At 48.5% G+C, this 139,677-nt stretch overlaps 7 protein-coding genes and 1 long non-coding RNA gene across 22 annotated transcripts; 5 read left to right on the top strand and 3 right to left on the bottom strand.

Moving 5' to 3' along the window:
- Positions 1-3,139: 3,139 nt before the first annotated feature.
- CLPS (colipase) lies at positions 3,140-4,138 on the bottom strand (the record flags this gene model as incomplete). Its single annotated transcript, XM_080358321.1, has 3 exons — positions 3,140-3,268; positions 3,348-3,470; positions 4,043-4,138. The coding sequence occupies 3 exons, from the start codon at positions 4,136-4,138 to the stop codon at positions 3,140-3,142; spliced, it is 348 nt and encodes a 115-aa protein (XP_080214447.1).
- Positions 4,139-5,987: 1,849 nt separating this feature from the next.
- Positions 5,988-9,255, top strand: LHFPL5 (LHFPL tetraspan subfamily member 5; the record flags this gene model as incomplete). The annotated part of the gene is made up of 3 exons (XM_080358297.1): positions 5,988-6,399; positions 8,711-8,947; positions 9,232-9,255. 3 exons carry the CDS (start codon positions 5,988-5,990, stop codon positions 9,246-9,248), a joined length of 666 nt encoding a protein of 221 aa, XP_080214423.1. The 3' UTR covers positions 9,249-9,255.
- Positions 9,256-10,551: 1,296 nt separating this feature from the next.
- On the bottom strand, positions 10,552-29,836 carry SRPK1 (SRSF protein kinase 1). Of its 6 annotated transcripts, none has more exons than XR_013923243.1 (17): positions 29,547-29,567; positions 24,832-24,980; positions 22,305-22,438; positions 21,609-21,717; positions 21,098-21,185; positions 20,803-20,890; positions 20,503-20,609; positions 19,662-19,827; positions 18,615-18,640; positions 17,908-18,121; positions 17,214-17,639; positions 16,961-17,061; positions 15,499-15,606; positions 14,240-14,309; positions 13,700-13,792; positions 11,222-12,779; positions 10,552-10,964 (listed from the first exon to the last, which is right to left on the bottom strand). XR_013923243.1 is itself a non-coding variant. In XM_080358555.1 (16 exons), exons 1-16 carry the CDS (start codon positions 29,715-29,717, stop codon positions 12,595-12,597), a joined length of 1,974 nt encoding a protein of 657 aa, XP_080214681.1. In that variant the 5' UTR covers positions 29,718-29,836; the 3' UTR covers positions 10,552-12,594. The 6 variants fall into 6 exon arrangements, 3 of the variants coding, with proteins under 3 accessions (XP_080214681.1, XP_080214680.1, XP_080214682.1); XR_013923244.1 differs by having other exon boundaries at positions 11,248-12,779; XR_013923245.1 differs by having other exon boundaries at positions 10,552-11,425; positions 12,281-12,779.
- Positions 29,837-31,602: 1,766 nt separating this feature from the next.
- Positions 31,603-49,620, bottom strand: SLC26A8 (solute carrier family 26 member 8; the record flags this gene model as incomplete). Its single annotated transcript, XM_080358187.1, is given in 22 exon segments — positions 31,603-33,726; positions 33,825-34,003; positions 34,133-34,187; positions 34,572-34,931; positions 36,081-36,215; positions 36,298-36,390; positions 37,201-37,270; positions 38,586-38,692; positions 39,241-39,336; positions 39,498-39,575; positions 40,775-40,888; positions 41,780-41,927; positions 42,290-42,372; positions 43,701-43,850; positions 44,533-44,697; positions 45,200-45,375; positions 46,280-46,396; positions 46,977-47,116; positions 49,045-49,171; positions 49,174-49,213; positions 49,216-49,272; positions 49,603-49,620. Coding segments are annotated over 22 exon segments (2,718 nt in total). The 3' UTR covers positions 31,603-33,516.
- A 2,231-nt stretch (positions 49,621-51,851) lies between these two features.
- Positions 51,852-71,517, top strand: MAPK14 (mitogen-activated protein kinase 14). 2 transcript variants are annotated; one of them, XM_080358391.1, is made up of 12 exons: positions 51,852-52,232; positions 55,106-55,235; positions 56,015-56,073; positions 56,437-56,548; positions 57,090-57,119; positions 57,554-57,601; positions 59,753-59,867; positions 60,902-60,973; positions 67,655-67,734; positions 68,193-68,271; positions 68,571-68,744; positions 69,208-71,517. In XM_080358391.1, the coding sequence occupies exons 1-12, from the start codon at positions 52,117-52,119 to the stop codon at positions 69,273-69,275; spliced, it is 1,083 nt and encodes a 360-aa protein (XP_080214517.1). In that variant the 5' UTR covers positions 51,852-52,116; the 3' UTR covers positions 69,276-71,517. The 2 variants fall into 2 exon arrangements, with proteins under 2 accessions (XP_080214517.1, XP_080214516.1); XM_080358390.1 differs by lacking the exon at positions 67,655-67,734 and adding an exon at positions 65,149-65,228 and having other exon boundaries at positions 51,853-52,232.
- MAPK13 (mitogen-activated protein kinase 13) lies at positions 70,078-85,657 on the top strand (the record flags this gene model as incomplete). 9 transcript variants are annotated; one of them, XM_080358387.1, is made up of 14 exons in its annotated part: positions 70,078-70,100; positions 70,371-70,460; positions 73,905-74,112; positions 77,693-77,822; positions 78,198-78,256; positions 79,338-79,446; positions 80,482-80,511; positions 80,935-80,982; positions 81,892-82,006; positions 82,351-82,422; positions 82,935-83,014; positions 83,453-83,531; positions 84,848-85,024; positions 85,377-85,657. In XM_080358387.1, the coding sequence occupies 12 exons, from the start codon at positions 73,994-73,996 to the stop codon at positions 85,454-85,456; spliced, it is 1,098 nt and encodes a 365-aa protein (XP_080214513.1). In that variant the 3' UTR covers positions 85,457-85,657. The 9 variants fall into 9 exon arrangements, with proteins under 9 accessions (XP_080214513.1, XP_080214512.1, XP_080214507.1 ...); XM_080358386.1 differs by lacking the exon at positions 70,078-70,100 and adding an exon at positions 73,326-73,531 and having other exon boundaries at positions 70,369-70,460; XM_080358384.1 differs by lacking the exons at positions 70,078-70,100; positions 70,371-70,460 and adding exons at positions 70,750-70,885; positions 73,326-73,531.
- Positions 85,658-90,034: 4,377 nt separating this feature from the next.
- BRPF3 (bromodomain and PHD finger containing 3) lies at positions 90,035-111,935 on the top strand. The gene is made up of 13 exons (XM_080358505.1): positions 90,035-90,946; positions 93,067-94,469; positions 95,501-95,657; positions 97,109-97,240; positions 98,916-99,044; positions 99,385-99,697; positions 101,179-101,445; positions 101,612-102,115; positions 103,232-103,325; positions 104,836-104,933; positions 106,750-106,847; positions 109,701-109,855; positions 110,293-111,935. Exons 2-13 carry the CDS (start codon positions 93,085-93,087, stop codon positions 110,474-110,476), a joined length of 3,516 nt encoding a protein of 1,171 aa, XP_080214631.1. The 5' UTR covers positions 90,035-90,946; positions 93,067-93,084; the 3' UTR covers positions 110,477-111,935.
- A 9,938-nt stretch (positions 111,936-121,873) lies between these two features.
- LOC308048808 lies at positions 121,874-122,356 on the top strand. Its single transcript, XR_013923180.1, has 4 exons — positions 121,874-121,924; positions 122,023-122,077; positions 122,153-122,191; positions 122,276-122,356. It is a non-coding gene; the product is annotated as an uncharacterized lncRNA (long non-coding RNA).
- Positions 122,357-139,677: the final 17,321 nt, after the last annotated feature.

Raw genomic sequence — 139,677 nt, 5'->3', positions numbered from 1 at the left:
GTGCTTTCCTGGCTGCTCTGGGCTGGGGAAGCATCCTCAAGGGACCCCACCCCAGCCATGCTGCCAGCGCCAAGACCAGCCCTGAGGATGCAGGGGGAACAGGGACCCCATATCGTGTTTTGGGGCCTCCAGGGCTGTGGTTTGCTGGGAGCTGGTCCCTGCCCTCCTGCTGGGTCCTTCCCACTTCCAACCCTTGGAAAAATGTGAGAGTGGAAAAACAGGAGAGCATCTGACATTGTTCCTTCTGTCACATGTAAAGGCAAAGCCAGAGAGGCCGGGAAAAATCTTCAACAATTGGTTTGGCAAGAGGCAAACGAGAGCTTTTCATGAATTGTTTTGTTGTTGTTGCTAGAAAGGTTCCTCTTCCTCCAGCGCGAGCTTGAAGGACAGCTGCCCGCCCCCCCATCCCTGAACTGCCTCCCCAGCACCGCGCAGTCAGCCCAGACTTAGGAAAATCCATCGGGGCGCCTCAGATCAGGCCTCCACATCCCCGGGGGCTGCGTTGGGTGCAGAGCGGGGAGTCTGCACTTCATTGTGCCCCCTGCCTTGGAGCTGCCATGGGGATTTCGCTGCTACGGGGGCAGGTTGAGGTGCCCCCACATCAGCATGGGTGGTGGGGACAGACTGGGGCACCTCCCCAGGGATCTGGGGTTCTGTGAGCCCACAGTGCTGGCTGGGGCGTCCCGCACCCTGCAGGGACGGCTCCGTCCCCACTGCTCCTGCCTCGCACACACAGAGGCCGCCTCCGGCCAAAAGCCGCCCTGGCCCAGGGACACCCCAAGGGGCCACTGCTTGGCCACGCCCTGGTCGAAACCCGGGGTGAAAGAGTAATCCCCAAGAGGGAGGAAAATGAAATCCATCTCCAAAAGCAGGCAGGCAGCCCCAGATGCCTCTGGGCACCCCTAAACACCTCTGGGGCACCCCCAAACCGCCCCGTACATTCCCAGCCGCCTCTGGGCAGCCCCTTGGGCATGTTCACACAGCACAAGCCTCCCACAAAACACATACACCCCCGCACCCTCCAGCCCCATGAGACCCCCGGACCCTGCACGACGCCAGCCTGCGGCAAACGGGGGAGGGAGATCAGGCGGTGCCTGTGGTCAAACCAGGAGGTTCATCCGCATCTTTCTATCAAGAAAAAAGACCTTAACAATAAGCAGAGGAAAGGGCAATGTTTTGAGAAAAAAAAAGGGTTAAAGCAGCGCAGAGGAGAAGAGGTGAAGGCCGAGAGCTGGCGGAAAGGGGGGGGAAGAGAGAGGGAGGAGGGAGGTTGGAGAGAGGGAGGGAGGCTGTGCGAGAACATCCTGTACCCTCCTGGTAAAAACAGCCCGGGCGGGGGGGGCGGGGGGGGTGTAGGGATGGGGGGAGGGAAAACTTTCCAGGGCACCCCCCACGATGTAAGGGGGAGGGGGGGAGGACACCGGAGGTAGGGACGGGGGTGTAAAGTGGGGTGCAGCTCCGGTGACGGGGTGAGACTGGGGGGCTGCCCCCCCACGATGCCCCTTCAGCCTGGTACTGCTCCTTGTTGCTTTTTAGCCAGGGGGGGATCCCTGTGCAAAGCCGGGTGGGACAAAGGGGCACCCCAATGTTTTCACCCTTCCATCTACCAGGGTGAAGGAAGATCCCCGGCTGGGGGTGCATCCCTCCAAAGAGCTGGGGGGACACGGGGAGATGCACCCCCACCAGGGATCTTACTGCAGTAAAATCTGCCTGCACAAGGATGACCAGTTCACTACCCGCCCCCCAACTCGGGGTGCCCCCACCCGGGTGTGGAGCCCCCATCCCCGGGGCTGGCAGCACCCCACACACACTGGGGCCCCTTCCTGTGTTTGTTAAGACGCCGTGAGTCAGGCGTCTGGTTTTCGGTTTAAGCCAATATTTACCAGCTGAGAGCTGCCAAAATAAAGCCACCACTTCACCAGTAAATATAGGGATAAAATGGGGGACCCCTGTTCATGTGTGTCCCCCACCTGACCAGCACGGCCACCCCCTTCCTATGTCTCTGGTGTCCCCATCCTCCTCTTGCCAACACAGGGACACCCCAAAAATGGGGACATGACAAAATCCCCATCATATACACCAGGAGTTGCCCCCCCGAACCACCCTTACAAGGAGGGCGTGACCCCCAGAGCGGGGCTCAAGGGGCGTCAGGGCTGTGGGGCTGGGTGCCTTTCAGGCCTGTCCCCCCGTGGCTGAGCTGTCCCTGGGCTGGGGGTCCCCAGCTGTGGGCTCGTTGTGACTGCCCTCTGCTGGCCCCAGAGCCCAGGCACTGGCCACATCCTGCTCCTGCCAAGGATGCAAAGCCCAAGGCAAGGCTGGCCCTGGGCAGCCAGGGCTCCCAGTATCCCCAGTTTGTGTCCTCGGTGGTGCCGGCCTCTCTGGGGTGCTCCTCGCTGGCGTGGAACAGCGCGTGGGGCTGAGGACCCCGTGCGGACGGTGCGGCCAGGTCTCCTCCTCACGTTTCCTGCCCCACGCCCCCTCGCTCTGCCTGCAGCAGGAGGGGCTGCCGTCCCCGGTCCCATCCCACACCCAGGAAGACATTGACCTGGTGGCCTCCTGCCATGACTACCACGACAAGACCAAGACCCTCAAGGATTTTTCCACCTACCACAAGTTTTAAACAAAAATCCAGGTCAGCACTTTCGCCTTTGGCAGCTCCGCCGGGCCCGGGGCGCAGGAGCCAGCAGGGCCCCGGAGCGGCCCCAGCCCTGTCCCCACACTGCCTCTGTGTCCTTACCCACGGCGGAGCCCCCTCTGGCTGTGCCACCCTCCCAGCCACGTCCCCAGTGTTGATGCAGAACCTCAAGCTGCTTGTCACCCTTGTCCTGAAAAGAAAGTTTCCTGCAGGACGTCCTCATCTGCCCACTGTGGCCCCCCAACTGCTGGCTTGGCCCAGGTTATCATACAATTGGTATGCACACACATGTAGGTAAGGCCATCATGTCTCTGCAGCTTTTGCTGGGATCTTCTGGCCCTGCTCCTCCCGTCCCAGGCCAGAGGGGATATATGGAGTGAAGACACCACTTCGCAGCTCGGCAGATGCTCTTTACTCAACGCGCCTGCAGCCAGGGCGGCACGGGCAGACCTGGGCGTCCCTGAGGAGGGGGAAAGGCAGGACAGCACCAGGGCGTCTCCTCCTTCACCGTGACTCATTGGGATCCGTGCAGATGCCAAAGTCACTGTTGGTGACAGAGCCTACGATGGTCCTATCAACATCACAGGTCAAGCCTCTCTCGCAAGGACACCGGTAGTAGACCCCATAGATGCTCTGCAGGGAACCAAGGCACAGCGCAGTGCAGGGGACATGCCCCTGTCCCGAGCCACCCCGGGAGCAGGGGAGAACGTACCTTTGGGGAGCAGTCCTGGGACTCTGCTGCCTTCGGTGCACAACGGGCCAGGCTCAGGCCATCCTGCCGGTGGCAGCAGCCGCTCTTGCACTGGGCGCTCTGCAGGCACAGCTCCCCGGTGCTCTGCACCGCGAAGCGAGGCGTGAGCACCAGGTCCCTCTCTGTCCGCCCCTTAATCCTCCCAGCCACAGGCCTGGTGGGTTTGGGTGGGTGCCGGACGCTGTCTCTGTCTTTCAGGTGGGGCTCAGAAACACCGCCAGCATGCCCGAGCCTCCCACCCTGCGGGATTCCCTCAGTTCGGCCCAAAATACCACCTGCTGAAGTGCTGCTTTCTGCTTGGCTCACAGGAGCAGGGCTGAGGCACCGCAGGGAAGGTGTCCCCCCGTTCCCCACAAGCTCACCAAGGAGGGGTCCTGGCTGGCACAGGCAGCTGTGAGCTTCAGTCACATCCACTTTCAGGCTTCCCTGTTCCTGTATACAGCTGCTTTCCCAGGCTCCGAGATCCCTCACAACCCTAGAAAACCCAGCATACCATCCCCACCTGCCTCAGCTTCCCCAGCTGCAGTAAGTTTTGTTCTCAGTGGCTGCACCAAAGCAGCATGGGCCTCTTCAATGCCTCAGTGTGCCATGTGCTCCATGGTAGTGCTTGGGGCACCCCCCAGCTGTGGCGAGGATGGGGCGAGTGTCGCTCTTACCAAGTTGAAGATGAGCCCTCGCTGGTGTGGCGCCGGCAGCGCCGGAGCCAGGAGCAGCAGGACCAGGAGCAGGCAGAGGGCTGTCGCCTTGGCCATGGTGGGCTTGATCTTGTCTCTGCCGCAGGGCCGGCAGGTGCTTTATAGCAGGCGACTCTGTCAGCTGATGTGGCTGCTCCTATCACACCCCAACTCGTGGCATTGGGGCAGCGCCACAACACCCTGCCCAGGGCAGGAGAACAGCGATGCCCACATGGCCATATGGTGCCACAATGGGCACGTCTTGCCCTGCCCCAGGTGGCCGTCCTGCAACAGAGATGCCAGCCTGCCCGTTGGCAGCTCCTTTGAAGTGAACACCAAGGAACGGCTCTGCTGTGCTTCCCCCAGGGGGCACTTCCAGCCCTCTCTCCTCTCCCTCACCCAGGCTGCCGGGAGCCACGGAGCTGAGGTTCTCTGAGACGCCCGCCCTGCTGGGCGCTGCTGGTGGGCTCACGGGCAAAGCAAGATCCGGTGCCGTGGCAGGAACTGCTTTGCGGGAAAGCGCTCACCCCTGGATCTTCCATCACTTGAGCATTACGACCCCAATAAACCCACTCCAGAAAGTCCGAAGTGTGGGAGGAGCAAACCCATTCCCCCTGCCAGTGTCCTGCTGGCCTTGCTCAGTGCTCCAAAGCCCACCGAGGTGCCCAGCCCATGGACCATCACCGCACCCTACCCTGCCAGGTATTTGCTCTGAATGTTTCAGTGCTTGGGGGATGCAGTCGACGAAAGGAAAACAGCCCTGGGAACAGCACGGCTTTTCGCACCTGCATTGGCCCCGCTGCTCTTGGCAACAGTTAACACGCGGGCAGCCCTGACCTTTGGTGGCTGCAGGGGTGGCGCTGAGGCTGGCACTGGCTGTGGGGTGGCTGTCACACTGGGACACGGCACCTGGACCCCAGAGCAGGAGATGAGCCTCTGCGGTCCCTCAGGACGCAGGGCAGATGTGGCTCCTGGAGAAGGGTCCCAAGTGCCCACGGCCTGTCAGGGCAGGCCCTGGGCTGACCACACTCCTCTGGCAGCGGGACACGGGGGCCAGAAGAGACTCAGCTCTGCCCCAGGCTGACACGCCGGGGTGTCCTGGTAGCAGGATGAGCCATTTCCCTTTCTGCAGTGGTGCTGTGGGGACAGTCCTCTCCCTGCCCTGGGTGCAGCCCCAGCCAGCCCTTGAGCTGACAGGGGGGTCCAAGGTCCCACAGCCCCCCACTACAATAATGCAGCACCCCGTGCACCCCCCTCCAGTGGGGAAGACCCTGGTGACACCAGCAGGGAGGGCAGAGGGGAGCAGCTGAGAGTTGCAGCATTTGGGACACATCCTGGAGCACACAGCACAGGCCAGGTGGATCCTGGGAATCATGGCACAGCCCCTGGCACATCCTGGGGGGCAAGACCCATCCTGGGGCACACACACGTCCTGACACACATCCTGAGGGTGCATGGCACATCCCAGAGCACACAGCGATGCACAAACTGCATCCCAGGGTGCACAGCAGGGCACAGGGTGCACCCCAGGGTGCACCCCAGGGTGGATCCGAGGGCACGTGGTGGAGGAACAGGGCGCATCCCGAGGGAGCGCCCCAGGGGCACGGGGCACTCCCTACGGGCACCTCCCGGGGTACGCGGCTCATCGCAGGCGCACAGCCCGGGGACACAGCGCTCACCCCGGGGCGCACCTCGGGGCGCACGCACGCCCTGGGCACGCACAGCTGAGCCTGAGGCCGCTCCCCGGGCCGCGCCGCGCAGCTCCTCCCGGGTCCTCCCCGGCTCGCGGCGGGGGGTGGGTCGCGCCGCCGCCCCCCGGGGCGGTGCAGCCGCAGCGCCCGCCGCCGCCGGAGCCTCGCGCCGCCGCTCCCGGGCGGGCGGGGCAGCGCCGGGGAGCGGAGCCGGAGCCGGAGCCGGAGCCCCGGCCATGCCCCAGCTGCTGCCGGCGCAGGAGGCGGCGCGGATCTACCACACCAACTACGTGAGGAACGCGCGGGCCATGGGGGTGCTCTGGGCCCTCTTCACTCTCTGCTTCTCCATCCTGATGGTGGTGACCTTCATCCAGCCATACTGGATCGGCGACAGCATCGACACACCTCAGGCTGGCTACTTCGGCCTTTTCTCCTACTGCATTGGAAACGCGCTCACCGGGGAGCTCATCTGCAAGGGCAGCCCCCTTGACTTTGGCACCATCCCCTCTAGTGCCTTCAAAACTGCCATGTTCTTCATAGGCATCTCCACCTTCCTCATCATCGGCTCCATCCTCTGCTTCAGCCTTTTCTTCTTCTGCAATGCAGCCACTGTCTATAAAGTCTGTGCCTGGATGCAGCTGGCAGCAGGTGAGCAAAGCTGGGGATGATGCACGGGGGGCTGGGGACTGCTGATGGCCCAGCCAGAGCTGCTTTTCCTTCTCTGTCCCCACCCGGACTCTGCCATGGTGGGGAGGCGGCCAGGAAAGGGACACCAGCATCATTTCCGTGCTCCATTTACTCCCCCTTACTGGTTACAAGTGGGGAATTTGCACAAGTAAAGCAGCTGAGACCCAGCAGACTCATTGCACGTAGGCGATGCTCCCGTCCATGTGCTGCTGCTCCTGCTGCAAAACCACGTGGCACCAACAGCCCAGCCATGCCCATCCCCGCTTTGCCCTGGCTGCCGCCCAGCGCCAGCGCTCCTGCTCAGCCCCACGGTGCGGCACGGTCGTGGCTTCAGAGCATCGCTGCCACAGCACCAAAGGCTGCAGGGCCAGGGCTCCCTGATGTGTTAGGGCTCCTGCAGGAATTAAGCAGGGAGACAGTGACAACGTTTGCTGGGTTATTTTGTACCTACAATACCCTCTGCAGCAACTGTTAAATCCCTGAGCTTGGGGGAAGATGAACCATGGGAGGGGGAGTGGGAGGAGGGGACCGACTGTCGAACTTCGTGCCATCACCAACGCTTCCCTACTGTCCTCACATCCCTCTGTTCACCCCTGTAGATCACCAGCCTTCCCCACCCCTCCTCCAACGCAGCCAGACACCCGAGACACCCGGTAACCCAGCTCCTGCCTTTGCAGCCCCAGCTGAAACCCAACCCGGCCCTCTGCTGCTCCTGAATCATTCATGCTGGACCCGCCGCAGCCCCTGCCAGCCCCAGGAGCCCCGTGGGGGGATGGCGCAGGGGCTGCACCAGCTCCCAGATAAAGCAGCGAGCTCAAGCAAAGATTTAGATAAGAGGCTTGTGGCAGCTCAGCCTCCCAGGGAGCCCGAGCAGCAAAAGGCTTTGCTGTTGTATTTGGAGCTTTTATGTACATTTTTGCACTGGATGGGGAGAGAAACACAGCGCAGGCAGCTCCAGCCAGGTGGACAAACCCAAATCGTCCTGGCAGCCCAGTTTCTTGGCATCACTCAGGCTCTTGGGAGCTTTCGAGCTGCCCCCGGGCAATGCAGGTACTGCTGCTTTCCTGGGAGTTATTTTAAAAAGGGGCAGGTGACGGGAGGATCCATTTTCTGGCCTTTGCTCTGTGCCAGGGTGCATTTTCACAGCCGAAGAGATTTATTACCAGCTTACCCCATTTTCCTGTGCTCTTCCTCTTTGTTAGCTATAGGGAAGAGTAATTAAATACAGGTGAAACCAGCTACTTCTTAATGGAGAGAGAGGCTCTCTGCAGCCCAGGAGGGCCTCAGACCCGAGCAAAACCACATGGAAGTGCAGTTACTTCCATGCTTTGCTCCAAGATGACAGTGGAGAACATGAAGAGCCTTCATTAATCGCATCCCAAAGCCTTAAAGATGAGCTTGGCTCTTTTCCAGCCTGTGCCTGGTCACTCCTCTTGTCCAGCAAATAGATCAATTTCTCTGCGTGGGGAAACAAAAGAAAAACAGTTCTGAGATTTTGGGCCATGCGCTGCTTGGCAGAAGACGACACTCCCGCAGCCTGCGCTGGGTTTGTTGCACAGGCCACGCGCCGAGGCCCTCGCGGCCGGGTGGCGCAGCCGCTGACGCCGCGTGCGCCGGGAACAGCCGCGGGAGGAGCTGGTGGCTCACGGCTGCGCTGGAACCAGCGCAGCTGAACAAGCAGAATCAATCTGCCTTGCAAAGCTGCTGCTGACAGCTCTACTTTCGCAAACCATAAGCCAAAACCCAGCTAAGCTCGGGGCACTATCAAGGTTCTCCACCTCACACACACTAAACCCATCCCAGTTTTGTTTGGAGAAAATATTTCTCCGGCATGGCATGGCCAGGGACGCGTGCGGAGGCAGAGGAGATGTTGCCTGGGCAACGCAGCGGTGGGAGCAGCGTGCGCGTCCTGCGCCTCCCCAGCTGCAGCAGCGTGAGCGAGCATTGCCCACGTGTGACAGGCAACTGCAGGGCATGGGGAGAGCTGAAGCCTAGTTAGCCAGTCTGTAGTATTTTATCTGTTTGTAACATTGTGGTTGTGGCCGGATGCAACTGTGCCATGCTCCTCTACCTCCAGTACCAGCTCAGCAGGCAGTTTGCAGCCACTGTACTCATAGAATCAAGAGACCCTCAAGAACACTGAGTGCAACCATTAACCCCCCCCCGGCACTAACCCGTGTCCCCGAGAACCTCATATCCCCGTCTGTTCAACCCCTCCAGGGATGGTGACTCCGCCACGGCCCCGGGCAGTAACACCTCCCTCTCTCCGCAGCTACCGGGCTGATGATCGGTTGCCTGATCTACCCCGACGGCTGGGACTCCAGCGAGGTGAAGCGCATGTGTGGGGACAAGACAGACAAATACACGCTGGGCGCCTGCACTGTGCGCTGGGCCTACATCCTCTGCATCATTGGCATCCTCGACGCCCTCATACTCTCCTTCCTGGCCTTTGTGTTGGGGAACCGGCAGGACAATCTCCTTCCGTCTGATTTTAAAGTGGAAAATAAAGGTAAAGGGAAGTACAGCTGAGCTCTGAGCCCCCATCCTCCTGCAGAGCATTTCCATCCCACAGCTGACTGCTGTTTGGGACGCAGAGGGAACCGGCAGGAGGCTGAAGCAGCACAAAGCAGGAGCCCAGACTGAGCCAGGCTGCATTTTGCACACCTGGGGCTTTTTCCCCATCCCATTTTAAAACGTTTTACCCCTTTTTGAAAACAAACCTGAAAAACAAAGCTGCCCCTTAAGTTTTGTACTGTACCCCATTAACACTCAAATTATCTTTTTGTGTTACAGAAGAGGGCACTGACTGACAGAGCAGATCACCACGTAAGTGACACCTACAGTGATTTTAAACATTTATCCCCAGCACGCAGAATGTTCCTGTTGTATTTTAATTACTAAAGGATTGACAACCATATCGATTTTGGTGCTATAGCCACATCGGTTTCAGGTGTGATTAAAGGGGAAACGGTCTTTTCCTTTGCCTCCTGAAACCAGGAAAACCTAAAAGTCCAAAGCTGAAGCCCCTGGCTTTGGCAGCAGCTGACCGATTCTCTCTCTTCCCAGGGACACCTGGAAGCTGCTTTTCCATCAGCCCTTTTCTTTAAACTGACTTTCCCAGGAAACGAAAACTTATAACTTCTGTGAGTTTTCTACGCCCGCTCTCTCCACCCAAGGGGCTGCTCCCAGCTCCCAGCTCGCGGCTCTCACGGCCTCGAGGCGAGAGGAAGAGCCCAAACTGGACACAAGTTTTGGGCTTCGAGTCCATCAGCAAACCTGGAGAACAGCAGAAGGATGACAACGTGTTTCTCCCTGGGGTTTGTGCACCTTCTTTCAAGGAAATTACTTCTGAATAAAAATACACATTTTGGATTTTGTGCTGGTCTCCTTGGGGCCACCCCAGGCTGTACGTGAAAAAATATAACCCAGCCCATTCCTCGTAAAGCCATGAAGCAGCTTCCCACTCCCGGCAATAACCAAATACCACCTTTTAAAAGGGCACTTTATTATTTTGCAGGGCTGCAATGGGCCTGTAACAGTACCTGCAAACCACAGCAGATGGTGCTGGCCAGCACCAGCTCCCTGCACCACCCGATAATCTGATTGAGCAGTCATTGCATCCAGCACTCACCTGCGTTTGGCACAGCCCATTTCTGCAGAAGACAAAGCAGCACATCACCCTGTCCAGCTCTTACCCGCTCAGAACCCCAAACTAGCCTGTATTATGGTTTTCATTTCCACTTGCTGCAGCAGCCAATTCATCTCTAACAAGCACCTTCTAAAAACGTGCCAGGGAAGGTTTTATTAAGGGTCTTTGCTGGGGAAGACACCACAGATACAACAGAGAAAAACACTTACTTTGGAATGGAAAATTCCAGCAGAGTTGCCCTGCTATTGACCACTTTTCTTCCCCTTTTAAAACAGCACAATACTAGCAACAAAATCTTCACCTCTCCCTGTGTCTCATTCTGGAAATAAAAACAAGTGCTCACTAGCCACTAGCTCTCAAAGAACAGACTTGGAGCAGGAGCATATGAGGAACAGGGCTTAGTTATTAGACAATCTGTTTATTGTATGGCTTTCAACAAAGGAAAAAAAGACAAAGCACCCAAGTAGAAAGAATAAAAATGTATTTTCCTTCAGGTTTTAGACTGACATAGCAAATACAAATTGTTCGGTGTGAGCACTTACGGCAATTTGGAAATTTAACAAACCCTAAGTGAATGAACAAACAGTACAAGACTGAATCCTGACAGCTGCTGCTTCTGCAGAGCTTGAGCTCCCAAGGCGGCTCCTGCCTCGGCTCTCACGGCAAACGCGTCCTCCCCCCGCTGGGGGCGGCCGAAGGAAGGGAAGGAGCTTTCCAGCATGCAGATCCCTTCTAAAGTCCCCAGAGTTCTTTGTCAGCCAGTCTCGGGTACACAGGACTGGAGCAGCTTTGAAGACAGACATTGTTTGCCCTGCCAGCGTATCTTCACAGTACACAGAGAGAAGGTATTCTGAACCTGGTCCTGTCTGCAGTCATTCTGTAACAGATATGGAAGCAACACACAACTGGAAAAACTCCAGATGAAAGGGGGGAAAAAGTCAAATCAGCAGTTTAAAACTCTTTTGCTATGTTACTTTCTTTTAATTTTAAATTATATGCATAGAGAACCTGATCTACCCCTAAAAGAACATGCAGCATGATTTGCATTAATAAGCCCAATCAGGCACTGGACTGGAAAAATTATTTTTCAAGTGGATTAAGTGACATCAAGGTTTATGAATGAACGAGCCTTACAAACCAGGACTCCCAAACACACATACAGAAGTGACACGTAACAGTGGTCTCAGCAGCTTTGCCAACAACAGTCCCGGGGAGCAGCTGCGCGGCCCCACACACCCCCGTGGCAGCTTCTCTCCTCTGAGCCACCGCGTATCCCAAGGTCTGTTTGGTCCAGGGTAAGGAGGTGCCTCCAGCGTCTCCACGCTGCCAAATCTTGCTCTAGAGTAGGATGCACTGAAAGCGTTAATACGATGGGCAAGTCTAGAAGAAGCCATCATAAGACTATAAAATGCTACAGCGATTTAAAGAAATCTTTACACTGGGCCTCTTCAAGTGTTGATTTCGAAAGTCACAAGCTATAGCGTGGTACAGATGTGGCCACCCTTTTCTCGGGAAAAAGTGAATGGTCAAAAATCAAGAGCCACAGTAGACTGCCAGTCGCTCACAGATACAGCAACTGCCTCAAGCAAGGCAGAAAAGTGCCAGTAGGGGATAAAAACACCAATTTGTGGCTCACTAAAATGTTAGAAGAGTTGCCTTCAACACGGTGACCTCTCTGCAGCCACAGAGCGCACCCATCTGTTTGCAGAAGTTTGTGTACTGAGTCAGTTCCAACTTTTGCTTATGTTGCTTGTCACCTTTTAGTCACAGGCACAGGCATTAAAGTAGAAAATGTCACCGATGTCAAAAACTATTCTGACTATCTGGGCACAGAAAAAGGAAAGGGACAGGGCATTTCAGAGGGAGAAGTTAAGGATACTAAAACCTAGGCTTAAATAGCTCTTTTCAAAAGATTTAAGCAGCTACAACTAAAGAAAAGTTATATGACTGGAAAGCAAAGAACACAGACACCTAGAAAAGGAGGATTTGGAGGTCTTTACACTACAAGGAAGTAACACCACCTTGTGCCATCTTTCACTTCTCACCCCATTGCTAGCTACTGGATCAACAACAGGAAACCGACTCCTGAGCCAGTGAGATAAGGAGGCATTTGGATCTTCATATTCCCCCCATGAAGAAAGGAAAGTTGAAAGTTAGATAAGGGAGCACACCTGAGCACAGGTGAGCTCACACCTGTGAAACACAGTGGTTAACAGCGAGGAGACTCAGAAAAAACAACCCTTCATATTCTAGTCAATTCGTCTTCGGGGAAGCCTAATCAAGGCAAAACACAGATGTTGCCCGCCAGCTGAGGAGAGTCCCCATTGAGTCACACAAGCAAACTCAGCAGAACAGGTCAGATTTATCTAAACTCTTGGAAGCCTTGAAGGAAGAACTTCACACTGGAAATCAACAAGAAAAACAAACAAACAAAGGATTTGGGAAGGGGCATCTGGGTGCATGTACGGTATGCTGTAAACCAGAGCGTAGTGCTGTTTTTGAAGCTTCTATGAGTTAAGCCAGGGGTGCCTGAGACACTCTGCTGCCGTAGCTCGTTTCTCTGGGACCAGCTCCAACATAGGTAATAAGAAGTCTGTGAATGCAGCTGCGTCCTCTGGGGACCACTCATATTTTTCCATCAAAACTTCAAAAAGGCCCCAGGGCTTCAGTTTGGTGATGTGCTTCAGATCACCTGAAAACCAAGACAGACAGGTTAAGTCAAGTCATAGGAGCAGAGAAGCTGAATAAAAAGGCTGAACAGCTAAACAAGACAGATTGAACTCAGAAACTGTTCTGAATAGTTTGGCACAGGGAATATGAAATGATACGGCATCCTGAAGGAAGAAAGTACACTAAACCCCCTTTCCTATCTGCTTTTGAAGACTGTTCTAGAAATGTCCTTCCTTGAAGGCTTCTTTTTCTTCACTCCTACTATTTTTGATCCAATATCAGCAAATATTGTTTAACTTCATTAAATCACTATTTATACCAGTTGACATGACAGATAAATGCTGTGCCATTGACTTTGGATACGTGCAATAGATGCAGCGCTGTTTGAGGAAGCAATACATTACTAACAAAAAAGGGTTTGTTTTATTTTAAAAAAAAAAAGTATTAAACTAGGTCAAAAACTTCTTGAGACTCAACGAATTTCTGAGGTAGGAAGGGTTTTACCATTAGCAACAGGGTAGGATGTATCCGGAGCAACGCGGCTCAGGATGCAAGGCACTATTTGGGCAACTGGCACACTAGAAACAGAACAAAGTTGTCTAGAGAAGACTTCAAAGGTGAGCCAACACCTCTACTTAGAGATCAGCTACTTAAAGTCAAATCAAGTCTTAAGAAATATCTACAGTACTGTTTTTCTACCTGGTGCATTTGATCTACACCGAGTTGTCACGTGCTAGGACGCAGAACACCTCTAGCAGTTAGACAAGAATGCCTTATATTTAGCTGCAGTTTTACTGAGAAAGCCTTTCGTAAGACAAAGGAAAGACTTGCAGAGGCATCTTTGCCAGCATCCCTTGTTAACTAGTACTTCCAACACAGCGCTCTTGTATATTTGGGGCAGGGGATAAGGGGATAAGTGACATTTGCTTTGCCTCCTTTTACCTTTTTTGGTGAAAAACTCCTTGGAATATTTTCCTGCCAAAATGAGCTTGCGAGGTATTTTCCCCAGAAGTTCTATGATCAATGCAATGTGATCTGCGTTTTTTTGAAAGAAAAGACAATGAGACACATCCACACGAGACATCTCTATGCCCCAGTTCCCTTCTCTGGGATAAAGAGACATTATCTCCCTTAAAAGTTGCTTTGAGATTCCCCTGGAATCAGATTACACTAAGCAAGGACAAAGTCAAGGGGGAAAAAAAGGTAAGGGCTATTTGGGGCATGAAGATTTTGAGATGCCAGATAGAGAATCCAGTGGTAAGAGGAATGGAAAACATCAGAATAAGAACATGGACTTGACTGCATGACTGTTTGCTGCAGTGGCTTGAGTACAGTTGTCCCCTAACACCACTGATTTGGGTAAGAAAAATGTATTTGCAAGGAGCCTTTGCATTGCTAACTAGTAAGAGAATGCTCATTCCGAGGAAGCATCCACTGTATTTCACATCACATTTTAAAAAGGAAAGACTTAGACAAACACACCTTCGTCCCGTGAGTAATCTTCCCCAGAATGAGGCTCGAACAGATAGTCTCCTGTTGCTAACTCAAAGGCCTAAACAAACAGAAACGGGCAAGTTAAATCACTCTGAACGCACTTCACACGCCGCTGGAGGCACTGCGGGTTGATTCTGCATAGCTGTGTTAGCCAGGAGCAAACAGGCTGGAGGAATAACCTGCAAAACTCTAGTGCACCACTACCATCGTACGATGTGCAATTACTTTGCAACATATTAATGACTGCGTTAAAAAACATCATGGGCATATCTATGATGAATTCTGGATCACAAGATAATGCAGTACACTTGCGTGAAATGTACAAAATTAAGGCATTTCACATGCTTTAGCCTCTCCTTCCACCTCAACACCATTTTGCAAAACATCATATGTAAACTCTAGATTTTTAACAAAGATTCTTCCATCTCTCAACTTCAGATATTAAAGACATTTTTCAAACAGTCTCTGAATATTTATCTGTAGAAACAAAGGCATGTTCTAAATGAGAAAATCTGCATTCATTTCAACCCACCACTCCTTAACTCCATGACACATTTGCCCTTTATTCACTTCTACTGAAAACAGTATCTCTGACATTCCATGTTCTTAGTTTTCTTTACACACTGCTGCAGTCTTTCCAAGAGAAAAAATGACTTCACTCGCTATTTCCTGAGCTTAAAAAATTAAACACAAGCTTTGATTTGTAGAAAACACCGAATGGAGACACCAAAGAGACACGCACAGTAACAGACTAGTTTGTCTGGCTTTTTAAATTGCCATATTCTACAATCGCCAGCTACTACAGGAGCAGCTTCAGCCTCATTTCAACGTTACTCAGATTATAAAATGATTCCAAACACAGAGGATGCAAACGATTAAAATGTGAATTTATACTGAAGACATCTGTGACACAATGCTGGATATAGCAGAAAGGGTTTTTTATATAAAAATATTTTGTCTTTAGAATTGCACAGTTGCCTAATTTTTCCACAAAGCATAATGACAAAGTACAATCACATTCCAAATCTGCCAGTGCCGTACAACAAAACTATCTTCCAGAAATAAAGCTGCATGTGGCAAGAAAACAGAACAGAAACAGCTTTGGTATGGAAGATGGTGTTCGGCAGTCTGGAAGCTGGCGGAACAGCTGTGAGGGGTTTCCGTCAGGCTTGGCAGTGACGCAGCCGCCCGGGTTTTCCAGAACGCTCCGCACAAACAGTTTAAAGCCCCCGAATGACCCCACTCACCATACACGCCGTGCTCCAGATGTCAGCAGGGGTGTTATACCCCGATCCGATCAACACCTCCAAGGACCGGTACTGCCGTGTCTGGATGTCTTCAGTGAAGTGCTTGTGCTAAACAAAAGGAACGTTTTACTGAACAGTTTAGAGATTCTTTTAAAAAGGAGAATCTGGAAGGCCAGAGCAGATCAAAGCTCATTCCCATTGCACCTGAATTTTGCATCCTCGTTAAATGTTTCCTTATATTCCTACAAGTGTTGTTTAAAAGCTCTACATGAAACACTCCTCAAGTAGAACAGGCCAGGAATTCAGAGGAAAGCAAGCCACAAAAACAGCGTAAGGAAAACTCCTCCAGAAGCTGCACCCTCTCCTGCCCCATCCTGACAGACGGGCGGCCCCGCAGCACACCGGCGGCACCGAGGGAAGAGGCTGCCCTGCCAGATGCTCAACTCTGAGTCTGAGACTCCCTCCGCACAACACCTCAAGTGTTTAGCCATTTAAAAAGCCAAGTAAAATAGACATTTCTTCTATTTCAAATGTCATTCTATTTAAAAGCAACACAGCATAATCATCAAAGAATAGAACTAATCAGAACGTCAGGAACTGGAAGGGACCTCAAAAGCTCATCCAGTCCAATCCACCTGGCGGAGCAGGAACACGTAACAGACACCAGGGAAGTTAAAATCCCCAGCACACGCAGGGCCTGTGGCTGCGAGGCTGCTCTCAGCTGTCTGCAGAGGCCTCCCCCTGATCTGGTGCCTGTGATAGACACCCACAATAGCATCACCCCTGCCAGCTGCCCCTTCACTGTCACCCATAGACTCAGCTCGCTCCTCATCCGCCCCTGGACAACACTCAACACGCTGTAGTTGCTCTCACGTAAAGAGCCGCTCCACCACCTCGCCTGGCCAGCCTGTCTTTCTTGACAAGGCCACCGCCATCCATGGCCACATTCCAGTCATGGTGCTGTCCCACCGTGTCTCCGTCATTGCCACCAGGTGATCATCTCCTGCCCTAACACAGGTTTCTAAACTATTTAACTATTTATGAGTCTCTTTGATGTGGTCTTGAATCCACTGAAATGGTTTGACAAGCTAATAAACTCCAGAACTTGCACATCAGAGCAATTGTTTGCAACCTTCTCTTTCTTCAGGGGAGCTACACACTCTGAGAAGTTTCACGTATGCAGATTTCTACACACTATGAGAGACACTGTTCACAGGCCTATTAAAAGTAATCTAATGACAAGGCAGGCACCTGGAACACAGACTGAAATCCCATGTTAAAGCATCATTTCTCTCCTTGTGTCCCTCCTCTATGCTCTTTCTCCCCAATGTACTTTCAAACTGTCACTACTTTCACAAGCAGGTCTAAGATAGAATCTGTTTCACAAATTCTTTCCCATCTTGGCACACAGTGAATGAATTAGCAGGTTTAAACAGTCAATGTGAAAAGTTTTTACACTTACCACCCAGCAAGCGTTTCCTAAGTCAGCTATCTTCACTTTGAGCTTATCTGCATTCTTGGGTTCAAGAGGATTAAGAAGGAAATTGCCAGCAGTTGCTTTTCCTAGAGACAACAAGTACAACAGCTGATTAAAGCTACGTGGACAGCGTCACCATCTGTCACCCAGATCCTACTGCCCTCTCCCAGTCCACGAAGGGTTTTGCTTAGGATCTGAACTTTTCCCACCCTGACCTTCCTCAGGATGCCTCTTATACCTTTGTTGTCTGATGGGCTATTATTCTCATTCTCGTCCTCTGAAGGTATCTCTGTCCGGATGCTTTCTTGCAAATGGTTAATCTCCTGCTCATTGAATGACTGCTCTTCATTGGACGTGGGTTGGCACACCATGGAATCTTCTGAAACTAAGGGCACGAAGGAGGCTGACACTGCTTCTTGAGGACTGTTCTCCGAGTCACCATTACGCTGACTGTAGTTACAACTGTGGAAGTTCTCCTTCTTCTGTGTGTGAAGGTTATCGCCACAGTTATTGGCATTATGAAGGTCATCCTCAAGTTGCAGAGACCCTTGACTGCAGGAGTTTGGGAAGCCTGTCATTTGTATCACTCCATTGCAATTTATCTCTGTTACACATTTCTCCACGCTGCCTTCCATTAGAACAGACTGCTCTTGTACGACTTCAGCTGGAAGAGCGGAAAAGGAGAAGATAGCACAGTATGCCTAAACAAAACAACAGCTGAAGTGTGTTCAGGGAGCCCTCAGAAATAAATAGTTTTCAAAATGTAACTGAACACAATAATTCATTAATTCCATTTGTAACCTCTTTAGATAGGTAGAAAGCAATGCAAACAGGTTAAATGACAACAGCCACCTCTAGTAAAGGTGCTCAATCATGCCATCACGAATGAAAAGACAACACTGTGCTACTTCAGCAATACCTTAGGTCCATACCTGTCTTTTTGCTGACATTTTCCTCTGTCGGACTAACTTTCATGAGCATTTCCAGAGGGCTCTGAGCTTCTTCCTCCTCTTCAGGCTGTGCCTGCCCAGGGCTGGCTTCCTTCTCCATTTCTTCTATCTCTTGCATTCGCTTCTCTAACAACTCGGCCTGCCGTTTCTGCTTCTTTTTCAACTTCTTTTTTTTGTTCTTTGACATTTTGTCAGCCTACACAGAAGCAAGCGGAGAAATTTGACTTGGCATTTCATATTTCAATAAAGCTAAAATGTGTCAAGTTTTAATTCATTTTAGAGCTGAGGAAGCAGTCTGTGATGTAAACTCCTTGAGACAGTTCTCCTAAATAAGAAGCAGATACTAAGGTTTCTGGAGCAGTTGTCCATGGCTCTGATCAGCGCACTTCTGTCCAGACCCAAGAAACCCACAGTATTCCCAAATGAGGGATCTCAGACTCACAGGCAACAATCACCTTCACAACAGACCCTGAGACCCCCAGAAGGACTACTCATTCTCTGATATATGAGCTACTGCTACTTCATCTCCAAGATAACATTGAGCTTGAAGCCTGTGTCTATGACAAACACAAATCAAGCTTTTCCTTCTGGTTTAACGTTGCTTTCCCTTAGCGCTGACTGCATTACGAAACAACGTAGTAGCTACTGGAAGCAGATGTACACTGACACACGAAAGCTGTTACACTTACTGGTTTTGGCTGCGGTGCAGTGCTCACTGAAAGAAAAATAAAAAAAATAATCAGTAAATTAATATGTTTATAGTCAAAACCAACAACTGTATTCTTATCTTAAGGTAAGCTTTTTCCTATGTGGTTTGGTAACAACATTTTAAAGATATCAGCAAACATTATTTCCAAGGCTTATTTCTCTACAAAAGTACAGCCAGAATTTAAAAGAAAAAAAAAAGAAAAACATTGAATGAGTAAACGCATAACTAAGTTCCAGATAGCAGATTTGCTTGACTGATATCAGACAAGCTTCCTGTCACGCAGAACCATTTACTGCATGCGTTGCGCACCTTACTGAAAAGAAAATGCAAACCGAAACATTAAAATACCGAAAATACCGAAAACACCGCAGGGAGCTTCCCTGAGCTATGACGGGCCCAGCGAAACGCTGGCGCTGTGAAGTTACGACTGCCAGAGCATTCCAGCACACACTGCAGCAGCTCCTGAAAACCACACGCTGGTACAGGTGGATATTCTGAGGAGGAACGTGAGGAAATAGGAACAAGAGAAAACGTCCCCTCAGATCTTTAGGACCGTAAGCACGTCAAGGAAGCTGGTTCTGTCACAAGTTTTTCTGACTTTTGCACACTGATAACAGGTAAATCATACTGAGACATTCATGAAACGCATTTCCACAATGACAAACTTTTGAAGAAAACACAAGTACCTCATCACACTTTCACTCCCGCGCTGTTGTGAGTGCATTAGCGTTTAATTTATGCAGGGTGCGCAATACAATACTGACTGCCCTACCGCTTTAGCAGTGCCAGATGAGTGTGTTAAAAGCAAGCGCCAGCATGCATGTATCCTCCCTCCACTTTTCCTATACGAACAGCTGCCTTCCTGATCATTTATAATTTGTTACTAACTTAATAATTTACGGTTGGCTTTTCAGAGGTTACGTGCATTATTGTTCCACTGTTCTCAATGAGGAAGCTTTCCCCAGTGAGATAAGTTAGGATTTGGGGATCTGGGGGGATATAGCACCGATTTTCAGGAATAAAGCACCTGCAGAGCCCGATGGGGGGGGAGCCCCAGATCTCTGCCACTCTGTTGCTTCTGCAGCCAGCCTGCGGATATACTGGTCATTAACGCACAGAAGAATGTTCTCAGGCTTAATATCTGTATGAATGATTCGACATTTTGTGTGCAAGTAATCCAGACCCTGAAGAACCTGGAGACAGAAGGAAATAAACCATTAGAAAAAGCAAAGAATGAGCAAACAGAGCAAAATGAAAATGCAAAATGGCCTAAGATGACCAACAAACCTGAAGGACTTCTGTGTTTGATAACAGTCCAGATCAGAGCTAATGTGATCAGCATGTGAGTAGTAATCACTACTCAGTTGCAGAAAATAGAGATTTGTATACATTTTAGCTATGAATTAGAAATAGTCTCTTCGCCCTCATAACTTATAGTTGAAAATCTAATCTTAATACCCTACAATAAACCCACGCTTTCCTCCTCCCCTCTGCTCACATGTAGAAAGATGGTTCTCCTTAGGCAACCATCCAGTAGGAAGAACAGGTTTCTCTTGCTCTTCCCATCATTAAGCACTGTATTTACTGTGACATAGCTTAAAAAAACCATACTTGCACTTACAAGGAATAACCAGGGCAAGAGAAGGTTAAAAGCAAAGCCATCCTCCTATTATGGTTTAAGTGTCATAAAATACAACATCTGTAGCAGAAGGCTTTTGCAGTAGAAAAAGGAAACACTATCCCAAGAATGATTCTGTGGCATGAGAGAGACACCACTGATTTTTAACTTTTGTTTTCCTGAATCTGAGAGACATCAGTGAAGGTTCTCACTGGGCTGAGGGAACAGTGCAGTCAGAACTGGAATCTACCTGTTTGATGATCTTTTTCACACAAGGAAGTGGAAGCCCCTGATAATTTGACTTGATGATCCACTTCAGGAGATGATGTCCCAGAACTTCAAACACCATACAGATATCTGGAAACCAGTCAAGGAAAAGGATGGACATCCTGACCGAAGCTCAGTCGGCAGTTTGGAGGGAGATGACTGCAGCAGGTTCCTCAGGCACGCACAGGGACGTGCAGGCATCGCTCACCAGCCCCAACTTGACAGCTGCCCAGCAAACTCCCCTCTTTATGTAATTCTTTGCCTTTATTCCACAAAAGGATACGAGAACCATTAACTCCTGAAATCTTGAAGTCATCTAATAACTGAACAACTCTCTCTTTACTTGGATCATTTGGATCACTGTTGCGGACCTGCAGAGAAAAAGAGGATTAATTTTGTGTTCCTAGAGGTAATTACCAGGCAAGAATATATTTTTAAGTCAGACCTATCGCACTGCTCTTAGGTTCCTATCCAAATTCTTTGCAGCTAGATGGCCCAGAAACATCAAGCATGTAACTAGCGTGAACTCAAAAATGAATTAAAAAAAAAAAAGCTGAACCCCACTCTCAGGTACTCACTGATTTCAGCAACTTGATCTCATCCAGTGCCGTTTCAGTGTAGTGCTCTGCACTCTTCACCACCTTCATTGCCACAAATCTCCTCCCTCTACAGACACAGTAAGTACATTGGAGACTTAACACTCACACAAAGAACTTATTCTCCAGGATTATCCTAATTCTTGTGTATAAGGCAGCTACTTATTTAAGGCATCAAGGAAAAATAAGGTTTAAGCACTCAAGAAGACTGTCTTTGGGTCTCTTTTTGTAAAACATCCATGTTAGTAAATTTCTCATAAAATGAAAGAACAGGTCAGAGACTGCTGAACACAAGGGCACACTTTCCACATGTGGTTTGCCCTGTTAATTCCCTCCCGCACACTTGCATGTACAATATCAAAAGAAACTTGTGTCAGGATGAGGACAGCTATGTTTTGTGTTTTAATTAAAAAATAACAAGATTCTGTCTGATCACTTTTGTGCAAAGCTGTACATTCCCACCAGAAACACCAGCTAGAACAGAAAGACTTACTGGGTATCCCAAGCTAGCCACACAGTGGAGAAGTGGCCCCATCCAAGCTTCCGAATCACATGGTACCGTCCATTAAAGAGATCGCCTATTTTCACAAGGTGATAACCACCTAAAAAAGCAGGCAAGAGGTTTATACAAGTCCCGAGGAGCAGGTATACGGAACAAGCATCACAACTCAAAGCAGACTCATTTGATGTGTTTTTGATTTTTAATCATATAAACAAATGCAAACGTTTCTCTAATTGGATCTTGCTAGAACAAATATGCAAAGAGCTGTGAACAGCACTCTAGTTGACTGAAAAGTTTTAATGTACTTGAACTAGAGTGACTGACTTTTCCTCCTTTTCAATGTAGGTCATCACTGCAGCATTTTGCCAGAATCTGGAATTACACCCTAGATTCCAGGCACTCACTTTTCAGTTGTGGTCAGCAAATACCGTCCCTGAAATGCACGCTTTGCCAGGAAGGTTCATCTCTCTCAATTGACTGGTTCACAAACAAGACACAGAATTGCTATTCATTACTTGATTAGCTCAAGCACCAGAAGTCCCTTCACTTGAGGATTCAGTTACAATGGGGATAACTGCACCGATTCAAGAAACTCCCTTGGTTTCCGATCTACTATAGAAAATGAAAAATCAAGGGGCCTTCCTGATTCCATTGAAAATACCACACTGTAAACGGGGAAGTCCTCACCTTTACAGTAATCATTTGGATCCTCTTGTTCATCGTCATCTGATCCCAGGATTTCTTCCTCTTGCTCTGGAAGATCATTCTCCGAATGAGCAGCAGGCCCCCGTTGCTGAGTGTCGGGTCTGAAAGAGAACACACTGCATGTCTCATGCATTTTACTCTTCAGATCAGGAGCTTTCCTTTCACATGAGGGGTTGCGGACAATGGAGGAGATGCAATATTCACCCTTCAGAAAAACTATTTTCACATTTAAATACTTTTATTCCTAAGCTAGTATAAAAGTAGATAAAACCAATTTTTCATATACTAGTGAGAAATACAGCTTAATACTCTAAATTCACTTTTAGAGTGGAAAAAAGAAACCACCAGACAAAATCAGTTAAAAGCTTGGTGATCCCGCCAACACATGAGTCTTTTTGAACTCCTACTCAGACTTCATTCAGTGAGGATTTCTCTAAAGCACATTTATATTTTAAGATGTTACCTCATATAAAAGCTGAAGATTTAAATGTCGCTGAATGTTATTTTAAAGACTAACATCAATTAATTCTTACAGCCACTAGTTATGCTGGTGGATATGCTAATGCATGTGGGCTTTCGCACGCAGTTTTCATAGCTTGTAACTGAGCTGGAGTCATGTGCATCACATCACAGTTATAATAACTGCTCTTAATTCACGGGACAAATTTAAGTAGTTATACAGTAGAACGATTCTTCAGCATTTACCTACTACACATGCACTTCGCTGACACTTCATACATCAAATACATTACTACACATTAAAACTACAGCCATCCTAAATATCTGTGGAGGATAAAAAGAAAGCAATCCCCCGTTCCAATCTGATCACGACCATGTGGTCACCTCCTGTGATTCTGTGAAACTTGTAGCCATTTACAATCTGGAATTCTAGTTCATTAAAGCAACAAAGCTACAAAGGTCATCTCAGGCACAATCAAACCACTACACATTTATTTCAGGCGGTTGCCAGAGCTAGTGAGTTCTGCTGATTTTGATTCAGGAACAGACAAGCAGCACATATTACTGCTCCTGAACCATAAAGCAAGACGGTCAGACAGTCCATTCCTTTGCTGTCAGGCTAATGAGACATTTATTAACAACCTCGTAGCTTGATCCAGCCCCAAGATATCTAGTATTGAGACATTTTTCCCCTCTGAGCCACAGAAGTACAAGTCGGGGGAGGAAGTCTTGGAGGTCAAAAAGCTACTTTAAAACTGCTGCATTCCTTTGAGGACAACTGAGCTCCAAACAGTCATAGCCCATCCCCGAACCCGAGCAGGCAGCAAAGGCAAGAAAGGGACATGGGCAGAACGGCTGAAGGGGAGACTGGATGTTCACGTACAACAAATCCTACAGACAGGGTAACGAGAACCAGAATGCAGATTCGGATAGAAAGGAGAATTTAAGCCCAGCAGCCACATCCATAGCATAAACAGTAAAGAGTAATTCTCCCCAATGCTGTTCCAAGATTTTCACTTTCGTAACTGTGCAAGATGTAGGGGATTAGAATGGATTCAAAAGCAAATTAAGATTAAGAACCACTGATGCAGACAGAAACATTATGCCATTCTGCAGTCCCAGTGCTTCTCAGTAACAGCAATTTAATGCATCAAAGAAGTTACTGGAAGTACTGAAGCCCATTCTCGGGGAAGCGTTCTGCCCCCTGCGAGGGGCTGACGCGTCGCGCTGCTGACACCCCCTGGCGCAGCGGAGCCCGTCCTGGGGATCGGCCGCGCTTCACTCTTGTGTTATAGTCTATTACAGCAACTAATGCGACACAGGGCTGTATTCAGGTCATACACATTGCTACAGTGCTATTTCCTTTATGAAATCGTGTCCAAAAGCCATCTCATTCCTCTGCCTTTCTGCCAAAATTCATTAGATGTTATTACATCCCACCACCTTCTTCACCCAAAGCGACCATGTCAACTGCAAACACAGACTGAGACTTAATCAGTGCAGATATGTATTAATACCACAGAAAACCTGATAAACAAAACTACAGCCCTGATCCATCTGCTTTGCTCATGCAGGCAGTGCTCTAAAAGGCACAAAAGGCTGCTAAAGACAGCAGAAAAATCCATACTAGGTATTAAAGGTGACAGCTGAAACAGCTGTCAGCAATATTGCAAAATGCAGCTAAAATATATGAACAGTCTAAAAAATGGTTAACAGTTTACACATTAAGAAATCAAGTGTTCTAGAGTACTTTCATAGCCACCTCTGTTATACTTAAGAACACCTCAGTCACCTTTTACTTTTGTTCTCTTAACGTGCTAATTAATCATCAGAATTAACTGGATTTGTAGGGTCTCTCTACAACTATACAGCAGTTTCCTACTTAAGGAAAACAACGTGGAACAGCAATGCTAAGGCAAAAGAGTACATCTTTTACAGAATGTGAATCCTTATCTAGAGACCCTCCATGAAGGTGTTAATCCCCCAGGAATGCATGAAGAACTGCATACTCATGAGCCAAAAATGGAAAAAACAAAAAAGGGTAACCTACCTGCATGAAGCACGGCCTCCCATTGATAAAGATATTCCCAAAGACAGCCCAATAGTTTTCGAAAGAGCCATTAAAAATCAGACGCCACAGCGTTCAGGAAGCCGGGGGGACATCGGTGGAGGGTCTGGTTCGTCTGGAGCGCAGCAAAGCTTTGTGCAAGAGTGAGGGAGAGGAGGGATTTGCCTTCACCACCCAGCTGCAGATTCACAGCTCTGCATTGCAGGTAAAGGGCCTTGCAGCAAGGCTGGGGGCTGCTCTCAGCTCATCTTCCTGCAAATTCAGTCATGTCAGGGGTTGAGCATAACTAGATTCGTCACCTTCTCTTGATGTTTACCTGTCTCAACCCTCCCCTCTAATGAAATTAGAAATTCAGTCAGATATTTTGTTTCATCTTCCTGAACAAGGCAGTTTTATTTGCCTATTCAATAGTCCGCTGGATTCAAAGCTCAGAGGAAGACAAGGATCGTGGTAATCGCTGACAGTCCGACCCTTTTGATACAGAAATGCCATCACAATCACACAGAAGAGAAAGGGCGTTCAAAGTAAAAATGAATTTTCTGAAGCAATTCCAAACCTCCCCATCCAGAATTACAAGAAAAACTTATCCTTTATGCTGAAAAGTAGCAGGAGTTAAACCTTCTTTAAAAAGGCGAACTGATTATTTTTCACAGCGGCAGGCACTAAACACCATCCTCCCACCACGTACAAGAATGACCAGCCACTTCCTGCGCCTGTTTATCCTGCAGGTTTATGGGAGTGAAGTGATAGAGGAAACAAGTCAGCAATAATGTGACAGAGCAAATAACAACTTAAGAGATTTTTCTGCACTACAGGGGACTGTTGATTAGTGCAAGACACTGAAGCTGGCTCTGCAGTTTTAAACCAAGAGGCTTAAAGAAGTGGATTAATATGATTGGATATCTAAAACATTTTCACCTTAAATCTCACTGAAGTCTGAACATCCTTTCAACAGTTTAGCATTACCAAACCTCTTCACATTAGGATAAGTACTAACAACATGCAAAATTTTCCGCCGTAGAGAAAATTCCGCTCCACATTCATTGAACGTACTGCCCGACAACCCCGCTCGCCTCCGCAGCGCGCGGCAGGGGCAGGACAGTTACCTGCAGGAACCAAGATTTCAGTCACTCACTTGTTCCCTACAAAAGGCATTGAAAGAATTTTGAAAAAACACTTTTCCATTCTCTTGCCAGCTCCCCACAGAATCACTTCTCTGCTGCACACACTAAAAATAAGGAAAAGAACAATTAAGCTGCCTCAGTCCCACAGCACATACTCTTACAGGTTTGCACTGGAGTAGGTCCAGCAGCATCAGAATGAGAAGATGGGAGACCACAGGCACACAGATTAGGACAATAAAGCACAATAAAAAAAGCCATGTTTTTGGTGCTATGGAGTGGCACCAGCACAGGCTCCTTCACTGCTCTCCATAAATTACTGTTCAAGCCATCACAAGCACCACGTCTCCACGTGCAACTTCATCATCAAAATTCAGAACTTTTCTCCACCCCGATAACGTACATAACAGAACACTTGAAGAGAGGCATCCGACTCTCCTGTTTAAGAGTGACTCCTCCAAAACTTTTTTTGTACAGGAAATCAGTATCTTTCCTGGTCCCCAAAACAGCAGAAACACTGTCCGTGCTATCTATCTACCTGCTTTGAACAGACAGAAAAGCAGACCCCTTCAACCCTCAAACAAGGAAGGCAGCACATCTCCAATCCAAATTGCTTTTCACACCTATCACCCTTACGTAGGAGCCAACAAAAAAGATGCTCTCCTTGCTCCTCCTCTTCACCTCGGTTTGCCATCCCGTGCTATTTGCAGAGATGACAGTGCTATTTGCAGAGATGACACCCGTCTGCAAGAATGTGGAAACAATTGCTTTCCTAAATGATTAAGCCACCTGCAGCACAATCTCTAGAAACACTATCATTCCTTATTTGTGAGCTCAAATTACACACATCCCCAAACAGAATTCAATTCACTGAAGACTAATGACAAATCCAGCTCATACTGCAGCAGATGCAGATAACAGTACCACAACACGCCCCAGGACTCTCAAAGGAAGCACTGCTTTCCCTTTAACCACCCAGTGCTTTCCAGGGCTGCACATCCACCGCAGCGACCCCTCACTTCAAGCGCTGTTACGGAATCCTTGCTTTCACTTGGAAAAAGAGGAAAAAAAACCTCCACGTGACATGGCGAAAAGTGAGGATTTGAAATCTCTCCTGTTTTCACATCCGTGCATCAAAACAATGTCTCTTGAAAGGAAGTACACATCTATCACTATTCCTCAGTGCATTTGTTATTCCAAGTTCATGTTGAGGCACATCTACTCAGAATGAGTGCTTCTGGTGCCAGCCTCCAACATGCTTCACGCAGGGCTGCTGGCAAACCCAGTGTCCTGTAAGTACAGTAACTGTTTAGACTCAAACTTTCAGTACAAATTCAGGTCTGAAATGATAAAACTACTTTCCTGCTTGTATGCACTTTACCTATCTGCTCAAGATTGAGGGGATTCAGGGCAATTATAAATCATACCTTGTAGGGGACTTAGGAATCTATTATCCACGTTACTTTGTAACTATACGCAGTTCTTTCACTCTCCCATCCCTATTTTTATTAATGTTTTGTGAAATAAAGGCGCTCAAGATGCACCAAGACATACCTTTGGTTTGGTAGATCAGTGGGTGTTCAGTGTGAAGTAACAATGAATTCACAGGAGAACAGTACTAATGTATTAATAAAAGTAACAGAGGCAGTCAAGTTTCTTGCTCTCCATATCCACTCCACCACACAACCGCTCCACAAGCTGCCAGTAGAACTGTCAGGCTGATAGGGACGCTTAAAGCAGGTGCAGTCCATTCTGAATCGCCTTAAAACCCCTCAGAACACTATTTGCATTTTTATACTTACCCATAAGAAGATAATTCCTAATACTTACCAACTTTAACCTTTTGCAATCAGTTGTTTAATACTTTTTACTGCCCTTTGTCTGCACAACGTGTGATATAGCCAACTACTACAGAACATTAGATGCTAAAAAGACATTCCATGTGGTTTCAAGTTCAGATTTTACAGAAGTCATCTTGCAACAACCCAGTTAACCTTATTCTAGAAGACTTAACTAGAGGAGCTTTGCATTTAAATAGTATAAATGTTATGGAACTGCACTTAGAGGCTGACAGTGGGTTCTTTTTGTTGTACTAAGTAAAGCATAAAGCACATGCAAGTTTCTTCAAATTTAGAGGTAGGATCTAATAAACCTATGGTACTAGAAAACAGTTAAATTGTGTAGTTTAAGGAGACAAGCACAGCATTTTACAATTAGTACAGTTCGCCACTCAAATCAGCAGCTACCCAGGCGTGCAGCTAACCTGCTCTGGCTACACCGTTAAAACTGCTAAAAAAACCGCAAAACACGCCAGCACCGAAAGGTGGTGTCCAGCAACCTCAGGATCTGCGCAGACCAGCCTTTCCAACTGCCACTGTGGGCTCTATTGGCAGAGTCAATATTGTTTGTCAGCAGCTAGACAAGGAAAAAAGAAAGTAGCAGGTATAGAACTGAACAATGGATTACTGTTCCAGAGATCAGCACAAAGATGATACCACAGAAAGAGGAAAACGTCCTAATGCTATATTCAAGAGGTACCAGGAAAATCTACAAACCAGCATGGAACGTAACACACATCTCCCAAAGAGTTTAGTTAATGCGCTTCACCCCTCAGAAATCCCACATCAAAACAAGTGAATCTTCACTAGAAGCGATAATTAACCAGGGGAAAAAAAAAAAGTAAAAACCTTGTGATTTTTGTGAGGAAGTGACTCAGAAAGCGCTACTCTAGGCCTAAAGAAAAACCCCTCCGACTCCCACTCCCAAAGCCTTACTCACTAAATACCTTTGGTTACCTGCACCAGCAAGTACAAAATCTCCTGAGGTACCAGAGATTCTACACAAATAAGCAGCATTTTACTGAGCACACAGAATCAGCCCTAGGATTTACATCACGTTTCACTAGAAAGGAATCCACGAGCAGCACTGACTGCAATCTGTTGGAAGCCATTGTTTAGTATTTACTCAAGATCTTTTCATTTTTGTATTTGCATCCCAAAGTTCACCGCATATAAAGGCTTGTGAAACTCCTGCGGTAGGAAAGAAACCACACAAGAGCATCAAAGTTCGGGAAAGAGGCAAACACCACATCGCAGGGCTCGTATGGGAGCTGGGCAGTCAAGAGCAGCCGGTTCCGAAGGCTCTGGAGGGGGCGGCAGCCGACTCCGGCACGGCCCGCGGCCGGGGAAGGGGCTGCAGGGGCGGAGCGCGGCTGCGGCCCCGGGCCGGGCAGCCGCGGGGAACCTCGCACGCACCGAGGCCGCTGCGCTCCCCGCCCACAGCCTGGCGGGTGACAACGAGGAGCCGGGAAGCCCCGCGGAAACCCGGCCTGGCGGAGCGCGGGGCTGCGCGGCACCACCAGCCGCCCCGGGCCCGCGGCCGCGGAACGCGCCTGCGATTCACCGCGCGCTAAAACCCGCCCGCCCGCGGGGCCCGCCCGCTTCCCCGCCCCGGCAGCACCCGGCGCCGGCCGGCGCTCCGCAGCCCCTTCCCGCGGGGAGGGCCCCCTGGAACAAAGAGGCGGCGGGAGGCAGCGCCGGGAGCTGCCGACTGAGGGGAGCCGGGGCCCGCACTTACTTCCTCTGGGCCTTGTCCTTCTTGGCCTTGGTCCGCTTCTTTCGGGCCTGCAGCGCCAGCACTTGGGGAGAGAAGGGGAGAGAGGCGTGAGGGCAGCGGGCCCGGCGGAGCGCGACCGGGGCGGAGCGCGACCGGGCCGGGCAGCCGCGCGCGCTCACCTTTCCGCTCCATGGCCGCCAGAGCCGGCAGCCCTCGGTGCCGCACGCGCCTGCGCGCTGCGCCCGCCCCCTGCGCCACGCCGGGCCGCGCCGGCAGGCGCGCGCACAGCTCCGGCCCCTTCCTGCGCCACCGCGCGGCGCCGGGCTCGCTCGCGGGGGGGCCGCTCGAGCTCGAGCTCTTGCTGAGGGGGAAAGCCACGCCCTCTCCGTCCCGGTGACGCCCCCGCCCGCGCTCCGCGGGGCGGAGCTCCGGGGGCGCCGGCGCCGCGGGCAGGCGCATGGCGGGCGGTGCGCATGCGCAGGGCGCTCCGGCCGGCTGGAGGCGGGCGCCGCGCGTGTGACGAGGGCTCCGCGGCTGTGACGTCATCGCCGCGCGTGACGGCGTTCGAAAAGCGACCGGGCAGTCCCTCGGCTGCGGTGACGTCACGGCGGGCGCGCGCTCCCGAGGGATCGCACGTCACGAGTCACGGGGCCCGAAGAGCTGCCGGTCGCCCCGCGGGGAGCGGGCGGAGCGGAGCCGCTCGGGGTCACCGCGGGTCCCTGCCCTGAGGAGACGTCAAACCCTCGGCCTTCGGCGAGGTGGAGTGCCCGCCACGCATTCTAAACTTATTTATTCAATAATGGCCATCAAAAAACGTAAACTTTTCAGCCGCTGGGCCATTCAGGCGTTTCGCTGTAGGCACTGAAGAAATACATCCGGCTTAAGGTAGTGAGATCCCTCATAACTCCGCAAGTCTAGTCCTGTCTGCGGTTTTGCTTATGCAGTCTTTCTCACAGAACGCGCTCGCAGCCCTGTGAGGAGCGCAGGAGATTCCTGTCAGGTTCCCGTCGGAGACTCGTGCCCGCGCTGCGCGGACGCGGCACAGGGCGGCGGCCGCTCCGCCGCGGGCTTCCGGGACACCTGTAGAGCGCGCCGGGCGCTTCGGCGTTGGGCTGTAAGTCAACTGCTGCGACCGCCGCTGCGTTCCGCCCGGCTGCTGCTGCTGTGTTCCGCCCCGCTGCTCTGCTGCTGCGTTCCGCCCGGCCGCTCTGCTGCTGCGTTCCGCCCGGCCGCTCTGCTGCTGCGTTCCGCCCCGCTGCTGCTGTTCCGCCCGGCCGCCGGGTGTCTTCACGTGGGGACATCTCAGCGCGTGGCTGGATTTGGAAGGCCACAGAGCAGCGCAAGTGTGCAGCCAGGTATCCATTCCCTCAAACAGCAGCTGCCACCACCGTCTGAATGAGGAGCCTCGTGCAAAAGTCTCCTACAGAAAGAAGATATTACTGAGCGTCTTTACTCCTGCCAAGTTTCTTCTATGACTTTTCTAATTTGGGATAGGAAAGCCCAGTGTGGGGCAGCACCCTCAACGGGTTTCTGAGCCAGGCCCAAGCCATGATACACTCATCTTTCCACAACCAGCCTGGCACTCATTTGTAAAGCAGAATAAATGCCCTCGAACTATGGCCCTACATAACTGGTTTAGCTGGTCCTTCCTCATGGCTTCCTGCGCAGTGTGACGCACCGCAGTGCGTTGCCCCAAGAACTGCATCTGCCACGTTCTGCCAGACTCCTGAGGTTCCTCCGCTGCTTTCTAACTTCTGCAGCCATTTATGCACCAGAGTAAGATGTTAATAAAACGACAACAGGATTGGGGGTGGTTATAGACACTTTGCACTGCCTGCAATGATAAATGTGCATGTTTGGGGATCTGTAGCCTCTGATTCAATGTGGCGTGTTTCTGCAGCATAACCTGCTACGAAAACGTCATGGCATCACACTGCCTGGGAAGGACATTGAAAAGGTGCTGTGTGCACAGAAAAACTGTAGCTGCAACTAGGTCAGGTAAGAACATCAAGCTGCCCATGAACACGTGATTACAGACAGGCCTTTGAACTCTCACTTCTGTGGATTTTTAGAGGTGTAGGTGGAGTCCTTGGCCATAAGGTTTGTGCTTTGTCACTTCACAGTGTGTGGCCAGGGATTTGTGCTTGGCTAAACACAGAAGCACTTACATGGGAGTGGAGTTATGGCACAGCACAGCTATAGGGGAAAAAGATCGTCTGGACTTCCCCTCAGCAAAATCTTTGTTTTGCAAGGTGAATATAACTTAATTTGAACACTAACATAGTGACGTCTGAGTTGGCCCCTGGTGCTCAACTCTGCAGAGTCATGGCGGGAGGAAGGAAAGAATCGGCACTTTGCAGAACAAGCAAAAAAAAAAGTCTCTTAAGTATGCAATGGAGGCTTTCCATCGTGCCAACAGCTAGGTGTGCCATTTCATCTTAAATCAACGCTGTGGTGGGAGAGCCAACAGAATCTGGAAATGAGGGCTATGCTTCTCCTGAGCTTTGTACCTCTCTGTTTTGAACGGAGCTGAGAGGGGCCTGGCATGAAGCCAGGATCCAAAACAATGCAGGGAAGCATATGTGGTTGGAGAATTACTCAACACCATTTGAGCTTTCAGTTCTTCCTGTCTTTCAGTCCGAAAGGTATGCGGGTTCCAGGGCTCAGTTTCCTCTACAGTAAGCAACTCTACACAGTAACGTTCACTAACTCCTTTACCACTGCAGTTTACACATGCAATGCTGCGGCTTCCCTCTAGAAACTGCTTGGAAGCAATAATAATTTAACTGAAAAAAATATTAGAAGAACACACTGGAATACATTACAGACAGTTTAATTTTAATATTCCTATTAGCTGTTGTATCATTGCTAAAATTTAGCAGCCAGGAGCAGCAGAATTCAGAGGAGGTGCCTTGCTGTTACGGCGCATCCAGATACCACACAATGCCCAGCAGCAAAAGTTAGAGCTGTTCATGTTAATGAATTAGCCCAGACCACAGGATCTATACACAAAAAATCCATCATTTCAATCCAAGTTTTGCCTTAAAATAGGGTCTGAATAGTGTATATACACAGTGCTGGCCACCCATCTAAAAGTAATTCACCTGCAGCTCTTCATTCTAGGCAATTTGTGCCATGGGGTAATCCTCCAGATGAGAGAACGGTGAAACCTTGTGATGCGTATTGTTGGAACTGTTAAATGCTGCTGCTTTCAGTGGAATCCACGCTCACGCCCCTGTGCTGGTGTTACTGCAGCTAACTCTGTGCCCGACCTACAGAAAATAGAGCTATGCTATTTTTTGGGTTTTGTTCTAACTGTATCTAAGTCTACAATTTTCCTGGCTCTTCAGAACAAAGTGAATACATCCCTCCATTCTTCACTATTTCAGTAAAGGACTACAAAGCCATAAAAAAAATACTATGGGATTTAGTTCTGGTGGATTAGAAAGGGCCTGAGGAAGAAATAAGGGACGGACACAACATTATTTTATTGCAGATAATATCAACTTCAGCTCGGTGTTGAAGAGTAATAACAAAATGTTTTCTTTGAAGTTGCACATCATTCTAAATACATTTGAAAATAAGGCATGTAATCTGTTGAAATATGGCAGATTAATTTTACTTACTAGCAAGCAATAAATATGTAAGTGCTAAGTTTGGACATTTAAACTTCTACAAAATTTCAGAAAACAAACATAAATAATTTCCTAGAATGAACTACAAAACTAGGAATGATCTTATACATTGAAACTTCTCTGCTTTCAGCATTTCTAGGCAGCATATCCACTTGAAAATGCTTGAAAGCAATAACAAAAATGTTGGTTTTTGTTTACAAGAGCAGAATTACTGGAGACATTAGTCAGGCTGTCTATTCTGAGAACTCTGGAATAGAAAAAAATAAGAGGATTGAAGGCTGATAAGCGCCAGAACTGTTGGTTAGATTGTACCTTTTTCCTCTCTACTGAATTCCCAGCTCCCCAACACCTGCAGCTCAGGGATTGCTGGTATACTTCCACCTCTGCCCCCAGCTTGTGTCCTGGAAATCCGATTGAAGGGGCCGAGTATCATACTGCCAGCGAGAGCTTGGTTCTGCACTATTCTGGGCTGAGCTTGAGGTATCTGATATTGACTCTTCATGCATAAGTTTGTTGTCAGAATTAGTTGCGAAAAAGCCTCTGTTCTTCAAAAACCAGGTTCTCTCCTGAAACGCACACAAGCACCGCTGTAAGCCGGGGTGCTGCTGGGTGGGCCCGTGGCACTGCGGGAGTTACTCAGAGGATAATTTAATAAACATTCTACCTTCTGCTGTTCAGCTAGTGGTTCTTCAGGAAGCTCTGTGGCAGGAGGTTCGAGCTCATCTGGCTTTTGGTGCCTGCCCAAAGCAGCCAGCACAGCATCATGAAGAGTTAGGAAAAACATTTCTTTGGTGACGCAGCTGTCAAAGAAATCACTCTTCTCAAAGTGTGTTATCACAGAGTCTGTCAGAGATGGAGGAGCAGAAATAAAGCAGCGAAATCACTTCAAGCAGTACGGCTAAAACATTCCACTCAAGTTTAAAACTTATCCCAGGAGATAAGTTGATACTAGTGAACAAATGCTATACTCACAGTGACAGCTAGCTATAAGGACTGTAATGCCGATATTGTGAAACATATAGATGATCTGTGGAAAGAAATCCATACAGGCATTAGAGCAATTCTACATTGTAAAAGTGTACTAGAAGGTAGAACAAACAGGGAAAGAAGAAAAAAATAAACAGCCAAAATGCAAAAAACAAAGTAGGCATTTTGATAAATGCAGTTTTAGTTTACGTGATTTCAGAACTGGTCGCAGTGGAGGACAGGTTTTTGCACGTCCTCTGGATGGATGGTGGGGCTTTTTTAATGGGAATTTGTTGAAATCTGAAGCGATAGCTAAATCTTGCACCTTTAAAGGTCAACTGGAAGATGCACAGATTGTTATGCTGCAAGATATTTTAGGCTAGCAAGAAACGTACGGCATTGGGTAAACTTCAGGTTTCACATTTGTATCAGTTGGGTTGTTTACCTGTCGCAGTGACTCTGAACCTGTCAAATCCACAAATTGCACCATGCTGAAGTCTAAAATAATGGTGTGAACCGAACATGGCAAATGCACTGGCTGTTCTTCTTGCTCTAGCTGCACCGAGGAGTTATCTATTGCAGAGCCTGGCGACAGGCAGGCTCCTCTCCCTTCATCCTTGGCCTTTTCAGTCCAAAATCCGGCGTTAGGGCCTGGGGATACACACTGCACATCGGCTGCTCCTGCCAACAGTGTCCTAGAGCTGAGATTGTCTCCATACTTTGACCAATGTACCAAATTAGCTGAAGATGATGCAGAATTGCTGTCTGTGTGATGTTGCTTCACCAGTTTCTCTGTAAATGGTGCCTAAGATGGAGAATGGAGAGTACACCAGTGGCTGGAAGAATTGGGACCATGAGCTAGTCCTATAAATCATATGACACTTCATGGTAAAAAACACACGTGAAATAACACTAAATACAGCAGTAAGCCACAGGAGTACGCAGAGTAGCAGGTGAACTTAGCAAGCCTCAGATGTGGTTAAGCAGAGTGCCTTTGGCCACCAAAGAAATAAATAAAAGGTACAGTGGTACCTCACTCTTCCACACCTTGAAACGGCCCGTGATGCTGGAATCTCACTTGTTACGTCGACCTTTCAGAAAAGAAAGGAACAGCAACAAAAGATTGCCCATGGCCATTGCCCGTCTGAGCAGCAGTAAGCTGGCCCTACATGAGCCGCTGAGTTCTGCACGCCTTGGTTTATCGGCTTTCTTGCATGGCAATTGTGTTTTAATTTTTACAATGCAAGAAAGGAAAAGTGAGTCTCTGCATTTTTGTACTTCAGAAGATTATGTTAAATTATCTATCACTTCCACTTCTTAAGCACTTTGGTGCTATGTTTTCCAAACCACTGTCTTTCAACCCATTTCTCTTACAATGGCTTTTACAAATCACAGGTAAAGGCTTGAAAAATATCTCTGAAGATAGTCCATTCCCCTTTCCTTTCATTGACTAAGACAATTCAGAAAATTCAGGGAAAGAGGGATATGAGTGACCCTAGAAGATGCTCAGCAGCCAATTATTGTAAACATGAGAAATCCTCTACTCATGATAATCGTAGCTGCCTTTGAGGTATTTTGTACTTGCACTTGGCAGTACTGGCAGTGGAACAAATTCCTCATGTGCAAGGGAATTCTCTCACTTCTGTGGGGAAAAAGAAGAAAATCCCTATTGAAGCACTGACAAAATTAATTCTTTCGGCCGAGGAGAGGATACGTTGAATACTTCAGCTGCTACTTAATTCACCCAGTATGCTGAGCTACAATTGCTCTATCACATAAAGTATGTGTAAAGAAATACAGTGGTAATGTCTGCTTATTTTCATACAGCAAATATATATATGCTTCAGATAAACATTTACAGCCTTTTTGGTACTGGCAAGTTAAGAACATTGTCCTCAGTAACATAAAACCAGACACCTCAAACAGACTAGATAAATACACTTTTAAAGCTGACCGTAGGTGGTTGTAGAGGTGGATCACAGACACAAATGAATTTCAGATCTTTTCTTTCCACTGCGGTGTCAGACACACCAGGTGAAATTAGAGCCCTCATTTCACTTTCATCTAGAGGCACTGCTTTCATGTCCATCTGAAAAAGAAAGGCAGTTCATTAGAGTTTTTATCTCCCCAATGCAGGGGAGAAACTTCCGCTGACAGAAGAAGTGGTTTACCTTGTGTAACAAATAGGTTTTGAAGTGATTCACGTTTGCGAAAGAGATGGAAGAACAGCACTGGAAGATCTTGATGCCTTCGATCTCCCTTGCCTGTAAAGCAGAAGTTGTACCTAGCAGGAGCTATTTTTCCCCTCCTGTCTGTGTTGTAGTTTAAAAGGTTCTACCCTAGGGACAGAGTTTGTCTGGTCACATCACCGATGACACTGCGTACTAGCAGTGGCATTGGCAACATGGACCTGATTACCATGAACTAATCTGCTTCTCTTGCAATTAAAAACACACCTCCAGCAGATCTATCATAGATGACGGTTGATTGACTATAAAATAAGTAAAATTATTTTTAATGCTCATTACAGAAAACATACACTATACCTTTGTCTTACTAACCTTGTCCTTATATGATTCCACCGTTTGCAAATGTTTCTTGGGAGTGTACCCATGTGGCAAAGGCCAAGCTCCCTACTACTGTGTTGCCCAGTTCAGTATGTTGCAAGTCTTGAAAATAACGTGTTAAAAAGGCCCTTGCCCTACCTATTATCCCATCACCAGGAGAACCTAACCTATGAGTCAGTCTAGTACATGCACAGCTGTTCCTGTGAAAACAGATGTAGAGTGGACAAAGCCAGACTGAGAAAACCAGGTCAGGAAGAAATGCCAAAGAGCTCCGGAGATGACAGCAGCGCAGCTTCCACCATGGAGGCAGCGCAGATAGACACAAAGAGCTCCAAAGGCCCAAGCAGGATGAGCTCGGTATCTGAATCACTTCACGCTACAGATACTTAAGCATTCTTCAGAGTTTTGAATCAAACAAGCCGAGTCTGAATGGTCACCCCCGGGCACTTAAGGGAAGGAGCTGGATTACAGAGAGAGATGGAACATTTGGCTTTTGTTTCCTCTTACAGTTCTGTAGGTGGATAAACTTCTATAAATATTCGTGTTTGGAATCTGTCCCAGCACCACCATCTTCATTCTGAAACAAGACGTTTATTAGGTTTTCAGAGAGAACAGAGAAAAACCATCTGTTCCCAGAAGCTTGATCTCCATTTCTCTTCACTGAATACGCCAGCTGTAACTTAGAGGGTATGAGTACAAAAAGTTATTAACTCATAATTATTGTTCTTTGAGGAGGGGAGCAGTACACAAACAGAGCCTTCAGGTAGACTGGTGCCCGCAGGAATGTATAATGTCCCATTTCTAGCTCTGGAACACTTGCATTATTGTTATTATGCTAGGGAGCATGTTCCCTCTCAGTCTCCCCACAGCCCTTCTCAAAGATACGTCTGCACAGACAGGTGGAGGCAGCTACAGCTTGGGCTAGAGCTGGCTACGGGGAGGCTGGGTCTGACCCGGAGGCTGTGGAGCAGTGTTAGTGCAGGGGTTTGCCTCTAAGGAGAATATCTTGGTTTGGGGACCATGCTTCACCAATGGTGCTGCATGGTTTTCAGGCAAGTTCTGGTCAGTTCAGGCCATGGGTGGAATAAACATGTGGCTAGCTGGCAGGCTGCTTGGTATAATGATAAGCAGTTATATACCCTGAAGTGGTATGAACAACAGGGACACTTAACTGAGCAGTGGCTGCAGAAATGCCCTTTCACAATGCTCAAGAAACCCCAAGGCAAAGCCAAGAGGATACCTCTGAGCAGAGGAAACGTGGTGGGTTTCAGACAGCAACTGAAGTTCGTCCCAGAGGTTCCTTCAGAGCCACTCTGGATCGGATCACAAGCAGCTCGGTGTTTGCAGCAACGGAGTTATTTCCTAGCTCTTTCCATGTAATTCTGGAGGCTTCAGTCTACTCAGACAAGCACCTCCCTACCGTGGTAAATCTCAGGAGGTGTGGCTTGGATTTATGAATAATTTTCCTTTTTGGATTAGCAGCTAATAACTGAGTAACGTGTGCCTGACATAAACTCCCTCCCTGATCCCCAACTGGGTTTACGGAGAAAATAAAGCAACTTGGTAAATGGCAGCAAAGACTGAGGAATGTATTTGAAAGAAAGGCATGACATCTCATTTTATCCCTGTAGAAGTATGTACACAGATAGTTTATCCCAACTGATGCCTACACCTCAATAAACAGCCTGCAGCAGCATGGTACAGCTGCAGAAGAGACCAATCCAGAGCCCATAAACTTGAAGGAATTACCCGTTTGGGATAGCGTGAGAGAGGCTCCAGGATGACCTGACTGAAGTGCTTACAAACATGAAACAGATTTTTCATTGTCACTCGTCTGACTAAAACATCAACTCTATGAAAAGCTAGTAATTTGTTTGAAAAGTTACAATTACCTGTGTGACCTAATGGCGATTATGAAGAATGCAAATCCCATGGCGATCGCTAAACCGACATCAAGACCAGCACAAAGCACTGCAGCAAAAGTTACAAGCCAGATAACCTTTGAACAAGAGAGAGAGAGAGAACACGCAGGGTGAAAAGATGCACAAAGACCTGCAGCTCCGCCCCAGCATTTGCAAACTGCAGACAAAAAAAAAAAGGCTAGAAATGGTAATACATGTCAAGGTTTTTGGCACATCTGTTCGAACCCAGTCCTGGAAGTCGTCCCAAACAAGGATCGTGAACAACAGTTCAAATCTCCAGACTTTTTAATAGCTTCAATTATTAGGAAAACCCGCATCATATCGGGGCTCTTTCTCTTCATGAGAAATCCTGCACAAGAGTTGTCAGGGGAATGTGGCCCCATGGGCAGCCAGACAATTTCCTTCTCAGGGGATATGGGAAGCAACAGCAATAACCAGTTCTCCCTGTATGGAATTAATTGGGAATTGTTTTGAAGATATTTCAATACGCTTCTTTTAGCGGATATTTCAAAGGATCCCTTTTCTGAGGAAATGACCGCTGCTTTGCCTTGCCCTCGCAAAGCATCCATTCTTCCTTTGAAGGCATGTTCTGAACTCTACGCGGCTATTTATTTTTGCCACTTACAAAATGGTACTTGTCCCGTCTCCACAGGATGGGGATGTCCAGAAACTTTTCAAGAAAAGGGAGCACGTTAAACACCACAATGGCAGCAAATATACCCTGTGCAAATCAGAAAAATAGTGTCTATTATTTTGTTATTTTGTATTTGCAAACACAAGCACGCTAAGGAAATTGAAAATTAAAGTCTTATGACTGAATTCATTTATTTTATGCTTAGGAAGTAAGTAGGCTGCTGCCATAGCTATTTCAGGTTCACTTACATTAGGCATCATCTGGAAAAAGTGTCCCAGCTTCAGCGCAGTCACCAGCATCACAGATGCTCCAATCGCTGCTGCTAACTGGGCAGAAATACTTCATTAGAGAGACCTGGCAGAACCATTTCCTTACTTGTCCTCTCTAAACAAGTAGGTATGGGCCATGTAGCACCACCAACTAAGGCCACAGGTATGCTGCAGCACATGGTGCAAATTCTAGAATACTCGAGCTGCAAGAGCTCTCTGTAGCTAAAAAGTTTTCCTGAATGGACTTTTCTTAGGCACAACAGAACAATGCAGGATTTTGGCTTGATAATTTCACCTGAGTAATAAGATACTTCTCTTGCAAGTCAGACTTTGGAATGAACTCTTTATGAAATAAAATTATTTCTGTGATGCAGTGAAGTGTTTACAGGCATTCAGTTAAAAGGTACAATAAAAACATTATTACATATTGTTATATATTACATCCTCTTTCCCCCCGTTAAAAAAAAATAAAAAATCATGAAGACAAGTACTCCAAAGTTAGGAAGAAATGGCAGAATTAAGGGGGTGTGAGTTATTTTTCATATGGAGACCTACGTGAAGGGAGTGGAGCATCTCCCGTGGGAGGAAAGGCTGAGGGAGCTGGGGCTCTGGAGCCGGAGAACAGGACACTGAGGGGGGACTCATTCATGTTCACAGGTATCTAAAGGGGCAGTGTCAGGAGGATGGAGCCAGGCTCTTCTGGTGACAACCAGTGACAGGATAGGGGGTAATGGGTGCAAACTGGAACACAAGAGGTTCCATTTAAATATGAGAAGAAACTTGTTCCTGGTGAGGGTGGCAGAGCCTGGCCCAGGCTGCCCAGGGGGTTGTGGAGTCTCCTTCTGTGCAGACATTCCAACTCGCCTGGACACCTTCCTGTGTAACCTCATCTGGGTGTTCCTGCTCCAAGGGGGATTGCACTGGATGAGCTTTCCAGGGCCCTTCAACCCTGACATTCTGGGATTCTGTGATTCTGTGGCTTTTTCCATATATTCACTGAAATACAGTTTTAAACTGCATGAACATATCATGTCTCCCCACATTATCCTGGCATCCGTCGTGGCACACTATGTGCTGTAAAGATCATGTAAGTATAGTACATAATATAGCACACACACAGAGGGTATCTGAATTCATGATGCATGGGTGCATAACTGTGTATCTCACAAATTGTTTAGATTAAATCTCAGCCTCTGCTCAGTATACAATGAGTTTAGATGAGAGTTTGGAACCTTAACAAATCCAGGCCAGCTCACCTGTGTTCTTCCACCTGTCTTCTCTTGAATGACAGTTCCAGAAATAGCAGAGCTGACAGCAAAGCTTTTGAAAAATGAGCTGCAAATATTGCATAGCCCCACAGCTATTAGCTCCTGTAAAACAGAAACAGAAGGATGCAGAGGAAACTCCAAATGAATTACTTGCCTTCATAGAAGTAGCTTATCAGGAAGTCCTTTCCTTTGCTCACACTTGCCGTTGCTCGTCTGTGTTGCTGAGCTCAGGAAACCTTCTGGGAAGCAACGTCTCCCATGATGAAATGAATTATCCTAAAAGCCATACAGTTTTCACAGGTGAGGATCTCATGGACCCAAAAATTCAGTTCCTTCTTTCAAAGAAATCCACTTAGAACCCCAAAGCTATGAAGCACTGACTTTCAAGCTAACATATGGCATATGTCAGCACGCAGCACCTGGACAAAAGCTGAGTGGAAGAGACATTCCCTTTATATTTATCTCCAGAGGCTTTGAGAAGTCAGGGCAGGTTCCTTGCTGGCTTAGTTTCATTCTAGTGAAGATTCGAAGTCATCATAACAAGCTAAACTGCAAAACACCTAATGCTTACTAGCACGCTGGAAACTAACACAGTTTCAGCCTAAACACCTCTCAGAGCAATCGCTCTGGGCAGAGAATACATACACGGGGGCAGCAGCCACACTGCAGCTTCTCTGGCCATTTACAGTTTCAGCTATTAATTTATCATGCTTTATAGTCTCTTGGATTCATGACCGCAATGGTTCTCAGGGGTCAGTTGCAGCACTCTGTGTGTGAGGTTCATCCCCATCACTGGGAAGTTACGAAGGCCTGTTGGTCAAAGGTGGACATGTTTTGGCCTTCACATTACTTGCTTATAAAATCCACTTTCTATGGGGAATGGTAACAAGCTGCTACAAAACCATTTTCTGGCATATTCACTCCATCCTTTCATTTCTAAGTCAAGTTCAACTTGCTTCTTGGCCTAGGAGGTATGCACAGTTTTGCTCTCACCTGATTGCTGGCAATATGGTAGTTGTGAAGCGAAGCATACCTGTCTCCAACAAAAACAAGAAGGAAATAGCTTACAATAGCAAGGGAGAAGGCATGCGGTATGATCTTGCTTGGCTTTGATAAGTCTGGCCACGTAGGAGGCAGAAACCTACAGAATCAGAGAACAGATAAGTTTAGACCTGTTCTGAGCTCTGTCCACATTTACTCCAAACCCAGGATCATTATCAGAGGCATCCAGCACCCCTAGGAGATGATCTCAATATGTAAGAATTCCACCTCACAAAAAATGCAAGTTCCTTCCTCTGTGTGTAAATGAAACCTGAATCTAACGAAGAAAACTGTAGTTGGAGTTCTGCATTTGCTCGTAAATGATTATGCAATTAAATCTCTTGAAGAGTTATTCCTTTTACTTCCCAGTAAAATCAGCCCACATCAGACTTCAAGAACAGGCTGAAACATCTCTTTTTGTATCTCCAAAATACAACCTCATTAACAGCATAAACAACTAACCTCTGAGGAATCATACTGAGCACAGCATTACTAGATTCAGCATGAAGATGAATGCGATTAGAAATAATGGTGACTGTGATAATCTGGGAAAGAAAACAAAAAGCAATACCAGAGATTATACAGCATTTGCTTTAAACTAGAGCTTTAAACTAGACTCAAAGAGGGATGGGGTGGTAGCTGGGCTTGCATCAGTGGGGCAGCACTCCAGAGCTGATGGAGGGTGGGAGGCCCCCACACCCCTGGGGGGAAATGGGGGTGCTCGGCTCGCTCTCTGAAATGCCTGCACACCAACGCGTGCAGCACGGGGAACAAGCAGGAGGAGGCAGAAACCTGTGTTAGGGCAGGAGATGATCACCTGGTGGCAATGACGGAGACATGGTGGGACAGCACCATGACTGGAATGTGGCCATGGATGGCGGTGGCCTTGTCAGGAAAGACAGGCCAGCCAGGCGAGGTGGTGGAGCGGCTCTTTACGTGAGAGCAACTACAGCGTGTTGAGTGTTGTCCAGGGGCGGATGAGGAGCGAGCTGAGTCTATGGGTGACAGTGAAGGGGCAGCTGGCAGGGGTGATGCTATTGTGGGTGTCTATCACAGGCACCAGATCGGGGGAGGCCTCTGCAGACAGCTGAGAGCAGCCTCGCAGCCACAGGCCCTGCGTGTGCTGGGGATTTTAACTTCCCTGATGTCTGTTGGAAGGACTCGGCCGCAGCCACAGTCCAGGAGGTTCCTCCAGAGCCTCAACGAGAACTTTCTGATGCAAAGGGTGGAGGAGCCGACTAGAAGAGGTGCCCGCTGGACCTCATCCTCACTGACAAGGAGGGGATGGTTGAAGCGGTAAAGGTTGAGGGCTGCCTTGGTTGCAGCGACCATGAGATGGTGGAGTTCAGGATCTCCTGTGGCAGGAGCAGGATAGCAAGCACAATTGCAACCCTGGACTTCAGCAGGACAAACTTTGACCTTTCCAGGCAATTGCTGGGGGAAATCCCATGGGCAAGGCGGCTTGAAGGCAAAGGGGCCCAAGAGAGTTGGTTGGTGTTCAGGGACTGTTTCTACCGGGCACAAGATCAGAGCATCCCGACACGCAGGAAGCCAAGGAAGGGAGCCAGGAGACCTGCGTGGTTAAACAGGAGCTGCTGGGTGTGCTCAGGTGGAAGAGGAGAGTGGACAAGAGGACACTGAGGGGGGACTCATTCATGTTTACTGATATATTCTGTGATTCTGTGCTCCTGCAACTGTGCAGAATACATCTAAAGACAGTTAATCTTGTAGGAGTATTTAAAGGATGTAAGCAAAGACTCAGTCTGTAAATGTAACAGCATCCTGAAGTAATATGTGAAATGTTTTTTGAAATACAGTATATTATACACTGTGTCAGTTCAATTATCACAGTGACATTTTGGAGATCACTTACCAAGAGAAGTTCCATGGGAAATGCAATAAGACTGTGTTTATAATTTATCATGATAGATGTACTGATTCGTAGTGCAGCCATGCTCGTTAAAAACAGCAGTATGCTGGTGGCATTAGCCTTTGGGAGAGCCAGGAAGAAATGAAAGAGGTTCTGAAAAACAATCATAATAGAGACGATCAGAGGCAGATACTACAACTATTTCTATATTCCAGGAGATTGACATAAGCTGCCCTGACACTTGAACTCATCCTTTCTGCTATGGTGGTATCTTCAGTTAGAAGAAAAGAGATGCTAAGAGAAAAACAGTATTTTAAAATCTATCTTGTCTATTGGTATCTGCCGAGAAAACACCGCCACAAAATAGCTCAGATCTAGTACGGTCATTCTTCTCTCTTCTACACTATCTTTCTCTCAAGTTGTCTGATTGACATTACTAAAGTAAATTAGGATGAATTAGCTTTAACTTGTTTTAGCTTGGACTCTCCTGAGTCTCTGTTAGATACAATAAAGATATTGTGAGCCCAATGGCTTGCCCGTGATCATCTATTGAGGGAAAAGGTAGCTTTTCTTCTAACTTGTGCGCTGCTACAATTATAGGCATACATAAGTAATTTAAAATATGCATACAGATTTTTCTTCTTGCACGTCACACAATAAGCTCCATACACTGTTCGAGACAACAGGAAGGCAACGTAAAGCACAGCTGAGGCTTGTACAAATAGCCCTTAGCAATGGACTTAGATGGCAATTGCCTTCCATTTCTGAAGTTGTTCTTTTTGCTCCCCACCTCCAAGAAGCAGGTGTTTCTTTGACTAACGATGAATTTACTCACATAGAAAATGCCAAGGGGGCCCTCGTGGAAATCAAGCACGATGTCAAAGATAAAGGCAAACTGTGATACAATTACGTGCAACGCTGCTGCAGTGAGGTAAGCATCAATGATAGTCTTCGGCACATAAGACGTTACAAACCCCAGGCAGAAGCAGCCTAGGAGCAACTGCATGGAACAAATGAGAAGCAAGATGTGATATAATGATCAATGTCTAAATCCACCCTTCTTCTTTTCATATTTGAAGGGCATGACTCTTCACTGCCATACATGATGGATAGTTATTTGAACATACTATTTTCATTATGCACATTTAAGCAATACACTGCCAAACCAGAAACAGGAGCACTTTGCATCAAGTGTGCGCAGTTATGCAGGTCTACCTAAGGGTTCAAGCATTGCAGAACTGGGTGACATAAAATATAATAATTTAGTTCACACATGAATATATTAATCATGGACACATGAATCTTAAGCTATCATATGTTTTTCAGACAGCACAAGAGGAAGAGACAGATCTTCATGGCCCATTTTGCACAACGTATGTATTCAAATGTGATGAACTTAGTATTTGTGGTAAGAATAAGCAAGCAGTACCAATTCTTACATTTGTACAAAGAATGCGCACAAGGATACATCATGAAGGAAATAAAACAGGTTCATCTTCTACCTGAATTATGCCAGTAAAAAATGTTATTGATGCTGTAAATGTTAAGGCCTCCATGTAATCTTTCATAAAAGTAGGGTCTGAGAAGTTGTCCAAGGAACCATTAGAGGACAATGTTTGGTTGAAGTTAAGCGTCTTCAGAATGTTTGTCACCACCACATTTAGGATGCTAAACGAGCCTGGAACCAACAAAACAGAGAACAGAAAATGGAACTCCATGAGATGTTGCAACAAAGACTTATCGTAAAACCACAAATCCATCTCTTCCCCCACCGTCAGTCTGTGCAGTGTGAGACAGTCTATTTTCATTCATATATACAATCCACATATATAACCCATTTTTACTGTTTCTGACTAAGTACCTAACATTTCCAAAGTCCTGTCTGAAAATTTCAGATTCCTGCCATTTTGTGAGTGAAGTCTTCAACTGGTCAAACGCACAACAACAAGATTTTAATGTAAAGCACAAAAAATGGATGCATTACAATGAGCCGCCAGAAAGACTGAGAAAACATAGAGAAAGAACTGCCAGGTTACCCAAGAGGCCAGAGTTCCACACATTCACTTATTATGATGGTGTGAAGGGCCTTGCCACATGTAAACGGCATTTTAATAATCTAGCTTCTGAACAAATTAAGAATGGAAACGCATCAACTGTTCAGTCATGGCAAGAAACTGCACAGAGAAGAGCAGAAGCCAAATCATGATTCACAGTAACATCCTGGGGGTAAATGGGAAGCAGCTTGCACTTGTCCTTGACTTCACAGAGGAGACGACCGTGTGGCGCTCCAGCCGCGTCCTTTGCGCTGGTGTCGGTAGCACCGGAGCCGTGCTGGCTCGTCTCCTCAGGGGTACAAAGGGCCTTGCAGCTGAAACTTGACCGACTTGGTGAAAATTCTCATTGCACAACAGCTGCAGAAGTTCAACAACAATGAACTGAGAAGCTGGGGGTCTGGATTGTCACCTAAATAACATCTGCCTGTCAGATGAAAGAGATAGGACATCTTGCCAGTTTTTTGAAGCAGCACCGAACATAATCTCTAAATCCTGCAGAAACATTTCACAGCACAAAATAAACCTCACCAATTGAGATATGAGGTGAAGTCCCAAATATAACATATGTCATCGAGCAGCAGAATGCAGAAAGGAAGCCATTCACATTTGGCAGAGGTAACCTGGTCAGCCAAACTCCTAAAAGCCCTGGAAAACAAAAGTATTTTTCTAAAATGAAGCAAATTGGGACGGCTCTCTATCTTTGGTTACTATTTCTAAGTAAAATTTTGCTGATTAAAACCTGACAACCTTTATGAAAATCCCGGTTCATGATCTGATAAAGCCAGGCCAGTTAGTGACAAAAGCCAACGCTGTTTTACAACATGGGCCCTCGCTAACTAGAAATTAGGCAGAGCACCAGAACAACTCTTAATTTAGGCCACCTATTAGTGGGGTGGCTACGTACGTGAATATCTAACAGACCTGATTTTGCAGGGTGGATTTTAAAGACCATGTTATTTTGTTTGCAATATAGGAAAATGCTGCTATAAGTTTATATCTTGACAAGTGTCCTGTCCTTGAAATTGGACCATGTAACATCTGATTATAGAAAAGAAGTTCTCCCGCAAATATGCAAACAAATAGGTTAATGATTTAAGGAACTTCCAACGTTAAAGTTCCCACATAACCTCATGATATTAGAAAGAACAGAAACACACACAGGAGATAGATTATGAAAAGCATGATATACCAATGGAAGTTGGAGTGTTTTTTTCTCTCTGCCTACCTTGAGGAACCTGAACCATCCCAACACTCAGGCCTGCATGTAGATCCCTCAAGATCCATTCTCTGAACCGATACGAAAACAGCCAGTTCAGGACAGGGAACATCTGGAGTGTGATCCTTCTGAACCTTCCCCAGGAGAAGCTGGAAAGAAGCAGATAAGTGAAGCTACATGCGATGCCTTTTAAACCTCCGTCTCTGCAGTGCATGCTCCACAGCAGGGAGGCCACGGTGAGCCCTCTGAGCCGCGCAGGGTCAGCCTTCCGCAGGCCCCCTGGCACCGGACACGAGCCCCACACGGGCACCCGCGCCTTCGCGTCCTTTCAGACGAACGGCAAATACTCCGTGCGAGGTTCATAAGACAGCCTGTCAGCACTGGAGCCCAGAGAGCTCAACGCATCTATTATTTGACCTTGTTAACACCACAGAAAAATAGGAGATGGTTTTTGATTCCTCCTAATCTAGAAAAAAAACATAAAAACACTACATCTGGGTGGGGAAGATAGGCAACTCTATCCCACCTTCCAAAACGCAGTCAAATGTTTCCCATATTACATTTTTTAATAAGGGGATGGAAGCAGGACTTTACCTACATGATTTATTTTGTGTATATGTTTTTGAATCAGAATTTCCAGTAGGGAAACTCTGACTAACCCCACAGTCTTGTGCTCCCTCTTTCCCTTTTTAATCCCCTCGCAATGTTGGTGACTTTCTACTTGCAAACGAAATACAAGTGATGTAGCATCTGCCCAAGGCTTCTGGCATCCTTGAACAGTGGCTGTGGGGACTGACCCCCAATTAACATTATAGACTTGAGTCTCTTTCCATCATTTTATTGTCCAAGGTGTTGACACACTGGGCTGACAAATGGATACAAAGTTGAGAAGAGAGAAAACACATGAGATAGGGAAGTGGAAAAGAAACAGGGAAAAGAATATGAGGAACCAAGGCAGACACAGCTCTTAAATGACAAGCTGGGGGAGGAAATAAAAGAGATTTCCTTATTAAGCACGAAGTGCAATGATAAAGTTTCCAACAGTATGAGCTATGACTTCAGAACAAAATTCTTCCTCTGATGGTGTTTCTGGGTGGATAGACTGTAAACTCTAGGTCATGTCACAATTATACACCCATAGCTAGACCTGAGTCTCAAGTCCTGCCACGGACTCAAAACGACAGTTTAAGTTTCAGTATAGATTCCGTATACGCGCTGAAACAAAGCCCAGATAAACGATGAATCAGAGATTTTGTATTTACTTTCTTAGGAGGACTTTGTAGACATAGCCATAACCATTGACAGTCCACTCTGCATCCAAAACCAGATTCAGAAAGAAAACTGAGAGTATTTATAGTCAAACAAAACTAAAAGGGAAGCTGATGAACAGGCTTCCTATTTTTTATTCTATTTGCCTTGATGAAAGAACATCAGGAATTGTTCTGTGCTGCCAAGGACGGCCTCCTGGGGGCTCCCCTGGCAGAACAGGTGCTGCTACTCCCAGCAAAATGCCCAAAAGAGACTTTGGCCAGACAGGAAAAAGAGGCTGTGGAAGCATTAACGCCTCATCCGTTCTCTTCAAAGAACACAGGAACATAGCTCCAAAGTAATACCAACGCAGTTCAGTCAATCTCAGTCATACCATTATGCAACGTTCCATTTCCCCAGCTAAGAGACAACAGAAAAAGACTCTTGAAATTTAAGAAATGAAAGTATCAAAAGGCACAAATCAGAAAAACGCCAAGGAAAGCCTGTGTCTGGCAGCTGGGCTGAGGTAAGCACTGGAGGGAACTACAACTATTGGCTTTACAGTGAATACATCCCTCATACTATCATAGTCCTGAAGCAAACACACACTTTTGCAAATTGCAAATAGCAACTTTGGTAGTGCAATCCTGAGCTGAACTGGTACACTTCAGGTGTAAGTTGCTGCAACTTGGTGTTCTGCTTCAGTTATCAGTCAGTGCAGTTCAGCATTTTAATTACCAGCTGTAGGGAAGTCAGCACCTTTTTTACATTTGGGCTTGAAGTCTCCCTAGTTTCTTTACATCCAAAACATTCCTGGCATAGAACTCACCTGCACTGTAGCCGTCTGTTCTCCTGAGAGATTTGTAGTGCTCCATGCAAGGCAGAAGACAGTTTTCTTTCCAAGCGTGCCTGGAAGTGCTCCTCGCTCTGCATTTCTCTTTGGACCCTGCAGGCTGCTCGTTGCCTAGTGCTGTATTTTCCTTCTGATCACAGTCAAAACCAGAGGAACAGCAAATGCTGGAGACCACAAAGAAAGCTCCCTTTCTTGGCAGTGAGACTGGAAGAAAGAAATAGGGCCATTGACTGAAGTATCTACTAATGCCAAAATTAAAAGCATGATTTGCGATCGGTTCATCCCAAAATAACTCCTGTGAAGCCAGTAGTTACAGCGGGGATAAGCAAGGCTCTGGCAACTGAAACCCACGAAAGAAGACATGCTGCTTTTAGGATCAAAAAAAATCAATTGCAAATCAGTTGTAGGAACACTGGGTCCTTCTGGAACTTGCCTTGTTCCTACTCTGTAGGAAAAATGAGCCTAATTCCCTTCCATTTTGTGATACCAAAAGCAGGCCAGGGAACTAAATATAATCCCTCTCCATAAACCTACCACAGCTGAGGAACCCATTTGGGTTCTCCTTGTTTCCAGTCCTGAGAAAAAAGGCTTAGTCTGACACACAGAGAGCAGCTCTAATCTGAGGCTGTACAAATGCCGCAATTTGCTGTATAAAATCGGTATCTGATACCATTCAGGTTTTTAAATCCCCCAAATGTCTGACTCCAACTCCTTAGAACGTTAGTATCAGGAAGGAGATCCGAATTAAATCACTGTCACTCAGAGGAGTGAAGATGTGAGTTCCCAAAGTGAATACTGAGTAAGTAAAATCCGGTGCAAGAGCAGATCTCAAACTAAGTTCTCATACTGACAGCTGAGGCAGGAAAAACAATCCCCATCCAGAGTTACCAAATTAAAGTACATATAAGAAGGGTGGTGACATGTAGGAACATATTTTTTTGGCTATGGGCAGAAGTACAAAGAAAAGAGGAAACATAAAAAGCAAGCAGTTGAGAGTCTATTCAGAATGCCATCTAAGTTTTAAGTATCAAAACCTGCAAAAAAATCATTAGTATTTAAGTTTTCTCTTCGTATTTATTTCCTGCACTGCCAGGATCAGTTTGTACAGGTCTAGTGCTTTGCATCACTGAGATCGGCTACTTCCGATACAGGAACATGGACTCTGGCGTAGTATTTACTGTCTTGTGAGACATACCTACCAACACGTACACACACCCTCGTCATTCTAAACCACAGAAGCAGCTAGTAGTAGATACGTCTCAAACACACTCCATCCCAAGGACACAGTTTCTCCCTCTTTTTACAGAGAAGATAAATCAAGGTCTTCCACAGATGACTTTAAGAACCATTTTGTTCACTAGCTTTTCATACCCAGTATGAGCTTTTGAAGACTTAGCTGGTTTTGACATCTTAGAGCACAATCACTTCTTTTCAAGGCAAGGCAATACAACAAGAAAAACTAACAAGAAGCTAGAGTTTGCAAACTAAAGGCATTAAGAATGCCTGTATGCCAAGAAGCAGTCACTTTTTAGACGCAAGTGGCGGTAACTTTCAGCTGTTCACTCCTGGTATTTGGACTTCAATGATGACTCACAGCAGCAGTGGCAAGGTCCCATGCTGTTATGCTGTGTTGAGAGAGAAGAGTTTTGACGTGGGAAGCCAATGTTTTAAAAGCAGGCTTCCCTATCCCATTCAGAATGTGCCTGTCTTGCACAGTACTCCTAACAACACTCATCTCAAGCTTGACATCAAAAGCCAAGTGGCCTTAAATGCAAATGCCTAACGCTATTTGGTGTGACGTTCTGTACTTACTGCCTGGTAAAGACACCACGGGCTCCGCTCCAAAGCATGCTTAACCTGCAGTACTTAGTGACCTGAGTCTTAGGCATGTACTTGAAAGCAAACATGTGCGTATCTTTATATTGCAAGGACTACTACAGTACTGAGAAACAGCTTATTCTCTATACACATGCAGAAAGATCAGGACACTGGGAAATCTGGGCAGGGAGAGCTCAGCTCTCCCCATCACTGCTGGTTTGAAGCCACCAGAAGGGAACATGTCCTTAGCTTACAAGAACAATTACTACCAGCTTGTAAGGCTTCAGAGGCACTCAAGTTTAGCCTGAGATACACCTTGACAAGCTGTGATTCACCGGTGACCCTGCCAGGTTACCCTGGGCCTGCAAAGTGCTGCCTGAGGTAAGGTTTTTGATCTATTTTCCTTTTTTCAGTTGCAGCACACCCTAAGAGGGGCTGCAGGGAAGTTAAGCGGCCCTCACGGAACCACCGGCCCAAGCCCTGCTCCGCGGAACGGCCAACGCGCTCAAGGCCGCTCCCGGAGCCACCCGGCAGGCCCCGCCCCTCCCGCGGGCCGCTCTCGCGAGAGGTCGCCGCTCTGGGTCCATATTGGGTCATCTCTGCGCTCGGTGTTGCAGATCTCGCGAGAGCGGTCACAGCGAGCGGCCGGCGTTGTGGCGGCGCTGTTGGGGTGCGCGTAGGGGCGGTCGCCCGTGCCGCTTGAGGCGAGGCGGGCGGGAGGCGCGGAGGCAGCGGCTGTGGCGTCGCCAGCGCCGTCCTACCTGCGGCGGGAGTGTCTGCCCGCCCCTCCGCCCCGGTCGCTGCTGGACAGACAGCCCCTGCCGCGCGTTGCTTCACCTGGCCTCACCGGGCTGTCCCGCCCCTTGCGGTCTAGGGGAGGGATAGAGGGAGCCGGGAGAGAAGCGGGGGAAAGCGGTGGCAGGGCCGCAGCCGCCGCGCCCGCGCTGAGGTGAGGGGGGGCGGGAACCGGCCAGGGCAGCGCAGTTGCCGGCGCGAGGACGAGCGGGCGGGCGGGCGGGGCGGCCAACGGCGGCGGGAGGGCGGTGCCGTTGCCGGGCCGCCCCCGCTCGCGGGAGAAGCGAGGCGGGGAGAGCAGAGCAGGAAGGAAGGAAGGAAGGAAGGGAGCAGCGGGCGCTGTCGGAGGAGGTGGCGGCGGTGCTGCTGCTGTTGCGGCTGCAGGCAGAGCCTCCCCCTCCCGCCGGGCCGGGCGGGGCGGGCTCCGGAGCCGACATGTCTCAGGAGCGGCCCAAGTTCTACCGGCAGGAGCTGAATAAGACGGTGTGGGAGGTGCCCGAGCGCTACCAGAACCTCTCCCCGGTCGGTTCCGGGGCCTACGGCTCCGTTTGGTGAGTGCTTGGAGGGGACCGGGGAAAGGGGGCGTGTGTGCCGGGGGTGTCGCGTCAGGTCGCTGCCCCTCCCCTGCGGGCGCTGTGCCTGGAAACCTGCCCCGGCCTGTGGGCACCGGCACCGCGAGGCGCGCGGGGCGGGCACCGCGAGGCGCGCGGCCAGGCCAGCGGGCCGTGCGGTCCGGGGCTTCCCGTCCCCCAGCTCGTCACCAGTCGCTGCAAGAAACACTTTTCCTCCCGATTTCAGAGCGGTGCTGCCGGGAAGCTGCAGTCTCGTCTTTGGAATGCGTCGGGGATTGCGCCACATGGCAGGTGGCACTAAAACATTTTTGCAGGGGAAGATAATCACGTCCCAGCCCCGCTCAGTGATCTCATATGGGCATATTTTCCTCTGCTTTCTTGCTGTTAGTAACTGGGGGGTGGAGAGGGGTGGAGGCTGGCGAGTCCCCCGTAGCTGGCCTTGCAGAGCTGAAGGCCTGGCAGGTCTTGTCCCAGTTTCTTGCTGTATCTAAAGGATAGATTATATTGAAGCAATTATATTTTTAACTGGAACCTGTTGGTAGGCAAGGAGGGTAGAGGAAAGGCTGTGAGGGCTGTTTTTGCATCTCTGGCTTTAACAGTGGGTACGCAAGTATCGGTATTTTCTTGGTAATAGTAAATCGACACAGGAAAACTTGTTTTATTACTGTAGAATGACAGAATTACTGCAGTATGTGCTGCCCGGGAGAGTAAAGTCCTGGTATGAGACCTGCAGAAATATGGAGAGCTCGAAGATAAGATTTTAGTTTTTAATGCTTACCTAATAGGTACAAAACATATGACAGGTTACACATGGGATATACAATGCTTCCTTAGTTCTTAGTTTCTTAGCTGAAGTATGTTGGATCATTAAACTTAACTGGGCTGCATACATTGCTTAGTCTTAAGGTTCTATTTGAATTGGTTTGACGTCTAGACTTCAGCAGTCATGTAGCAGAGCTGTATGAAAGTGTTCACAGATCGCTGTGTCCTTTCATTAAGAAATGTCTTCCCCACTGATGTTCTGGTTTTTGCTCTCCGTTCTTTGACTCTGTCAAAGTGCAATCGGTATTTTCAAATACAGGTGCCTAAGGATTACATGTTTGCTTTGCTGCTGTGTTTGAGCAGGCATGCATATTTTTCATTAACATAATATGCAAATTTATACCATGAATATCATTTGCATTCTGTCATAAGGAGGTATGCATACTGCACTCTACTAGTAAAGAAGAAGAGTAAGTTTGCATGTGCTGCAGTTTTAAAGAAATAAAGTTCTCAGCTGTTCTTGAATTATTGTTATGAAATTATTAGTAAGTTTGGCTTAAATAACATGCATTTCTTAAAACTGCTGTGGTTCAAGTATGGAAATGCTTATATTTCAAAAAAGGCAAAGGCTGGTCAATTCTAGTAGCAAGATTAATCAATGTACTTGCTGAATTTTTTTTAAATAGAAGGTTATAGTTCTGGTGAAAGGACCTCGCTGCCATAGCTGATAAATACTCCTGTGAGTGCCACAGTTTCATAACTCCCTGAATGTAATAGGAAATTAATTTGCTCAGCGCCTTGTCCATTGTATGTTTAAGGCTGAGCCTACACCATCTGGCCCATTCCTCTTCTGTTTCCCCCTCCCTGCTATCTCCATTGTGTGTGTAATACTTCCAAAGTTTGTTTTCACAAACCAATAACCAAAGAGTTTGCATCATTAATTTCCTGTTTTGCTGCATCAAAACCTCCGAAGATTGTGCAACTGTGCTCAGACCAGATGAAACAATTTTGTATTGGAAGCAATTTCAGACATGTGACACATGAGTCTTAGTGCAGTCCATGTTAATGGTTTTCTGTATGTTCTTCTAAAAATGTATTTCATAAAAGATACAGTTCAGAAAGGTGAGTGGTATAGAAACTGTAAGAATTAAACAACAACCAACAAAGCCCCTTTATTAAGCTGCAAATGGTGATCCATAGTATTTAGGGTATTAATGCAAGGACTTGTTCCCCAATCTGTCCCTGTAGAGATTTTTCTCCCCAGTAAAAATTTACCTAGTGAGACTTTGTGTTTGAAGTACCTCTGTGTTGCGGTAGCAAATTGCAGGGGTTTAACCATGCTTAAACTGAATGGTTAAATATATTTCCATGTGTGTCTACTACATTATTCTATTACAATGTAATAAAATGCTCCTTAATTAGTCTTTGTGGGTTCTAAGAATAAATGATATTTGTATGTACAGGTTTTACGTATAAGTTTCTGCTAAAGGGACAAGTTTTAACAATGTGCAGCTAAATATCACTTATTCACATGTGCTTTGTATAACAGGAATTTAGGATTAGGTGTGATTTACCAAAGAGGTTTGATTTCATCTTCAGTTGTGATTAATAGTGATCAGAGTTGATTTTATTAGGCACAGGCCTTGGATTTTTGTGCGGACAAAAACCATAAAAGATAGCATCTTGAGCACAGCATATTGTGATGGAGTGTGGTGTATGAAAATATGTTTAGGAATGCAGATAATATTTGCAAGTACTCTTCCCTCTCTTCAGACTGTTATTGCCGTATTTATACTTAAGAGCACAGTTGGTTTTAGACAGAAAAATCGTAAACATTTCTTTTTTCTTCTACAAAATTTCCCTATACCGTGTGAGGAAGACTCATCTTTTAAATATTTTCTGTAGAAACCAATGTTTGGTAAATATGTGGGGATTTTGGGTCGGTGGCAGGTTGTGCCTAGAAATTATTTTCATTGCAGGAATGGAGAAATGGCATTGACTGTGACTCAGTGTCTAGAGAGTTGCTAAGTGTGGATTTGAAGGCATTTGTAAATAATTCATTTTGATAACTTGATTACTCTTTATTGTAGTTCTGCCTTTGACACAAAAACTGGGTTACGTGTGGCTGTAAAGAAGCTGTCCCGACCATTTCAGTCTATCATCCATGCCAAAAGGACCTACCGAGAGCTACGGCTCCTTAAGCATATGAAACATGAAAATGTAAGTGGAAGGAGACGGTACGAAAAGTTGGTTTAAAGTTGGACTAGCCCGTGAGTGTCCGTCCGGCATGATTGTGTTTAAGGATTTTTTTTTGCACACCTTTTTTTTCCTGACACTAAACACAAAGCGTGCAGTGGTCCAGGGGATTATAGTTGTAGAAAAGCACACAGATTAAAACCAAACAAACACACACAAAACCCAAACACCCCTCCCCCTCCGCCGCCAACCAATTTTATATCAAAAAAAATTAATATTTCCTAGAATCATCTGGAAATTATGGCTTAGCAGATTCGTGCTAAAGGACATGCTGTCTTTAGGATTTAGGACACAGGTATTTTAATATGTAGTCAACAGTATAACTAAGAATTGAGCAGGAAGCAAACTGTTTTGTCCGGTGGTGGTTGTGGTTTTTGTTTGAGTTTTTTCTGTTCTTTTTTTTCCTCATCCCTTTATTTCCTGAACAGTCTTTAGTTGTTTTTTGAAATAAGGCATTCTAAACGTGCCCTTGTTGCGGCTCCTGTGTGGCGCTGTCGGTGCGTTCGGTGGGCGGCTGCCGTGCTGGGAAAGACACCTCTAGATTTTCAACCTTTTTTTTTTTTTTTTGCATGAGAATTGAACATTTGTTTCTGGTCTTATATAAACGCTGGTTTCTCTAAACCCGAATGATTCATGTAGCCAGAAATTAAACATCTGCTGGAATTTCTATCCACAAAGGATCTTGTTAGCATTATATTATAAATGTATTTCACATCTTTTTCACTTTCCTGTTTTCTTTCTAGGTGATTGGCTTATTGGATGTGTTCACCCCTGCCAAGTCACTAGAGGAATTCAATGATGTGTAGGTAACTTCTCTGAAGGCTGCAACAAAAAAATCTTTTGTACCTTCCTTACATCTCCCAGATTATTCTGTAAACATTTGCTACCTTAATTTGTCTGCCAGCGTTCTCACAAATTCTGAATTTCTACACAAAAGATAATAAGACATCTTGAACTATTGGACTCTTCAAACTTGTTCACTTGTATTTTATTTACCAGTGCTGCACTAATTTTCTGCATTATTTGGAGTATCGTGAACTGTATTTCATTCAGCAACAGGCTTTGAGACAGTCAGCCCTGCTGCTGGAGCTTCGAAGGGAATTTTTATCGTAATCCTGTTGAACGGATTGCCTCATAGCCTCTGTGTTGCCTTTTTTGTTCACAGATACTTGGTGACACACCTTATGGGAGCAGATCTGAACAACATTGTGAAATGTCAGAAACTCACCGATGACCATGTGCAGTTCCTCATATACCAAATTCTTCGGGGACTGAAGGTACTTGGTCGTGTCCTACCTGAATGTTGATAGCTTATCATCAGGAGTTGGAAGTTCTTGATGAACATCATATCCTCAGAGATCCATTTGAGTACATAGTGGGGCTTCTGTAACTTTCCTAACATATGGTAGGATAACCTGTTGTTATTTTTCCTTCCGTTCGTACCTCTTGGCAGCTCTGAGTAGAGCTATGTATTATTTAAGAAGATATTTCTACACATTGCTATGGGCAGAGTTTGGAAAGATACAAAGTATACTGCCCTCTAATCTGCTCTAGCTATGAATTTTGCATTTCTTCAGTTTTGTTTCCTTGTATTGTTCTACTTGTGGTGCGGAGCTTCTGGGTGTTCCTGAGGAGGGACAGAGTGGAACACCTACCTGCTTGAAACCCAGAGACACCCACTTGATCCCTTCTGCAGACAAGCTGTAGTGTTTGAGTTGTGTGGGATGGGGCAAGGTAGTATTGTCTAGTGAAGAAATGAGAAGTAGGCTATTTGGACTATAAAATTATATGTGTAAAATTTGTCATCTTGCCTTACAGTATATCCATTCAGCTGACATAATACACAGGGTGAGTATTCATCCTGAGATTGCTTCCTGTTCTGAACCAATGCCTTTAAAAAAATGTAGCACAGAGTCTTACAATGTGGCACCTATAGAAATAATTTTTTTTTTAATAATTATTTTGGTTAAACAGTCAGAGGTTAAACAAAGGTTTCTGCTCCTGCCTATGTTTGACTTGTATCTTTGTGAAATATCTTCTCGATGTGGTAAATATACATATACAGCACTGGTGTTGCAATAAGTCTTAATGCATTTTTGCTTATATGCGACACCTCTGAGGATGGCAGGAGAGCTGACTCTGAAATAATTTTCCTGAGTATGGAGTTGTTATTTACAGCAAATTAGAATCTGTTTTCTGTCTGCATTTACATTTTTACCTACTTTACATTTATGAAACAAGATATATACCACTGTTAATGCTGATGTTGTTTAATTTTTTAGGATTTAAAACCTAGTAACTTAGCTGTAAACGAAGACTGTGAGCTAAAGGTAATGTAATTGCAAGCTCTGCTTGGTGTGACTGTGCTTTTACAGAATCCCAGAATGCTAGGGGTTGGAAGGGCCCTGGAAAGCTCATGCAGTGCAATCCCCCCATGGAGCAGGAGCACCCAGATGAGGTTACACAGGAAGGTGTCCAGGCGGGTTGGAATGTCTGCACAGAAGGAGACTCCACAACCCCCCTGGGCAGCCTGGGCCAGTGTTCCGTCACCCTCACTGGGAAGAAGTTTCTTTTCATATTTAAATGGAACCTCTTGTGTCCCAGTTTGAACCCATTACCCCCTGTCCTATCACTGGTTGTCACCAGAAGAGCCTGGCTCCATCCTCCTGACACTCACCCTTTAGACATCTGTGAACATGAACAAGTCACCCCTTAGTCTCCTGTTCTCCACCTCCAGAGCCCCAGCTCCCTCAGCCTTTCCTCCCACGGGAGATGCTCCACTCCCTGCAGCATCTTGGTGGCTGCGCTGGACTCTCTGCAGCAGTTCCCTGTCCTGCTGGAACTGAGGGGCCACAGCTGGACACAAGATTCCAGGTGTGGTCTCCCCAGGGCAGAGTAGAGGGGCAGGAGAACCTCTCTGACCTACTGACCACCCCCTTCTAACCCACCCCAGGTCCCATTGGCTTCCTGGCCACAAGGGCCCAGTGCTGGCTCATGGTCACCCTGCTGTCCCCAGGACCCCCAGGTCCCTTTCCCTACGCTGCTCTCTAATAGGTCATTCCCCAACTTACACTGGAACCTGGGGTTGTTCCTGCCCAGATTCAAGACTCTACACTTGCCTTTGTTCTATTTCATTAAATTTCTCCCCTCCCAACTCTCCAGCCTGTCCAGGTCTCTGATGGCAGCACAGCTTCCAGTGTCACCACTGCTCCCAGCTTGGTGTCACCAGCAAACTTGCTGACAGTCACTCTATTCCCTCGTGCAAATCATTGATGAGTATATTGAATAATACGGGCCCCAGCACTGCCCCCTGAGGCACTGCACTGCACGCAGGCCTCAACTGGACTCTGCCCATTGACCACGACTCTCTGACTTCTTCCCTTCAGCCAGTTCAGTCACCTCACTCCCCGCTCATCCAGACCCACTCCCTCAGTTCAGCTGTGAGGATGCTGTGGGAACTGTGTCAAATGCCTTACTCGAGTCAAGGTAGACCACGTCCACCGCTCTGCCATCATCCATCCATTTGTTATGTCCTCATAAAAGTCAATGAGGTTGGTCAAGCACAACTTGCCCTTGGTGAAGCCATGTTGACTGCCCCTAACGACCCTGTTCTCCCTGATATGCCTTGAGATGGCACCAAGGAGAAGTCGTTCCATCAGTTTCCCAGGGATGGAGGTGAGGCTGACTGGTCTAGAGTTACCTGGGCAGCCCTCAACCTTTACCGCTTCAACCATCCCCTCCTTGTCAGTGAGGATGAGGTCCAGCGGGCACCTCTTCTAGTCGGCTCCTCCGCCCTTTGCATCAGAAAGTTCTCGTTGAGGCTCTGGAGGAACCTCCTGGACTGTGGCTGCGGCCGAGTCCTTCCAACAGACATCAGGGAAGTTAAAATCCCCAGCACACGCAGGGCCTGTGGCTGCGAGGCTGCTCTCAGCTGTCTGCAGAGGCCTCCCCCTGATCTGGTGCCTGTGATAGACACCCACAATAGCATCACCCTTGCCAGCTGCCCCTTCACTGTCACCCATAGACTCTCTGCTTGCTCCTCATCCGCCCCTGGACAACACTCAACACATTGTAGATTTGAGTGAATGCATTGTAAATGTCCCTTAAAATCCAAGGGACAAAATATTGCCTTATGGAAATACTGTTGTGGTCCAAAGTAATAATGTCATTCCAAGCTGTAAAGGACTGTAAGGCCTCCTTTTTCCTGTATCTGTTCATGTGTTTTTAAGGAATCATGATGAAAGTGAAGATTTAACATCTTTAGTTTGGGTTGAGTTGTTTTAGAGAGAGACCCTGATGTAATTCTGGTAGTTGAGTCCTTAGCAGTTCTAGGCTGGTTTCTTTGAACAGGTTGTGAAATTTAGTGTCATGATCTGATTTTGCAGTTCCTCCACCCAGTCCAATAACTGCCTAGTTAATTGCTCTAACTAGTTGACATTGTTCCACTGCAGTAGTTGGTGGATGTCTTTTCTGTTCTGTAGATCCTGGATTTTGGCCTGGCCCGACACACAGACGATGAGATGACCGGGTACGTGGCTACTCGATGGTATAGGGCTCCTGAGATCATGCTGAACTGGATGCATTACAACCAGACAGGTAATACATTTAACTGACATGAGGCTTTTCAGTTTCGGAGTTGTGGAGAAAAGAGGTTGTCCTTTGTACGTGCTCCTTTCCATAAAGGAAAGAAAACAGTATAAGTTGGTAGTCATGTTAATCAGATTTCAGTAAGGGTGATTAAAAGAAGGAAGGCTTAGATCAGTATTCGAACCACAGTCTGCCACATGTAAGGTGAGAATCGTTGAGACAGCATTCACAAGATTTAAAACTTGAACCTTTGAAACAGCAATCAGCAAAATATCGTCTGCACTTATCCCTTACTTGAAAAACCACTGTGCTAGGAAAAATAAGTGAATGCATCTGGATGAGGAGGAGGTGTGTTTCTAGGAAGCTGCAGGGAATACACTGAAAAATGTCTGGAGTTACGGTGTGAAGAAACGCTAAAAAGCATATAAATCTCCCTTTCCTCTCTTAGCCACTTCTTCACAGTTATATCTTTCTCGCAATTTCCGGTATATTCTGAGCAACGTGCAGCTTCCCTACAATACTTCCAGATCAGGCATGGAGAAGAAGATAAAATTCTGGGAATAGTTCTTGTAGGATTAAAGCATATGGATTAAAGAAAATAATGTGTGACTCTGATTTCTTAAGTCATTACTTTTTCTTCTCTTTTCCTCTTGCATGTATATGGACTCATATCTACAGTATAATAGTTGGTGGTTGTTTGTGTAGCATTTATGTAAGGCCATATGCAAATTCATTCCTCAGAGTCGTCTTGAACAGGCGTCTTCCTCTTTGATGGTACAGATTCCTTCCCAGCTCTTAGGTGTTCAATGCGTGTTGTGCTCTGGAAGGAAAGTTTGCCTGATCTAGTATTCTGTTATTTGGACAAGTATTAGATGATGCAGACTCTGAACAATATCAGTTACCTTGCAACGTATCTCAGATTGTTTCAACACCATAAGACTATTTAAGGATAAAGTTGTTTGTACTTGTTGGATAGAGTGATTCTATTGCGATTTTATTTTTCTCCATTATGTTGTTTTGTTCTTTTATTTTATTTTGTTCAGTTGATATTTGGTCAGTGGGATGCATTATGGCTGAACTGTTGACTGGAAGAACGTTGTTTCCTGGTACAGACCGTATCCTTTAAAAGTAATATATTTTCCTGAAATGGAAGTCAGAGATCTTTGCTTTCACACACTTCACAAGGAAAGATGTTCTGCGTTTGTTTGGTTGCGATTTTTTTGTTTGTTTGTAAATTAATGGCTTCTTTAATCACAGTACAAGGAGGTGAGTTCTTGACTTTGTTGCATGTTAAACAGTCACAGTGTGCAAGAAGGCAAATCTATTCCTCTTTATTAGTATCACTAGAATTACGTGTTTTTTGTTTATGGGAGTTGCTTTCCTTTATTTAAATTCATTGCTCTTTGTAGAAAATAACTGCATGGAGTAGGCTGTCTGCTATGAATCCTTCCACGCTTCAGGTTTCTAGCGAATGTGAGGCATCCCTTCCGGCCTCTCCTCTGTGTGCTGGTTCTGTGCTGTGAAAGCAGCGGGTGTGCAGATTCTGTAGTGCCAAGCATCTCGTACCAAATTGCTCTGAAATGTTTAGGTTCTGCTTCCATGCTTGAGCTTAAACAGATGGTGAGCTTTCTTTTGCTGTATGTTTGTACTAATGTGAAAAATCAAGCTTGAATAACATCTTCTCAAAACTATTTCTTTGCGTCACCAAGGTGGGCTTGTCGAGGGTTTTGATTGTGGGGTGACAATAAAAGTGTGGCAGGTGTATTGATGACCTCCTCTCCCCCCTCCCCACTAAGGACAGGCGGTCGGGAGGGGAGGAGGACAGAGCTGGATTCGGTCTCTCACTAGGGCTCGGTTCCAGGACGACTCGCGAGGTCCTCTCCTAGTGTCGGCCATAAGCAAAAGGCAAAAAAAGGACGAGACCCTTGTGATCTCCCACTTTTATATGAAGTATTCACGTGACTGGAGTGTTATACACAGTTGGTCAGTTTCTTGGTCACCTGTTTCTCGTTGCCCATCTGGAGAGATGCGAATCTGTGCTTATCAATAGCTTCCATTTCCATTGCTACGTTTACCAATATATGGATCTTGTTCTCCAGGAAAATGCAGCTAATATGACAGCTTTAGCTGACAGGCAAATTCACTAGAAACTTGTTTTTTAACTAAACCAGGACAGGGCTGGATAGGACACTTTGACATATTTATGCGTTCTTCATGAATTAAGCAAAATGGTTATCTTCCAAGCCTGAAAAAATTATTTCCAACTCTGTTGTTAGCTGTGAATTATAGCAAATAATGTCTGCAACGCAAAATAAAGGTTACTTTTAGAATCTGAATTGTTAGCTCTGTCACATTAAGGTACTTTACTAATTTATATCTCCTAGCAGATGCTTGTGATTCTTTACCTTAAATGCTCAAATTCTTTTGCAAATGGTAGTAACACTTCTGAATTAAGTGCTTTTTCTGTTCTGACTTGGTTAGATTTTAAGAAAAATAAGACCCAATTCTCTCCCATTGTAAATAAAACTTTGTAGTGCTACAGTTGTTACAGTTTGTGTGTTGATCCCTACTTTAAGTAATGTACCTGCTGTTTGAGCAGGAGGCCAGAACTGTAAGGGGAGCAGAGTTTGTGGTTATGGGTCTGATTTCTGCATGTAACACCTTTCCAAGGATCTAGAAAGGCACCAAGCTGTCAGCACTCACTCTGGCTTAGCTGGCTTCTAGAGGCAGCGAGGAGAAGGAAAGTAACAATGGGCTCTAGCTGCTTTGTTTCTTGGAAGGCTTGTGGTCAGTGGGCAGAGTCCAGCTGAGGCCTGTGTGCAGTGCAGGGCCTCAGGGGCAGTGCTGGGGCCCGTATTATTCAATATACTCATCAATGATTTGCACGAGGGAATAGAGTGACTGTCAGCAAGTTTGCTGGTGACACCAAGCTGGGAGCAGTGGTGACACTGGAAGCTGTGCTGCCATCAGAGACCTGGACAGGCTGGAGAGTTGGGCAGGGAACAATTTAATGAAATAGAACAAGGGCAAGTGTAGAGTCTTGAATCTGGGCAGGAACAACCCCAGGTTCCAGTGTAAGTTGGGGAATGACCTATTAGAGAGCAGCGTAGGGGAAAGGGACCTGGGGGTTCTGGGGACAGCAGGGTGACCATGAGCCAGCACTGGGCCCTTGTGGCCAGGAAGCCAATGGGACCTGGGGTGGGTTAGAAGGGGGTGGTCAGTAGGTCAGAGAGGTTCTCCTGCCCCTCTACTCTGCCCTGGGGAGACCACACCTGGAATCTTGTGTCCAGCTGTGGCCCCTCAGTTCCAGCAGGACAGGGAACTGCTGCAGAGAGTCCAGCGCAGCCACCAAGATGCTGCAGGGAGTGGAGCATCTCCCGTGGGAGGAAAGGCTGAGGGAGCTGGGGCTCTGGAGCTGGACAAGAGGACACTGAGGGGGGACTTGTTCATGTTTACAGATGTCTAAAGGGTGAGTGTCATGAGGATGGAGCCAGGCTCTTCTGGGTGACAACCAGTGATAGGACAGGGGGTAATGGGTTCAAACTGGAGCACAAAAGGTTCCACTTAAATCTGAGAAGAAACTTGTTCCCGGTGAGGGTGGCAGAGCCTGGCCCAGGCTGCCCAGGGGGTTGTGGAGTCTCCTTCTGTGCAGACATTCCAACCCGCCTGGACACCTTCCTGTGTAACCTCGTCTGGGTGTTCCTGCTCCAAGGGGGATTGCACTGGATGAGCTTTCCAGGGCCCTTCAACCCTGACATTCTGGGATTCTGTGAAATATTTATATGTGCCTGATTTTTGGAGAAGGTTTTAAGAATTTCCAGATTTAGATCCTGTTGGGTACTTCTGGGCTCTTAATAGTTTCTTGGTACCCGCAGGTTTTGCTGAGACCTGTGTTCTTCCTGCAGTGTCACTATGCAATTGCTGGCTTACTGACTTTGCAATTAATATTAACATGCTTAATTCAGTGTATATTTACTCTGCTCCTAGTAGGTAAGGATAGCATATATCGAAATCCACTGCAGTTCTAGGGAATTGACTTTGCAGTTGGAGGCAATGTGACTATGTATTCTGTATGTTCCGGAAGCTGGATACTGCTGCCATTTGACATTCTTGCTATTTGATCTAAAGACATGAATTTTCTCAATGATACAGCTTTACATTTCCAAAGTGAAATAGATAGCTATAGAATAGGTAATGCTTTTTCAGGATGATCGTCCTCCTGTTCAGGTGATTCTCCTGTTTGAAATACTGGTCCCTTTCACCAAGGATTTAGCAGAAATGCTGTGGTGTTATTTACAGTCCATCAGATACTGGTGGCCCAGAGATTCATTTATTGCTTGTAAAATCAGTAACTGTTTTGACATAGTTTTAAGGGCAAATATAAACATTACAGAAACAGTCTGAAATTGCTAGCAGGTTTTGAAGAGCAGCCGGGAGGGTAATTCAGAGAAGGGAGAGTATTCTTTTAATGGTTTTAAAAACATTGGGTTTCCTTACTGCTTTGAGTTTTAGACATAAAACTGTGTCTGCAGTGGATTTTTTTTCCCCTCAAGTGTGTGTTGTGTCACTGATGCCAAATGTTTAAATACACTGCGTTCCTAAAGAGGACGGCTCAGATGGGCACATGGCCTGGTGGAAGCTCTGTTGTGGATAAAACATTCTTTGCACATGCAATGTTGTATCCCTTGAGCTTCCTACATAGAGGCTTTGGGTCTGAGCCAATGCTGAGTTCCTTCTGGTGCTGGTCAGGGAGCTGCTGGGGCGCGCACGTGTGTTTGGGTGCAGGGATGCTGCAGTGTCGAGTTGTTTTCTTACTTTCTAAGTTTTAGAAGTGGCTGAATCACCTTGGAAGGTGTTCACAAAACGTCTTGACTTTTTAATATTAGCCCCTGCACTTTTCAGCCTCCTGCTTTACTTCGTCCGTCACTAACACAGCCTAATCCTCCTAATTGCTTCTGCGCTGGTGTGGGGCCTGAGAAGGGTGAGCGCAGAACTGAGCCGCTGCCAGTGGTGCGAGAGCTTTGACTTGTGCTCCTCGATAGCTGAGGATTCAGCGATCGATTCAATGTATATGGAGTATTTGTAGACAAGTTGTTCAATCTGTCTGATGCAGACGGAGTTGTGTTATAAGGGGGTATTCAACTGTAAGCAAGAAGAATTAATACAGTTTGCTTAAAATAGCTTTTCCGTCCAGGCCTTGGCAGGCATTAACTTTCAACATTGACAGGCTGATATGTTGCGCTTTTCATTTTGATTTGTCCCAGCATTTTCCTTTATGGTCCATCATTAGATATTGATCAGTTGAAGCTCATTTTGAGACTCGTTGGAACGCCAGGGCCTGAGCTTTTGAAGAAAATCTCCTCAGAGTCTGTGAGTTTACACTTCAATTGTAATATCTGCCTTTCTGGAACTCCCAAATTTGTGTATTGCCCTCCTGTAGTCTACCTGTAGTATGTGTTGGGATTTATTTTGTGTCATCTTTCTTCCTTTTTCATTCTTTGCTGTTGGATGGCTTTGAGTTCATATGCTGTGTGTATTTCATCTTTATTCGTCTTCTGCCTGTGCTATGATTTCTTCCATATTTTTATTATATTGCTTTGTGACTTTTTTTCCACTTTGTGGGTTCATACTTGGTGATGTATTGTATGATCAGATGCTGCTGGGGAAGTATTTTTCACAGCTAAGAGCTTGAGGCTTGTGTCAATTATTATTTCTCCAGATTGCGTATGTGAGGATCGATCCTAACCAGAGCAAGCGTGTTATCCTCCGAATGCGCACAATCCCTTCTGTAGTGTGAGAAATTCCTGAAACGCTGCTGCCACCGTCTTTGTTTTTGTAGCATAAAATCCAAAATGCCTTTTAGGTGCTTTCATGTGGCAGCTGTTTCCAGGGCACACAGTGTATAGTCTGCTGAGAATATAACTAACTGTGCCGTGTATTTAAAGGATGTTGCTGTACGGGGCCCTTTTATCAAGGTAACAGCAAAAAGCTTTCTGCAGTCTCCTTTTTAAAGGGTGACCACTGTTTTCAGCCATACTGCCTCTTCTACATTGTTCTAATCTTGAATTGTGCACTTCTGCAAAGACAGTGTTAAATGGCATTTAATTTTACATGTTTTTGAAGGTGAAGTGTGTAAAAGTTGGAGCAAGAGATGCCGCAACAGTGCGGATGAACGTAGTGAGCAATGAGTTGTGCAGGGGGACGTGCAGCACACCTCAGCAGGTCCCTGCTGGTTCTGGTTTGTCGTAGAGGAGCCGTGCGGTGGAGAGTGAAGATTATTTTGTACTGCAGCTTGTGTTCTTTCTCATGTAACAGTGACGATAAATGCCAAATGTGAGGTTAGCTTTGAATTATATTTGATGAAGGTATGCCTGCGGTACAAGTTGGAATCAATTGGACAATTTACTGAATATCACAGCAGTTTAAAAAGCCCTGGAAAGGTTAGAACTGAATATCACAGGGTGCTTTGGGTGCCCTGAGAAGTGACCTTAAGGGTAGTCTGCTATCTGAAGTGCCGGGGATTGGCGAGGGAGCAGCTCGGGGCTGGCTGGGTGAGGTGAAGGTTACCGTGCACACCTAGCACTGGAGGGGTCTTTTCTCGGGGCTGGGTGAGGTGAAGGTTACCGTGCACACCTAACACTGGAGGGGGGTCTTTTCTCGGGGCTGGGTGAGGTGAAGGTTACCGTGCACACCTAACACTGGAGGGGGGTCTTTTCTCGGGGCTGGGTGAGGTGAAGGTTACCGTGCACACCTAACACTGCAGGGGTCTTTTCTCGGGGCTGGGTGAGGTGAAGGTTACCGTGCACACCTAACACTGGAGGGGTCTTTTCTCGGGGCTGGGTGAGGTGAAGGTTACCGTGCACACCTAACACTGGAGGGGGGTCTTTTCTCGGGGCTGGGTGAGGTGAAGGTTACCGTGCACACCTAACACTGCAGGGGGGTCTTTTTTTTTCCTTCCCCCAAGATTGCACAGTAAAAAAAAAAAAAATAATTGCTCTTGGCCAGTTCCAATTCAAGAGTCCGATTAAAATAAAAATACAGTCAAGTACTGTTTCTACTATTTTTTTTCCATTTTCTGGAGACAGCAAAACTATGACGTGTTTGAGGGCCTTTGGTGTATCAGTAACAAATTCTGTTTTCTGCTGTGTTACTTGGCTGGCTCTTGCTTTCTCTGTTCACTGACACTAGCTGACTCTCTGATGCAATGCTAATGTCTTGCTAATTTTGCATTTATTGCCTTCTGTAGCCTTGCCCACATATCAAAGTGCATTCAAAGCTGTTTAGAAGAAGGTGTCATTTGTGAGCCCATTTCAGTTTGCACCACAAGGAACTTAAGTACTTTCTATGCAGCAAGAAAAAAACCGTGGTAACCAGTGCAGAGGATGCTATTTTTGTTTCATTTTAATTTTGTTCATTGCCTGAGGCTGTTTGTAGCTGCAGCAGCCTAGGAAAAAATTTTGAGGTGTAGCTTCAGCCAAAGGAAACATCTGTTCTGGTGGATGAGAACAGCGGGGAAATGTGAACGCAAGCATGCTGTAGTATGATGCTATTTATGGTGGACAGAAATACTTTCTGTAATGACACTGTTACCAACTGATCAGTAATTCTCCATTGTTTTAAGTGTTCTGCTAGTGCAGTTGCTAAACTTTTCACAAGAATTGGAAAAAGATTAGTGGACTCTGCCTGTATGGCTCTTGCCTTGTGGTTTGTAGGAGAGATGCTTTGTATGCAGCTGTTTTTCTGTTTAAAATGGTTTCTGCACTGTTTTTAACAAAGCCCTTGACTAGGCACTTAAGATATTAACCAGCTTCAGCAGATCATGCGTCTGACGGGAACACCCCCTGCATATCTCATTAACAGGATGCCCAGCCATGAGGTGAGACCCGAGCAGATGAGCGGGCTTTGCAGGGCAGGTCTTCACTTGCTGCTTTCACTGCTTCTGTGGATGGTCTGCTCGCATGTGGCATGGGGTGGGCAATCACTCACGCACAGACTGCTCAGGAGAGCTTGGATGGGAGTTGTTTTGCACTGTGTGCCACATTGTGGGGCCTCCCAGCAGACACGGGGCTGCACGCAGCCGTACCGGCCCCGAGGCAGTCAGCCCTTGTGGCACCTCTTTGCTTTTCAGTCTTGCGTGAACCCCACGTCTCATCAGCTCTTCCTCTGCCGTCTTGAGGGGCCTTTAGTTGGGAAGAGATAACAATGATGGGCTGAGTACTAGAATAAGAAAAGAGAAGGCAAAGCGAGGAGACAAACCATAACAGCCAGTGCTTTAGGATGATTGAAATGTACTATGGATTGTATTATGCTTCAACAGAATATTTATTTTCACAGGCAAGAAACTACATCCAGTCTTTGTCTTACATGCCGAAAATGAACTTTGAAAATGTGTTTATTGGTGCCAATCCGCTAGGTAAGGCTTGCTTTTTAAATGTTGTGCTCTTCCTGAAGCTGGCACGGCCTGGAACACCAGGGCTCTTCCCAAAGTTTTGTTTGGAGTGCAAAGTAGTTCAGAACAGAGCTGAGGACGGCTTCCGAAGTTTACACAGTATGTGTGGGCTGAGGTATAAGAGGAAGAAATTGTGGATGACGGGTGGGTCCTGAGAAGCTGCAGATTCCTTGTAACATTGGGCTTTTATGAGCTTACGTTTTGGAACACAGCCTCACATGGCTCTCTATATAAAATCCTTCTGTGTTTTGGTGCTTTTACAGCTGTGGACTTGCTAGAGAAGATGTTGGTACTGGATACAGACAAACGAATTACTGCAGCGGAAGCGCTGGCTCATGCCTACTTTGCTCAGTATCACGACCCGGATGATGAACCAGTGGCAGACCCCTATGACCAGTCTTTTGAAAGCAGAGAACTTGAGATTGAAGAATGGAAAAGTGAGTTTGAGGGACGGGTGACAGAGCCAACCCGATTCCCTTGCGCTCTGTTCCAAAGCTGTGGTTCAGCTAAGCTGTGCTAGTCAGAGGCACAAAAGAAACTGATAAAAACATGGGCATCCTGTTTGTTCTGAGGTCCTTATATACTGAGTGAGTCTGTCACGTGTGGCGCACCTAATTAGCGTAATCCCTGGTAACTAATTATTGCTATGAGCATACAAATCTGTAGGTGACATGGTTGCTTATATCTTTGTTTTCAAACTTATTCACATTTCCCCAATGCTCTGGAAGTATCTTGTCTATGTTAGTCTCTGAGAATGGTGTAACCATTCATTTTCTGCTCAGTTAAACCATGCTTTTTCCTTAAAATAGTATTAGAACCTGTAAGATTATTGCAGGTTTTCTTGCATGAGGGATGTCTTCAGTACTGCCTATTAAGTTTCTGTCATGCTTTTCCCACCAGGCCTGACTTACGACGAAGTAATCAGCTTTGTGCCCCCCCCGCTTGACCAAGAGGAGATGGAGTCCTGAGAAGCTGCTCTTGTCTCTTTGCCCCACGTCACTGTGAGGGGAAGGCCTTTTCCTACGGACTCTCCAATTATTGTTCAAGTGCCTCATCACGACGATGTTCTCCTTGGTGGAGGGGTTCTGTGTGTGTTGAACTGGGGAGGGAGGGGGGTAAGAAAGCTGAGTCTATGTGAGTGTGCCGCATGCTCTCCTGTGTCTGCGCGGCCCGGGGCAGGGCCCCTGCGGCCCGCTCGGCTGCGCGTGGGTCCTGCCGGAGGAGCTGCGCTCGGCCGCTGCTGGGCCAGGCGGGAAGCTGATGTGTGAAGTTTGGTTACAATTGTTGCCATTTATCAATTCTTCTACAATTAAGGTAACCTCAAAATAATAGAGGTTGGTTTATAGGCTGAGAGGCCTGTTTTCTTCAGGGCTGATGTTGGGGTTGCGGGATGTCCTTGTTCGGTGCCAGATTGCTGATGTACATCCAGATCTTCCTGGTACAGTAGAACATACAGGCCTTCCAGTGTCTGATTCTTGGGACATGAAAAGGTTTTGTTTGAAACTGTAAATATGTTTGTGCCTTAAATTGAATAGGGAGAGAGGGAAAGCAAGTCTGGAGTGGAAATCTCTGACGCTGCTGTTTTTCAGGGCGAAGGCTCCCGGATAGCCAGGCATGATGTGATCAGGAAATAGCTTTCCGAGGCAAGAGCCTCTACCCCTGGATTGGGTATTTCTGTATTTTTCCCTCTTCCTTTTCTCTCGTTCTGAGGCTCCCCAGCATTAGTTCCCAGGAGATGGAGTCTGGAGAAGATTCTTGCTAGCCACACATTTCTGTATTTTGTTCCTTAACAGGTGGGTGTTCGTGCATGTTGTAGCTGTATGTGCATGTGAAGCTTCTTGATTTTTGTAGTTACCTTTTGGGGGATGGCACTGGGTCAGTTAAATCATCAGTGAACTGTTTTACTGAGTACCTCAGCCAGTGCCATAAAATCATAGCATCCTTCCTCTTGTGCCACAGCTCATTGTGAAATACCCGCCATTCTGGAGCTTTGATGAGGAAAGGGTAAAATGTAGGGCATATAAACATGCGCGTTTTGCTTTGTTCTGACCTTCTGGTTTAAGAGGAGGAGAGCTTGGGACCGAGGGTTTCCTGCGCCATCAAGTGTAAAAACTCTTCTTCAAAGAAACAGCTACAGCATCTTGTGCCAAAACGTAAGTTATTTTCTGAAAATATTTTTTTTTAGGAGTATTGGAATCCAAAGCAAAGAAATAAGCATTCATAAAACCACAATCTCCCTTTCACTCTCTATATCAATAAATATTTATATATAGAAAACTAATATTTACCAGAGGTTTTTTTACCCTCTTATCTAAGAGCTTCTTGGCTGTTTTTTAGCAGGTTGATCTCAGCCTGAGGAAACGTGAAAAGGGAGTATGTTTGAATACAAATATTGTGTATTTTCTAGTAGGACTCTGCGTGAATGAAATGCCAGAGCTGAAGGGAGGTTTCTCAGCGTGTTTGTGTGCTGGAACCGTACCCGGGGAGCCCAGGAGCCCGATGTTGGGGCTCATGGGGTGGATGACTTTTAGACACTGGTTTGTTGCAAGCATCCTGTGTGGACAATATACCTGCGTAGGTGAGAAAAAAGGCTTTTTTGCAGTATTTTGTGTTCTTGTTACCGATGGGACAGAGAAGGAGCTGTTTGTAGAGGTTTTACCCCGTGTTTGAAGAGGCAGCACAAATGGATGGGACACGGATGATAAAGCCATTGATTCTTCCTAGGCTACTTTCCAGTGATCTCTTCAGGTCAGACACTTAATTAAGGTCTGGGGTGAGATGAAGAGAGTAGTTATTTCCTGCTCTGGGATAAAACTCTGCTCAGCCCAACAAAATCAAGACAGTAAACCTCTCTTTTCTGCTGGACCAGCAGTCCAGGTATCCAAATGAAAATATATATACACTATGTAAACCTACAGCAAGATTATTTTTATCAGCCATTTTATGTGTAGATGCTACAATGTGATTTTATGTGGAGATACTGCTAAAGATTTTTAAAAATATAGATGTTGTGTGTGTGTCTGTGTGGGTGCGTGAGTGGGAAGGTTTCATTCTGTGCTCCCTGCCTCAGCACAAGGCCTAAGGTACAGGAGGACTCGCTTCAAAGACAAGATCTGCAATTTTGTTTCTATCCATGAATTTTGCTGTAATTGGTTATGCCAGATAAGATGTCACGATACCACTGGTTAAAAATAAAACCTATTTTTCAGATTTACTGTGCTGATGGTATTTACAAACCTCTTGCAGTAACGGGTTGTTGTCAGCACGGTCTGAATCTCTCCTTCGTGTCGTTACGGGATCCCGTCTGCCGTGGCTGGGGCAGCGGGCCAAGGCCGCGTGACTTGTTGATTGGTTCTGACGCTGGGCTTGTGTCCATGTTTGTCCCAAGTGAATTATTTGCTACTAAAGTGGCTCGGAGTCCAAGCACGAGTAGCAGACACAGAAAAATAGTTGTATTTTATGTTTAGTATAGGGAAGTGCTTATTCGACACAACAGACCAGCGTCCTGCTACTTGCCCAACCTGGGACCTTCCCCAGTACAGCTGGTTGGTGTGTGTTTGCTCTTTCGAGGCGATTTGGTTTTGCGTTCCCGCTCCCTGGGCTGCGCTGGCGCTGGGGCGGCGCTGGCGGCAGCGGGAGCGTCGTGGGTCGCTGTAGTGGAGGTTTTCTGACTTTCACCTGGAAGAATGACCAGTGTGTGTTCCTCGCACTAACCAAAGCCTCAGTAAAGCCGGGTGGTTTGTGCTGATCCAAGCCCGGTGGCAGATGGCCAGGAGGTGTGTGGCTGCGCAGCAGCTGATTTCAGTGAGTACAAAGAGAAGTGCGGGGGTGTTGGCGACGTAGCAGCTGCTTTCCTGGTTGTTTTCACCCTCTGCTTGCCCTGGTACGAACTGAGAGGTGAGGGGGGAAAAGCCTGAACGGGGGACCTGTCATTTTTTTTTCTGGGAGAAAAAAGAAATCCAAACCACACAAGATTTACAATTCCTGAATGTGTTGCCCTGCTTAGCAAAAAAAACCAAACAAAAAGACCCCCCTAAAATCAGTGAGAATTGACTTGGGAGCAAAAAAAAACTACATCTAAAAAATCAAATGACTTAAGGGTTTCTGTTCGATTTGAATCAGTCACTTGAATTAATTCATCTTTCTACAGCCAAGACATGCCCTAGATATTTGAAACTCCTTAATTATGTGCTGATTACCTGCATGTGCACGCATAGTTGAGCAAGAGTTGTGCTCATAAAATGACAAATGAGTTACTTGTTTGCTTATGTACCAGGAGTTTTTGCTATAACACCTCTTGCTCACAGGTGTATTTATAAAACCAAGCCAGTTGCCAGTTTATTTCCTTACTGTGCTGCTGCTACAGCCAGGGCTTATTTGCAGGTATTTACATAAGCAAGGTTTAAAAATTTGCCACAGCACCTTGTCCATAGTTTGTGTTTTATTATGGAACAGCAGGCCTCACTGTGCCTATTTGAAGGTCGTAAGGGCCAACGCCAATATGTGTTGCTGCAGTTGCCTGTGAGCACATAAAATGAGTCTTTCCTAAAACCCTGATGGTGCTTTTCCAGTAATTCCTATTTATCGGTAACTTGGCTCTGATGTTGCTGCACAGACGCGCTTGAGGCAGGGACGTCCTTGTGGGTTAGGCTGTGGGTGAGGGCTGGTGGGCTCTGAGCACACTGAACGCAGCTGCGCTGGCCTGGTGAGGCACAGCTTAGTCACTTCCTTTGGGAAGTATGGAGGATGCACCCACCTCCTGTGGGAGCCCCACCTGAGCCTCCTAAAGTTGGAGTAAAATGTTCAGGCATTTGCTGCTTACTGGGAACAGACCTTGTTGCAGGCTGGGTGTGCTGGTCTGGTGTGGTACCAGTAGGCACAGCAGAGAACTTGGGTTTTGTGCTGCTCAAGAACACCCAAGAAGGGATTAGACCCGCTGGAGGAAATTAAACCAGAACCAGCAAAGCCTTGGGCACAAACAGTTCTCGGGATGGTCCCAAATCACATATGCTCCTCAGCTTCCTTGCTGCAGTCACCTGTACTAAGGTGGAGAACCTCATCCTGCTTTTACCACATTCCCGTTCTGCTGAGAAACCAGGCTTGGGAGAAAATCACCATCGCTTCCTTGCTCTTCGGTGGATTTAACACTGTTGTGTCCTTCGTCATGAGCCTGGAGCTGTCTTCCATCAGCTGGACAGAAGAATGTCCCAGCTTGTCTGACGAGGTGCTGTGGCTTGTCCCCCAGATTCCCCGGCTCGACAAGTCCTTACTCATCCACTTGCTCAGAGCAGGGATTTCAGGAGGCCCCCTCTGAGCCCCACCAGGACATTTCTGGGCTGCTGGCCTGGTGGAAGCAGGAGCAAAAGAGCTGTGGGTGACAGTGGGGTTCCCAGAGGTGTCCCTGCCACGGGGCGGGGTGCTCTGCACCTGTACCGGAGTCCAGAGGCACCTGTACAAGACTGAGGCGTGTCAGGAAACCTGATGCCTCACCTCCACGGATGTGGAGGCGGAGGGAGGAGGGCTCAAAGACATGTCCCTTCAAGTTCGCAACAGCTGAAAACCAAGAAGGAAACTCACTAGAGGTGTTTTTTTAGCAGTGCAGGAGGCCTCCAGTCCTGCTCTCAGCCCAGAAGCCCTCCCATACTCCAGTACTCTGGGGGGGCAGCTGTCCTGCCCCTGCCGGGCGATGAACATCGCAAGGAGAAGAGGCTTTTACAGACAGGAGGTGAACAAAACCCTCTGGGAGCTGCCAAGGAGATACACGTCCCTCCACCCCGTGGGGTCCGGAGCCTACGGCTCAGTGTGGTGAGTGGGGTCCTGCCTGCACGGCAGGCAGCAGCAAGGGGCAAGGTGGGGGTGTTTAATGTATTGTGCCGGGGGGCAAATGAGGAGGTGCCTGTTGGCACCCCTCCATTAGGAAAGGCCATTTGCATGTGTGATGGAGTTTTGCCTCCCGCTCTGGTGTGGGCAGCGGGTTGCAGGCTTGGTCGCTTGAAGAAACTGAGATGTTTCTTCCTGTGGTCACCCCAGGTGGGCAGAGAGGGGAAAGTTTCCCCCCTGAGCTCCCTTGGCAGGTGTCCTCGGGCAGCAGCTCAAGGACCAGGCAGGCACAGGGCTGCCACGTGCAGTGCGGCAGCTTGGGGTATCACCGCTTCTGAGCTGCCTTGGTCTGAGCTTGTGTTACGGGAGGACTTCGGTCTGGCAGGGATTTGTAAATGATAACAGAGGTGGGTATTGGAACAGGGGTGGAGTGTCCTTGCTGCTTTGTCTAAGGCAGCTGATGCTGGGCTGATAGGACCCTGCCTTGATACTGCTTCCAGCTTGAAATCATCAAATAGACATTATTGTAAACCAGGATCAGTGACTGTGACTTCCTTCCCAGCTGATTATAATCCTCAAACTGCAAGAGAGCAGCATGAGCTGCTGTAATTAGTCAGTTCATCAAAGGTGGCTGTAGTGAGAGTACACAGAAGTCAGATCTTGTTTGGTTTACACTGACGAACTGGAGGAGATAGGTGACTTTTTGATAGGTTAAATGTGAAGCAGTCCATTGATAGGATCTGAACGGAGCTCTTGTTTCATAACATGCAGAGATAAATAAAAAAATAAGGCATGTTCCCTTTTGTAGGTGTTGGGCAAAGTCTCTCTGACTGTCCTGGCACGGATCCTGAAATCCTGGGACCCAGGCTCTGTCCTGGTCCCCTGGCTGCGATTTGCAAGGAGTCACCCAGAGATTTCTTTCTCCACTTTACTGTCCAGGTGCATTTAAAGCTTCTGAAACGCTTAAATAAGTCCTGCAAAATCAGACAAGGTTGAAGACATTCTTTATATCTGTACAGTGTTTTCTGGGTTTTTCCATAGTGCAAAGCAGGAAGACTAAAACAAAACCAACCCAACCAACCAAACCAGGCCAAAAACCAGGAGATAAGTCCTTCAAAAATTTCTTTGACTGCCAGAAACAACCAACCAACAAAACAAGCGTTTCACCCAGGGAAATTTTCAGTCACTCTGGAGATGCTGGGGGGAGGGATGAGTGTTAAAAGAGCCCCAGGGAGTGGAGGTGTCACATGGATGGTGCTCAGCAGGGAGGTTTGGTGCTGATTCCTGCACAGAGCGGAGGTGGAAGTGTATAGAGACAGGATTTGCTGTCCTCTGCTGGGAATTGCTAGGAAGCTTTCCTACCGCGGCAGCATTCAAAGCTGCCGGCTTTTAAGCCTCCTTAAGCAACTGAGAAGCTAACTCAGGCGAAACAGTGAAGGTGGGTTTCTTTCCTCATTAATTCTGCCAAAATCTGTAGCGATTTGGCTTCCGGCTGAATGTAACTGTGGAAAACGAGTTTTCTGACCCCTCTGATGCTGGTGTTGCTGACCTCTGCCTGCCTGGTGTCATCCCCAACTTCAGCCATTCATTAAACCTGTGCTGGGAAAAATGTGGTGAGCTCTCCCAGCTGAATTAACTCTCAGCTGTGCCTTTGGGTGGGGGACAAAGCAGCGCTGTCTGTGCTGGGTAGGCAGAAGCTCCATCATCCCAGCTCTTGGTTGAGTGGTGAGGTTCGACGCTCTGCCGGTCAGCAGCTGAGAAGGCCCGTAAGAACATGCACCCTCAGATTAGGAAATCTGCCCTGAATTCAGCAGAAGCTGTTTGATTACATGGTTCTCGTCCCTTCCTCTGTCTTCCCTGGCTCCTCGAAGAACTTTACACTGTGCTGCCCCCTCTGCTGACACCTACTGAAGTCCTGAAACTGGAGGCCTCTTCCCTGCCCTCCTAAGATACCCCATGTCATCTGCAGCACCAAAGATGCCTCGTGTGGCAGTTCCAGCCCTTCCTTTGCTTTTCCTGGCTGAATGCACTGATGAAATCACCATCACACCTCTCAAAGGATGTGTCTGCTCTGATCACCTTCATTCAGAGCAGTGGCCAAGAGCAGGGAGGTTGCCTGATGGTACTGGGGAGACTGTTGAGAGCTGTTAATAGCCCAGACTGCAGGAGTGTGCACCTAAATCTGATCACTTGTGGCTGACAATAGGATAAAGCTGTGCAAGAGACTTCCAAAATTTGCAGCAAGGAACTGATACCCTCAGCACTAAACTGAAGGGAAAGCCATGCAGAGTGGGATATTCCCCCATCTTCTACTGTAATCAGCCCTAAACTCAGCAAAATGCACCTTTATAGATGGCATTTCCCTGTTTATGGAGTCTTGTCTCTAAGTGATGGCTCTGGAGGTCACAGTAACCAGTCTGTGTCCCCAGAGCCTCAAGGCAGGAGCGGTGGCCGGAGTTGCGCGCGCTGCGGCTGGTGGGGCTGAGCCACGTGTCCCTTCTGAGGAGGAGGCAGAAGCGTCTGCGAGGCTGGAGGGTGTGTGCGAAGTGCTGGTGCTGGCGTTCCTGTGGGCTCGGGTACTCTGTGCAACTGAAGCCGTGGGACTGAACGTGTGATTTAAAGCCCTTCCATTTCCCCAAGATAAGGGTTTACAAAGCGGTGAGAACTGCTCTGGAAACCCACAGCGAGATTTGGCAGGGAAAGCCCTTTCTTCATCTGTTTGCCTCTTGGAGGGGTCAAGGAAGGTCTGAGGCACCAATCTGTAATGGGGTACACTGGCACCACCCAGAATCCCTAATTACACCTATCTCTGCCTGAGGACCTCCCTCCCCACTTCTTACCTGGTGAAACCTGGGGCATCCTTTGCCATCTGATCAAAGAGGCTCCAGAAGTAGAGAAAGTGTCGTGGGATCTCCCTATCCAGCCGCAAACAGCAAACGTGACCCGAGGGAATAACATGTCAGAACTCCAGCAATGGCTGTTGTACCATGTTTTCCTTAGCTTTATAAAAGACTATCCTTTTCAGCCAGAATGCGTTTACACAGAAGCACACATAGAGCATTAAAGATCCCAAATGCAGGAGAATTAATTCCAGCAGCCTGTATTGTCAGTGCATGACATCCGCTGTCTTGGCTCCAGAATACAGCAAAGGTGGCTGGTGTACCTTAAAAGACAACATTCTCCAAGCAGATGGCAAAGCAGAAATTGCCTTATGTCCATGAGTTAGAGGACCAGGCAGAGTTAGAACTAATCCTGACCTTTAACCATTTGTGTTTCCCTCTTCTCATGGCTCTGTTAAGCTCCAGCTCATTTCTGCAGGTTAAGGGGAATAAAAATGAGTCACTAATACTTTGCTTGGTATCCTACCTGGTCCTCCAAAGACCATGGGCTGTGGGCTGCTGCCCAAACTCACAGGGTAACTTCTACGTGTGCAAAGCTCCATGGGGTTTCTCAAAGGGCATCTCTTTGCTGTTCTTCTGTGAGCTCCAGAATTAGCTCTTCTCTAGGTAAAATTTGTCAAAACATACCACCAATGTCAGAACTGGGTTTTACTTGTCTGCCACAGTTCAGCCATAGACAAGAAGACAGGGGAGAAAGTGGCTATCAAGAAGCTCTGTCGCCCGTTCCAGTCAGAGATCTTTGCCAAGAGGGCATACAGGGAGCTGATGCTATTGAAGCACATGCAGCATGAAAATGTAAGTACTCCTTTCTCTCCACTCCTGATGAAACAAGGGGGTTTTCTTGCCACCCAGGAGCAAGTCCTTTCTGGTGGCATCACCTTTATTTTAATTGAGAGGTCCTGACATTTGGCATGTGCGGGCAGTCTCATGGTTTAACTGCTGTCTGCTGTGCCCAGTTGGCACCAGGCTGAAGCAGATGTGTAATGGGTGCTCCTGTGTATTAGTAAGATGAAAAGCAGCTGTGAAGCATAGTGAGGAGGAGTCGGATTCCTCAGATGGAGTTCCTGGTGCTCACCCACATGTGTGGTGCTAATGGAGAGCTGCTACCCAAGTCCTGTGTGCACACCCAGTGCTTTCCAGGTTTAAATTTGGACATTTCTTCTCCATAAGGTCATTGGGCTGCTTGATGTCTTCACCTCCGCTGCCTCCTACCAGGGATTCCAGGACTTGTAAGTTTGGAATTCGCGTTTGCTCTGCCTAGACTGAGCCTTTGCCCAAACCACTGGTGACTTAGCAGCAGGATAACAGATCAGGTTGAGGTGCACTCCAACAGGGTGACTTGAAAAGGGGCCAGACTAAAGTCGGACATCCCCAAGTAAGGAGGAGAATCAAAAGCACAAGTCAGTTGCAACGGCTAAAACACCCAGAATACATAACATGATCCTGTGCCATGCTCACAGCTGGGAGAACACAGTATGTATAGACCAATGCATGTAACGAAGAGGCAGTACATTCCATGGTGTGTCACGTGTAGTGTGATCCATGCTAACACACGGCCTGTGTGATTGCTGAGCTAAGCAGCTGCAGTCAGAAAAGGAAAGGTATTCATCAGGCCCTGGGGTAATTAAACTGAGAATTTTAAAGATCCAGCTTTCTTTTTATCTTGGTTCTGGCTGGTTTGGTTTTTTTTTGGTGTTGATGGTCAGGTTGAATGGGTCATTTTCCCTCCCCATCCTTGGGCACAAACAGGGTTTGGGTTTTCTGGATGATGCCTGGGGATCTAGTGGCCTGCAGGAAAAGTGTTTGAAGACTTTCAGAGCAGTTCCTGCTGGAAGACCATTGACTAATTAGCAGTCTCAGCAGGCAACCCGAAGACTGAAGGAAGCTAGATGTTGTCTTCCGAAGCATGGCTGCAGAACATTACAAAGACAAATTTAGTGGCCAACACAGCAGTTTTGCAAGACTCTTTAAAGCTGTGCAAGACGTTTCGGTTCCCTGATGGGGTAAGACCATCCAGAACTGAACATCACTTGAAGTCTACAGTAAACTAATTCAGGATCACTGAGGTTCAGAAGATCCTTGTTCTTCCTTGACATCAGGTATCTGATTTGAGGGGAGGAGAGAGGACAATTTTCAGAGCAGGCTGAAACCTCAGCATCCTTGTGGCTATGCTAGGAACATTGTCACAAAACCTCATCTTAGTTACAGTAAGTTAGTTACACAGCCAAAAAACCCAAAGTGAGAACAAGGCTAGCCTGGTGCCCTGTGTTTTTCTTATAGACTCAAGGGCCTTGTCTTACTGCCTTTTAGCTACCTGGTGATGCCATACATGCGGACAGATTTACAAAAGATCATGGGACATGAATTCAGTGATGAAAAGATCCAGTACCTGGTCTACCAAACGCTTAAAGGGCTGAAGGTAGGTGGGTCTGGGGGAGTTTAGTGACTCCTCATGTCTCCCCTACACATCACCTCTGGGTTGGCTGTAACAAACCCCCCTTCCAATGCTGTATAGGAAGATTTGGGGGGTTTATGGCATCCCTTGAGAACAGATATTTGCTGTTGAACTACTCTTGTTCCAGCATGCATCAGTCAAAATGACTGCTCATTCATATCTGTCAATTGGATATTGAAGCAATTGTCAGTCGCAGACCCTGGGACGGTTTCTATGTGACTTGCCCACACCCTTAGCAGAACTCTGCACAGAAAGGAAGAGGCTGGCAGCAACAGGACCTTCTACTGGATTCAGAACAGAGGCCTTCTAAGGAGAAAACAGAGGGAATGATTTTCTATTCAGTAAAATAAGGAAGGAATATGCTGTTTTCACTGGCTTTGAGAGAGCAGAAAGCAATCCCTGCAAACCCTGGGATGCAGAGACTATGTCTTAATGCTGCTCTCTGTAACATTTGTCACCTTCATTCAGAGCAGTGGCTTAAAGGCGTTAATGAATTCACCTTAATAACACCTTTCCCCAGATCACTGTTATCTTGAGTTTAAATAAAGGGGGGAAGAACACACAGAACGTTCAACTGGTGTGATAAAAGCCACAGTAGATTTTTGCAACTCAAATCTGATTTCCAATTTTGTGTTTTAACTATGAGATTTTTTTTTTCCACATAGTTGAACACCCAAACCAACAAAGTTTTCATGTTCCTATCTGGATTCCTGATGGCTTATATAATTTACGCTATTAGTTTACTTGCTCTAAGGAAATATTACTCCATACCTCTTCTTCTGCTCTATGCCTCCTCTTTAGACTTGGCAATATCATTGTAAACGCTGTCAGAAGTTCAGCGCAAAGATTTCTTTTCCAACTGCTGCCCTGGGGCCTGGGACCCGCTGCAGGTGGCAGCATTGTGTTCTCAGCAAGTTTGTGTTTGTAGCTCTTGTTTCTCTGCTGGAGAACAGAAAGTCTTGTCTGCTGGTGCTCACGTTGTGGCTCTTTTTATTGCAGTATATTCATTCAGCTGGCATCATCCACAGGGTAAGTTCATATGTGCTATGATTCTGATTTTTGTCTGTTTAGGAGAAACACAGCTTGGTTGTAAAGTTAACAAAATCCTAAACATCATTTCACTAACAGCCTTGTCTGCTCTAAGGTCTCCTCCTCCCTCTTCTCCCTCTTACACCCTGTATGTGTTTGGATTTGCTCATTTGTGCGTAACTTTGAGGTAATGCTGTATTTTCTGATGCATTTTATGATTATTTTTTGAATTAAAACCTTTTCAGAAAAAAAAAATAGTAATCTAAAGCTGTACGATGTAGCAGACATGGTGTCTTTGCTGTATTGATACTGGACTTGGGATATTATGGGACTCCATCAAAGGCAAGCAGAGGTTTGGCTGAGGCTCATGTTGATGTGTTGCAAATCAAAACTTCCTTATTATTCTGCTCTTGTCTGTTGTAGGACCTGAAGCCAGGCAACTTGGCTGTGAACGAAGACTGTCAGCTAAAGGTAAGTGGAATAGCACCATGTTGTAGTGTGTAGCATATTAGATGGCGGAGGAACTGCTCTGCCAGCAGGAATACCGGCGTTTAGGCACTGTCGTGTTTCCTCTTGCCTTCTGAGACCTGATTCAAGGCATTTAATTACTCAGAGGTTGCAGGCAGTGGGAAATAATCACCTGCTGATGTAACTTGCTGAATCAGGGCTCAAGACTTGGAATAAACATCCTGTCACCATAATTCCTGTGGCACAGCAGTTCATAATGACTTCCTACTGCTGAGCAATACTTGCATTAGGTGAATGATCCCTGAAGGATAACTACAGTTACTCTTTGGTTCTCATTGACGTGATGGTTGTGATTCCAGACAACGTAATTTTCAGTATTGCACTGAAGGGTTTCCTTGCAGCTCGCTGGTGCAGTGCTCTAGCACACGTTTTCTGCAATGTATGTTACAGGGAATGGCTCCGTTGCCTGTAAAGGTTGGGTCAAGCCATGCTCATCTCCAGTATTGAGGGAGAGGCCACCCCTATCAGCTGCAGGGTGTTTTAACAGGAAATGGTGAGTCATGGTGGCCTGGGAGCATGCCTTCACCTCTGGATTATAGAATAACTTACTTACATAAAGCTTCAAGAGAGGAAGTGACCTTTCAGGTAGCACGCAGCATCGATTACTTCTGCAAGATCTTTGCACAACAACTGGTTTTGAAGCCAGCTTGCGATTTATGGTGGAATTAAGAAAATTAAGAACTTGTTAGTTCTTTGAACCATCCTGTGGGTGCCCGTGGTGTGTAGCTGGAGCTTCCTTATTATCTGACTAGATCCGCTTTGTTTTCTCTTAGAAGTAGATTCTTACTTGCTCGTAGGATTTCTCTTTTCTTTCCTTCCCTTCCTTCTCCCTTTTCTTTTGGTGAACTGCAGATCTTGGATTTTGGCTTGGCCAGACATGCTGATGCTGAAATGACTGGCTACGTGGTTACACGCTGGTACAGAGCCCCAGAAGTAATTCTGAACTGGATGCACTACAACCAGACAGGTGAGCTGAGTTGCTTCAGCGGTATGAATGTCCAGTGACAAGCCAAGGGATCCTGCTGTCATGCCTGGGTCAAATCTCATGTAATTGTCCAGATGTTTTTTTAGTTTATCATCAGTGTCCCCTGGGGTGGAACAAGTCCCAAAGCTGTTGCATGACTCCCAAAGCTAGTGCCTTGGGGAAATGATGAGAGCAGAGGTTTTGACAGCCTAGAAACAACGTGGGAAGGTGGGAAGGGGGAGTGAAATTTAAATCACTGCCTGCTGCAGACTGAAAAAGCAGGTGAGAGCCCCAGAGATCGTTACTTCCTTTTACTGTCCTTTTTTTTTTTCTCTCTCCTTTAACAGTGGATATCTGGTCTATTGGCTGCATCATGGCAGAGATGCTGACTGGGAAAACACTTTTTAAAGGAAAAGATTGTATCCTTTGAAGCTGAACCTTTTCCCTGGGTAGGGGGGTAATAATTCTTGGCATGTGTAAAAGAGCTTTTATGAAATAAGCTACTGAGAGAAACAGGTGTCAGTCTAGTTTACCAGGAGGCAATCACAGGGACCTGTGGGTCTTTTTGGTGAGGAAAACACAGAGGGTAGGAAGGGACCAAGCCACCCTTAGAAACACACCTCTGTGTGGGCCACGCGCGTTCAACCTTGTGCAGCCACAGCTCCATGCCCAAACCTGAGGGCACGTACCCTGGCAGCATTGTGCCAGCAAAATTATCTGTTAATGAAAATGGCATCCTTGGAGGAGAGCCTTGGAGCTCTTTTTGTCAGTTTCATGAGTCTCCACTTGTGCAGTTCTGTTGGGTCTGTATCATAACCTACTTGTAGCTCGCTCGGCTCCTCAGGCTCTCCTGCACCCAGCCCGCAGGCTGAGCGGGTGGGGGTGCCCAGGGCTCACTCCTAAATGGGTGATCTTTAACACGGCCTGACAGACCTAGATCAACTGACTCAGATCCTGAAAGTAACAGGGCATCCAGGAGAAGACTTCATGGAGAAGCTGGAGGACAGAGCGGTAAGAAGGTTCGCTGTGGCTCCAGGTCTCGCTGGCAGAGGTGTGGTGGGGAGAGGTTAACTTGGCTGTGTCTTTGAGATGGGAGAGATGTTGTTTCTACAGCAGTAGAGAAGCCACAGCAGTCTCTTCCCCCTTGGCAAAGAAGTGGGGTACTGCCACATCTGATGGATTTGGCATTGCGTGTGGATTGCAATGACTCCTGTGTGAGGTGCCTGACACCCCAGCAAGCCACCAACCTCCTCCTTTCTCCAGTTTGACCCTTAAATCAGGAATATTTCTGTATCTCCTTGCAAACTGATCACTGAAATGTGACATCTGGGATGATTTGCTGTTTGTTTGCCTCAGCTCACCTGAGTCATGAGATGCAAAGCTGTATTTCCCAACCCCCTGGCACTTGTGCATGTGCAGTAAATGTCTGTGCTTTCCCTTCTGTTTCAGGCCAAGAGTTATATCAAGTCCCTTCCTAAAATCCCCAAGAAGGATTTGTCTGTGCTTTTCCCCAAAGCCAATCCTCAGGGTAGGTAATCTCCAGCATTTCTCACAAGTTTTCACAGCTGGAAAGGAGCCAGGCGGACTGCCACAGCTGCAATTTTCTTCCTTCTCTTTCATGTGACTTCTTGCTTCTTCCTCCCTTGCAGTTTGTGTCTTGCTCCTCCCCAGGGTAAATATGTATGAATTAAAGCAAAATTATTCTTTATTGGCATTAGAATTGCAATGTTCTGCTGTCCTTTGTAATTTACTTGATTTTAAAAATTATTTATTTAATTTTAAAATGACACAGCCTGTAACATACAATATTTAAGGAAGAGAGAAACTTCTGACTCTTGTATCAACAAGCCAGAAGAGAGTGAGTGCTGTATATAACGGGGTGTCCAGGTTGCGGGATGCAAATTATGAGAATAGGACAGTTGCATTATTATCAGCTCCACTTGGTATGACAGTTGGGATGAATTTTGGCTGATACTGGCTTCCAGAGCTTGATGGTTGTAGCCAAGCACGTGATATTAAGATCAGTAGCATTTAGATTAAGAAAAACCCCAAGCAAACAAACAAAAAACCCCACAAAACGCAACAAACTCTTCTTTTTTCATTATTATTTCCTAGCCCCACATCTAAGACACCATTTGTTCTGATGAAGTACTGGGAGAGCCCCACAGTCCACTTAAGTAATTTTTAATTTTATTTTTTTTTTTTTTTGAGTGCAGCTTAGAGCTCAACTGTTGTTTGAACACCTGGATCTATTGATACTTAACAGGCAGCTGAGATGTGCAATTTTCAGTGTAAATACTGATCTCTTATAAGGAGTTCTTTTCCCAAGCAGATTAGACGTGAGAAAGAGCAAAACTCTTCTAAAAGCTGAAAGGAAGAAAGCATTAAGCTGTTAAAACCAAGGGGGAATGGGGCTGACCAGTCGGTATCTGAGTTTCCTGCCTTCCTGTTTACCAGGGACATATAGACTTAAGACTACTTTGAGTTGTAAGGGTCAGAGTGAAAGCAAATTATTAAAATTGAAAAATATCTTGATGTTACTAGCTCACTGTTTATGTTCCTGCAGCCCCATCTGTGCAGCAAGGCTTATTAAAGACTAATCTGTTATTTTCACACAATTTACATGCCCACTTCTGCTAGTAAGAGCTCCCTGAGGCTGCTGTTGGGCAGATTTTGCATACCCACTGAAAGGAGCTCCACGCTACCTTGGCCAGGTTGAGGAATTTCTCCTTTTCAGGTCTGGAAAGGTAGTACCAGAAACACTAGTCCCATCACTGGGTTCGCGCACAGCATGCCCGTTCTCCGTTGTACCCTGCTTAACCCCATTCCTGTCTTCTCCTACAGCAGTGGACCTGCTTGACAAGATGTTGCAGCTTGATGTGGAAAAGCGCCTCACAGCGACGGAGGCGTTGGCTCACCCCTATTTCGACCAGTTCCGAGATGTTGAGGAGGAGACAGAAGCACAACAGTCCTATGATGATTCTCTGGAACGTGAAAAGCTTTCAGTAGATGAGTGGAGAAGTAAGAAGTTTTATCTTCTTTGAAGTTCCTGTCTAGCGTGGGACTTTCCTGCCTCTCTCTGCTTCCTGTGCACATGCTGAGTAAGGCTGTAATTGCCTCTCAATGATTGTGTACATCTCCCTTTCCTTGCTCTCTTGCTTTCATATATTCAGCAAAGGTCTCTCCATCTCTTCAGCCAGACTTTTTCTTTTTTTCCCCTCTCTGCTTTGTCTTTCTCTTCCAGCTTGTGCCTGCCATATCGTCTCCACTGATTACCTCCTCTCCACACATATAATGGTCAAACTTAATTTGTGTCCTCTAAAATCCTGTATGCTAGTGATATTCACAATTAGTTTTCTTTCTGTTTTTCAAGAGCATATTTACAAGGAGATCTTGTCCTTCAGTCCCATTGCACGGAAGGACTCAAAGAAGCGAAGTGGGATGTCATTGTAGCAACTGGTATGGCTCTGGCCAGGATTCCATTCTCCTGGATGACCGATGGGATTTACTCCACGCGACCTTGCTGGTGGCCAGCATTTGGCCTTGTGGGACTTCTCTGTGTGCAAACACAAGGATGACACCATGCTGTGGGCATCAGACTTTTTTTCTCCTGAGCCCAAACAGTTTTCAATGCAAAAGATAAATATATTCTCATTTAAAACTTCAACTGGGAATTTTACCTGTTTGATTTTTTTTTTCCATATTCATCCATGTGAGAGTGCAGGGGTTTCATTGCTCCTTTCTCATTAACCTTTCTAAGCACAGGTTTTAGTACATTATTTATATATAAGGTAAAGAAAAAAGTAAAATTTTCCAGAAATCATATGATCATTTTGGTTGGAAAAGACCTTTAGGATCATGAAGTCCAACCGCTAACCCAGCACTGCCAGGCCCACCTCTAAACAGTGTCTCTAAGAACCTCATCTATGCATCTTTCAAAAACACCTCCTGGGGATGGTGACTCCACCATTTCCCTGGTCAGCCTCTTCCAATGCCCTTTAGGTGAAGAACCTGCCCCGGTGCAACTTGAGGCCCAAGTGAGTCCCATGCAAAAGAAAAACAAACAGTGAAATTCAGCCTAAGAAGACATTATCCAATCTGAGTGCATTCCCTTTCCCTCAGCAATCAAAGAGCATCCAGCACAGTGAGGTTGCTGGGACGGTCTCGACCCCAGGACACTGTGGGAATCCAGTGGATCGTGGGAATGGTCTGTGTTCAGAACAACTCCAAACTTTTGCCATACATACAACTCCGTGCCAGGCTGCTTCCCTCTCCAGACAGCTCCTGTCTCCTCTTTTTTCTCAGCTTGTTGCATTCCCTAGGGTTTGATCTGCCATCTACTCCTTACTACTTGCTGCAAACACGACCTGGGAATTCATGGTCACTTCCCACATTGATAGACTGGGTATCCCAAGGAGCTGGGTTATAATTAACTGTCCTGCTGCCCTTTCTTTCTGCTCAGCCTGGTTTCCCCAATGGTTCTCTCTTCACCATGCTTATCTATTGCTGGGCAGCGTCTCCCTGGAGCCACCCTGCCTGCCCCAGGCTACCTTTATCTCTCAGTGGGGCTCATGTTTCCTTGCATCATATTCACATTTCATGAAAGGAGTTTGAAAAACACCTACTCAACAGATCCAGTGACACAGACCAACTTTGAAATAGTTCAAAATCAGCACGAGAAAGAAACGGAGGGGGGTGTGTGACCCTGCGTGACACCATTAGCCAAAGAAGAAATGATCTTAGCCAAGGCACAGGTGTGTGTGTTATTTGACCCACACTGACACATAATTGATGTATATTCCTTTCCTGATTTTTTTTTCCCTTGTGTATTTTACATACTTAAACCCAAAATTTAGTCATAAAAATCACTCAGCCATTAAGTGAACATGCTAAATTCGATAAACTAGGCCAGCCAGAAATACGTTTGCTCTTTATATTAAGGATGTATGATAGAAGTTAATATGAATAGAATTTTTGTGCCTGTCTCAAATAATGTACAGATGTTTATCTAGAAATATGACTTACTTGTTATTCCTGCATTTATTTCTGAGTTTATTATCTAAGCATTTTTTTTTTAATTTGGAAGTCTTCATTGTAGACAGTCTTTCTGTGTAAGCTTTGACAGCTAAATAGGTCTGTGATGTTGCAACTGTTGCAACTTTATGGGCCATATTTATTAGGTACTTCCAAATGTGAGAGGGGGAAAAAAAAAGCACATGGAACAATTTTTTTTATTTTTAAATTTTTTTTAAATTATTTTGTTTTTTCTTAGGAGACAGTATGAAATTATGGGGATTTTTTAATGGAGACATGTTTTAACTTGCCATGTTTTGGACACCACCTAGAAACCTTTTGGTGCAGAGCTTTGAAGGTATCTACAGCCTCTTGGAAAACTGTATACTTACTTTACCCTATAGGAAAAATAATCTGTTTTGATATTTAACCTTTTCACATTCTAGGTAGCAGACAAAACAATTTTCAGGTTTTAAGCATGTGAAAATGGGAGAGAAGAAAAACATAGGAAATTATAAACACAGCTGAGAATTCTGGTGAGATACTGTATGAAGGACAGTAATACTTTTTCATATTTCCATGTCTCACTCTTGCCTGAGCAATCAGGGAAAGTGTTGTGAATTCTCTGCAGTTTCCAGTATCAGGGGTCAGCGGAGTGCTGGCTCATAACATGATTATGGCTCCTTTTCTTTTCCCAACTAAGAGAAACAAGACATGAAAGAGAAAGATTGAACAAAGACCAAAATAGCCAGTACTAATTCATTTTTCCCCCAAACAAGCTGAAGGCTTGTTGCCCTAATTATGGTTATGTTTGAGGCTGTCGGCATTTCTACACTGTGAAAATGCCAGTTTCCAGGAGAATGTGATATACAGGATGTTATGCTCAATTTCTCTGTACAAGGCCATTTTCTGAGCATATGGGTTTATACAGTTTTTACTGCAACGTTCACATAAAGTGCTGCTTCACAACTGATTCAGTCAGCACTTCAGCTAATTGATAACTCCTTTTTTGTTGGACTACGCTCTATTAAATAATACTGAAAGTTAGCATATATCTTCAGCCCTCATTGATTTTCTTTTAAATGAGAATGAGTTAACTGGTTTTTGCCAAGTTTTGTTGAAGAAATAAAAATTCTTCTACCATCAGCATAATTTCAGAACACTTCACCTGAGAAAGGGTTTAAAACACTGATTTGCATATTAAGATTTAAAAAAAGAACATCACTGAGGTGATAGTGCTGGGTACTTGTGGCATCTCTCTGAAGTTAATGACACCGAACAGGGTTATATACGCTCCACACAAAACTAAGGTCTTAGAAAGTGCAGCTGAGCACTTGCAAATCCAGCTGAAAAAAACGGCAGCTGAAGCTAATCCCTTTGAGAGATCAGGCTTTTTAACCTTCCATGCACACGAGTCCTTTTTAGCAATTGCAATAATTTCAATAACTGTGGAGAAAATAGCCACAGAACAAACAACTGAAGCAGAGATACAAACATTACTAATTTTTGAGGCTTAATGAATCACACAAAAAAGGTTAGTTCTCAATTCCAAATGATAATTTTCTCCCTAAGTATGTTTTGTATACTTGAATAAATATGAAGAAAATTATAATATGGGTGAAGGTGCCCAGCTCTGTTTCAGCTGTCTTGGCTGCTACTTTCATTTGAAATGACACCACTGGTTTCAAACTTGCACCCTTTAAAAACTAGGAGAGTGAAGAAATTTAATTAAGTTGAGCATCTGGGATTTGAGGTAAGGTCAGAATGTTTTTTTCAAATGACACATTAGTTCCATGGCTCTATTATAAAACTAAATGGTGGATAACTTGTTTTGATGTTCTAAGGCATGTCCCCCGGTTTTTGGAGATGCCTGTACACTGCTTTGTGCACGACTCATCCTACTGAACAAGGCTATTCACATGTTCAACATTAAGCATGTATGCAAACCTTTGCAAGACTGGAACCTAATGAGATTCTAATAAGCCAATTCCAGTGCTAATCTGAGTACAGAGCTTCAAAACTGAGGTAAAAATGAAAGAGTTTGAAAAAGTTTGTCATATTTAAAAAAAAAAAAAACAAAACACCACCACTAAAAGTGCTAGGAAAAAGATATGCAAGTAAACCCCAATATTAAAATCAAAATTAAGTTCTCACATAAAGAAGGGAAATGAGTTAGAGATTTTTTGTCTGTCTTCCCAAAACTCTACTTGGAGTAGAGTTGGCTAGGACTGGCCTATTGCAAAGCTGTTCTAATGAGGTTAGGGGAGATCCTGTATCAATCAGTGGGAGTATTGGGACTTTAAATATTTTTATATGTTGCATTTCATGCATGACAAGAACACAATAGATCATTATTTATTTTTGAGTTCTGATGTGTTGAGTTCTGATGTGTTAGCCGTAGCTTCTTTAAAAAGTATACACAGAAAGGTGCACTAAGAGGTTGACATGTAAGACTGTTCAGCATTAAATAACATGTTTTCCCATGCTTTTAAGGCTTCGGTGAGCTCTGGTCCAACCTGCGTGCTTTGCAAAACAGACTTGTCATGGACTGTTTGGCTCTTGTCAGATTCCATGGTTAACATACATTAAAAGACAAAAGCTCTATGGTTGACTGTAAATGAGGATAAATAGCTTTCATTTTTTCCTTTGAAAACAATTTGGTTAACTCTATAAAATCAGATGGTAAAATTATGCAATACTTGCAACGATCTCGAGTGGGAGGTGGAATGTGCATGTGCCCAACTATGTGGTACGCGCTGTAGAAGATAACTGTAGGAGCCTCTGCAGTTATCTCACCACTTACCTCAGCTACAACCGTAACTTCTTCCTTGCTCATTCCTTTCAGTCCCCCTCTCACTGTCCTTCCACCCTGTGATACCTCTGCACATTCACAGGCCATCTGGACCTAAAGTATCAGACTAGAAAATAAACACAGGCTCTTATTATTCCCATCCTTCTTTTGACGTTGCTTGTTTGGTCTACCAGCGTTAGAGATGAGGCAAAAGGCTCTCTGGAGGTGCAGCCAAGTCAGACCCTGGTGATGCTCCTGCAAAAAGCGAGTGCAGGATGAAGACACTCCAATGAGTCTGGGGCAAAAATCCAAGCTGTCCAACTCCGGTGGCCCGGGGCCCCTGGGAAGAAAGGCACCGGCCCAGCAAGTGCCCCCCAGGGCTGAACCCCAGCCCGAGGAAGGTGGATCTGTCCCCCTCAGGCTGTCCGGAGCCAGAAGCAGGGGCCGGGCGGCCGCTGCCCCGCGGAGCGGGGGTGGGAAGTAGCGGTGTTCTCCCCCCAGCGCTGAGGCTACCGCGAAGGGACGCCCCCCTCCCTACCGTCACCCCGCAGTCCCCGGGGACCTCCCGCTCCGCGCGGCCCGGGGGTGGGAAGGGATCGGTGAGGGGCGGGCGGTCCCTGCCTGCGGGGGGTGGGGGGGAGCGAAGCGCGGCAGCCCCCTCCCCCGCCTGCCCGCTGGCTGCCGCCTTTCCTCGCCGCTCGGCCGGGCCCAGCTGCTGCCGCCGCCTCCATCTTGTGCGTGTCCCCTGCTCCCCCGCTTCGTCCCCACACAGCGGCGGGGGCGCTGCGGCAAGCGGGGCCCCGGGGGTGGGGGGGGCGGGGGAAGGTGAGGGTGCCGTGGGGCGAAGCGGCACCGGGGTCGGAGCGGCAGGAGCAGCGGCGGCAGCGGCATGAGGAGGCGGCGCTGAGAAGGCGGCAGTAGCTGGAGCGGACTGAGCCGACATCTTGTGCCCTCCCCTCCTGCCGCCGGCTGGGTGAGCCCGTCCGCCCCAGGGGAGGGGAGGGGAGGGGGAAAGAAAGGATTTAAAAAAAAAAAAAAAAAAAGAAAAAAAAGGAAAAAAAAAAGGAAAAAAATTCCCCCAAAGAGGCGGCGATGGCAACAGTGAAGACCGCCGCGGCGGCGGCGCGCTGAAGTGGCAGGTAAAGCGCTGCGCGGGAGGCCGCGACACCCTTCCCTCAGGGGGTCTCCACACACCCCCGTGCCGGGGTCGCGAGAAGGTGACCAGGCGGGAAGGAGCTGGGGGAGGCCGGTGCGCCGCAGCCTGCGGGAGCTCGCCGCGTCTCTGCTCAGTCCCCGCGCGGCGGGAGCGGCCAGCGGCCCCTCGCCGAGGAACGGGTGGCGGCGGCAAGCGCCTACACAGGGGAACGGGGAGCTCTGTGTCAATCGGGCCCCCTTGTCGCCATCTTGGCCCCCCTCTTCGCGGTGTCCGTGGGGGCCCCGCCCACCTTCTCCCACGCTATTGGCCGGGGGGGCGGGGGAGGGGAGCTCAGCGCACGCTCGTTTAGACCCGCAGCGCCTTGCTTCGCTATTGGTTGTGGAGTTGGGATGGACCCAGCCAATAGCCAATAGCCTTCTCGTGCTGCGTGCGCGCTCTCACTTTCCCTCTTGGTCACGCTCCCCTTAGCGACTTGTCCGCCGTCCCGCAGGCGGCGCGCGCGTGGGCCGGGCCCGGCGCTGAGCGCGGCGTCCCTCTGCACGCAAAGAGTTTGGGAACTTTTTCCAAAGCCTGTGTATTTCTCAGGACACGTTGTGTCGTGGCTTAATTTCATGGTTTACAGAGACAGTACTTTCAATAAAAATATGTTGCTCCTGGAATTCGTTACTTCTTTTTAGAATAAGCTCAGGAATTGTTGTTGGGTCCTGGTACTGCGAGGTGCTGCTTACTTTTATGTGCTGAGGGTTTGTGGCGCTGTGTCCTTAACAGAGCAGAACTAATGCAACAGCTGAGTCCAAATCATGGGTTTGTAGTGTGTTTTCTTGTCTGTGAGTCCTACAGAAAGAGGCTGAACGCGTGGATTGCTCCAGAGAGGGGTGAGGTGCTGGTTTGGGCCTCGGCGTAGCAAAAGATAAGCTCTGGGCTGACTTACCTTCTCAGAGAGATTTTACACTTGGTTTTCTTTGTCTCTTCTCTGTCTTGTTTCAGCCTCAGCCCCTTTCTTCCTGTAGCTTGTGTTGCCAGCTCTGACACTGCCCTTCTCGTTTGCATTACTCACTTGGCTTCCTCTTTGCTTTCCCTCTTTGCTGCCTCCGTCCTTCCCCTTGAGCTCACCAGGCTTCTGCATCTCCATCCTCCCCCAGCTTGTCTCACTGGCTCCAGGCTTCTGCTTTGCTCCCGCTTGGTGGGAACCTCCTTAATGTTAGGAGCGGAGTCTCAAATAATTATCTGGGTTGCTGATTAGCAGTTTGCAAGGGCAGAGCTGACTTGGGCTTTTAGTTAAGACTCTGAGTGAACCTGTTGCACAGTTTGTGGTGCGGTTTGGAACCTGTCTTGCTCTTTTCCTGCCCATACCCCTGTGGACCCTCCATGTAGGTGCCTCCAGCTCAGGTGCCCGAACATGGATTTGGGCTCCAGAGGGGCTAATGCTGAACCAAAACTGGTAATTCCATCTGGATCCATGCTGCTTGTCATCATGCTTCTTCCCCTTTGCTTCCTCTTGGATCTCATCGAAGAGCAGAATAGATGCATCTCTAGCACCTGCTACATTGCTCAGTTCATGCTCTGATTCTGTTTGGGCTTTTGTGACCCATTTTACGTGTTGGGAAGAACACAGTCGGTTCAGTGCACACTGTCCGGAGAGTGATGCAAGGAACAGCTGCGTCTGCAAGGAAAGGGAAAACAAAGCTGGAGGATGACCTTTATTATGGGACTTTTTGCATCTGCAGTGAGGGAGCACTGCTAGTTTTCTCATGTGGAGCTCAGTGACCAAAAAAAAAAATAAAATAGAGAACTGCTTTCATAGGGCAGAATCAGTGCTTTCCTTTCGTCTGGAAAACGTCCAGCACATTTTGTGTGCTCTTGGGTGTATAAGCCACAGGCAAAAGAACGGAGAAGGGCTCCTTTGCTTGCGTGAGCTTAGTATGTGAATGGTGCAAGCAGATGTGATGAGTGCTGTTTGAATTTTCGGGAACCTTGAATGGTTTGCTGAGCTGAATTCAGAGCAGACTGGATACCGTGCTGTAAGAGATATTTCAGCCCTTCTCATCTGGTTGAATGGGGTTTGTACATCTCCTTGGCTTATGCTGTCCTCTTTTGTTACAGGGTCTCTGGACTGCAGCAATGAGGAAGCCTCGAAGGAGATCCCGGCAGAACTTGGAGGGGAGGCGTTCTCCCTCGCCCTACAGCCTCAAGTGCTCACCGACTCGGGAGACCCTGACGTACGCGCAGGCCCAGCGGATCGTGGAGGTAGACATCGATGGGCGGCTTCATCGCATCAGCATCTATGATCCCTTAAAAATCATCACAGAGGATGAGCTGACTGCCCAGGACATCACAGAATGTAACAGCAACAAAGAAAACAGTGAGCAGCCCCTTTTCCCTTCCAAATCTAAGAAAATACCTTCCAAAGGCAGGAAGAAGGAGTCCTGCTCCAAACATGCAACAAGGATGTCTTTACACTTACCCCAGCCCAACTTCCGTGTGGTGGACTCCTTCAGCCAGTCAGATGCTCCTCCTCTCCCTGCCGCCTACTACCGGTACTTTGAAAAGCCTCCTGAGGACCTCGATGTAGAGGTGGAGTATGATATGGATGAGGAGGATCTGGCATGGCTGGAAATGGTCAATGAGAAGAGAAGGGATGATGGTTATGGGACGGTTTCTCCTGATACTTTTGAGCTATTGGTGGATAGGCTGGAAAAGGAGTCATACCTCGAGAGCCGGAACAACGGGGTTCAGCAGTCTCTCATTGATGAGGATGCCTTCTGCTGTGTCTGCATGGACGATGAGTGTCACAACAGCAATGTCATCCTGTTCTGTGATATCTGCAATCTGGCCGTGCACCAGGAGTGTTACGGCGTGCCCTACATCCCCGAGGGGCAGTGGCTTTGCCGCTGCTGCTTACAGTCCCCTTCTCACCCTGTGGATTGCGTCCTTTGTCCGAACAAAGGTGGAGCCTTCAAGCAGACCAGCGATGGCCGCTGGGCTCACGTGGTTTGTGCCGTCTGGATCCCAGAGGTCTGCTTTGCAAACACTGTGTTCCTGGAGCCCATTGAAGGGATAAATAACATCCCCCCAGCTCGGTGGAAGCTCACGTGCTATATCTGCAAGCAGAAGGGCGTGGGAGCTGCTATCCAATGCCACAAGGTGAACTGTTACACTGCCTTCCATGTCACCTGTGCCCAGCGGGCTGGTCTCTTCATGAAGATTGAACCCATGAGAGAGACCAGCGTCAATGGCACGACGTTCAGCGTGCGCAAGACTGCCTATTGTGAGAGTCATTCCCCACCTGGGATGGTGAAAAAAGGATCTCCGGCTATTAGTGGTGAGGGCCAGGAGGACACTGTGAAGGAGGAGGGAGAGGAGGAAGCCAATTCTGGCCCTCCCAAAGGGTCTCTGAAAAAGAACCAACTGAAATTGAAGCAGAAGATCAAAAAGGAGCCTGGTGGTATGACCAATGGGCATTCATCTGCACCCATGGTGACAGTCACACAAATCCCCTCTTACAGGTGAGTATTTCAGGTGGATGGAAAGGAGCTGGACAGCTGGAGCTGGACAGGGTCTGGTTTGAGGACTCAGTCTCTCTCGTGGACCTTGGAAGCACCATCTACGGTCAGGACCTAGCGATAACTGCTTTCAAAGTGTGCTCTGCAGGATCGTCCCTGACCAGTGCTCTTGTACGTGAGTGTTGTTGGCACACTGGTTTTCCTGCTTTGCCAAGCAGTCATCCCAAACTGTCGTGTAACGCAGAATCTGGTAGTCCCTAATGGCAAACACCCATCTAGCATCTGAATTTACACAGATGGCTGTGAAAGTGTTTTTAAAATACTTAGGCATTACAAGTTGGCAGGCGGATAGGGGTCATCCTGCTGTTTTTTCTTTTTTTAAATTTCTTATAGTTTCTTAATTCCTTATTTTATTACAGAGCATATCAGACTTCTCACTGTTACAAGCTGCTTTGACTTTGGCTGTGTATTTTTTTTCTCCCAGCTCTCTCGTGCCGAACTAGGTAGGGCTGATCTTTTGTTTGATGCCTTAGCAAGCGTGGTGATGTGTCGCCAGTATTTTAACAGATCAACTTTGGAAAGATGCTGATAAAGCACCACATGTAATCAAACAAATGGTTTGAAAAAGTTAAAATAGGTGGCAGTTTTTTCTTGGACTCTCCTCAAGTTAGTTTCCCAGACTCCAGCTTAAGAACATCAGACTTCAATGGCCCCCAGGAAGGTTTTTGACACTCAAAGTAGTTTTGAAATTAAGGCTTGGAGCCGAATTGCTGATTGTGTACTTTGACTGTGCTGTGGCAAGGGCTTGGTAAGAATCTCCAGCTGAGCTGCTACTAACATAGGGATGTTCTGTGAAAAGCAGGCACATCTTCGCAGTGGGCAGATCCCAGAGTACACCAATTGCGTGCATAGCAGAGTGGGCACATTGACACAACACTGCAAAGCTTCATTGGGAAAGCTGATGGTATCACCAGGGTCCGCAGAGTCACAAATGATTTGCATTTGGCTCCATGACATCTCTTTGCGTCCTTCAGGCTGAACAAAATCTGCAGTGGCCTCTCCCTCCAGAGGAAGAACCAGTTCATGCAGAGGCTCCACAACTACTGGCTGCTGAAGCGACAGGCAAGGAACGGGGTGCCCCTGATCCGGCGCCTGCACTCGCATCTCCAGTCCCAGAGGAACGTGGAGCAGGTACTGGTCCCCAGCTGGATGTGTTTGGAAGGATGGAGAGCATGCAGCCTGTGAGGAGATGTGCTTGGTGCGTGGATGGGAAGGGGAATAAGGGCGAAACAATCAGAGGGTGACCTGATTTAGGTCTCTTTCGGTCTCTTCTTTGTATGCTCATGCCTTAAGAGCTGAGTTAGTGTATCAGTGGGATCTCTGTCCTGTCAGTAGAATTGGTGTGGATGAGCCAACAGGTAAGAGTTTTTCCCCTGAGTCAGGAGACCTGGAATTGTGCAAGGGTATGATGGGCCCTTGGTGGACTAATCTCTTAGATTAATCATAAAACCACATTCCTCACAAGTCATTAAAGGTCCCTTCTTCAAGAAAATGGATTCCAGTTTAGGTCTTTCTTCCTACAGCTTCAATTTCTGACCCTCCCATGCACATTCATGTGGAAGTTTAGTCATTTTCATGAGCTCCGGACTCCTTTGCTTCCTCCTCTGTGCTGGTGTACAGAGTCACTCGATCTCGATGCTATTAAACAGGACTGCGCTTGGCACAAGAAGTAGTTGGTGAAGTAGAGAAGCTGTCAGACTCTGCCCTCTAATGTAGCCTGTCAGTAGGCATTGTGCATGTTGGGCATGTATATTTTTACTGTATTTGGGGGAATTTATAGGCTTTTGATTTGCATGAAGACTGCTCTGGGTGATTAATGAAAAAATATTTCCCACGAATCAGTCTGGAGATTGAGGAGGTGCAGCATTTCCTTGGTGTATCAAGTTGGCAATTTACCATTAGTAAGTTCTTAAACACAAAAGTTCTATAAATATAAACCATCAAGATCTTGTGAAGCGATTGTCTTCTCTTGGCAATCATGCTCAAGTGTACACACTTCATCTATATCCTCAAAACCACTAATAAAGCTACAGATTTTGGAGAGGTGGGATGATTGTGTTTCAAAGCCACTGAACTGTGTCTTGGAAGGTGTGAGTTCATCTCCCAGCGTTGGCTGTTCCTTTGAGTTTTGGCGAGTCTCTTTCCATGGCTCTACTTCGTATTGGTTACAAAGAGGATAATAATAGCTCTTTTCTCCCATGCTTTTGCTTGCCTTGCATTTGTACTGTAAGTGCTTTGGGTTGCCTTTTCAGTGCAGCCAACAGAAATGATGTCTGGCTTCTGTAATGAACTTGGATGTAAAAGCAGGGAGGGTGTAAGTGAGCGTGCACTGAAGCGTGTTGCTAGAGTCTAGCTACAGTGTGATTTAGGCCTAACTTCACAGGTAACGTAAAATCCAGAAAGACTGGGTTTGTGTTTGTTAGACAGCTAAATGCTGTAGGAAGGAGCAGACATAGTCTGAAAAAGAAAGAAGTAGACTGGACGAAGACTATGAGAGCAATTCACAGGGGATGTCATGAAAGAGGAGGAAACGCAGGAAGGCGGTTGTGTTTTTAATCTCCCCGCACTGTTTTATCTCGCAGAAGGAGCAGGATGAGAAGACCAGTGCAGTGAAGGAAGAGTTGAAGTACTGGCAGAAACTGCGGCATGACTTGGAGCGGGCCCGGCTGCTCATTGAGCTTATCCGTAAGAGGGAAAAACTCAAACGGGAGCAGGTAGGTGCCCCTCCTCTATTTCTGAGCATGGCCCAGGTGTTTTGTGGAGTAGAAGTTTGATCTCTTCAATTATTTTTTTCAGGAGCTTGGTAACACCTGCTCCAGAGAGAGGTCTAAATCACAATTCTACTCTTCATTTCTAAAGCTAAAAATTGCTATGTTTTGCCCTCTAAGTACATTTTTTTGAAGAAAAAGTTTTAAGATGGAGGCCATTTACTGCCTTTCCTGTTTTCCTCTTTGATCTGTGTGCAATTCTCCAAAGTTGCACCAGTTAAGGTTGCTTCCCATGCTTGCCAGCTTTGCTTGCCATACCTGGTTGGTCACTGCAGCCACAGCCCTGCTCTCTGGAATGAGTATCTTCAAGAGCAGCTTTGTGAGGGACTCGCCCTGCGCACAGTGAGCCTGGACATGTGGCCTCAGGTGTTGCCAGGGCACTCACAGGACGTCTGCAAGGCACCAGGCAGAGGGAAAGCAGCGTCCTCTGTGATCACAGCCCGTCTGCAAGCTGTTGGCTGTTTTTTTCTTTTGTGGCCATAAACTACCCACAGCTTTGTGGAGTCTTTTTGATGCCAGCACTGGTTGATTTGCTATGTTGTCCCTGATCTACAGCAGCGGTTCAGTCCTTCTTGCTGTGTGGGTGTATTATAGGTAGGAGGATCAAAAATAAAATCACTCTAGGGCTTTGTTTGCTTTTGGTATCTTGATATGTCTATATCATAGTTGGCTAAATCCATTAAAGCTTGTTGAAATTACGGTGTGCTTTATGAAAGGGTGAGATGTCACAGACAATATATCTAGTTGGAGCTCCAGGTAGAGTCCTGAGTCTGTTCAGCTGCTTTCCTGTTTTGAGGGAATACTGTGGTCTTCGTATCTGTCTTCTTTCATTCTATTATTGATGCTGTTTTGTTGCTGAGCACTTCAAATACAGTTTGCTTTGTGTAAACAGTCTCGTTTTGCTTTGCTACTGAAGGGGTTGATTTAATGACATAATGAGAGATTATGAGATCAAATAAATTAAAGTGTTAAAAGAGAAAGAAGCACTTCTATCCTTGTTTCCTTGCAGTCAGACGGTATTAGAGACTTCATAAAGAATATAGAAAACTGTATAAGGAAGCTGCAAACATCTAAACACTGTTGTTTGACTTCTGCCTTGCAGTGTGAGAGCTTATATCTTAAACTTTGTTTATGCTTTGTAGTCTAGTTATGGATGATGTTGTTCATGTAAACGTCCACGTACTTCTAACTTTTATCTAGTGTTGCTAATTGGCATAATAGGATCTCGAAGTAGGTAGTTCTACAGGATAATTTACCAGGCATGAAAAGCTTCTTCCTGTTTTCATTTTTAGTTGTATTATCTTTTAATTTTAGGGGGTTTGGTTTTCTCTTGTTTTGGCTTTATGAGACTGGATAATCAGGAGTTCCCCGTACAAAAGGATTGGACTGTGCAGTTAGACTCTGCAAGGTGATGTCTGCTAATGTGCATCCTACACATGGAAGGGACGAGGTGTTTGATAGAAATTCTTCAGCAGTGAGCCTGCCAGGCTCATGGTACGATGACCTGAGGTTTCTACCACTGAGCAGAACTGGGGTGATGATTCAGGAGGAACCAGAGGGAGACACTGTTCGCATGTCCTGTCCTTGACAACTGTGCTCATCGCTGCTTTTCCGTTGCCAGGTCAAGGTTCAGCAGGCTGCTATGGAGCTACAGCTGACTCCTTTCAGTGTACTTCTGCGCACAACACTGGACCTGCTGCAGGAGAAGGATGCTGCCCAGATCTTTGCAGAGCCTGTTAACCTGAAAGAGGCAAGTCTCTTTCCTAGCGGTGTCTAGTGGGTTGTAGATGAGGTATTGCTGGGCAGAAGCTCATGTGCTCTCATAATCCTGGAAGCACAAACCACCTTGTCCCAAGCTGCTGGTGGACTAAAATAATATCTCAAAGAGGACTCATAATGTGGGTATCCTTCCAGGCCAAAACAAGGTATTGTTTTCTGGAAACTTCAGCACGTCTCAGACAAGTAATGTTTTGCAGAGCCAGGATGTGTCTGCCTTGACTGGGTGACACAGAAATAAGAGTGCTTGTGATGGATGCGCTCTAGATGGCTAGTAAATGGTTTTTGTAATTGTACAGGTTTTATATGTTTAGGTTCCAGATTACCTGGAATTCATTTCCAACCCAATGGATTTTTCCACCATGAGGCGGAAGCTGGAGTCCCACCTGTACCGAACATTGGATGAGTTTGAGGAAGACTTTAACCTTATAGTTACCAACTGCATGAGGTATAATGCTAAAGACACGATTTTCCACCGAGCAGCTGTCCGGCTCAGAGACCTTGGAGGAGCGATATTGCGTCATGCACGGTGGCAGGCTGAAAACATTGGCTTTGACACCGATATGGGGATTCACCTGCCTGAGTCACCCAAAACTGAAGACTTTTACCGCTTTTCTTGGGAGGATGGTGAGTCTTTATTAACCTTTTTATATTTTTCAGGCAGATCATTACTGTGTTATTTGTTCTGAGCATGTCACTCAGCCTGCATGGAAATCATAGCCATCATTCAGCATACAGGAATTTCCCTATCCATCTATTTACCTGAGCATACGTCTAACTCCTTCACAGCCTCAAAGAGCAGGATATCAGGTGATCCGGGCACTCTGAGCTAGGTGAGGCTTAGCTCCAGCCCTCCTAGTGCATGTCTGTCTCGAAAGAGCCTCGTTGCTGCCAGTACTGTTTGATTTGTGCCGTGGCTGTAGTACAAACTTGGTATTTTAAAGAGGGGGATCTAGGATTTTTTGCTCTAAGGAAAACTCATACATTTAATTGTAATTTGGGAAGGCAAAGAGAAACTGGGTTAGATGGAACACTGAGGGCTGGGAGGGATGATGTGGGATCCAAACAGTCCTTTTAGCTGAGACTCTCTATGCACAACATGACCACATCCACTCCCACAGCTGTCTTGAGATGCCACTCCAAAGCACTGAGTAACTTGGCTAAACTTTACAGAATACTGCTGCTACCCAGCATGCAGAGCTCACGGTCTGCTGTCTGATTCTTAAATGTTGCAGCCCTCATGGATGCACATGGACAGTCTGTTATTAAATTTGTTTGGTGTATAATAGTAGGTCTCTCAGCTGTTGCCATGCTCCTGCAGATGCCAGCCCTTCAGCAGAGCCAGACAAATAGCAAACGTTAGGCTATTTAGCCAGTTCTGGTTTTGGTCTGATTTTTGTCATTTAATCTGGCTATGAAGTAGGTTTCTGCCGAGGACCTGGACTGTAAGCTGTCTTGTGTGGGGTGCAGACACACATCTTCTCACTGTTGTCCCTGGGACAGTAATGGGAACTGGAGGACAGTGCAACTTAAATCATAGAATCATTTTTGTTGGAAAAGACCTTAATATCATTTAATCCAACCCTTAACGCAGCACTGCCAAGTCCAGCTGTATCCCATGTCCCTACAAACCTCCTCTCTGCATCTTTTAAACCCCTCCAAGATTGGTTATCCACCAGTTCCCTAGGCATCCTGTTGCAGTGCCTGACAACCCTTTCTTTGAAGAGTTTTCTTCTAATATCCAATCTAAACCTCCCCTGGTGCAACTTGAGGCCATTTCCTCTTGTTGTATTGCTTGTTACTTGGGAGAAGAGACCAGTCCCTGCCTCACTACAACCTCCTTTCAGGTACTTGTAGAGAGCGATAAGGTTTCTCCTCAGCCTCCTTTTCTCCAGGCTAAACAACCCCAGTTCCCTCAGCTGCTCCTCATAAGCTCTTTACCCAAAGGAAGGAAGTCTGAGCTCCGAGATTAGCAATTGCTAAATCGATGAACTAAAGCACTTAGATCATGAAGAGCATCAAACGGAATGAGGCATGGCAGTGGTCCCAAATGCTTCTTCAATAAGTCTTACTCCTTCTCTTCACTGTTACAAACTCTTTTGGTGCAGTGGATAACATCCTCCTCCCAGAGAACCGAGCTCACCTCTCCTTGGAGGCCCAGCTGAAGGAGCTGCTGGAGAAGCTGGACATAGTGAGCACCATGCGGTCCAGTGGCGCCCGGACGCGACGCATCCGACTCCTGAGACGGGAGATCAACTCCATTCGGCAGAAGCTGGCCCAGCAGCAGAACAAGGCTGTGCCCAGTGGGGAGCCGCTGCCACAGGAAGAGGAGCTGGATAAAACATCAAGGGAAGAGGATGAGGAAGGGGAGAAAGGTGAGAGGTTGCAGCAGGATTTTTAGCTCCAGCTCTCTAATGCATGTCAACAGTCAGCACTTGCTTTTTCTCCTGTCTGAGGCCCTAGTGAAAGATGGGAATGCCTGTTGGTAGTTTTGGGAACAAATATTTCTAAAATGTTCAGGTAGATTCTTTATTACTTTAGCAGATGATGCCAAGGCCCTGCACCCTCCAACCCTGGAGCCCACAGGACCTGCACCCTCCCTCTCAGAGCTGGAGTCTCTGCAGGATCCTCCAACGCTCAAACCCATCAATGAAAGCAAGTCCTTGAATTGGCTGCAGAAGAGAGTGATATCAGACAGGGATCTCTTCGACAAGAAGGCTCTGCAGCGGGAGAGCCAAGCCTTCCAGCGCCTGCTCAGTGACAATGGCCTGAATGGACTGGCCTTGCCACCTGCAGACACCCCCGCCAGCCCCCTCTTCAGTGGCGTGGGCCGACGGACATCTGTCCTTTTTAAAAAAGCTAAGAATGGGGTGAAGCTGCAAAGAGGCCTGGACTGCTCCCCGGAGAACAGGGAGGACCATGGGCAGAGCGGGCAGTTTTTGCTCACCCGCCCTGACAGGGAGCGACAAGCTCAGAAGCGGCCGCAGAGCAGGAACTGCAATGACAGCGATGGAGAGAAGTCACCCAGGCAGTCAGGACAGAGAGGTAATTCCTTGGGATTTCTCTTCCTTCTGTACCCTTGGAAACTGCGAGATCAGGCTGAGGGAATGGGAGTCCTGGGGCTGAGTAAAGATGTCTGCATCCAAACTACTCACATGAAACTCACTTTATGCATGATCTGCATTGTCAGAACAAGGTGTTTCCCAGAAATGTGCTCCTTGTGGCCATTCCATATTTATAGCTGGAAAAAAAATAGAGGCCTTGGCATGAATTTGCCCTTTCTGTGGCTGGGCGTGATGGGTCTCTGGATGGGGGAAGGCCATGGTCATCTGGCTTCTTGTGCCAGCTCTGGGCTTTGGGGTGCTCTCGGGGGCTGTTCCCAGTACCATCTGTCTGTCTCTGTTGTGGTTCTTGTCTAAACTTGGAGGTGATCCCTGCTCTCTGTGTAGGTGCACTGAGCAGTAAACCTGGCAGTGAAGGGAAGATTTCCAGCACTGTTGGTGCCTGGGGCAAAGAAGTCAAATGTTCCACTTACAGCTACAGTGACATTTATAGTGGCTGGAGAGGAAGGTGGTGGGGAACCACTTTCTACCCCAGGGAAATTTGCTTTCTCAGTGTCTGCTCCGTCCACTGGAAAATCTCATTGTGAAAAACTGAAGGAGTGAGTTTTTCCTAGAGTGGTTCTGTTCAGCAAGGAACCTGTCACTGAATAAGCTATCATTTTATATTTGTTCCAGTGGGCAGGAACTAGCCAGGCAGCCAGACGTGGGGTGAGGTGAGGAGAAGTCCACAGCAGTCATTGTGAAGACTCTGTGTCTTTTCCAAGTACACCTGAGGCCATATGAGCAAATGGTTCATTTCCTGGCCTCGGGGCGGGGTGCTGTGTGGAGCTCTCCTGCGCCATCCGTGGGCACTTCTCCAGCACTTGCTTCTTCAGAGACAGCCTAATTTTTCATGTGTTGGGGGTAGAAATACCTTTTATTAATCACGTTTTGCTTGTAGCTGAGTCTGGGGAACTCTGTGCAGAATTTCCCTCTCTGCCTGAGGTACTCAGCACCTTTGTGGTTAGCAGTCATAGGACAGTGACCCTGCCAGTGTTGGTACCATCTCTGTGTCTTGCTGCTGCTTCTTTGACGTGATTCCCATTTGTCTCCTTGGCAGGAGTGACTAACGGCTTTGCAAACCACGCAGAAAGTGGCTCTGACTCTGAGTGCAGCTCTGGCCTGGGTGGTGGACTGGGGTTTGAAGCCTGCGGGTAAGTGCCCCATGCAAAACTGTTCCCCAGAACGCCTCCTGTGTGTGGATTAATCTGCCTGGTTTTATCATTTGTCTTCTTTATTTCAAACCCAGCCCGAACTGTTACTTATTTTGTGTGTTGACTCTAAAGACAAAAAGCTTCTGAGGTTCCATCCTGTCCTCTTAAGCTATAGGTCCCAAAAGCAGTGCTTGATTTTTCAAGCAAATGGGTATGTTACACTTCTGTTTCTCAATACATACACATCCCGTCTGCTGATGCATACCTTCTTGCAGTTCTTCAGAGACAAAGCTAGAAAAAACTTGAACTCAGATACCCAGTTCAGTACTGCAGGTGAAGCTGAACTACTGCCACCTACTGAATTGCTGCTTTTTTCCTGTCAGAGGCAGAACTGGGCTTTTCAAACAGCACTGAGCAGACTTAAAGTAAACACCTGCCATCTTTTTGTCAGATGCAGTAGGCATACGTGGGTACCGTACCCATTTTCTGGTCGTACCTACCTATGCCGCCCTCCTAATGCTGACTCAAGTAATTTCACAGCCCTTTCACTGCACGGTAAAACCTGTATTATGTGAGGATCTTGTTTGTGTGCATTGTGAGTGGCAGGCTGAGAACATTTGACCTTGGTAAGTGAGATCGTCCAGGGCAGGCAGAAGCAAGACTTCCTTAGTTGATATTCTGAGCAATATATGCTCTCAGAACAGGACCATGAGCCAGAAACTCACCTTCAAACCATGTCTTGGCCTTATGACCCCACCATATGTGCTTCCGTTTCCCCATCTGTAAGTGATGGAGACAAATCTGAATTCACAGGGAAGCATGGGGACTTGTTAGTTGGTGTTTGTATAGTACTTTGAAGATGAAAAGTGTGATATAAGTTCTTATTAAAATAACTGCAAGCAATTCACATAGCAAAAATTACAGTAGAGCTATGTGACACCCACAAAACAAGGAATTAAAACCAAGCGTTTGTCTCTTCAATAGCTTGTACAGTTATTCTATTTAGTAACAACTCTGTTTTCTCAGTTCTTTCTTTTTGAGCACCAAATTCACTCAGAATGGGCTGGCTATTAGAAAAAAATTAACAAATAAATAGAATTACAAGAAGTGAAAAAATATGGTTGCTTGAGGTGGAGATAGTAAATTTTCTGAAATGTTTGTAGTAATGAGGTAAAAGGGTGTTTAGGACATGGGCTGATAGAGTCCAATTGTGTATATGCTCTCCAGCATGTAGACTTTGCTGGGTTTCTTTCTCATGTTCATAGCCTGGTTTCCATTAGGCCCCTTTCATTGCTCATGGCAAATGATGTGATGTCCAGAGTACTTGCACCAGAAGAGATGTTTTGATGCCATTTTGCTCAATTACTCAGTGTCCTTTTCATGTCAAGGGTGCACCAGTACAGTAATTGTGCAGTATTTTAAACAGAACTGAGGAATCCATTTACTTGGCTTTGTTTTCAAGGGTAATCTGTTTTCTTTTAGCACCTGCTTTTCCATATCTTTCTAACAGTGGTTTGATGCCTCCTAAGCGAAGTCGAGGAAAGCCAGCTCTTTCTCGGGTACCCTTCTTGGAAGGTGTGAATGGAGACTCTGATTACAGCAGCTCAGGTGAGAATGGCTGCACTGCAGCCGCGCTTTGGGAACACCCTGCTCTGGTCCGACCGCCCCGTAGGGCTGATGTCTGTCTGAACAAGGGGAAACAAGGTCCCAGTCCTGCATGAACTATCCAGGTTGTACAATCAGGCTGCTAACTTGCATGTGCGTTATTACCTGTTACAAATTTAGGTACCTAGAATCATAGAATATCTTCGGTTGGAAGGGACCATTAAAGCTCATCTAGTCCAGCCTCTGCCATGAGCAGGGACATCTTCACCCAGATCAGGTTGCTCAGAGTCCTGTCCAGCCTGGCCTGGCATGTCTCCAGGGATGTGGCATCCACCACCACTCTGGGCAACCTGGGCCAGTGTCTCACCACTCTCAGTGTCAAATATTTCTTCCTCATGTCCAGCCTGAATCTCCCCTCTTGTAGTTTAAAACCATCACCCCATCTCCTATTGCAATAGGCCCTGCAAAAAAGTCTGTCCCTGGCTTGCTTACAGGTTCTTTTCAAGTACGGAAGGGCCTCAATAAGTTCTCCCCAGAACTTCTCTTCTCCAGGCTGAACACCCCAACTCTCTCAGCCTGTCCTCCCAACAGAGCTGTTCCAGCCTCAGATCATTTCTGTGTTTCCTCTGGCCCCTCTCCAGCTGGTCCATGTCTGTCCTGTGCTCAGGACCCCAGAGCTGGACCAGCACTGCAGGGTTGTCTCACCAGAGTGGGACAGAGGGGCAGAATCCCCTCCCTCCGCCTGCTGCCCACGCTGCTGGGAATGCAGCTCAGGATACGATTTGCCTTCTGGGCAGGAAGCACACGTGGCCGGGTCGTGTCCAGTCTTTCACTCCCAGCACCCCGAGTCCTTCTCCGTAGGGCTTCTCCATCCCTCCAGCCTGGGTTGATACCAGGGGTTGCCCTGACCCAGGTGCAGGACCTTGCACTTGGCCTTGTTGAACCTCAGGAGGTTCACGTGGGCCCACTTCTCAAGCTTGTCCAGGTCCCACTGGACAGATCCTGTCCCTAAGGCATGTCGAGGTAGTTGCATAAAAGATTTTTCCTGCTTTCACTTCTTCTGATTGCTTGTGCCCTGTGTTGCCCTTGATCAATCCAACTGAGGATGGATTTGGCTTGGGGGAGCCTACTAGTCCAAATTAATCTCTTGTATACCCATTTGATTTCAGTGATATAGCAGCTATTCATTCCAGAACTGAATCTGATTAGTATTTCCATATTGAGGAGTTCATCTGAAACTACAGGCACGCATAGACTTAGACTGGTGGTTTAGGAGATCATGGCGTTATCTTAATGTAGGACATGGCTGTACTGACAGAGCATAAAGAAGGCTGGACATTCACTGTGGCCAGGCTGGATTCTCACTGCATGTTAAATTTTATCATAAACTTACTGCGGATGAGATGTGTATCTTATCACCTTTCATTTTGACACCTGATGCACATAGGTACAAACAGTAATTTGCTTTCCATTTTGCTCTAGGTCTTGATTAAGAGAAATGGTTTGGAATTATGCATATGTGTACACAGTAATGATTAAATGTATGCTCTTGTGTGACGAATAGCTGGTCCGTTATGAAAAATAGGTGAAATTTCAGCTTTCTGCTGGCTGCAGAAGCAAATAGGTTAAAGAAATAAAGTAGAAATATTGTCAGTATGTTTTAAATACAACAGTAGTTCCTCTGTTTTAGCTGATAGCTACTGAGACAATGCAGGCCATCATGCCTGGGTTAGATCACGGTGTCATTTCTTGTGTTATCATAACCCTCTTGCTACTACAGTAATTGCTCTCCTAAGCTGTATCTTCTCCTGTCCCTTAGGCAGGACTCTACTGATGTCCTTTGAGAGTCAGGCTGAGCTGAAGCCTCTGGAGCTCGTGTGGGCCAAGTGCCGTGGTTATCCCTCCTACCCGGCCTTGGTAAGTACCCTGCGGCAGTGCAGGTAGCACAGAACACAGTGCTAATGTGCAGTGTAACCAGACAGACAAGGAAAACTTCCCAAAGTCATGCGATATGTGCTTTTAAAATTTTTGTATCCCTTTTGCACAGTTAATTTTCCCTGTGCTTGTTGTTTCAGAGCATTGCAGAGGATTCATAAAACTTTGGTCTCTTGGTGCCAGGGACAGGAGGAGATCTCTCCTCTCTTCAGCTATGGGGGAAGTAATCGGTACTGTTGGAGTGAGAAGACCTAAATTTTATAAAAGCATGCACCAGTTTCCACTGGTGTCTAACTGCCCATACATTTTCCTATATAGTGAGTACAACTCCATTTGTAGGTGCCCAACTGGCCTTGTGATGTATATATCCTCTTGCAATAACCATATGTTTGATTTAAAGATGAGAACATATGCATGTGTTTGCACCTGTTCCTTTGGACGATATTCCCTTAATACTTGTCCATCTTTGCATATTTGACGATCAAGATGAAATCCATAAACCTGGCTTCAGTGAGCACCATAATCCATTCCAATGCAAGACATGACATGCAGCTCGTACTAAGGAGTGCCAGTACTACTGAAGGCTCTTAAGTGCCTGTTAAGTTATCATAGAATCATAGAATAATTTTGGTTGGAAAAGACCTTTAAGATCATGAAGTCTAGCTGTTAACCCAACATCAGTCTACCACTAAACCTTGTCCCTAAGAACTTAATCTACATGTCTTTTAAACCCCTCCGGGATGGTGATTCTACCACTGCCCTGGGCAGCCTGTTCCAATGCCCCACAGCCCTTTGGGGAAGAAATTGTTCCTAAGATCCAACCTCAACCTCCCCTGGCGCAACTTGAGGCCGTTTCCTCTGCTCCTGGCGCTTGTTCCTGGGGAGCAGAGCCCGACCCCCCTGGCTCCAAGCTCCTTTCAGGCAGTTCAGAGATCAGAAGGTCTCCCCTCAGCTCCTGTTCTCCAGCTGAACCCCCCAGGTCCCTCAGCCGCTCCATCACACTTGTGCTCCAGCCCCTCACCAGCTCCGTTCCCTTCTCTCAATTCGCTCCAGCACCTCAAGGGCTTGTTGTGAAGGACCCAAAACTGACCCCAGAATTTGAGGTGCAGTCCCAACAGTATCCAGCACAGGGATGGTCACTGCCCTGGGCCTGCTGGCCACACCAGTGCTGGTACCAGCCAGGATGCTGTTGGCCTCTTGGCCACCTGGGCACATGGTGGCTCATCTTCAGCTGCTGTTGACCAACACCCCGAGGTCCTTTTCCTCCAGGCAGCTTTCCAGCTGCTTTTCCCCAAGCCTGATGAACAGAGCTTGCTGAAGTAAGTATACAAGTAAGAACATGAGATAGGCTGACTACGTTTTCTCATTTCTGCTACTTTAAAATACATCCCTTCAGATGTGCCTCTTCCTGCCATCTCTGTGCCATCTAATTTCTGTGTGGCTGCAGCCATCCCCTTTAGTACCTTTATGGTTGTGACTGCTGAGAGATTGCAGGGGGTGAATGGAAGTGTGATCATAACAGAAATGATAGAGCAGCAGGGCAACGAAGATGCTGCAGGGAGTGGAGCATCTCCCGTGTGAGGAAAGGCTGAGGGAGCTGGGGCTCTGGAGCTGGACAAGAGGAGACTGAGGGCTGACTCATTCATGTTCACAGGTATCTAAAGAGGGAGTGTCAGGAGGATGGAGCCAGGCTCTTCTGGTGACAACCAGTGATAGGACAAGGGGCAGTGGGTTCAAACTGGAACACAGGAGGTTCCACTTAAATCTGAGAAGAAACTTGTTCCTGGTGAGGGTGGCAGAGCCTGGCCCAGGCTGCCCAGGGGGGTTGTGGAGTCTCCTTCTGTGCAGACATTCCAACCCGCCTGGACACCTTCCTGTGTAACCTCATCTGGGTGTTCCTGCTCCATGGGGGGATTGCGCTGGATGAGCTTTCCAGGGCCCTTCAACCCCTCACATTCTGGGATTCTGTGAAACCAGGCATGAGCTGACACAGCGTGTCTGCCTGGCCGGCACCGAGTACAGTTCTGATTCTGTCAAAAAGGGCAGATTCTGCTAAAAGAGCGATTCTCATTCATGTTGTTCCTCAAAGTGGGAGGCCAGAGGAGGGAACGGTGATCAATCTCCTAGCCATGTTGGCCAGCCGAAGCATTTTTAGATCTTTGTGCCTATAGCTGAAGTTAAATTGTGCTTTAGTGTGGCTTTAAAGAGGGAAATCACCCCCCCAAAAAGGCTTTTTAATAGCAATCTGTTGTGGTTGCAAAGTGTCTTAATTCCTATAGCTGGCCAATGTCAAAGCCAAGCTGCTTTTTCAAGCTGTTAGGAGCCAAAGTCAGGAGGCAAAGAAGAGTACTTTGAGTATTGTATCTACCCGTTGCTGTTTCGTTCACCTCCTGTGATCATAGCACAAATGCTGGACATTGACATTTCTGCTTCGTATGGGGAGACTTGATGGACCTGTTGTTATTTCTCTCCAAAATGCCTATCATCTGTGTTCACCATGCCCGATAAAGCTGGCACTGCTTGTTGACTCTCTCCAAATGTTGTGCCTGATTCTGATCTAATAGCAGGATAAATCTGAGCATTGCTGCTGAAGTCAACTGAATTGCACCAGAACGAAGCTGTTGTGAAATTGCACCTGCTGAGTACAGCAATGGTGCCACATTTATTGTATGAGCTGGGAGGGAGAGTGGGAGGGAAATCCTTTGGTGAACACAATACTGAGTTTGTACTAAATCACCAGTTAGCTTGGATAAACTGAAAGAACAGGAAAAAAAATGCATTCTCTGCAGTATTTGAAGGGCTTTGTGCTTAAATGTCCTTTCCCTGTGTTACTAGATAATTGATCCCAAGATGCCGCGCGAGGGTTTGCTCCACAATGGAGTCCCCATCCCAGTCCCACCCATGGATGTGTTGAAATTGGGGCAGCAGAGGCAGACGGAGGCAGGAGAAAAGCTCTTCCTTGTCCTTTTCTTTGACAACAAGAGAACCTGGTGAGTGTGTGCAGAGAGGCCTATGGCGAGTGCTATGTCAGAGAGGGAGGATTTAATGTAATCTTTGGTATATGGGATGATGATAATGGTGATGTTTCATGTAAATTGGAAAATTAAACATGCAGCAGCCAAGAAAGTCTAAATGAGGAAGCCAACCTGCTTTTCCCTGGCCCAAGAGCATGACGTCTGAGCGCTCCACTTCCACGGTGGACATCCCAGCATCCTTCACCCACAGGTCAGATTGCCACAAAAATATTGAGACACATGAAAATCCAGTTCAGTAGTCAGAATCTGCAGGAAATTTGAGAGAGCATTTGACTTTAAAACACCAGCTCAGGCTTAGGGTTGCAAGGGTGAGAGGCTTCCAGGCATTTGCTCTTTCCCCATTTTCCCCTCTTGCTGCCCTTAGTAACGTGGTTTTGTGCTCTGCATTGCAGGCAGTGGCTTCCCCGTGACAAAGTCTATCCCCTCGGTGTGGATGACACAGTGGACAAGTTAAAGATGATGGAAGGACGCAAAACCAGCATCCGCAAGTCTGTGCAGGTGGCATATGACCGAGCCATGATCCACATGAGTCGCGTGCGGGGAGATCATCCCTTCGTTACGTCTGGTTATCTGTAAGGGGTCAGGGTTGTTGGTCCTTCTTTTCCTTCAGAGCGGATTGTCCTGTGCACTGACTGGATGGGGGACGCTGTTCCCAGCAGCTCTCAGCACTCCTCAGAGTACCCTGAAATGTGCCAAAAAGGCTGTCCAGCTTATCTCTCAATGTGTCTCGCTGCGGAGCTGGCAGGAGATGTAATATATAGTCTACAGGGCCAGGAGTGAGGTGGTCAGGAAAACCTGCCGGGTGATGGGAGCCAAGGTGAGCTGGTGCAGCACACAGAGCGGAGTGTTCGCTCTCCCTCGCCTCCCTCCTGCTGAGGCTTTGTGGTCGTTGACCAGCCCTGACTAATTCCTGGGGACCCGTCACCAGTGTAAGTGAACCAGGGTCCTTTATGGAAACCCCAGCTGGACTTCTGTGCCCATGTTACCCTAACCATCACTGGCCTTTTCATTTTTTTTTTTTTTAAAAGATGTTGTGATTGTCCCATCACTTTTTTTTTTTTTTTAATCATAGCTGGGAGTCCAGGTTACAATTTTCCTGCCTATGTACATAGTGGTTTTGTGTTAGATTTCTCTCATTACATTTAGAAATGCTCGAGATATTTTGGTAACTTTCCCCTCTGCTGCACACACCTACATACACAGATGCACAGAGCTTTAAATATGAAAAGTAAATTACCTGATTTTTGTATTTATGTCCTAAAATTATTCGGTAGTTTCACATTTAAATTCTGATTTCTGTAACTCTAGTTGGTTCAGTAACATTTAATGTCATGGTTTAGTACAGTACTAAGCAAAAAGAACTTCCTTTTTTTCAGAAGCAGAACGAATTTTGGAGGTGTCTAATGAGATAGAGCAGCTGTGCAGGCACTGAGGTTGATCAGGGTTGGAGGGAGAAAACCATTGTTTGTGTTGATTTATGCACATTTGGTGTATGGCTCCTGTTCCTTTTTTTTCTGTCTGTCTGATGTTTTCCTGTGGCTCACTTCGGCTTAAAACCGAGCGCTAGTTAGAGCACACGACCATTCTGCCTTTTCGTCTCTCCCACACGTGCGTATCCTTTCCCTGGTGTGGGGTCTCCAGCGCTGTTGTCCATTAAAACCTGAGTAAACCCAGCTCTGCAGACAATCCCTGATTTGGGGTTTACATTGCAAAAATGGGGACAACTGATATTTGGAAACTTGATGACAAAACCTTTTCTATTAGCCAAGGACTTTATGATTTCTCTGATCTCTTCTGTTGTGTTTCCCTTTTTGCTTTCCTGTTAAGAACCAAAGGTGCAGACCAAGATTGTAGATTGAATATAATAATTTTGCATTCTAACTAAATTAAAAAAAAATATTTTAACTTTTTCATACTGAAGAGAATGTGGGGTCAAGTTAATAATAGTTAATTAATAATGAATAGTGGGGAGTAATCACTGCTGTTTCTACCTGGTCTACTTTTTAAAACTACCACTTCTTATACATTGGGACATGGAGCCACACTTTAAGGAAGATTGTTGTAACAAACAGAGATGGGGCGTGGGATTTTGTAAAAATATTGATAATAATGCCTATGGAGTGTGGCTTCAGAAGGATGTTGTGTATATAGTTGTAAAATATTGTTCTAAATTATTTAGACCTATTGTCACCATTCTTGAAGTCCTCAGTTGTGTTGCTGGGTATTTTATATGCACACAGTGTAATTTATTTAAAGGAACATACACTTTTCCAGGTGGTAGCTCAGCTGTGGACTTGTGACCTGTGTATATGTTATAAGATCTTGGGATCTGGGTTTTTTGGTTTTGTTTTGCCTTTTTAAAATGACATTTTAGAATTTGAAATGGCTAATATCCTGCTGTTGCTACGAGACCTAAACGTTACTGTCAGTCTGCTGTAAAGCACAGATTGCTGTATTTATTGTAGAAGTATTTGCTTTCTAGAATGGTTTATATCAGATGGTATAAGAGATGTAATAAGAATCGATGCTTGTAAAGGAAAAATGCTGATTTACCTACTATAATCTGTCTGGCTGAGACTATATTTTCTCTCTGAGAAATAAATGTTCTAATGTAAAAAAAAAAAAAAAGTAAAAAAATAAGTCCTTTCTTTGCGGTGCTGGTCTGGTCTCAGTGCTGCCGCCCTGTGGGCACAGCGCGGTGCTGCACCCGGCCGCCCCAATGCGGTGCTGGTCGGGTCTCAGTGCTGCCGCCCTGTGGGCACAGCGCGGTGCTGCACCCTGCCGCCCCAATGCGGTGCCGACGATCTTGGGGGTTTGTTCTGGACATTCCAGGTCCTTAGGTTCTATTATTTAAAGTTTAACTACTTATTTACTGTAAAGCATTCAGAATAAAAATTTAAATAACAGTAACTAGAGGAGTTCTTGGGAATCAATAATGCCTATAATCTACTGCAGCTATTATGTAAAACTCTGCAGACAATAATTAGCCCCAATATATATAATAAAAATTTAAAACAGTGGAATATAAATACTGGAGCACTAATTGGAAGTAATACCTGTAGAGAAAAAAACATCTAGTTTATATCTATAATAAAAAATAATGTGTGCTAGTTAATCCATTTAGTAGTAAATTAATGATAAAAATGTTAAAGTGTAAATAAAGGAAATTATTTAGGCGTAAGCAATAACTAAATCTAATTTCAGCTATTACTTGGTGAACCAGGCAGTTATTATTCCCAATGTGTATCATAGTTTGAGAAACACATTGTTTGGAATTCCTTTTAAATGATACAGGCAGAAAACTAATGTGGAGTCATTAGTAGCTACATTTGAACGACTGTTATGAAATAAACTGCAGACACGAGTGACTGCATAGGAAACGAAGTAAGGAAGCTTTAGATTTTACACAGCTTTGGAAAGTAATCGGTTGTGTTTAGTATTTAAATTATAACAGAGCCATGAGTGAGAGTGGAGGCAACAAAGCTCAGAACCACCTAGAGTCAGAGGTGTAGATTTTTTTTAAAAAAGAGAAACAAAAAGGAGCCACTAAATAGTGGCTGTTTATAAATGGAGTTATTAAAAAAATTCCCAGGCAGCAATGATGCCAAACATAACAAGATTTAGACATACAATAAAATTAGAAAACAGTGAGTCATGACTGTCTAAATTTAAAGAGAGCTTTGAGAGGGGTGGGTGGGTGAAAACATCACAGGTATTCATTCTAAATAGATTAAATAAAAAGCAAATTGCACCTGATGGGGTCGGGGTTCGGGTTAGGTTTAGGGTTATGGTTAGGGTTAGGGGTAGGATTCAGGCTGTTTTAGGGTTAGACTTAGCATTAGGATTAGGCCTAGGTTAGGGTTAGGTTGAGGTTTAGGGTTATAGTTAAACTTAAGTTTGGGTTAGAGTCAGGGTTATGGTCAGGGTCAGGGTCTGGTTAGGATTAGGGTTAGGATTACAGATAGGGTTAGGATTAGAGCTGGTTTAGCCTTAGACATAGCGTGAGAGTTAGGCTTAGGTTACGGCTATGGTGAGGTTTAGCCTTATGGCTAAACATATTTTAGGGTTATGGTCAGCGTTAGGGTCAGAGTCAGGTTAGGGTTCGGGTTCGGGTTCGGGTTCAGGTTAGGGTCCTGTCGGGTCCTGTCTGGTCCTGCCGGGTCCCGTCTGGTCCTGTCGGGTCCTGTCGGGCTCTGTCGGGTCCTGTCGGCTCCTGTCCGGTCCTGTAGGGCTCTTCCGGGTCCTGTCGGGTCCTGTCGGGCTCTGTCGGGTCCGGTCGGGCTCTGTCGGGTCCGGTCGGGTCCTGTCGGGTCCTGCCGGGTCCTGTCGGGCTCTTCCGGGTCCTGTCGGGCTCCGTCGGGTCCTGTCGGGCTCTGTCGGGTCCTGTCGGGCTCCTTCGGGTCCTGTCGGCTCCTGTCGGGTCCTGTCGGGTCTTGTCGGGCTCTGTCGGGTCCTGTCGGGCTCCTTCGGGTCCTGTCGGCTCCTGTCGGGTCCTGTCGGGCTCTGTCGGGTCCTGTCGGGTCCTGTCGGGCTCCATCGGGTCCTGTCGGGTCCTGTCGGGTCCTGTCGGGCTCTTCCGGGTCCTGTCGGGTCCTGTCGGGCTCTGTCGGGTCCTGTCGGGCTCTTCCGGGTCCTGTCGGGTCCTGTCGGGCTCTGTCGGGTCCTGCCGGGTCCTGTCGGGTCCTGTCGGGCTCTTCCGGGTCCTGTCGGGTCCTGTCGGGTCCTGTCGGGCTCTTCCGGGTCCTGTCGGGTCCTGTCGGGCTCTGTCGGGTCCTGCCGGGTCCTGTCGGGTCCTGTCGGGTCCTGTCGGGCTCTGTCGGCTCCTGTCGGGTCCTGTCGGGCTCTTCCGGGTCCTGTCGGGCTCTGTCGGGTCCTGTCGGGCTCTGTCGGCTCCTGTCGGGTCCTGTCGGGTCCTGTCGGGCTCTGTCGGGTCCTGTCGGGCTCTGTCGGGTCCTGTCGGGTCCTGTCGGGCTCTATCGGGCTCTTCCGGGTCCTGTCGGGTCCTGTCGGGTCCTGTCGGGCTCTGTCGGGTCCTGTCGGGTCCTGTCGGGCTCTTCCGGGTCCTGTCGGGCCCTGTCGGGCTCTGTCGGCTCCTGTCGGGTCCTGTCGGGTCCTGTCGGGCTCTGTCGGGCTCTGTCGGGTCCTGTCGGGTCCTGTCGGGCTCTGTCGGGCTCTGTCGGGCTCTGTCGGCTCCTGTCGGGTCCTGTCGGGTCCTGTCGGGCTCTCTCGGGCTCTGTCGGGTCCTGTCGGGCTCTGTCGGGGTCTGCCGGGTCCTGTCGGCTCCTGTCGGGTCCTGTCGGGTCCTGTCGGGCTCTTCCGGGTCCTGTCGGGTCCGGTCGGGCTCTGTCGGGTCCTGTCGGCTCCTGTCGGGTCCTGTCGGGCTCTTCCGGGTCCTGTCGGCTCCTGTCGGGCTCTTCCGGGTCCTGTCGGGCTCTGTCGGGCTCTGTCGGGTCCTGTCGGGTCCTGTCGGGTCCTGTCGGGCTCTGTCGGCTCCTGTCGGGTCCTGTCGGGTCCTGTCGGGCTCTGCCGGGTCCTGTCGGGCTCTGTCGGGCTCTGTCGGGTCCTGTCGGGTCCTGTCGGGCTCTGTCGGGCTCTGTCGGGGTCTGCCGGGTCCTGTCGGACTCTTCCGGGTTCTGTCGGGTCCTGTCGGGCTCTTCCGGGTCCTGTCGGGTCCGGTCGGGCTCTGTCGGGTCCTGCCGGGTCCTGTCGGGTCCTGTCGGGCTCTTCTGGGTCCTGTCGGGTCCTGTCGGGCTCTGTCGGGTCCTGTCGGGTCCTGTCGGGTCCTGTCGGGTCCGGTCGGGCTCTGTCGGGTCCTGCCGGGTCCTGTCGGGTCCTGTCGGGCTCTTCTGGGTCCTGTCGGGTCCTGTCGGGCTCTGTCGGGTCCTGTCGGGTCCTGTCGGGCTCTGTCGGGCTCTGTCGGGGTCTGCCGGGTCCTGTCGGGTCCTGTCGGGTCCTGTCGGGTCCTGTCGGGCTCTTCCGGGTCCTGTCGGGTCCGGTCGGGCTCTGTCGGCTCCTGTCGGGTCCTGTCGGCTCCTGTCGGGTCCTGTCGGGCTCTTCCGGGTCCTGTCGGCTCCTGTCGGGCTCTTCCGGGTCCTGTCGGGTCCTGTCGGCTCCTGTCGGGTCCTGTCGGGTCCTGTCGGGCTCTGCCGGGTCCTGTCGGGCTCTGTCGGGTCCTGTCGGGTCCTGTCGGGCTCTGTCGGGCTCTGTCGGGGTCTGCCGGGTCCTGTCGGACTCTTCCGGGTTCTGTCGGGTCCTGTCGGGCTCTTCCGGGTCCTGTCGGGTCCGGTCGGGCTCTGTCGGGTCCTGCCGGGTCCTGTCGGGTCCTGTCGGGCTCTTCTGGGTCCTGTCGGGTCCTGTCGGGCTCTGTCGGGTCCTGTCGGGTCCTGTCGGGTCCTGTCGGGTCCGGTCGGGTCCTGTCGGGTCCTGTCGGGTCCTGTCGGGCTCTTCTGGGTCCTGTCGGGTCCTGTCGGGCTCTGTCGGGTCCTGTCGGGTCCTGTCGGGTCCTGTCGGGTCCGGTCGGGTCCTGTCGGGTCCTGTCGGGTCCTGTCGGGTCCTGCCGGGTCCTGTCGGGTCCTGTCGGGCTCTTCTGGGTCCTGTCGGGTCCTGTCGGGCTCTGTCGGGTCCTGTCGGGCTCTGTCGGGTCCTGTCGGGCTCTGTCGGGTCCTACCGGGTCCTGTCGGGTCCTGTCGGGCTCTTCTGGGTCCTGTCGGGTCCTGTCGGGCTCTGTCGGGTCCTGTCGGGTCCTGCCGGGTCCTGTCGGGTCTTGTCGGGCTCTTCCGGGTCCTGTCGGGTCCTGTCGGGTCCTGTCGGGCTCTGTCGGGCTCTGTCGGGTCCTGTCGGGTCCTGTCGGGTCCTGTCGGCTCCTGTCGGCTCCTGTCGGGTCCTGTCGGGCTCTGTCGGGCTCTGTCGGGTCCTGTCGGGTCCTGTCGGGTCCTGTCGGGCTCTGTCGGGTCCTGCCGGGTCCTGTCGGGTCCTGTCGGGTCCTGTCGGGCTCTGTCGGGCTCTTCCGGGTCCTGTCGGGTCCTGTCGGGTCCTGTCGGGCTCTGTCGGGCTCTGTCGGGGTCTGCCGGGTCCTGTCGGGTCCTGTTGGCTCCTGTCGGGTCCTGTCTGGCTCTGTCGGGCTCTGTCGGCTCCTGTCGGGTCCTGTCGGCTCCTGTCGGGTCCTGTCGGCTCCTGTCGGGCTCTCTCGGGCTCTGCCGGGTCCTGTCGGGCTCTGTCGGGCTCTGTCGGGTCCTGCCGGGTCCTGTCGGGTCCTGTCGGGCTCTGTCGGGCTCTGTCGGCTCCTGTCGGGTCCGGTCGGGTCCTGTCGGGCCCTGTCGGGCCCTGTCGGGTCCTGTCGGGCTCTGTCGGGCCCTGTCGGGCCCTGTCGGGTCCTGTCGGGTCCTGTCGGCTCCTGTCGGGTCCTGTCGGGTCCTGTCGGGTCCTGTCGGGCTCTGTCGGGCTCTGTCGGGTCCTGCCGGGTCCTGTCGGGCTCTGTCGGGTCCTGTCGGGCTCTGTCGGGTCCTGTCGGGTCCTGTCGCGGGTCCCAGGGGGGATTTAGGGGGTCCCGGTGCATGTGTTGGGCACACACGTGCTCGTCGTTACTATACCAAGCAGGGGGGTAGATCTGGGGGTCCTATGGGAGGTAGACCTGGGGGTCTTGGTGGGGGGTTTGGGTTAGGATTAGAGTTGGTTTAGCGTTAGACTTAGTGTTAGGTTTAGGCTTAGGTTACGGCTATGGTGAGATTTAGGCTTATGGTTGAACATATGTTAGGGTTATGGTCAGCGTTAGGGTCAGGGTCAGGGTCAGGGTCAGGGTCAGGTTAGGGTTCGGGTTAGGGTTACGTTTAGGGTTAAGGTTAGGGTTAGGGGTAGGATTCGGGTTGTTTTAGGGTTAGACTTAGCATTAGGATTAGGCCTAGGTTAGAGTAAGGTTGAGGTTTAGGGTTATGGTTAAACTTAAGTTTGGGTTAGGGTCAGGGTTATGGTCAGAGTCCGGGTTTGGTTAGGGTTAGGATTACAGATAGGGTTAGAATTAGAGCTGGTTTAGCGTTAGAGTTAGCGTTAAGGTTAGGCTTAGGTTACGGCTATGGTGAGGGTTAGGCTTATGGTTAAACATATGTTAGGGTTATGGTCAGTGTTAGGGTCAGGGTCAGGTTAGGGTTAGGGTTCGGGTTAGGGTTCGGGTTAGGTTTAGGATTAGGGTTAGGCTTAGGGTTAGCGTTAGGGTTAGGCTTAGGTTACGAGCCTCAATGTGTATGACAGAGCCCTGGGGACCTCAACAGAGCCTGAGAAATCTTGACATGCTCAGCAGAACCCAAGAGGTCTTGACAGAGCCCTACAGAGCCCATCAAAGCCTGATAGAGCCTGACAGACCCCAAGAGGTCTCGACAGAGCCCTACAGAGCCCATCAAATCCTGATAGATCCTGACAGACCCCAAGAGGTCTTGACAGGGTTTCACAAAACCCAACAGTGTCTGACAGAGCCCAACAGGACCTGCCAGGGCCTGAAAAATCTTGTCAGTTCCTGATAGAGGCTGAATGTGTATGACGGAGCCCTGGGGGTCTCAACAGAGCCTAAGAAATCTGGACAGGGCTTAGCAGAGCCCAACAGGTCTCGACAGAGCCCTACAGAGCCCATCAAAGCCTGATAGAGCCTGACAGACCCCAAGAGGTCTTGACAGGGCTTCAGAAAAACCACCAGTGTCTGACAGAGCCCAACAGGAGTGCAGGTGCTGTCATTTCCAGTGAGGGTCCAGGTGATTTGATAAGGGTGGTGGGTGGGGCCTGGGGTGATTGATCCCTCCCCTTTCCCAGGGGATTGTGGGAAGGGGTGGACAGGTCTCAGGGTATTTGAGGCTCAGCCCCTGGGCAGGAGTTGATGGTGCTCCTGGGCTGCTTGGGTGCTGGTTCTCTGCTGCTCTTTCTGCAGTCGTCAGCTTTTGGGCTGTTTAAGCTATGTGGGCAGTTGTGTTTGGAGAAGTGGAGATGCCTGTTTGACGTAGGACCTTCAGGAGCAGCAAAGTTTCAATATCAGCTGTAGTTGAAGGTATGTTTGTAACTAGATTTCATTTATTGACTAAATTCCAGGTGCTTTGCGTTTTCCTGAAGCTCCTGACTGCAATGAAGATGAGGTGTTAATTTATGGTTTGTATAGGGGTGTAACAAGTTGCTGATATAATCTCTCCTCCTAGGACTGATGCTTTGGTTATCTAGCAGGGATTAAAATGAGTATGTGGTATCCATAAGAAGAGTCTACCTCGCGCCGGGGGCGGCCCCGTCTACCTCGCGCCGGGGGCGGCCCCGTCTACCTCGCGCCGGGGGCGGCCCCGTCTACCTCGCGCCGGGGGCGGCCCCGTCTACCTCGCGCCGGGGGCGGCCCCGTCTACCTCGCGCCGGGGGCGGCCCCGTCTACCTCGCGCCGGGGGCGGCCCCGTCTACCTCGCGCCGGGGGCGGCCCCGTCTACCTCGCGCCGGGGGCGGCCCCGTCTACCTCGCGCCGGGGGCGGCCCCGTCTACCTCGCGCCGGGGGCGGCCCCGTCTACCTCGCGCCGGGGGCGGCCCCGTCTACCTCGCGCCGGGGGCGGCCCCGTCTACCTCGCGCCGGGGGCGGCCCCGTCTACCTCGCGCCGGGGGCGGCCCCGTCTACCTCGCGCCGGGGGCGGCCCCGTCTACCTCGCGCCGGGGGCGGCCCCGTCTACCTCGCGCCGGGGGCGGCCCCGTCTACCTCGCGCCGGGGGCGGCCCCGTCTACCTCGCGCCGGGGGCGGCCCCGTCTACCTCGCGCCGGGGGCGGCCCCGTCTACCTCGCGCCGGGGGCGGCCCCGTCTACCTCGCGCCGGGGGCGGCCCCGTCTACCTCGCGCCGGGGGCGGCCCCGTCTACCTCGCGCCGGGGGCGGCCCCGTCTACCTCGCGCCGGGGGCGGCCCCGTCTACCTCGCGCCGGGGGCGGCCCCGTCTACCTCGCGCCGGGGGCGGCCCCGTCTACCTCGCGCCGGGGGCGGCCCCGTCTACCTCGCGCCGGGGGCGGCCCCGTCTACCTCGCGCCGGGGGCGGCCCCGTCTACCTCGCGCCGGGGGCGGCCCCGTCTACCTCGCGCCGGGGGCGGCCCCGTCTACCTCGCGCCGGGGGCGGCCCCGTCTACCTCGCGCCGGGGGCGGCCCCGTCTACCTCGCGCCGGGGGCGGCCCCGTCTACCTCGCGCCGGGGGCGGCCCCGTCTACCTCCCAGGTTTAGGATTAGAGTTGGTGTACCGTTAGCGTTAGGGTTAGGCTTAGGCTTAGGTTACGGCTATGGTGAGGATTAGGCTCATGGTTAAACATATGTTTGAGTTAGGGTCAGGGTTAGAGTTAGACTTGGTTTAGCGTTAGACTTAGGGTTAGGGTTAGGTTACGACAACGGTGAGGTTTAGGCTTATGGCCACTGCCCACCCCACCCCCCTCCCAAGATCTCCCCAAGGTGCCTACCCGGAGGGGTGTGCCCCAACCAGGTCTCACCCCCTTTCCAAGCACCCTCCCAGCTGGGCTCCTCCCCCTTGACCCACACTTCCACCCCCATTGGTGGGCTCTCTGCAGGGGGTGTGGCCTACAGACCTACAACTCCTTCCCCTCCCCTGCTGAGCCATGTACCCGACAGTATGACAGGGGCAGACAAAGCTCACAAAAGACCAACAGAGCCAGGCAGAGCTTGAGAGAGCTTGAGAAAGTCCGACAGCTCTGCACACTGCCTGACAAAGCCCGACAGGGCCCGAGAGAGTGTGACGGATCCTCACAGAGCCCGACAAAGCTTGACAGAGCCCAACAGGACCCGTCAGGGCCTGACAAATCTTGTCAGGTCCTGATAGAGCCTCAACGTGTATGACAGAGCCCTGGAGACCTCAACAGAGCCTGAGAAATCTTGACAGGCTCAGCAGACCTCAAGAGGTCTCGACAGAGCCCTACAGAGCCCATCAAAGCCTGATAGAGCCTGACAGACCCCAAGAGGTCTTGACAGGGCTTCACAAAAACCACCAGTGTCTGACAGAGCCCGACAGGAGTGCAGGTGCTGTCATTTCCAGTGAGGGTCCAGGTGATTTGATAAGGGTGGTGAGTGGGGCCTGGGGTGATTGATCCCTCCCCTTTCCCAGGGGATTGTGGGAAGGGGTGGGCGGGTCTCAGGGTATTTGAGCCCCAGCCCCTGGACAGGAGTTGATGCTGCTCCTGGGCTTCTTGGGTGCTGGTTCTCTGCTGCTCCTTCAGCAGTCGGCAGCTTTTGGGCTGTTTAAGCTATGTGGGCAGTTGTGTTTGGAGAAGTGGAGATGCCTGTTTGACGCAGGACCTTCAGGAGCAGCAAAGCTTCAATACCAGCTGTAGTTGAAAGTATGTTTGTAACTAGGTTTCATTTATTGAATAAATTCCCGGTGCTTTGTGTTTTCCTGAAATTCCTGACTGCAATGAAGATGAGGTGTTAATTTATGGTTTGTATAGGGGTGTAACAAGTTGCTGATATAATCTCTCCTCCTAGGACTGATGCTTTGGTTATCTAGCAGGGATTAAAATGAGCATCTCATATCTATAAGTGGAGTTCTAGCATTTCCGAAGGAAGCAGCAGGACCATAAGGCAGAGTGTCTTTCAGGCTGCTCTGCCCGGAGGTGTGCAGTCAGAGGTGGGTGGAATGCCCAAGCTGTTGATGAGCTGCTGGGTGACTGGCTGAATAACTCGATTTCAGGTGCAGAGGAACGACTTGGCACGGAAGAGCGAGGGAGGAGGCGAGCTGTGCGCCGTAAGCAGGTGGGTCGGTGCGTGGCACCAGAAGGAAGCTGTGCCGTGTGGCTCTCGCTGAGCTTGGTCGTTTCTCTCTTTCCTAGGTGTGAAGTGAAGAGGAAAGCTGGGTATTGGCACGGCAGCTCCTCGGGCAAGGTGAGCACGGAGCGCTGGGCTGAGGCAGCAGCTGGTTTCAGGTTCCGTGTTGCTGGTGCAGATCTGAGCGTCCTTTGGTTGCGTTTTACAGGTGGTAGCCGAAAGTCTTCGTGGTCAACAGCGTGGCAGGCAAAAGCAAGGGCACCCAGGTGGGTGAGCGGCCCAAGTAAGGGAGGGCGAGATGGGACCGTCTGCGGGTAGGCTGTGTTTTCGGGCGGCGTCTGAGCACGTGCCTCTGGTTTTGCAGGTGCCGCAGACGAGCTCGGAGGGGCGAAGGCGCACGCCGGCCGGCAGCCGAGAAGGTGAGGCGGCGGAGGGCGTGGAGGAGCCCGCTATTGCCCGGTGACTGGGTTCAGCGTTTCCTTCTCTCTTTGCAGGCTTTTTGTGGGCCCTTTGGACTCGGAGGAGCATTTGCGGTGAGCCGGGCTAGGGGCGAGGAGGAGCGTGGGGCTGGGGACTCGTTCTAGGCGCTACAGGTCTTTTGCTTCTCGCCGTCTTAGGCGTCACCAGCGATGGGGGTTTGTGACCGCGCCCGCGGCACGACGCGCCGAACAGAACGCCGTGGAACTTAGCAGGAGGTGGGTGTTGCGGAAGGGGTAGGCGTTTACCCCACGGCACCGTGTGCCGGCACGGCTTAGCGAGCGTGTGTTTTCTCGTGTTCCCGTAGACGCTGAAGAGGAACCCGGCGATGCAGGAGGACGGCCGTTCGCGCACGTGGCATTTTCCTCTGAAGATGGATTCAGTCTCTTGGCCCTCTGAAAGCTAAGTGGAGGCACGAGGGCTGGCAAGGGGCTTTGAATGGCAGGGCCGGGGGTAGAGTTCTGATAAGGGAAAGGACTGTCCAGGAACCGTCCCCTTTGAGTGGGTAAAGGGCCCTGAGAACCTTACAGTGCGATGCCAGCGTGTGCCGGGCAGGGCAGCTCCAGCCTGTGTCTGCGTTGTTGTGTAGTTCGGAAAGCCTGCCTTGCGCCTGTCAGACGATGCTGGGGTCTCGTTGAGTTCGAGGGGCACGAAAGGCATCTCGGGTGCCGTCCCTGGATCTGGAACGCCGGTGCCGATTGGCATAGCACCAATTGGGTGCTGGTTTTCTTGTATCAGCAGCCGAAAGCGTGGAGGGTTATTGCGTTTTGGGTGTTTCTGGTCTGTTGTGTTTGTGGCGTTGTCCTGGGCTGTGCCGGCAGCTGTGCTCTCTACCCATCCAGTCTGAGGGACTGGCACTTCGAGATGCTGGGAAGAAGTTCTTAGTCTTGCAGCAGCCTCGTGTGTGTGCGCCAGCGCCGCCGTCTCTGTGTGTGTGTGCGGCAGCGCCGCCGTCTCATAAGGGGCCGTGATGTTCGGCTCTTATTTTTTTTTCCTGGGGTTGCAGTAGAGGCTCCTCGCCTCACCGCTGCCTCCCTGCAGGTCCTTTTGATCCATATTGTCTCTGGTTTGGAGTCGTTCTTGTTATAGAGCGGTTTTGGTGCTGTTGATGTGGTGTCTATAATGTTCTGAGGTGCGTCTGTCTGTGCACGTGCACATTTGGCTGGAGCTGCTCTGCCTGGAGGTGTAGAGTCAGGAGCAGGAGTTCTAGGAGTCCATGGTTAATCTGTGGACATGTTAACCTGCATAGGCACGGGTTGTGCAGTCATCTGGGATGGAGTAGCTGTGGGCAGGGGAGCGGACAGTCCGTTCCCCAGTATTTTAGAGACTCAATTAGAGCTTCTTGTGGGATTCCTGAATAGAAAGCAGACCTGTGGGATGGGCAAGCTGTTGATGAGCATCTGGGTGACTCGTTGAATACTTTGATTTCAAATGCAGAGGGACAACTTGGCCCGGAAGAGCGATGGAGCAGGCGAGGCATGCGCCGTAAGCAGGTGGGTTGGTGCGTGGCGCCAGAGGGAAGCTGTGCCGTGTGGCTCTCACTGAGCTTGGCCGTTTCTCTGTGTCCTAGGTGTGAAGAGGAGAGGAAAGCTGGGTATCGGCATTGCAGCTCCTCGGGCAAGGTGAGCATGGAGTGCTGGGCACACAGGGAGAACGGCCATAGAGACCGATAGAGACTTTCTCTCCAGCATGCTACCTTTATTTTAGCATTCAGACTTGCGCAACTCTGTGACAGGCTGTGTCTCATCTCGGTGTGCTGGATTTGGCTTTTCCGTATGCACACCATGTAAAGAATCCTGTTTTTGGAATAACAGCTGTAGCGCATCAGATGAGACACTAAAAAAACCAAAGCAAACAAATAAACAAAACAAAATATAAACAAAGAAGGCCTTGCCCAGTCCAGCTTGCTGCAGCGGCCGGGGGGGGGCTGATGGGGCTCGAGCCGCACTGACCTGTTTTGTCAGGGAGACCCAGAGGCGCCTCCACCTGGATGAGCAGTGAGTGGCCCAAAGGTGCAATGCAAAAATTGAGATATTGTCTTAAATTACTGTGAGTGTGTTCCGTCTGCATATTTGAACTGGGTATTTGGTTTTCGCATCTGAGCTCAGTATTTTAGTTTGCATATTCATATTTGGTACCAAAAGAATCTTGTTTGGGGAGATAATTACAAAATGGGAACCGGTTCCACTGCTAAAATTCCACCTTGCTCCCCCTTAGGATGCATCCTTACACATTAGAGTAATTGCTTATATTGTTAGAAAAGCATTTAAATTGTTAAAATGCTATGATAGATGTGAATTTGGAAGAGGTTGTATTTAAAAGTTGCTAGAATATTAACTCATTTGGATCTAGGAAAATAGAATAATGGATTGATGTTTATTATACTGGTTTATACTGTTTTTTGACATCTCTAGATTGTAAAAGGTAAATGTAGCTAAGGAATGTAGCTATTGCTGAGCAAATTGCATATAAAATGTATTATGGTTGGAATGAAATGGGTAAACAAAAGACCAAAACATCCCAGGCCTGTGTGCAGCTCATTGTGACTGAGGAGTTTCCCAGAGCCTCCCACCTCATACCAGCCATTATGCCAGCTGCATGACCTTGGTTATATCTGAACTGCAGCGAGAAGAGAAAGACAATCTAAAAAAAAAAAAAAACAAAAACAAAAAACCAACCAAACAAAAAAAACCTGGCTGCCCGCTTTTAAAGCGGCGAAAGGGGGGTTCTCTCTCCCCCCCACTGTAGCGATGTAATACTGAATGGAGCTGTCTGAGGGTGAAGTTTAAAGGTATCCTTAGCAGACCCGTAGTTCTAATGAAACTGAGAAATCAAACAAAAAATTTGTTGATAGACTTATTCTGTGGTAATTAGTTGTAAGAGACTTCTTAGTAAATTCACCATGCTAGTGTTTGAGGTCATGGGAGGGAACAAAAGAAAGGCCATTTTTTGAGACCAATAGCATGCCAAATTTGGAACAAGGTTTTAATACATGAATTCTTGTAGTTGCCAGAAAGTCCTATACCTCTCTTGGGTTGAGATTTGTTAAGTAAATTGTAAGCTCTAATAATGTTTTCTGAGAATTCTGTTTAGTTGCATGGCCTACAAGAAGCTGCTAGGATGGCGCAGATCTGCTTGCTGCAAGTGAGAAATCTCCAAGGAAATTTCAAATGCTGTATTTCCACTAGTATTAACAGCCAATGTCTCGATAAAGCAAACACTACACTGATAGAACTGAAACAGGACTTCGATCCGGTAAGGGAAAACAATATCCAATAAATATGACAGCCAAAATGGAGTAGGAAACTTTGAGGAGTGAATTTATGACAACCTTACAGGCTGACTGCATTCGATTGGATTTGCAGATTTGTCTATTTGTAGCTACAACATAGAAACAACCTGTGGCTATTGTGGGACAGTATGATGAGATTGCTAGCAAACTGATACACCGACTGTTATATACCAATTGTCACTCTGATCAAGAAAATGCAGGGAATGAATTTAAGTCTTAATAGGCCATGATCCTTTTGTCATATATGTACCATTTGTGAAATTCTGATTTTTTTTTTTTTTTAATTTGTAATCTATGTCTTTATAAATTGCACTAGCTGGTTTTCTTAACAGCACAGCTTTTGGCATGCCTAAATGTAAATTGCTGCAGAACCTGCAAGTCTTTAACATCAGGTCATAGGCCATACTTGTATTTGGTCTGATCCTACATACTTGCAAAGTTTTTGTCGATGGTTCTGGGAAGTCTCATAAAGCTGTAGTGGTTTGGTGTGAAGATAACAATTGGCGTCATTCTGTAAAAATTATTGAAGGTTCAACCCAATTAGCAGAACTTGGCACAGCTTTGAATTACTTAGAGCTTTTTAAGGAGGAACCTCTAAATTCGATTTGTGATTTTGAGTACGTAGTCAAGGTCCAACGCACATATCTGGTTCTGAACTTTGTTTTTTTAAAAAGGGGGGGAAGTAGGGGAAGTACCACAAAACCAATTGTCAAAAGCATTTTATGCGATGAAATACTTTGCAAGTATGACCCAAAACCATGCTAAATCAGAAAGAACCTACATTAGTTATGGTCAAATCACTAGTCAATAAAAAAGGCCACATCAATTGATAACCTGGGGAAAAGTTTATGTTTGTGTCATTACAGGCTGAGGATTGAAGTGGATTCAACAAAGATTCAACGGATGCAGATGGACAGGAGGGAGATAAGTTGTGAGGACTGTTTCAGATGTAAACCATGGATCCCAGTTCAGTGTTACAGATGCTCACAGACCTAGTGGTCTAGAAGCCTATTAGCAAGCAGGTGGCGTACCTTCTGTGGAGAATGGCAATTTGAACAATCAGCAGGAGATCCAAAAGGGTGATATTATGATTAGATAGTCAATGCATAGATAAGGGAAAATTATGAGATATCCCTACCATAGTAATCTAAGGGTAGCAACTGATAAAGTTTTAGAAGGGATATTAAAGTTAAGCTATTCATCTTTTAAATAGGTTGAGATAACTTTTAAGATATTAATTCAATTATTAGTATATACTGATGGTATTAAGTATGTGTCACAGAATATTACCCCGAGGTTAATTTAAGGGACAACAGGGTCCAAAACAACTTTTATTAAACCTGTGAGAAACAGGGTTTTAGCATTCCAAAAGTGACTTAAATAAAGGTTTGGATATCAGTTGAGGAAACTTATTTAGGGGCAGCAACCACTACAACAGGCGGTCCACAGAGTGCATGCACGTGGCTTCACTCAAAACAATGCCGGAGTCGTCCCTGAGTCCCAGAGAAGAACCCACTTGCGCAAGCCAATAGCAGGATTATTTTTAAAGAGATACGCGTACTCGTAGTGAGTACGGAAAGTGTACAGTCGCGATTCCGTGAGGGTAAATTTATAATACACTCGCAATCCTGCGAGAGTTAATTTACTTACACGTACAAATGTGCACGGAATATTACACGTGCTTACGTGGAAGCACGAGAGGAAAATACATTCGCGATTGTGCGAGGAAGTAATTTAAAGTACGCATGCAACTGTGCACGGGAAGTTACACGTGCATATGTGCGCGGTAAGTATAAATATACTCGCAATCCTGCGAGAATTAATTTTACACACGCTCATATGGAGCACGGAAAGTTATACGTGCATATGTGCACGAAAAGTATAAATATAATCGCAGCCGTGGCGGCGAGGCAAGCAGAGTCTCCATCCCGGGGAGCTGTGGGGGCCATGGCTCCTGGCGGCAGTGGCTAAGCTCGTGCTCCGAGAAACTCGCGATAATGGGCGGAGTTTCGACGAGAATCCCGTTTTTGTAATTTGATCAGACCTGACTGTAGGCATTGTTAAAGCTCCTCTGCACCCCCCACACTGGCTGTAGGTGCCCCCGAAGCCTCCCAAAAACATCCCCCACCCTGGGCGTGGGCGCCCAGCGGCTCTGCTAATGGCCCCTGGCCAGGGTGCTCCGGGGCCAAACAAAAGAAGCCATTAGCCTCGAGTAGCAGAGAAAGAGAGGAGATGTGCCCACCCCTCCATGCTGAAGGAGGGAGGGGGAGCGAGGGGGGGTTGCATTCTGCTACAGTATGTTACCCTATAAACTGCGCAGTTATAAATCTTTTAGGAATTTAAGAGAATATATTGTATTAACTTCTCTGGTTATTTTGAATCTATTAAAATAGTGTGTTAATAAGGTGGTCATAGTAGAATTAAGGTTCTAAGAACAGGCACGTAGTAGTTTGATCTTACTAAGTAAGGTTTAACTGCATTATATGTAATTGTAATTATGTTGTTAATCACGTGGTTCTATGTTGCAGTATATTTCAAAAATGATGCACCGTGCGGTTTAGGGGGCCTGACTAACTCAGGAAAAGAAAGGGGGAAGTGTGGAGGGGTTTTGATAGATAAAGATCTGTTGCTGAATTAGGCAGGCTCAAAGGAACCTCAAGACCGTTTCGGGGAGCTGAGAATAGAATCTGCTGTGAGAAAGAGGGGCGTTCCTCAATCACCGGGGTCCTGGCATGCTGTGAATCACCGGACGTATCATCAGCGAGACTCCAGCGCATGGACAGCCCACGATACTCATTTAGCGAATCCATGCTTGGAGCGTGGACACATGATTGGAATACAGTTACATATATAAGGAGACTTGTTTCTGTAATAAATGGCTTTAGCGTGATACACATTGAATCTACTTGTTTTGCTGAGTCCTTATCTTGTTCCAGCAGGTAGCTACATTTGAACAACCTATACACCCACAGTACTGCCCCACAACGCCCCATAGCTCCTACACTCTGCCTCATAGACCCACAACACTGCCCCACAGCCCCCCAGACATCCTCCACTGCCCCATAGATCCACAGTACTGCCCCACAACACCCCATTCCTCCTGCACTCTGTCCCATAAATGCCCAGTACTGCACTACAGCACCGTATAGCTCCTGTACTTTGCCCCATACATCCACAGTAGTGCCCCACAGCCCCATATAGCTCCTGTACTCTGCCCCATACATCCACAGCAGTACCCCACAGCACCCCATAGTGACTCTATTCTTCCCCATAGACCCACAGTGCTGTCCCACAGCACCCCATATCTTGTTCACTCTGCCCTATAGACCCACAGTGTAACCCCACAGAACCCCACAGTTCCTCTGCCCTATGGATCAACAGCAATGTCCCAGAAAACACCATAGCGTCTTCCCACTAGCCCATAGGCCAGCAATGCTGCGCCACCGCACACTGTAGCTCCTGCACCCTGCCCCATAGACCCACAGCAGTGCCCCACAGCGCCCCACACATCCGGGCTGCCCTATACATCCACAGCTGTGCTCTGCAGCACCATATAGTTCCAGCAGGCCCCATTGATATGTAGCACCCCACAGCTCCTGCATTCTGCCCATAGATCCACAGTCCTGGGTCCCCTCGGCCCACCAGACGTCCTGGATTGCGATGCTGCACGGGGCCCCGTGCGCAACAGAAAATGAGGACAGCATGGCTGCTGGGCTCCACCCTGCTGGGAATCTAAGATGGCTGGGGGGGGCTGCCTAGGGCGGCCATTTTGGCATGGGGCCCAAGGTGGGTGGTGGGACCTGTGACTCTGTTTACCCCTGATGGCCATCTTGGAAAAGGGCAGCGCTGTGCCGCTGTCATCCTGACATTACTCCCGCAGGGCCATGCTGGGGGATTTTTAACCTGGTTTTGGGGCCAATTCTCACCCAATAAAATTAAATAATGTAAAAAAAACCTTAAGCATGTGGTTTGTTCCATTTCCAGTGAGGGATTTGGGGGTGGGGTTTAGGGTTGAGGGTGAGGCTGAAAGTGTGGGCGGGGCCACTGCCAACCCCACCCCCTCCCAAGCTCTCCCCAATGTGCCTTCCCGGAGGGGTGTGCCCCAACCAGTCCCCACCCCCTTTCCAAGCACCCTCCCAGCTGGGCTCCTCCCCCTTGACCCACACTTCCACCCCCATTGGTGGGCTCCCTGCAGGGGGTGTGGCCTACAGACCTACAACTCCTTCCCCTCCCCTGCTGAGCCATGTACCCTACAGTATGACAGGGGCAGACAAAGCTCACAAAAGACCAACAGAGCCAGACAGGGCCCGAGAGAGCTTGAGAAAGTCCGACAGGTCTCGACACTGCCTGAACAAAGCCCGACAGGGCCCGAGAGAGTGTGACGGATCCTCACAGAGCCCGACAAAGCTTGACAGAGCCCAACAGGACACGTCAGGGCCTGACAAATCTTGTCAGTTCCTGACAGAGCCTCAATGTGTATGACAGATTCCTGGGGACCTCAACAGAGCCTGAGAAATCTTGACAGGCTCAGCAGAGCCCAACAGGTCTCGACAGAGCCCTACAGAGCCCATTGAAGCCTGATAGAGCCTGACAGACCCAAAGGGATCTCGACAGAGCCCTACAGAGCCCATCAAAGCTTGATAGAGCCTGACAGACCCCAAGAGGTCTCGACAGAGCCCTACAGAGCCCATCGAAGCCTGATAGAGCCTGACAGACCCCAAGAGGTCTCGACACAGCCCTACAGAGCCCATCGAAGCCTGATAGAGCCTGACAGACCCCAAGAGGTCTCGACACAGCCCTACAGAGCCCATCGAAACCTGATAGAGCCTGACAGACCCCGAGAGGTCTCGACAGAGCCCTACAGAGCCCATCGAAGCCTGATAGAGCCTGACAGGCCCCAAGAGGTCTCGACACAGCTCTACAGAGCCCATCAAAGCCTGATAGAGCCTGACAGGCCTCAACATGTCTCGACAGAGCCCTACAGAGCCCATCGAAGCCTGATAGGGCCTGACAGACTCCAAGAGGTCTCGATAGAGCCCTACAGAGCCCATCAAAGCTTGATAGAGCCTGACATGCCCCAAGAGATGTCGACAGAGCCCTATAGAGCCCATCGAAGCCTGATAGAGCCTGACAGACCCAAAGGGATCTCGACAGAGCCCTACAGAGCCCATCAAAGCTTGATAGAGCCTGACAGACCCCAAGAGGTCTCGACAGAGCCCTACAGAGCCCATCGAAGCCTGATAGAGCCTGACAGACCCCAAGAGGTCTCGACACAGCCCTACAGAGCCCATCGAAGCCTGATAGAGCCTGACAGACCCCAAGAGGTCTCGACACAGCCCTACAGAGCCCATCGAAACCTGATAGAGCCTGACAGACCCCGAGAGGTCTCGACAGAGCCCTACAGAGCCCATCGAAGCCTGATAGAGCCTGACAGGCCCCAAGAGGTCTCGACACAGCTCTACAGAGCCCATCAAAGCCTGATAGAGCCTGACAGGCCTCAACATGTCTCGACAGAGCCCTACAGAGCCCATCGAAGCCTGATAGGGCCTGACAGACTCCAAGAGGTCTCGATAGAGCCCTACAGAGCCCATCAAAGCTTGATAGAGCCTGACATGCCCCAAGAGATGTCGACAGAGCCCTATAGAGCCCATCGAAGCCTGATAGAGCCTGACGGACCCCAAGAAGTTTTGACAGAGCCCTACAGAGCCCATCAAAGCCTGGTAGAGCCTGACAGACCCCAAGAGGTCTCGACAGAGCCCTACAGAGCCCATCAAAGCCTGATAGAGCCTGACAGGCCCCAAGAGATGTCGACAGAGCCCTACAGAGCCCATCGAAGCCTGATACAGTCTGACAGACCCCAAGAGATCTTGACAGGGCTTCACAAAAACCACCAGTGTCTGACAGAGCCCGACAGGAGTGCAGGTGCTGTCATTTCCAGTGAGGGTCCAGGTGATTTGATAACGTGGTGGGCGGGGCCTGGGGTGATTGATCCCTCCCCTTTCCAGGGGTTGTGGGAAGGGGTGGGTGGGGCTCAGGGTATTTGAGCCCCAGTCCCCGGGTAGGGAGCTCATTCAGCTCCAGGACTCCTTCAGTGCTGGTTCTCTGCTGCTCCTTCAGCAGTCAGGAGCTTTTGAGCTGTTTAAGCTATGTGGGCAGACGTCTTAGGAGAAGCAGAGGTGTCTGTTTGAGGTAAGAGCTTTGGGCGCAGCAAAGGTTCAGTAGCAGCTGTAGTAGAAAGGTTGTTTGTCATTATGTTTCATTTGTTGATTTAGTTCCAGGTACTTTGCATTTTCCAGTAATTCCTGATCATGATGAAGATGGAGCATTGCTTATTGTGTCTCCTTTTCTATCTACTCCCTAGAAAACCTAAGTTGACATCCATACTGAGTCTCATTGTAGATGCAATAGCAGTAATAAAGTGTAGGTGCTGTCACTTCAAGTGAGATTCCAGGTAATTTGATAAGGGTGGTGGGTGGGGCCTGGGGTGATTGATCCTTCCCCTTTCCAGGGGATTGTGGGAAGGGGTGGGCGGGGCTCAGGGTATTTGAGCCTCAGTCCCCGGGTAGGGAGCTCATTCTGCTCCAGGACAGCTTCAGTGCTGGTTCTCTGCTGCTCCTTCAGCAGTCAGCAGCTTTTGAGCTGTTTAAGCTACGTGGGCAGATGTCTTAGGAGAAGCAGAGGTGTCTGTTTGAGGTAAGAGCTTCGGGTGCAGCAAAGGTTCAGTAGCAGCTGTAGTAGAAAGGTTGTTTGTCATTATGTTTCATTTGTTGATTCAGTTCCAGGTACTTTGCATTTTCCAGGAATTCCTGACCACGATGAAGATGGAGTGTTGTTTTTTGGTTTGTATTGCTGTATTAATAGCTATTAATATAATCTCCTCTCCTAGAAGAGTGTTTTGTTTCCAGGACCTTTGCATCGTGCAGCGGCCCCCGGTAGATCATTGAAATGTACCTCCCGGAGCTCAGCCAAGGTGAGCAATGACTCGTAGGCTACTACCGATAAATATTATTCGGGTGCCTAATCGTACACATGTCCTTGCTTTCCTTATTGTAGGTGATGATGGAGAAAGTGACAACTGCAGGAAGATCCCCGTTAGCCCACATTGTGTTTTCCTCTGTTGAAGATGGATTTGATCCCTTGGCCCTCTAAAAGTTAAGTGGAGGCACGAGGGCTGGGAACTGCAGGGAGGTTTTAAAGTTCTCAGGCAGAAAAGGGCAGTCCAGGAGCAGTCCCCTTTAGGCAGATAAATGGGGTCAGGGAACTTTACAGTGCCACACCAGCGTGGGCAGGGCAGCTCCAGCCCGCGTCTCTTGTCGTGTGGTTCAGGAAGCCCGCCTCGCACCTGTCATACGATCCTGGGGTATCATTGCGCTCCAGGGGCACGAAAATAATTTCAAGCGCCATCCCGGGGTCTGGAAAGCCGGTGCCGATCGGGGTAGTGCCATTCGGCTGCTGCTTTTCTTGTATCGGCAGCTGAAAGGGTGCACGGTTCTTGCATCTTGAACGTTTTTGGTCAGTTGTGTTTTATGGTGTAGTTCTGGGCTGCAACAGCAGCTCTGCTCTCTACCCATCCAGTCTAAGGGACTGGCACTTCTTCCTAGCATCTTGAAGGTTTTAAGTCTTGCAGCAGCTTCTCTGTGCGTTTGCGCCAGAGCTGCTGTCTCATAAGAGGCTGTGACGTTCGGCTCCTTTTTTTTTTTCTGGGGTTTCAGTAGAGGCTCCTTGCCTCACCGCTGCCTCCCTGCAGTTTACTTTGATTGTTGACATCTCTGGTGTGGAGTCATTTTTGTTGCGCCGCCGTCTCTGTGCGTTTGCGCCTGCGCCGCCGTCTCTGTGCGTTTGCGCCTGCGCCGCCGTCTCTGTGCGTTTGCGCCTGCGCCGCCGTCTCTGTGCGTTTGCGCCTGCGCCGCCGTCTCTGTGCGTTTGCGCCTGCGCCGCCGTCTCATAAGGGGCTGTGATGTTGGGCCCTTATTTTTTTTCTGGGGTTGCAGTAGAGGCTCCTCGCCTCACCGCTGCCTCCCCGCAGGTTATTTTGATCATTGCCGTATCTGGTTTGGAGTCATTTTTGTTGTGGAGCATTTTTGGTGCTGTTGCTGTTGTGTCGTCTACAACATTGTGTGGAGCATCTGTCTGTGCACGTGCACATTTGACTGGAGCTGCTCTGCCCGGAGGTGTAGAGTCAGGAGCGGGAGTTCTAGGAAACCACGATTAACTGTGGACATGTTAACCTGCGTAGGCAAAGGTTGTGCAGTCATCTGGGATGGAGTAGCCGTGGGCAGGGGAGCGGACAGTCCCTTCTCCAGTGTTTTTTGGAACTCAATTAGAGCTTCTGGTGGGATTCCTAAATAGGAAGCTGACTTGTGGGATGGTCAAGCTGTTGATGAGCTGCTGGGTAACTTGTTGAATAACTTTATTTCAGATGCAGAGGAATGACTTGGCACGGAAGAGCGATGGAGGAGGCGAGGCGTGTGCCGTAAGCAGGTGGGACGGTGCGTGGCGCCAGAGGGAAGCTGTGCTGTGTGGCTCTAGCTAAGTTTGGTCGTTTCTCTGCTTCCTAGGTGTTCCTGTAGACGCTGAAGAGGAACCCGGCGATGCAGGAAGATGGCTGTTCGTGCACGTGGTGTTTTCCTCTGTTGAAGATGGATTCGGTCTCTTGGCCCTCTGAAAGCTAAGTGGAGGCACGGGGGCTGGCAAGGGGCTGGAATCGCAGGGACAGGGGTAAAGTTCTGATAAAGGGCCGTCCAGGAACAGTCCACTTTGGGCGTGTAAAGGGCCCCGAGAACCTTACAGTGCGATGCCACCGTGTGCCGGGCAGGGCAGCTCCAGCCTGTGTCTGCGTTGTTGTGTAGTTCGGAAAGCCTGCCTTGCGCCTGTCAGACGATGCTGGGGTCTCGTTGAGTTCAAGGGCCACGAAAGGCATCTCGGGTGCCGTCCCGGGATCTGGAACACCGGTGCCGATTGGCGTAGCGCCAATTGGGTGCTGGTTTTCTTGTATCAGCAGCCGAGAGTGTGGATGGTGTTTGCATTTCGGATGTTTCCGGTCAGTCGTGATTTATGGCATCGTTCTGGGCTGCTTCAGCAGCAGCTCTGCTCTCTACCCATCCAGTCTAAGGGACTGGCCCTTCAAGATGCTGGGAAGAAGTTCTTAGTCGTGCAGCAGCCTTGTGTGCGTGCGCCAGCGCCGCCGTCTCTGTGTGTGTGCGTGCGCCAGCGCCGCCGTCTCTGTGTGTGTGCGTGCGCCAGCGCCGCCGTCTCTGTGTGTGTGCGTGCGCCAGCGCCGCCGTCTCTGTGTGTGTGCGTGCGCCAGCGCCGCCGTCTCTGTGTGTGTGCGTGCGCCAGCGCCGCCGTCTCTGTGTGTGTGCGTGCGCCAGCGCCGCCGTCTCTGTGTGTGTGCGTGCGCCAGCGCCGCCGTCTCTGTGTGTGTGCGTGCGCCAGCGCCGCCGTCTCTGTGTGTGTGCGTGCGCCAGCGCCGCCGTCTCTGTGTGTGTGCGTGCGCCAGCGCCGCCGTCTCTGTGTGTGTGCGTGCGCCAGCGCCGCCGTCTCTGTGTGTGTGCGTGCGCCAGCGCCGCCGTCTCTGTGTGTGTGCGTGCGCCAGCGCCGCCGTCTCTGTGTGTGTGCGTGCGCCAGCGCCGCCGTCTCTGTGTGTGTGCGTGCGCCAGCGCCGCCGTCTCTGTGTGTGTGCGTGCGCCAGCGCCGCCGTCTCTGTGTGTGTGCGTGCGCCAGCGCCGCCGTCTCTGTGTGTGTGCGTGCGCCAGCGCCGCCGTCTCTGTGTGTGTGCGTGCGCCAGCGCCGCCGTCTCATATGGGGCTGTGATGTTCGTCTCTTATTATTTTCTGGGCTCGCAGTAGAGGCTCCTCGCCTCACCGCTGCCTCCCTGCAGATTCTTTTGGTCGATGCAGTCTCTGGTTTGGAGTCGTTCTTGTTATAGAGCGTTTTTGGTGATGTTGCCATGGTGTCGTCTATAACGTTGTGTGGAGGGTCTGTCTGTGCACGTTGGCTGGAGCCAACGTTGGCTGGAGCTGCTCTGCCCGGAGGCGTGGAGTCAGGGGTGGGTGGACGGAGCTCTAGGGGTGCACGGTTCATCTGTAAACCTGTTAACCTGCGTAGCCAGAGGTTGTGCAGTCACCTAGGATGGAGTAGCTGTGGGCAGGGGAGGGGACTGTCCCTTCCCCAGTGTTTTAGAGACTCCATGAGACTGCTGAGAGACCTGGGGGCCCCCCAGGGGAGGTAGACCTGGGGGCCCCCCAGGGGAGGTAGACCTGGGGGCCCCCGGGGTGGGGGGTAAACCTGCTCTCCTCCCCGCCACCGCTCTGCTCCCGTCCCCGCCGCGCCCCTCGCGTCCCCGCCCCTCCCCCCCCCGTCCCCCGCCCCCCCCCCCCGTCCCCGGCGCCCCGCCCCTCCCCCCCCCCGTCCCCGCCGCCACGCCCCTCCCGTCCACGATGCCCTGCTCGCGTCCTCGGCGCCCCGCTCTTGTCCTCGCGCGACCCTCGTCCCCTCCGCCGCGCTCCAGACCCCGCCGCCTTACTCTCGTCTCTGCCACGATCCTCTCATGCCCGTCGCGCTCCTCTCGTCCCCGCCGCCCCGTTCCCGTCGCCCCGTTCCCGCGCTGCCGTGCTCCTCCCGTCCCCGCCCCGCTCCCGTCCCCTCCGCCGCGCGCCCCCCGTCCCCTCCGCCGCGCGCCCCCCGTCCCCTCCGCCGCGCGCCCCCCGTCCCCTCCGCCGCGCGCCCCCCCGTCCCCTCCGCCGCGCGCCCCCCGTCCCCTCCGCCGCGCGCCCCCCGTCCCCTCCGCCGCGCGCCCCCCGTCCCCTCCGCCGCGCGCCCCCCGTCCCCTCCGCCGCGCGCCCCCCGTCCCCTCCGCCGCGCGCCCCCCGTCCCCTCCGCCGCGCGCCCCCCGTCCCCTCCGCCGCGCGCCCCCCGTCCCCTCCGCCGCGCGCCCCCCGTCCCCTCCGCCGCGCGCCCCCCGTCCCCTCCGCCGCGCGCCCCCCGTCCCCTCCGCCGCGCGCCCCCCGTCCCCTCCGCCGCGCGCCCCCCCGTCCCCTCCGCCGCGCGCCCCCCGTCCCCTCCGCCGCGCGCCCCCCGTCCCCTCCGCCGCGCTCCAGACCCCACCACCTTACTCTCGTTCCGGCCGCGCGGCTCCCGTCCCCGCCGCCGCGCGGCTCCCGTCCCCGCCGCCGCGCTGCTCCCGTCCCGCGCTCCTCCATGTTTTACTAATGCTACTAATAGGTATAGAGAAAATCATACAATATATGCAAACCCAATCTCGAATGTCTCAGCAACTGCAGGGCAGGCACCCGAAGCCCTGGACTGGACTCTGCAGCCAACTGGAGCTGGATTCAGTCTCTCACTAGGCCTCAGTTCGCAGGGACGACTAGCAAGGTCCTCTCCCAATGTCACCATAAGCAGAAGGGACCAAAAAGGGCCAAGAGGACAAGATCCTCGTGATCTCCCACTTTTGTATGAAGTATTCACGTGAATGGGATGTTATACACAGTTGGTCAGTTTCTTGGTCACCTGTTTCTTGTTGCCCCTCTTGCAAGATGTGAATCTGTCCCTATCAACAGGTAAGCATTCCATTGCCCCGAGAGCCCCCATTTACCTTCTTTGACCTACCTTTGTTGTTGTTCCCAGCCGATCCTGGTGTTTTCCATCCTTCGGGACTTACTTATTACTGTTGTGAGAGTCAGAGAGAAAACGAGGAGTCTCTGTGACTTACGACTGTCATAGTTGATCTACGGTATTTTAGAGATGGATTCTTGCAGGATTTATTAGTTAGTGCTGTAACTTGTAACCAACAGTGAAAAGACACTTGAACTGGTAGAATTGTATGAAAATGCACTTGTAGCAATAAATGGCATCTATTTCTTTCATTTTGTCCATGTCGTTTGTCCGTCTCAACCGCGACAGTTAACTAAACACATAATGGGTGCCTGCTAACGAACTAACTCTTTAAGGCTTAGCCACACAATAAATACTTAGTTTAGAGCTTTGTGTTGAGAAGAACAGAACCCCATTGAATGCCAAGATAAGAAGTTTTACTGCACCAGCTGTAAACTTGAGGAGACAAGATAACGAAGATTTACAGCAAAAAGGGGCGCCAGTCTGGTTTCAATCGACTTGGCCGCTCGGGTCCCAGTCAATTCAACATAATGAGCCAAAGGTACAAAGTTCACTGTGATGAAGCTGAAGGAGCTTCATCCAAAGACCCCCAAAGACCCCTCCTCAAATTCACCAAGTGGCACTGCGCAGGCCAACAGGGGAGCGTCTATGGAAATGGTTCTCTGAGACTCACTTTAATGAGAATTGGGATAGGTTATGGATATGTACAGGCGTTCCTGGGGTCATTATGAATATGTAACACCTTACTGTATTTAAGCACAGCTCTTATTTTTTAAAGGTGTGCGTGTTGGGTGGAGCGAATCCCCCGCGCACCCAGCGCTGTTTTGCTTGTGCTCTAATGAACACGTGTTTAAGGAATACAATTAAGGAATTGGATTAAAAGTTGTTTATCCATAGAAAAAGCGTATGTTATTTATTTCAACAAACAGCAGTTTCCTTAATTAAAAATACCCCAATGTGTCCCGCAACAAAAATAACGCCAAAAATGCCACCGAAAAAAACCACAGGGAGTTTTTAATACATTTCCTTTAGCTTTCGTTCACTGCGTTTAGTGCAGCCAATGACCGTCAGGAGACGGCTGTGGATCTGGCTGTGGAAGGGTGCGTGAAGGAGAAGGAGATGTGTGTAGAGCAGGATTGGTTGTGGAGGTGAGTGGAACTGGTTTGGGTGTGGGGTTGTCAATGCTTTTTGGAGGCTTCCTAGTTTCTGGTGTCACCTGTGGGGTGAAGTATGATTCCGTGTGCAGGTTTGAAAGGTGCAACGTGCGGAGCTCCCTCATTTGCCACCAGATCTCCAAGTCACAATGTTGCTGTGCAGCTGTTAAGGACAGAGCGTCAAACATCCTTTGTGCTCCGTGTGTGTGTTCCTCCTTTGAAATGAAGTTGCGCTGTCCGGTGTTTCACGTTGCGTGCGGTACCTGCTGGGCTGAGTCTCCTTCCCGCGCTCTGGTCAGTTCCATCACGCTGCCGCAGCCTCGGCAGCACCGTGGGGTTCGTTGGACGCGTTGTTGGTGGAGCTGGCACCGACAGTCTCTGGACACGTCGAGGCGCTGCGGTGGGTTTTCCTGGAAATTCCAGGGTCCTGGTTTTTTTATTGTAACTGCTTACTTGAACGTTTCTGGTCAGTTGTGTTTTACGGTGTAGTTCTGGGCTGCAACAGCCGCTCTGCTTTCTACCCATCCAGTCTAAGGGAGTGGCACTTCTTTCCAGCATCTTGAAGGTTTTAAGTCTTGCAGCAGCTTCTCGTATTTGCGCCGTATCTGTGTGTGTGTGCGCCAGCACCACTGTCTCTGTGTGTGTGTGCGCCAGCGCCGCCGTCTCTGTGTGTGTTTTGCGCCAGCGCTGCCGTTTCTGTGTATGTGTGCGCCAGCGCCGCTGTCTCTTAAGGGGCCATGATGTTCGGCTCTTATTTTTTTCTGGGCTCGCAGTAGAGGCTCCTCGCCTCACCGCTGCCTCCCTGCAGGTTCTTTTGGTCGATGCAGTCTCTGGTTTGGAGTCGTTCTTGTTATAGAGCGTTTTTGGTAATGTTGCCATGGTGTCGTCTATAACGTTGTGTGGAGCGTCTGTCTGTGCACGTGCGCATTTGACTGGAGCTGCTCTGCCCGGAGGCGTGGAGTCAGGGGTGGGTGGACGGAGCTCTAGGGGTGCACAGTTAATCTGTGGACATGTTAAACTGCGTAGGCAAAGGTTGTGCAGTTATCTGGGATGGAGTAGCTGTGGGCAGGGGAGGGGACTGTCCCTTCCCCAGTGTTCTTTGGGACTTAGACATTCTGGTGGGATTCCTGAATAGAAAGCAGACCTGTGGGATGGTCAAGCTGTTGATGAGCTGCTGGGTGACTTGTTGAATACCTTGATTTCAGATGCAGAGGGACAACTTGGCACGGAAGAGCGATGGAGGAGGTGAGCTGCGCGCTGTAAGCAGGTGGGTCGGTGCGTGGCGCCAGAGGGAAGCTGTGCCGTGTGGCTCTCGCTGAGCTTGGTCGTTTCTCTCTTTCCTAGGTGTGAAGCAGAGAGGAAAGCTGGGTATCGGCAGTGCAGCTCCTCGGGCAAGGTGAACACGGAGTGCTGGGCTGAAGCGGCAGCTGGTTTCAGGTCCCGTGGTGCTGGTGCAGGTCTGAGCGTCCTTTGGTTGCGT

Source organism: Nesoenas mayeri, assembly GCF_963082525.1.
Source record: "Nesoenas mayeri genome assembly, chromosome: 23".
Lineage (NCBI taxonomy): Eukaryota > Metazoa > Chordata > Aves > Columbiformes > Columbidae > Nesoenas > Nesoenas mayeri.
The sequence above is the reverse complement of the archived record's forward strand: the minus strand, read 5'-3'. Positions and strand labels throughout refer to the sequence as shown.

Excerpts from the sequence above, each read along its gene's own strand:
- SRPK1 (XM_080358554.1), bottom strand. The coding sequence starts at position 24,902 with ATGGCTCTTTCGAAAACTATTGGGCTGTCTTTGGGAATATCTTTATCA. Across the intron at positions 14,310-15,498 it reads TCTGGAGCACGGCGTGTATG|GCCTTTGAGTTAGCAACAGG; the intron begins GTGAGTGGGGTC and ends CTGTTTGTTTAG. Across the intron at positions 13,793-14,239 it reads AGATTACTCACGGGACGAAG|ATCACATTGCATTGATCATA; the intron begins GTGTGTTTGTCT and ends AAAAAAACGCAG.
- MAPK14 (XM_080358391.1), top strand. The coding sequence starts at position 52,117 with ATGTCTCAGGAGCGGCCCAAGTTCTACCGGCAGGAGCTGAATAAGACG. Across the intron at positions 67,735-68,192 it reads ACAGGATGCCCAGCCATGAG|GCAAGAAACTACATCCAGTC; the intron begins GTGAGACCCGAG and ends TTATTTTCACAG. Across the intron at positions 68,745-69,207 it reads TGAGATTGAAGAATGGAAAA|GCCTGACTTACGACGAAGTA; the intron begins GTGAGTTTGAGG and ends TTTTCCCACCAG.
- BRPF3 (XM_080358505.1), top strand. The coding sequence starts at position 93,085 with ATGAGGAAGCCTCGAAGGAGATCCCGGCAGAACTTGGAGGGGAGGCGT. Across the intron at positions 95,658-97,108 it reads CCCAGAGGAACGTGGAGCAG|AAGGAGCAGGATGAGAAGAC; the intron begins GTACTGGTCCCC and ends TTTATCTCGCAG. Across the intron at positions 97,241-98,915 it reads AAAAACTCAAACGGGAGCAG|GTCAAGGTTCAGCAGGCTGC; the intron begins GTAGGTGCCCCT and ends TTCCGTTGCCAG.